Below are 125,646 nucleotides of genomic sequence, written 5' to 3' on the forward strand. Positions count from 1 at the left end.
TCTTCCACTGCGGATTACAACTGCGAGTCATCACCCAACCACCTCAACACCAAGACAAAAATCTTCCTCCGGAATACCACCTTCCTTATCTTGCTTTGAATCCCTCAAATTCGGCTGCCTTCTCCGCTCTAAGCACCGGCTCCTAGTAATCGGAATGCGCTTCCATACACTTCTTCTGGGTGGCGGTCACCTCGAAACCCTTCTCCACAGTATCCTCCTTGTTCCTCTCCGCATCTTCGATATGCTTCTCCCAAACAATGAAGCTCTCCAACGCTTTTGTCTTCAGTGCTGGAGGTATTCTTAATTTGTCTGATCGGAAGATTTTAATTTGTATGCCAACTTATGCCTACATTATAAGTTAGTGGCAAGAAATTTTATTTACATTAAAAAAAAGTTAAAAAGAGAATTTTTTTGTTGCTGTTCTTTCAATGCCGTCGAAATCTTGCAGCTGAACATAATGTATATATGTCTTCATAGTTTCAACTTCTTTGAAAATGAAAATATAAATAGCTATTATTACAGCAAATAACTGGAATAAGAATAATAATCACAGCACCAAACATATAAACAATCAATTATCTTAAATTTTAGAATATCATATTTGTTTTCTGCTAACAATCTGACCCGGGAGTTCAAAAAAAAATTGCCCTTTTTGCGGCTCTTTCATGGAGGACCAATATGGTTGATGCAAAATCTACAAATGTCAACCAATCTTATAAGCAAAGGTAAATAGAAGATGGGTTCTGATATGGGGAGAGTGAAGCCTGTCTGCTTCGCAAATCAGCCACTATTTTTTGCATTTTGAAGCAAGCAGCAAACAACTTCAAATAAACAGCATTTGGAAGAAAAGCAGCCCCATCCTGTGAGAAAAACCTTCGGCTTCTGTACATATTTCATGCAAATGAAGTGAATCAATCAACCTATGAACAGAAAATTCCAAATAATATGCAATCTTTCTTGGTTAATGTATATATATATATATATATAAGTGACATCCTTATGAGTTCAACGGTTATAGTAGCATTTTCTCAAAATGATTTAGATCCAGACAAATGAATACACAACTTTAAAGCAGAGTTGCAGATCCTCAAATTGTTCCTTCCTACTCCTAATGCATTTCAGTGGTTTTCGGTTTTCTTCTGGAAGAAGAGTGATCCTAATAAAACAGCAATGCCTGTAATTGCGATGGTGAACAGAAGACGCCTCTGTGAAAACCCCTGTAGCGGCGGCCTTCTTTGCCCACCTTGTTCTCTCTCAGCTGCTCTTGCATCCCTTCTGGCAGATTCCAAATGAACCACAAGCATGAAATTATAAGTTAAATCCATGGTACTAGAAGATTTCAGGTTAATTCCAAAGATCCTGATGGCAGTACAGTATATGGTGACAGCTTAGAATGGGAAAATAAAACATAGTTATAATCGACAGAAGTGGATTTTGGATCAAATAGGTTTATCTCTAAGCCATCTGACATAAATGATATTACATATGGTTATGCATATTGAGAGTCCATGTAGGGGGGAGTTCAGCAGCTTGGCCAAGCAATTTAGAATTTTGTACTAATGCTGTAATATGTTGGAAATGTGAGGACCATTGTTTGGTAATTTAGTTTGGGTTGGATGAAAAAAGGTCCTCACTCAACTACTACCACTAATAATAATACTATCCAATTAACACAAGATTAGCTTCAATCTCCAAATCCATCAGTCATCCCACTAATTAAAAACTTAAGGTTTCACCTTATTTGCATTACTGCAATCCTAAGGCAGGTTTTTCAAATTGAATCACAACATATTTCCAGTATCTCTTTGATCAATATCTTCTACATTCTTCCTTTACAGGAACATATTTTATATATGGCATAAGAGGCCAGTGCAGAACCATTAACTTACGAGGGCAATAGGAATGAGCATCATGTAGTTTCTAGGAAAAACTCTCGAGGAAGATAGAAAAACCAACATCAAAGTGATCTAAAGAGAATCTCGACATGGCCCTTAAATTTAACCCATTAAGAGTTAGCTAGAAGTTGGCATGGGAAGATTTACTAGTAGGTTCAACATCCAAGGGATTTCAGCATATCTGAAGAAACAGAACAAAAAGGCACTGATTCATAGATGCAAAAGATAAACAACAGTAGATCACTATCTACCTTGAAGAACTGACGGTATGATCTGAGACACCAACACCATTATCTTGGACACCGACACTGTTATCTGGTGCACCATTGCACATGGCTTCATGGCCATTCCTTTCACGCAGTCTAACATACCTTCTACACAGATGACATAATTCCGTTCGGTTGCCACATACTTCCTAGAAATTAGAAACAACACAAAACTATCACAACCAAAATTGCAGCCAAAATATGTCACTAGGTTTAATGTGTTCCACTTCAATATGCTTGTACCTGATGCTCTGACAGATCAATTGCAGGCAAAGGAAACTCACAAAATTCGCATGTGACAATCCTTTGGGGGCAATTTTCACCTTTATGAACAGCTAAAATTTCACGTTCCATAGTCTCACTGCAGAGTGAGCAGGATACCTGGTAATACAAATTTGTTAGTAGTGCAATACATATAAAAAAATAAAATATAGAACTTGATTCAACCCAACCAAAACTATTTCGAGCAATGAATTCTTTTTTGTATATTCCCATGTGGTACTTTACAGTTACATAAGTTTACTCAATATTTTTGGAGGCTTTAAGCATACTTTTTTATCAGTTCGCTATATTTTAAGAAGGATTCTTCATCCTTCTTTTATATTGATTTATCCATAATTTAATACATTTTTTTTTGTTTTTGATTAAAAAAGAAAAAGCAAAATCAACTCAACCAAAACCTTACCCCAATTATCAGGGGTTGGTTACACCGTTCCATTTTCCACCACTTATTACAACATTGTTACCGTTATACTATTTAGGGATCCTCCATCAAATGCTTTAGCTTAAATGTAAAAGGCTCAAAATAGTTATGGCAAAAATGTAAAGGAAAATACTTAGTTTGAGTATGACATAAATATATAGTCTATATGCAGCTTCTACATCTTCAAGCAACCTCTATTAAAAAATCACAACTAAAAATGTTATAGTATCTTTAAAATCTGCACTTCTTCATGACAACCCAATTCTTTTTTTAAATGTATCCTCCCCAAGTAAGAAGTAAGGCCAGATATTGCCTATGAGTGGTCTCATGGAATGACTTGAGGCCTTTGTTTCAGTAGTTGGGCGAGGGCTACCTGGGGTGTATCCTTAACCTACTGAGGTAAAAATGGCCAATTTGAGAGGGAAATCATCTGGTGACACTTTGTCCCAAGCCATCCTGAAGCTTTGCACCAGGGAATGGTCTAAAGTAGGGCCGGCCCATTTTGCTTATTATAGGCTCCAGTATGTGCACTGGTCAAACCTTTTGGGCAAATAGCGCAGAAATTGATGACAGCATATCTTTTAAGAACGGAGAGAAATACCACTAACTTGACCTTGCAATTCCTTCCAATAAAATTTTGCCAAAGTAATTGCAAGTAACTCTCCATAACAAACAAAAAAAAAAAATCCTTTACTTACAAAGAACAGTGAATAAGTCCTTTGGGAACACATGACATGGTATTTCATGTGGTAAAAGACTTTTTAAGATAAATTCACCTACCGCAGCATGGGTATTTAAGTAATGTTCCTCAGCATGTTTTTTTGGAACCATGTCAGCACAATGTTTACATCTTTCCAGATTTCGGGAGCAGTGAGCATAGTGCAAATCGATATTTGTAGAAGGAATAGCTTTGTCACTGAAAACATGAAACATTCAGTAGTCAGCAGACTTCATGGGTTAGACAACTGAAAAAGAGGTTAACTGAAAATTTTATTAACTTAATGAACACGAATAAACCACTAACTATTGGAAGATGAATGCAATATTCAAAATATTAAGAAAGCATCAAGTTACACCTTCAGGAAAACCTTTCTTTTTAGGCAAGCAAAAAGTGTATTAAATAGCACCAATAGAAAAAAGGGAGGGGGTGGGGTGCAATCGGTGTACACAGGGACACATTCAGGAAATGATCTTTAGAAGATCTAACTTTCAAATTGGAACAAGGAAACAAGAGAGAGTATTGAAAAGAAGGAAAGATTTCCCATAATTCAGAAAATGTTCTCAACTTGGGACAAGTGGTTAAGCTAACTATCAAATTTTTTTTTCATAAGTATTCCTTTTTCAACTTGAATCTTTTCAAGAAAGAAAAGAGATAATAATCTAAGATATAAAGTGATTTGACTAAGGCTTCGATTAGATCATGAAAAATGAGAGCAAAAGAAAAAAGGAAGGAATGGGGAAAGGAAAATAAAAAATAAGTTTGAGCTTAATAAATTTTATTCGATGCTTCTCCAATTTAATTTCTCTTTCAATGAATGGAGAATTTGACATAGCACAAGTTTTTTAAAATAATTTCCATTATATTTTATTTTTGTTCTTATTTTCCATGATAAGTTAAACAAAAGAATTAAATATTTATTCCTTCTTACTCTTTTCCTTTCTCAAAATCTAAATAGAGTGACTCTCATCATTTCTCTAGATTTGGAACCAACCATCTAAAGCTTAAACACTATAAACATGTGTAAAGAAAGATAATGGGAAAGCCAAAACATGTCCAGTTCCAACATAACTTAACTATTGCCAAGAAATGCCACCATTTCAAATGGCAAGTAATACCATGTATCTCAACCGGTTCTGTATCTTAATCGGAGAATATGCAGTTTCATTTAAGTTATCTTTTTTGATCAATAAGTATAAGATTGTATTGCAAAGAGGCGTTAAAGAAGCGACCCACCAAATTACAGTATAAAGGGACTTACCCCCTTACAAAAGGGCCCAAACATCAAAGGACAAGGTAGAACAAAAAAACCTCTCCCTTAACGCATACACACCCAATCTATATAATCTATTAAGGTCGAAGGACCATCTTTTATCCACACTTTGGATTCCGACCACAAAAAATATACAAAAGATGCTTTCAGCCTTTGAATGGACAGCTCACAATCCTCAAAAGCAATTGAATTTCTAGCCTTCCAAATAACCCAAAACAAGCATATCGGTCCCATTTGCCACGCCACCTTCCTTTTCTTTCCCACAAAAGACCCCCTCCACCCTAAAAGGGTTTCCTTGACCGATCGGGGGAAAACCCACGAAACACCAAAAAAGGAAAGGAACACCATCCATACTTCCCTCGTTTTTTCACAATGGATAAGAAGGTGATCAATTGTCTCCTCACTCTTATGGCAAAGAAAACATCTATTTGCCATAACCCAACCTCTCTTTTGCAAGCAATCCAAGGTTAGAACTCTCCCCCAAGAAGCCTCCCACGCAAAAAAGCTCAATTTGGGCTGCACACAAGAATTCCATATAATTTTTGAAGGGAAAAAAGCAAGAGACCCCGGCTGCATAGTCCTATACAAAGATTTCACCGAGAAGTCCCCATTCTTTGATGCCATCCACTTCACCTTATCCTCCTCCTCCCCCCTAACCTTCTTCCCTTCCAAGCAACGAAATAGCCTTTCCACTTCTTCACCTTTCCAGTTTCATTTAAGTTATCTAGGGCCTAGGATAGAGAGTTGGGTTGGTGTTGTACCCCACATGAAATTAGGATAGGGACCATAGGACCACCATAAAAAATAAAAATTTTAAAACTTGCATAGTTCCTGGCTGCATAGTCACTCTGCACCATTCACTTTATTCTTCCATCAAATTGATCAATCACATGCTTCACCAACTCGCAATGCTTATTTAACAAATTTATGAGGTATGCCATCATGATTCCCTTCAAAATCACGAGTTATAATTTCCAGTAAAATTCCAGTTACTACCTTCTCATATTCTTGTTATCTTTAATTCATTTGGACAAAATTTATTCTTAGCATACGAAATATTTTGCAATTTCAGCAAGACCCCAGAAATACATGTCAAGTGAACCAAGAGGATAAGGCAACAATCCATATGGTAATTGATATGTTACACAAATAAGCAGTACCACAACATGCACAATTTGAGTGAAGAAGTCATATTGATTGATCTGACTAAGGAAAAAGTTACTTCAACAGAATGAGTTATACTGTAAGTCAGCAACCACACAAGTGATTTTTCTTTTTGGTAGCCTCAAACCTATTTAATCCCATAGGCTCATACAAAACCGAACCCCCTAACTGGCTATCTCAATACAGAACATATCCTAGGGATTCGCTACCCTTGCCATTTAAAGAAGCATATGTAGTGCTAGTTGAATTGTTTCATTATTTTTGCTACCATCAAGATGAAAGCAAGAAAAGCCATCGAGAACAGATAGACTAAAAGAATACCAAGAAAATGGCCCAGGCATTGTGGATGCCCATAGCACATGAGAAATATTGTTTGTGGCATTGCAGGACAAGGCTGCTACTTTTGGATCTTAGAAAGTAGCAGGGAGAGGAGGGAAGTGAAGAGAAATCAAATTCTCTTGTTCGGTTTCCCATGAAAAATTGGAAGAGAAATGAACATCTAAAAACTTATATATTTTAAAGGGTTAATTTCATTCATCTCCCTTCAGATTTTGACTAAATATACCCAACTCCCATTAATTTGAAGTTTTATTAGATACCTCCCTTATTTTGAGTGAGAGGAGGTGAGTAAAAATAACAAAGAAAAGGATCAAGAAGGCATTTGATGAAATTTCAAACCGATAAGATTAAGGTGTTGGTTGTGTTTTAACTTTTTACTGAAAACAATTTGCTTTTAGATTTCAAAAAATTTATTTTTTTGCTTTTTGTTGACTTATCACTTATTTCTTAAATTTTTTTTTTACTGAAAAAAGCAAAAGCCAAAATATTTAACTCTTTCTAATTGCTAAAAGGAGCCTATTGAAACTGAAGCAAACCTCTTGATCTTTTTACTTTTTAATACTTAATAGAAATAAAATATTTTAAAAACAAACCATTTAATACTTAACACTATTAAGCACTACTTAATTTTAAGTTCTATTTAGAATTAAATAAAACAAACAAACACTAAGTGTATTTAGCCAAAATATCATGGAGGTGAATGAAATTAACCTATTTTAAGTGAGGAGGAAAGAATAATTATTCAGCTTAAACTTAATTTTATTTTCCTACACTCGTCATTTTCTTTCCCTCAAACTTTCCATGATCTAAAAAGAACTTTAAAAAATGATCCAGTAGAGAATAGTGATCGAGGAAAAAAAGAGAAAAAGTCCATCCATCACAAAGCCGCAGAACAAAGCATTTTCGCACCACAATTCACAGGCTTTAAACACAGTAGGAATCAAAAATTTCAATTACCAATAAATAAATAAATAACCATTTATGCAATGTTATACCGCTAAGATCGAGAAAAGGCGAGTTACACCGAAAACATAGATTTCATGGACCAATTAAAGCAACGATCATAAATCCCCAAATCTTATTCATGACAAGACCAAAAAAAAAAAATTGAAAAACCTTTACTACCAGTGACTGCAGATGCTCGTGGATTCATTGGATGCAATCGCCATGGAACCGTATATAATCACAAAGAGCTCGCTCTTGATCAAAATTCTGCATCAACAAATAGAATTGAGAAGAAATTATTAAATTTAGGTCAAGAAATCGTACAAAATCATAATACAGAACACTTTAATTGTAATTTAAAATTAAAATAAAATAAAATGCAAAATTAATATGACCATAAACATGGATTCCGCTTTCTTATTTACCTCGGAATTTCCTTTGGACGATCTTCGATTTGTACGAACTTAAATTGTAAGTGTCGATTGGTTTCACTGAAGAAGCCTTTATAGTCTTACGTTGTTTGATTAGGAAAATTCTAGCTCAGTCACCCCACGCTCCTTCGAATCCGTGTGATGCACCCGCTACGGTCCGTCGTTAACATGAACTTGGGCCCAAAGTTTGGGCCCATTTGGTAATGCTTCGGACTCGGAGTCGAATTTGGGCCGACTTGAAATTTGAAATTCTAACTCAAATTTGGCTTAGCCCTGTCTTATAGCCCCTTTATATTTTATGAAATTAGATAACGTTCAGTTCATAATATGGCTTAAGCGTCTCTTGCCCTTTTTCTTTCTCCCTTTTCTCTCAGTTCAAACTTCTCTTCATTCATGATTAATAGCAATTTTGTTATGTTATTTTGGTTTCCACGTAAAAAGAAAAATTTTGTTAATCCTGCCACAAGTCTAAATATTATATATATATATATATGAAAATTATGCTTCCAATTTTTTGGTTAATTTTTTTATTATTGATGTCTAAAATAAATTTTAATGTAATTTTCTTATTATGGTACTATGGCTTTATTACATTCTTTTGAATTAAAACTTGATCCTATTGAAAATACCAATGGAAGTGAAGATCAGGTTATAAATAATACACATTAAAACATTAATAATTGAAGTAAAATTAAGAGTTTTAGTTATGATAATGTCGATTATTCATTCAGTGTTAGGGACATTCGAAATTGCATTTCTAGTGACACTTTTTTAGTTTGGGATAGAAATAGGGTTAGTTATTTTATATATTTTGATATTAAAATTATATCATAAATGATTTTACTTATTAATAGAAATAGACGTGATAATCAATCAAGTAATGGGATGAATAGTTGAATATTTGGCGAGGACAAAAAATAAATAAAAAAAGGAAGTTGTAGTAAAAAGAAGTGGTATTGGGGGCATTTGTCCTATATGTGCAATTTGAAGTTGATTGAATCTTTACCTAGAATAGAGCATAAACCTAAAAAAATTAAGAAGGCTCATTTAGAAATAAGAAAATGACATCGTGGTTTGAATTGAATCTCAATGAAACAATACATTAACGATAAGTTAGTTCAATAAATTTAATGAATTCTTTTATATATATTATACTCATCTTTATTGGGAAATCGAAGAAAAAGCCCCCATCATTTTACGCTCTTATTATGGTGTCACAAAACTGTAATAGTATGAAATTGAGAAGATTTTGTAATTATATCTATTAAAAATTTGTTTGGTAGTGATTTTAAGAAACATTTTTAATATTTAAAAATTTTTATCTTTCAAATATTAAAAATATTAGAAATACTTCATAAAATTATTGTTAAATACACTTTAAGAACTTATTTCACAATTAATTTAGTAGGTGTTTTTAGTTTTTTTGAAGGCTTTAAACAACTATTTTGATAAAAAAAATTCTAATATTTAGAAATACTAGAAGCACTTTCTAAAATTTTATAAAATAAATTTTAATAATCTATTTGAAGTGACTTTAAGAAACATTTTTAATATTTTTGTATTTAAAATTTTGTATGGAAAGAGTTGTTTTCAAGTATTAAAAATATTAAATAAAAAAAAAACTACTTAAAATCAATCACTGTTACACATGCTTGGGAACAGGCATTTGAAAAATAGTCGTTAATGGATGATAATGGTAATTAAACCAATTCTTCCATTCCAGAGCCCACAGGAGGAGGAAAGAACATTCCATTGCATCCTTTGCTTTCCAGTCATCTCACCTGATAATTTTATTTTGTTCATGGGAAGAGAATCCCATGAGATTGCTTATAATTATGTGTTTGGAAAGAGGGGAAAGGTTCCATATCGCCTCAAAATTTTAAATTAAGTAGAAGGTGGTAACTGCTCTTTCTACCTACCAATTGTTGTTGCCTTCATTGGTTAGCTTGTCCATCATTATTTGGGTTTCTTTAATTGCCACAACATTATTCAGTGACAGCTCCACCTCCAACTTTCACTACTTTTTCGAGTAAGTTATATTTTTTAATCTAAATATAAGAATATAAAAAAAGTCTCAAAAAGTTAGAATTTATTTCTACATTTATATCTTTTAATAAAAGTTTTATTTCTTTTTGATGACTTAACTCCATTCAATAAATACAAAATTCAAATATATTTAAAAAAAAAACTCCAATTAAAGGAAAATTGTATTGGTATGTTGTAGTGTTGGAATTCAAGTCATTTTTTTTAGTACTTAATAAATATGAATTGTTTTTTAATTGCTAAGTAGGAAGTAAAATTAAACATAATAAGAAGATAATGAAAATAACGATAAAAATGATATTATATGAAAAAAAAAACACCTTTAATTTGTTTATTATATTATAAAAAAATAAAAAGTTCATATACATATAAATAGGGTTTTAACTTGATTAACCCGAATTTAATCTGAAACAGTTAATCCAAACTCAGCTTAATTCAATTTATAATTTGAGGTACTCAACTCAACCTCATTTTTTTATGCCTAGGTTGAATTGAGTTAAGATGGTTAAATTCAGGTTAATCGGATTGATTAGGTTATATTATTCAAAATCAATATTTTTTATTTTTCTATAGCAAAAATTAAATAATAAATAAGATAAAATTTTAAAACAACAACAAAAATGTAAAAGTAAACTTATATATATTTTTATAAACAAAATAAAAAATATATGATACAATTATTGTTGTAGTATGTGGCTCAAATTGAGTGAAAGATATATGGAGAAAAATGGGTAAATGTCGGAGCGAAGGCGGAGTGATGACATTTGTCATTCAAGGCAATGCCTTGGTACGGTTCATGGGTATTTTTAAAATTTCATTACTTGAGAATTAGTATAAATACTATTTTATGTAATCCTAATTTGATATATAGTGAAAGTCTTCTTTCCTGTTCCTATGAACGTAGATAATCTACAAAACCATATTAAATTAAATAATAAACAAATACAAAATTTAAAAATAGCAAAAAAATTATAAAAGTAAACTTATATATATATATATATAATATAATTATAATTTAATATTTTTTTAAAAAATTTAAAATAAAATATTATTATATAATATAATAAATATTATAAAAATATTAAATCGTAATTAAATTAGTCTCGACTTATTCAAATTTTGGTTTTTCGAATACTAAAAATATTTGTCAAAATCTATTGAAATATTAAAGTTGAATTTGATCGGATGAACCCGCCTAAGTTGCACCCTGCATATAAGTGGCAGGTAAAGTTGCAACTTAATTATAGTGGGTCAGGGAGGGAGTTAAATATCGAAATCTCTCCTTGGGAAAAGAGAAAGATCATTTGCTTCTCCATGATTATATTATATACCACATGAACCTCGCAACCCACACAGAATTAATTTTAAAAGAGAATAAAGAATAGGGCTGTAATTAAAGTAATGGAAGGACAACTTTTTTCTCGGTCTTTGTACTGAATATCATTAAGCTGATGATTGACACTTGTCCATGCTTTTATGTTAAAGGCGTGGAGTGATTATATTATTTTAAACCATCCATTCTCTCGCTTCTGGCCTCTCTCGGTGCTTCAACCACCTCCTTATCAACATTTCTCAATTGTTTTCTTTTCATATTCATTTTCATTTATTTATAATTAATTCTATTATAATTATCATCGCTTATGGAATAGTTTGATTGTTTATTTAGTTTTAAATAATTAAATTCACTTGGTGGGTTTATATTTGAATTAAAATCAAACCATTTCTTTAGTGACCAAAAAATATTTAATCGACCAAATTTGATTACGATCGATTTTGTTCAACTTAAATGGTCATTTTAATTTAAGGTAATTTTAATAATAATGAATTATTTTAATAAAATTTAATATAAAAAAAATTATGAAAAATTAAGTAATTATACATGGGTTTTAAAATATTAATTTAATTCGGTATTTATTAGTTAGAAGACAGAAATCGAAAACTACTTAGATAAAATTAGTTTTCAAAATTTTTAAATTAAATTAATGTTTTTCCTCTCCTTACCATTTATAGACACCCAATAATTTTTTCCCCTTTGAATTGACTAGTTTTCAAACAAAAAGAAACATTTTTTTTTTCTTTTGAAAAATATTAAAATACGGTTGAAAGAAAACACATACAAATAAAAATAAAATCTAATAATACTTTGTAGGGATGGGCCTTATTTATATTTTGATGGTGGTCCCGTAAATAGAACCGAACCATACACATTCAGTGCAGGTGATATCTCTATTGTGCTTCCAAAAGGTACGGCTTTCTTCCCACAACCCTCATGCTTTCGGAGCCACACCACCATTTATAAAAAGGAAAAGATGGGGTTTATTCATTGGCTCGCAGCCTCGCACTCACGTTTTCTTTCCTCACAACTATCTCCTTCTGTTTACTTATCATATTTGTTTTTTTTCAAATGAGGCGGGTATAGAGGGAGAATTGGTTTTTACTTATTGAATTTACATCACAGCCCATGACTGTCTTACGGAGTAAAAATATTAGGGGAGGTCGCCTTTTCCCTTGGTCCATGTACTGAATATGATTTGGCTGATGATTGACACTTGTCCACGCTTTTTCTCTTTCCCTTCCTTTTAATAATAATTAATCTGGAGGTGTGGATCAACACCAAAATATTTTGAACTTTCAGTCTTGTTTTCCAATTTCCAGGTAGGAAAGAATCTCATTGGTGCTCCAAATGTTCTTCACGTGGTTTCCGCCAATCAAAAGGAAATCTGAGGGCAGACTCCAAACCCTAAAAGATCCTTCTTACTGCCGTAATATTTCACACGCGCCAAGGATGTTTGGCATTGGACAGAACTCGATAAAGGCGTGCAAAGAGCAACGTGGATTGGGTAATCGTGATTAATTTTGTCTCCCTCACGTGCATGCCGGGTAATCAAAACCGAACACGTGCCTTTCTCCTCTTACGGGGAATGGCAGTAATTTGTAAATCGGTGGAGGATGCTGATGGATGGGTGGTGGACCACTTGTTAGATCTTGAGAATGAGCATATCCATATGCATGGAGGGTAGCTTAAATTTCATGCTATTAAGCTGATTGGTGGAGCTGGGGTTGTTTGACCGTCCTTTTGCATATGTAACATCCATTGGAACCCACAATTATGGTTATTTACAGCTATATTTTAGTAAAATATTATTTTATTTATTTTTTAATTAATATAATAATAAACCATTATTTATATTAAACTTGTTATGATTTAACTACACCTTTAATTCCTTATTAACATAAAAAAAAATCTAAACAAATAACAAGTCCAAATATTTTTAATTTTTTAAAATTTTTGTAATTTAACTTTTAAGTCAAATTAAGATTTCAACAATATTAATACGAGGGTCATGAATATGTTTCAACAAATTCGTTGTCATAAGTAATATCCGATCCTAGAATGACTATTTTAATTTTAAAACAAGGTGAGAATTATGGTAAACTAAAAATAATTTTTTCTATTATTGCACTTAAATAAAAAAAGTATAATGTCTCTAACACATACTCCACCACCAAATCACTAGTGGAGTCATAAATGTGGGATAGGGGTAAAATAGAAAAAGATTGGTTGTAAAAGGGCAATGCCAATTTAAACAAATAGCAAGTCCAAATATTTTTAATTTTAAGTCAAATTAAGTTTTCAACAATATTAATACTGAGGGTCATGAATATGCTTGAATAGACTCGTTGTCATAAATAATATCTAACCCTCATATAACTATTTTAATTTTAAAACAAGGTGAGGATTCTGGTAAACTAAAAATAATTTTTTCTATTGTTGTACTGAAATAAAAAAGTATAATGTCTTAACACGTACTCCTCCACCAAGCACTAGTGGAGTCATAAATATGGGATTGGTATAAAATAAAAAAAGATTCGTTGTAAAAGGGCAATGCCAGAAGTAAATTTGACTTAATTGATGAAGTCTTTTTTTGCCTTTTAGTTCAGTGAAAATTTACTTTTTCAGGGTTGCTTGCCACCTCCGGGCATATGCTGAGTCCGCCGATGGTTCCAATATTTGGCGAAAGTTTCGGTCTACTCATAACATATAGGGAGGAGATCCATGTAGATTGCAATTTCTAAATGTCCAAAGTATTTAATACGGTAGCCATGTGAGATGAGATGACAGTGGTAACTGCCAACTTGGTACTTTGCATTGCACCGCTGCAGGATCAGATATTTTTTGTATCAAAATTTTGAGATATTTGGCAGCACTTTCTTCGATTTCCTAATTTGGAAACCTCAAAACACAAAAGTGGAAAACCCTTTTCTTTTTCTTTTTCTTTTTCCTTCTTTCTCTGACTTTTCATTCTCCACGTTTTGTACTGACACGTGGTTCACAAGCCTGCTTGGCTGCATCTACCGAGCCAGTTAACATGATTCGTGGACCCAGTCAACGTGAAGAGAACTTGAGTGCTTAATGACCCATATGCCCTTCTATTTTATTGTGCAATGCCAAACACATCCTCGCTTTCTATACCATAATAAAGATGATTAAGTGCTTAATGTTGTGACCCTAACGCGTGGAGAGTATCTTGTATTTCTTCAAATGCAAGTTTTACTTTATTTAATTTGTTTAGATTCCATCTCTTAGGTTACTTTTTAAATTTGAATAGAAGGCTTTCCATATTAAGTTAATTTCACTTTTTTTTTTTTCCAGATTTTCGTTAAATATACTTACTATCCTTAATTTAAAATTTCTTCAAATAGCCTTTTTAATTTGATTCAAAGAGTCAAATTAATACATAAGAAGGATATAGGACGGTCCACTAGAAAGGGGAGTGAAATTAATAAATAAAAAATATAAAGAAAAATAGTGGATAAAATTTTAAATTAATGATAAAAGTGAAACTAACCTATGTCTATAAATAAGTTATTTTACTTTTTTTTTTCAATCTAAAAAGTAATTTCAATATATTTAAGTCTCCTTTCATCATCACTAGATCTCATCCACGAAATAAAATAAATTTAAAATTAATAAATGATTCTTTATATATTATTTTAAATTTATTTAGTTTATTTTAACTCTTAACATATTAGATTTGAAAAAAAAAATGACTTGAAAAATATTTTTTTGGTTTTATTATAAAAAAACATAAAATACAATAAATGTTAATATATTTTTAAATATATTTTTACTTTTCTTTCTTTTTTTATTTATTCTCCATGGAACAAAACATAATTTAAATAATTTAAAAATCCATAAATTTTAATTATATTTATTAATTTTTATATTTTTCATAATACAATCAAATATGATAAAAATATTTTCTCAAAACATTTATTTTTTAATACTTTCCTGAGAATTTTAAAGTTAATCCTTAAAAGGAATTTTTATCTAAGTCCGTGTTTATTATATTTTAATAAAATCCACAAAATATTCGGTTCACTTAAGTTCATACATGTATATATATATATGGTTTGGTATTATTTCTTAAAATCATTCAAAGGCTGCTAGGGATGCAAAATTGATTTAAAGATTCAAAACCTAACCTGGTTCAGGATGGGTCCAGCCTTACAAAGACTAGGCCTAGTTTTTTTTTTTTTTTTTTTAATTATTTTAATAATTATTATTATTATATATATCCTACACCTAGAAAAAAGAAGAGGCACAATTGCCCCTCTTTATTTTACTATTGAGAAAACCACACCTTGCCTGCAGGCATCATTTGAGAGGAGGAGGGTAGTCATCGAGCATCATTTGAATTTGGTGTCTGAAACTAGGGACTAGCCCCGTCCAATTGACGCTCCTGACGTTAGTGGTAAGCACTAAAAAGTAAAAACCAATAGGTCGTGTTCTTTATTGGGTAGAAAAGTTGGAAAAATGGGTTGCTAAAAAATGATTAAATTTGATTAGACTTGTACACAAAAAATGCAAAGCGGTCAGAAAGAATCAGGTGGCGACCTCGTTGACAATGACACACCTCTTCACTCAATTTAACGTCTCAACCCTCTGCAGCCATCTGTAGGACACATTTGTCATTTCAATATCATATTAGCAACTAGCAAGTGGGCGACCTTCACCATCCTGAATTTCCAAAAGCGAGTTTCCTAAAATAGGAATCCACCCTTGTCCCACGTGTCGGCAATCTATACGGTAGACGGCGCTACTTAAAAGGCAAGTGGTTTTATCAATCCTCGGGGAATCTGATTGCGCCACGTACTCTGAGAGTGAAACCACTAGCGGTTTTCTACGCCGAATCGGTGGTTTCTTTTTTTTTCTGTCCTTACAAATTCTTTACACACTTTCCTTATATAGGACGATGATGTGAATCAGAACCAACTGAAACGACGATTACGAAACCTGGCTTTGTCTCCATTAAAGCTTTGCCAAGTAAGGTTTTCTCGCAAGATTTCTCTGATTTTCGCCGAAAATTTCTTTATCCGTACCTGGATTCACTTACAGTCTGTTTGGCTACCGAGAAATCCCAGGGAAAAGATACTGAAATTTGGAATCTTACTTTATTCCGCTATTCTCGGACTATGAGTTTCCTTTCCCATCGATGATTTTTCGGAACCAAACGGAGCATTTTTTTTCCCTTCCTTTTCTTCATTATCTGATCTCAGAATTTGAACTTCCTACTTTCTCTATCTAGAAAACCTAGCTTGGAGGTGTTAAGGATGGGGAGAGGAAAGATCGTGATTCGGAGGATCGACAATTCCACTAGCAGGCAAGTGACGTTCTCGAAGCGGAGAAACGGATTGCTGAAAAAGGCTAAGGAGCTGGCGATCTTGTGCGATGCCGAAGTAGGAGTGATAATCTTCTCCAGCACTGGAAAGCTCTATGATTACGCAAGCACCAGGTCCTATAAGATCTCAACAAAGTTCCTTTACATTTTTACTATTATTATCTTTCGTATTCTGCATATATGAAGCTCCAATTTAATTAAGATCTGTATATTCAATCTCTTTTATGCTTCTTTTGTATATTGATACTCGATTTACTGTGAGATTAGAGGATTTTCTGATTCATTGATGCAAATATGCTTGTTCTCTTTTGATCATCCTACAATCATGTGCTTGATCATGCATTTTCATGTACTTGTGCATCAATTTCTGCATATATATTTTGCTGTTATGCTTATCCGCGATCTTATTAGTTGCTGTGTAGCGATGTCATTGTTGTTCAGTAGTAATATTAAGTAGCTGGTCATTCACTCATGGACCTCCCAAACTCTACCTGTGAGAAGAATACAGTTGATTCAATCCTTTAGGAGTTAGATTTAAGTATCGTGACCTTAGGTAATAAATCGATTTTGAATCAGCAAAATGAGAAGATAGATCGAATAGCATTTAGTTGAGCCTAGCTCGGTATGTTTAAGCTCAACTGTTGTCTTGGAGCTTTGGTTTTCACAATTCAATACACGTTTAAACTTCAATTATAATCCTTTATTTGAGTTACAATTAATAAAGTTATATAAAAGAGAAGAAAAAGATAAAGTTGTCGTTTTAATTAAAAACTTAAAAAATGTATATATCTTTAAGTCTCTCCTTTCTATCATCATTACTTTGATTTCTCAAATAGAGCATGGTTCATAACTTCATACTAGGAAATATAGCAGTATGGGTGAATATATGGGCTATCAAAATGAAGAAGAATTGTTTTCCAACTTAGGTGGTGTTTGTTTTTTTTACTTAATTTTAAATAGAACTTTAATACTTAATAGTGTTAAATATTAGGTTATTTGTTTTCGTAGTATTTTATTTCTATAAAGTATTTAAAAATAAAGAAAAACTAATATGTTATTTTTTCTATTTAGAAAAAGTTACATATTTTGACTTTTTCTATTTAGTAAAAAGTTTATAATAAGCCATGAAAAAGTAGAAAAACAAATAACCTAAATTCTGAAAATAAATTACTTTCAGTAAAAAGCCAAAAAAACAAACGTCACCTTAGTATCTGCATCCTTGCATACAAAAAGATGTGCATTAGTAGTGGTAGTAGAATGTAGAGATATAACAAACCACAAGGACTTCATGCTAGAATTAGGCGTTTTAAATTTTTAGCTAGGTATGTCCAGTGTTTATACATGGAGAGATGTGGTAACTATAAATACACCGTATGCTTAAAGTAGAGCTCCCATTAGATCGGTCATCTTTGTTTTGTTGTGCTAATTTTGGTCCAACAAAACACAATTTCATGCAAGTGGATTGAGTTTCTTTTCTCTTTTCTTGAGTGAAGTTCTAGCAATCTTATGTGATAATAGGTATAAACCTGATTTGAAAATTGTTTTTAAAATAATTTTTTATTTTTAAAAATAAAAAACTAATTTTCATACTTGAGAATGTGTTTAGTAATTTTTTTTGGATAAAAAACCGTTTTTGAGAATATGTTTTGAAAGCATGATGTTTTCTAAAAATTTATTTTAATTGTTTTAAGTTATTTTCACTTATTTTTTATGATTTGTATAAATACGACGTTACACATTCCAAACCGATTTTTTTTTCTACAATATATCATAAAATTATCTTTGAAAACCCCTCTTAAAGTTTATTTTTCGAAAACTATCCAAACAACCCTGACTTTCCATCCACCCTCAAAACTTAGAAGAACTATGAGGTGTTAAAATATCTATCTTTCAAGGCTTGGCCTAGCCCTGTAGTAAAAGTGAAAAATTTTGTTGGATATTTCATTACTATTGCAACAAAAACAAAATTATGCATACTTTATAGTTTCATTTTTAAAAGACCAGAGCCCTCCGACTTACAAAGGTATTTTGGACGGGGACATTTATAGGATCTTATGATTACAGATGATATGATCCCTTTTAAGGCATTAAGGAAGAGATTTTCGTGCTAAGTGATTTTGGGTCCAAAGGTAGGAGTTCCTCGTTGCTGGGGCTCTTTCTGTCAAAATCTTTTCTTCCCTCCTTTCCTTTTGTTAGCATCCTCAAAGCTTTGTATCCTTTGAGAGTGCAGTTGACAATGAAATTCATTCTTATGTTTATATTTCAATCATGAACAAAAATGATACTTTTAAGATTTTAGAAAACATATTTTAGGAGAAAGACCTCCATGATATATATATTTATATTAGGTTTAAATTTAAAAAAAATAATTTCATTTAGGTTGCCAATAATAGAACGTAAGATTCCGTCACCCAGAGCTTCATAGTTAGAAGAGCTTGCATGATTTTTTTTGTTTTCTTGAGACATCGTTAGACATCGAGCGCTACCCAGAGATTCCCAATTTTTTGTGCTTTACAAAGAACGATGAGACAGTTTTTGTTGCATGTCCTTCGCCAGTCTCCCGGCCCATACGTGCTTTCCCCAAAATTAAAAGACCATCTTTGGAGAGGAGTGGGGTTTTGAGTATGGCTATAGTTGGCCGTACGTACTTTTAATATATTATTATTATGGTTTATAATAGCGAAATAGAAAAAGGATAAGAATATTTTGAAATCCATATCATGGATTTAACTGGATAAACATGTGGATCAAGTGGGTATAATTTAGTAAGGCTACATGTGATTGGATCAAGTAAATTAATGCAACCTTGAGAACCCATGTAGTGTGCTTGCCAGCATGGCAGCACAAGTGAAATTCATTTAAAAGGCAAAAAGAGAAAAGAGGAGGTAAAAGTTTCTCTTTCCCCACTCCACCAAGGATATGACGTAGATATGTCGTTTCCTACCAAACTGGTTAAGAATGTGGAGGGTACATGCTGGCGCCGCATATTGCTGTTGCTGTTATAAGAAAGCTGCTCCCGATGCCTATTATGTGTAGGTTCATGGACCAGCCTACTTTTTTTTTGTTGCATTTCAAGTTCATTGGTTGGAACTTTTAAAGTCCGTAATTGGTGACTTGCAGTCAAACGAAAGGCCCATTTGTCACGATCGATTTAATAATAATATAGAGTTATGTGAAGCTAGGATTTTTTGACAATCTTCTTTAATTCTTTGCCATCTGCGAACGTTCCGCAGACCTCAAGAAGAAAATAGCTGGTAAACGAAAAATAGTTTTTTATGTGAAGAAAAATTAGGTTTGTGGATATTTACTTTAAAATATAAATTTTTTATTTTAAGTAGTATTAAAGTGTGTTTAACAGTTATTTTGAAAAGTGTTTCTAATTTTTTTAATTCTTAAATTTGTTTATTTTTCAAGTATTAAAAATATTAAAAATATCTTTTAAAGTTACTACTAAATACATTATTAGAGTGTATTTTTATATGATTCCATGAAGTGTTTCTGTCATTTCTACTATTCGAAAATTTTTATTTTTTAAGTATTAGAAATACTTCATACAATTATTTTGAAACACACTCTTAATCTTCCTATGTCCTTTGTTCTATTTTTTATGTAGCATTTTCTTATCAGCATAGTCCCATACCAACCTATTGAACTCTCTTTAGGATTTGTTTTTAATAAGATCATAATATTGTCAAAGATTAGAAGAACATGAGATCTCTCACGCCTCTTAACTTCTTAAGTTCAGCTTTACTATTCTTGATTCTTTTTTAAACTTGGCTTCATCTTTAATTTTCAAGTTATAAGTATTTCAAAGTGATTGTATTTTTAAGAAATTGAAAAAAAAAAAAATTCTATTGCCTACCTATTTCTTTGTATGATTATTTATACAAAGCATGGGACGTATAATTAGTTTTTTTGTAAATATTTTGTTGTTATATCTTTTCAATTAAATTAGAGTTTAGATGCATTTAAAACATAATTAATATGGAATTACTAGTAGTAAAGAGTTCAGGTACCACATAGGTTATTAGTGTTCATATTTAACACTGAAAAACTTAATTTTACTTGGATGCAAACTAAGAATGTAACTGAAGTGATAAGGTGTCAACAAAAGATTATGAAAAATGTGACTAGATGTTAACATACAAATATAGTAATCAAGATATAAAACTTTGGTGTGTACCTCTTCAGGGTTGTAGAATTTCCTGTTTAAAAATTTATTGTAATATATTAATTTAATACAAGGTGATAACTTCTTCTATATGGAGATAATTAGTTTTGTTATTTTCCTTCATGTTCAATTCTTCAAACATGTTATCCCAATAAATATTTGAGTAATGTTATTCTTTCACCCCTTCGTCTCAAGCTATATAAGCAGTGATTTTTGGGTTGGGCTATCTAGTCATGCCGTTCAAGAATAGGGATGACAACGAGATAGGTTTGGGATGGATCACCCTCATTCCAAACCCATTTATTTTATTCAAAATAATTTCATTCTCGTTCTATTAAAAAAATAAAATGAGGGCGTGTGGGGTGGATATGCGAATTTTCCATGCTCGTCTCCCTTGTCTCATTTAACTTTTTTTGAAAATTTTTTAATTACATTAAAATAAATATATTTTATAAATAATTAAAATATTATAATTTATTTTATTGAAAACTATTTTTATTATATATATATATAATAAAAATAGGAAAATAAAAATGAAATGAAATTAATTTTATATATGAGATAGGATAAGATAATATTAGAACTTGCCCCAACTTGTTTAGGGTTTTGAAAAAAAATTTAAACTGACTTTTAACTTGTTTACTTAAATTTCAAACTCATACTATTAAGGCTAAAGTAAGGCGAGTACCTGAAAAAATTCACCTTATTGTCATCTCTGTTCAAAAAGGAAAAGCTAAATACAAGAATAAATATACATTTTTAACAAAGTAACCACATGAAATATAAAACGAAAGGAAAAATGGAGGAAATAGAATTGCAATAAAACTGTTGTGATATTTAAAATAATTAAAAATTAAACATTTTAAATAAGTAATCTAAATTATATAAGCAATCATGATTCAATTAAAAAGTGTAAAATCTTTTTATTTTTATATGAAAAAGTCGCTCTTTTTTTTTGTTCTTCCCTTTTCATTTTCCTCTTTCTTAATTTGACTTTGGCTAGACCGAGCATAGAGCCCTAACCCTCTTTTCTCTATCCAAAGAGAAAAACTATTTTTCCTAACTAATTTTTATTATACTTAAGTCTTATATAAAATATTTTTTATTACAACTTCCACTCTCTCCTATCCATAATGGTTGTTTTAACATACATTTACTCCCTTGATCAATATAGGATTTCACCCATTGCTAGGTTAATTCAAGGGAATTTACTCTTTGTATATGGGGTTAAAAACTTTCCTTAAGTAATATGAGGTCTTAACCATTCTTAGGTAATTAGGATAAAAAATTAGCTTTAATAATATTTATAATAATTCACTTTCTTTTATATATATATATATATATATATATATATATTATATTTTCAAAACATATCCTCAAGGTTATGAAGAGTCTATCGCCATAATAATTTGTTCCATTACGTATAAATATTGTCTACCTTGGGTTAAGGCCTTTACGATTTTTAAATGCATCTCTAAATTAAAAGAAGTTGACTAATATCAAAACCTTTTCTCCCCAACTAAAGTGGAATCTCACAATTGATCCTCTCTGGTGAACACACAATGTCTTTATCTTGCCCCATGACATTACAAGGTCAAAAAGGCAAACATCAATTACAGAACCAAATAGAAAAATTCTCACACTAGGGTTAGAGATTGATTTTGATATAACTTGTAACAATTTGCTTCCTTCTATGTGGATATAGTTTGCTTTAAACCAAACCCCTCACAACTTTAAAATATGTTTATAATTAGAGAAGTTCATGTCATTACATATATAATGTTATAAACTCATTTCTCAAACTAATATGTGATCTCACAACCACCTCCTATGCAAATATGACATCTTGGTCATGTTTCATAGAATTGTGAATAAACACTTCTTATGGGAGTAGATAGATAGTCTTCCACATCGGATTCGAGGTTTGATTCATAATTTATATTGACCTACTCCTTGTGTAAATATTGCATCCTTAGAGCTAAGGCTATCACAATTTTGAAGTGTCTCCATAGATTAAAAAAAACCTACTATTAAGGCTGCAACTTGGGTGGATTGGTTAGGTTGATGGTTAACCAGAATGCAACCTGAATTAAGAAAGAATCAACTTGATCCCAACCCAACCCAATCTCTAACATAAGATTCTTAATTCAAGTTTAACCCAACTTTTTTTTTGAAGTTCAAGTTAAGCTCAATTTGATCATGATAGACTTTGAGTTGGTTCGTTTGATTGAGTTGTATGATTCGAAATTCATCCACAATGTTTCTTAAAATCTTTTTTTCTAGATATTTAGACTACAATTTAAATAGTAAATGAAACAAAATTTCAAGATAGTATTAAAAAAGAAAATCTAAAAAAATGTAAGTATATTTATATAAGTATAGTTTCATTTTTATTTTCTTGAAAATCTAAAAAGAAAATATTATTTTATAGGGCTATATACATTATACATATCATAAAAATATTAAATCCGGTTTGGTTTAAATTTGGGTTGTTCAATCCTTAACCCAAGTTCAACCTAGATTTAGCTTAGATAGAAGAAAACTTAGCCTAAGTCGAACATTGAATGTTACAAATGACTGCTTAAGATAGTCCGAACATTAAGTTAACCTATCCAAGTTGCACCCTTACCTACTAAATATATAATGTCAATAACTTTTTTTCCTTAGCCATTGTGCAATATGGCATAAATGATAATTTTTTTTTCAAATAATTATACAAAATATTAACCATGTGATTTTTGTAATAACACTAGAATTAGATTTTTTTTTTTTAAAGCATTTTTACTAGTGCAACAAATTAGGGTATTTTTTGAAATTCATAAAAATGTTCAATTACTATTTTTTTTGTCAAAATTATTACTTTCAAATATCTTGTCTAGAATGATATAAAACAAGTGCAAATATACTTAATTATTAATTTTCTATGTTTTTAACATGAAAAACCAATAAACAAAGGAGTGTACGTGGAAATAAAAAAAATCAATATTATTATCCTCAATTCAATCAAAACCAATAAAATCTGTTGAGCTTTCAATAATTAAGAAGTACAGTTTGGTTTCAGAACCATGAAAACCATCTTGATCCATTAATTTTGGTTTCATTTGTCTCATGAATGATATTATCAAACCCAACTGATGTTTGAAGGCTTCTACCCTTTTTGTAATTATAATTACTTAATGTTGGATGCATTTATGTAAATTCATTGATATAGAGGCCCTATTAAAGTAGTTCATTATTATTGGGCAATGACCCAAAATGTAGAAGTGCCATTATATTTTAGGCCTAAATTTTAAATGACTTTTGGGCTTTACACTCAAATGAATTTTAAACAAACTTGAGAAATCAATTAGGCTAAAGACCCAAACTGGTTTGGTTCAACTTATTGATTTAAATGAATGAAACCAAGTTCAACTTCAAGTTGATTCAATTAATTTTTTCACCAAGAATAGATTGAATCTGCCCTTTAAGCAAACATATCACTTAAAGTTTTTATATGTATAACACTATTAAATTCAAGTTTATTTAAATTTGAGAGGAAAGTACAAATGCCATTGGGTTCCATTGGGGTAATCTTAGGTGATGTTTGTTTTTTTGACTTAAATCCAAATAAAACTTAATTTAACTAATTCAAGAAAAAACTTTAAAGTATTAAGTTGTTAATTTTTTTTATAAATTAACTATTAAGTATTAATAGGGTGAGGGATATGTTAAGATTATGTTTTAGTTATTTGAAAAAATTATTTTTAGCATTTAGCAAAAAGTAAAGTATTTTGACTTTTTTTATTCAATGAATTTTTTTTAAAAAAATAAGTAATAAATAAAAAAAGTTAAAAACATATTATCTAAAATCTAAACATAGGTTGCATTCAACATTAAATTAAAAAAAAAAAACAAACACTACCTTAATGTCACTTCAGTAGATTTAAATGAGAAATGTATTTCAAATTTAACAATTCATAAAAAAGATTATATTACCTAAGTGTGTAAATAGAACAAAGCTTTTAATAATGAAAAAATGGAACAAAGGAAAATTTGTTAAGATCTATCCCTTTAGTTTAGATACATTGGTTGAATTTGAATCAATTAGGCTTTAAACTACTTTAATGAAGTCCATATCATATCTATAATAATATATATAAACAAACCCCTTAATAGATTTGCATTCAACATTAAGTTAAGATAACAAACACCACCTTAATGTCACTTTAATAGATTTAAAAGAAAAATGTATTTAAGATTTAATTCATAAAAATGATTATATCACCTAAGTGTGTAAAGGTATTAGTCAAATAGAACCAAGCTTTTAGTAATGAAAAAATTGAACAAAAGCAAATTTGTTAAAATTTAATTTAGACAGTTTGGTTGAATTTGAATTAATTGGGCTTTAAACTCAATTGGTTTAATATTTGAAAATCAATTTAGTTGACCATATATAATAATAAACTACTTTAATGAAGTCCATATCATATATACAATAATATATATAAACAGATCCTTAATAATAAATTACAACAATTAAAAAATTACCAACCCAAGTTTCCATTCCCTAAAGAAATTGGGTTTCTTGGTTGGTGAAAGTAGCACCTAATTTAGTTCATTTTGATTGGTTTGGATTAGTTCTATTTATTCTTTAGTTCCATCTACACCATTACCAATGCTTTTTCATTAGAGTAAGGCATCCATAGGAAAATTACACCCTATTTGGCAACCCTTTTCAAAGATAATTTTCTATTCTTAAAAATAGAAGATTATTTTCAAGACTCGAAAACACAATTTTTTGGAAAAAAACAGAATTTTTTTTTTAGAACTTGTTAAAAAACAAAGTGCTTTACAAGAATATAGTTTGATTGTTTTCAATTTTTTTAATCATATAGTTATGGAGAATGATTGAAATAAAACACTGTTAATAAAAGTTATTTTTAAGAAATATTTGGAAATAGAGAAAAAAAAAAGGTTAAGAACATTCCAAGTTACCAAACAAACTTTTGTTCTAGATAACATCAAAGATTGGCTTTTGAAAATGTTATCAAACAAGCCTTTAAACTCAATATAGGACACTAAAAGAGTGTTATGACTTGTTGTCTTCATATGCACACGACATTTTTGTTCTTTGATGATATTCACACTTGTCAAACTTTACACATCTATGGTTGTGGAGGTTTGCCCTTGAGTGGGAAAGTCTATGAAGAAAGGTCATTCCAAGAAAATTCAGGAAATTGGATGATAGGTAAAATATATGAGAGGTAAGAGAGAGTTTTGGCATAAATATGTGGAAAGACATTATAAAAGGTCGGGAAGATTTTAGCCACAGGATAGTTATTTGCGTTGAAAATGGCAAACAGACAAAATTTTGTTGAGATAGGAGGGTTGAGGAGAACATATTGAAAGAAGCATTTCCTTTGTTGTACATGCTAGCTTCTTCTAAGAATGCTATAATTGTTAATTTGTGGGAAGGAGGATGTAGAGGCTAATGGTTGGTACGATTCAAAAGACTCTTCCAAGATTAGGAAATGGAGGGGGTAACCCAATTTCCAAGTTGAAGGAAAAAACATCTTAATATGGACTAAGGATAGGATGTTTTGTGTAAATTTGTATTACAATTTCTTGTATGCTAAGACTATAGTAGATTTCCTAACCAAAGAAATTTGAGGCTATAAAGCTCCTTAAGAATACGTTTTTTTTTTTTTTTTTTGTTCCACTTGGGAAACATAATGAGGGAAGATCTTAATTGTAGAGATGTTAAAGAGAGGATATATGACAGTCAATATTTGTAGCTTGGGCAAAAAGAATAATTAATGGAGAAGAGCTTCCAGATCAAATATTAAAAGAAAACCTCATTAAATCCCCTTTTTGGGATGACCCTATGTTCTATTGGAAATGAAAATTTTTCCAATGATGAAATTCTTAGATAACCATAACTGTGGGTAGTTTGGGCTTTTTAAGGCTGTTTTTTGGTGGATACCTTTCTAAGGGGAATAATTTAGGGAAGGGGTTGGACTTGGGCTTAGGAAGCTTTAGTGCTCAATAGGAGTTTCTTTTTTGGGGTTGCGGTATGAGTTTCTTTTTTCTCTTGCATCTTAGTTTCTTTTGTGGCTATTTGTTGTTAGGGTGGTGGGTTTTTCTTCCCTATTCTCCCGCTTGTTGATCGATCCTAATTGTATACTCCGTGTGTACTTTGTTGTGCCTTTTGGCAAGTGCTTTTAATATATCTTGCTTATTTACCTATCAAAATATCCCATAGCTTACAAGTTGACCAAACTTTGTACATTCACAACTAGGATGACCAACCCTGTCTACTTTCGAGTGGAGATTGACTCTAAGACACTATGTATCACAACTGATTGTTCTATGTAAAAATTATAGATTCAGCCTCATTGTCCTTCATGACTTTAAGTAGTATTTACACATTTTTGAGTTGTCATTTATAAGGGAAAAAACCTTCTCCCAGCAAAGGACATGCCATCTCACAAGCATTCATAACTTTTTAATCATATTGTTACTATTTTTATTAAAAAAAAAAAAAACTTATCAATATGAAAAGAATGTAATACAGGTCACATACATAATCACATGTAGAAAAATTTCCAACCGCTCCATTGACATGTAGACACTCACCTATAATAAAACCAACATATTCAAGAACAAAAATACCTTCTCAATATGTTATGGGACTTGATTATGTTCTTTTCCTCTCTTTGGGCCTCTTGTACTGCAACTTTTAGAGGAGTTCTTCTTAAGTGTTTTACAACTCAACTAGGCTGTGGTTTGCGCTTCAAAAGTTTGAGAGTGTTGGGGTTTCTCTTTATTTTTAGTTTTCTAAAGTTGGGTGGTTTCTACTTTGTTCAGTTTTTGTTTTTGTGGAAAGGACCTCTCATCCTTCTCTTGTTTTCTTCTCTTTCTCTTGTATTTTTTCTTCTATTAATATAATTTTCTTCGTTTCTGATAAAAAAAAAAAAAAAATGTATCCAGTTCCTGTTGTACCACATCAACACCAATTCATATTTTGTCATCTCAAATCTTAAAGAAAAAAAAAATCAATTTGAAAATAATTAAGGAAAATTTTCATAGCCAGATACTTTCTCCTTAACATATTGCCACTCTTCAACTTGTTATAGTTCTCAGTCGCTTGTTGTAGCTAATTTTCCCTAAGCATGGTCATCATAGCTTCTACTTTGTATTCCAGTAAACCTGTTTTCATTTCTAATTCCTTATATAGCTACAATGACGATCTTTTGAATTATCCCCTTTAATCATCCTTGAGCAGAAAATATGGAAGTATGAAGAAAATTCTAGTTTCCAACTTTCTTTCCCCCCTCAAACATGTTTTTTGTTTGAAACTAGTCTCACATACTTGTAATTAAATAATGTCATGAGCCACTTTAAGACTTTTTTTGGTTGGGGTTTTGGGTGGGGGAGGGGGAGACGGAGAAAGGGAAGGGGGGAATTGTAATTATTATATAGCAATATATAGATTGTACAATATGTAGATTAGAATTATGGAGGTTTTGGTATTCAAAGAGGCTCCACAAACATTTAGTTTGTAAATACAAATGTAAAAGATAGATCACAGAGAAAAAGAGAATAAAAAAACATAAAGACAGCCATAAACTCACCAAATTCCACATGATTTAAGTAAACTAAATTGAAATGCATGATTTTTATTTTTATTTTTATTTAAAAAAAAAAAACATAAGTAAGGTCATAAACTCACCAAATTCCACATGATTTAAGAAGACTAAATTGAAATGCATAATCATAAACGTATACTGTGACCACTGTAAATTGTCTTCAATGTTGAGGAAAAAAGATTTAAGAGGCTGGAAGATTTTCATGAAAAGCACTATTTATAGTCTCCCTAGCAACTATATGTAAGCTTTGATGATGCCAAAAGGCCTAAAAGAAATTTGCTTTAGAAGGGTGGGTTGGCAACTAGAAAGATTCATCCAGTCCCAATAGAAGAGTTTGCTTTTTTAAGACTAATGATGGTTTGGGTATTATAGACAATCATGAACAAAATTATGAAGATTTTTCAGTGGGAAGGACAGTTAGTACGGAAGGGGTGGAGGAGGTGTTGGGGCTGTGTTTGGAATTTGAGATAGCACAGAGGCTAGTAGGGTTATCCTCTGGAAAGCATCAGAAGACTTTTATACAAATTCGATTCCCTAAAATGTTTAATATGGTAGTTCTGAAAGAAGTTTGGGTGCTAGATTGTTGAATTGAGGGAGAATAGCTTCTAGGTAGCAAGGACTTCTTTTTCTGAGGTGGCTTCTTTGAAAGGCAGATAGAGCCATTTATGCAGCTCCTAGACGTAATGTCTATTCATAGCAGTGCAGGGGGTAGATTGGCATGGGGGAGCCTTGGTTTTTTTTTCTTTTTTTTCACAAGCTTTATGACTCTTAAGGTGTCATCCAAAGTTTCTTTGCTAGAAAAGCCAGCATGGGAGGATATCTTAACATAAACAACTCTATGAGATGCAGTTGGGTAATGGTTAGCACAAACAAGAGGAAACTGCAAACCATACTCTGATTCATTGTGGATGAGCTTCTAATTTGTAGTCTCGGGTATTCTCCTTGTTTAAGGTGTCTTATTGTCATAGCTCACTCCCAATTTTGTGTAGATCTACAATTTTTCCATTCTCCAAGGGTTTCAAGCAGCTCCAAAATGTTCCAGAACTTTAAAGTGCCCGAAGCAGATTTTAAGGTATTTGAAGGTGCTTGAAGGAGCATACAACAGCCACTAAGGAGTTTAGTAGTGCTTGGACCAGCTTGGAAGTGCTTGACAAGCTTATTAGAATTCCATATTCAATATGCATTAAGAGGACTTTCCCCTCGTACTGATAACTAGGTGGTCTACCATCAATCAAGTTGACAAGTGTTTTGTAAAGTTTTCTAATGTTATTACACTTGCTTTCTTCAAGCATTCTCTCTCTATCATTTTTTTTTTTATCAGAATTTCTTCAAGCATTCTCTTCCTATTAGCTCTTGCTTTTATTTTCCCAGTGGCTTGAATTAGGCTTATTAAGTTGCTTAGAGTTTGAGGTGCTGAGTTACCGTATGAATTCTCAGATAAGGTATTGGTCTGTGATATCATGCTCTTCCCAACCCATTTAGAGATTTGGCTGGGCATGATAGTTTCAAAGAAAAGAGATATAAGCCAATGGTTCACTTCTGATAATATAAAAAGAGAGGAACAGAAGGTTCTTCGATAGTTTAGAGCAATCAATTTTGATTGTGAAGCACCAAGTCCTTAGAACTCTACTTTTATGGTCTAAAGATCTGATGTAGAGCACTCCTTTCTTTTTTTTGATAGTTTAGAGGCATCTTATAACTTTTGCTCATGCTCTACCATAAGTTCTGTTGCCTTGGTGTACCTTGTACACCTTTCTATATACTAGGGTCACACTTCATTTTTTTATTAAATCACTTATTCTAAAAAATATACTATCCCCAACTTGTCTATAAAAAAGAATGCAAAGAAAATATAACATAAACTCAGATTTTCAAGAACATTCTTTCAGAAAAGTAAAAGTAGGAAAAACAGAACTGTTTGAAGTCCATACCTTGAGTTTATGTCTCTTGGAGTAATCACCTCCTTAGCAGGTAAACCTGTAGTCTTTTGTTTAATCATAATGATATAATGAGACAGCCAACTCTTCACATAGTATTGCCTGACATTATGTTTCAAATTTCTGTATGAAATGCCCAAAAACAGTATACAGAACATATTTGAGATCTCACACAATTTCATTCTGCTATTCCAGCATTAAATCAATAACTGAGCGCTATATCAAAGCAAAAGAGGAACACCAACAACTGGTTAACCCAACTTCAGAAGTCAAGGTATTCTTCAGTAACCACCACTCCATCTTCTTCTGTAAATTTATCCATGTTTAAAGAAGCATATATAGTTGATTTTGTATGCAAGCACAGCATTGCAGCATTATATATAGAATGCTTTATCTAATTGTTTGTGTATGTATTTATCAACCTATCCATAAGGTATAAAAAAATTTAAGACATGTTCAAACAACAATGCAGTTAATAGACAATAGGCAAACCTTCTCTGTACTTGCACTGGTGTCGCTCATGTTGGCAAAGGAATCTGAGAGAACAGTATCAGAAAAATTTGTTAGGCAAGAACCAAATTAAGGATTTGATTTGTATGAATGAACAAGATTTGGATTAGACTTACTAATTGGGAAGGAGGAATTACAGTTCAAATTCCTGAAAATTTTTACCTTCTTGCAAGCTTTCCCAACACGAATTATACACCTTCCACAAATCCTTAGCTTCCTAGGAGTAATCAAAGAGCAACAATCAACATTCAATTCAACTGCCCATAATAAGGATGGGGATTATAATAGCAATAAATAATCGGTCTCTAAGGAATACAAGAAGCAACACCAGTCCATAACAAAGCAAAAATCTTAGCATTCACCAAGATAGAATTGATTATACCTGTACCTATCCTATGCAAACTGAATCATTTAACTCCCAAAGAGTTCGAAGAATAGAAATTGCAAAGACACTGCTTTTGTTCTTAGGCACTCAAAATTTTTTAAAAAGTTATACATTTGTATGGAAGGCTTGCTAATCCATGCTAACACTACTTTTTTTGGAGTGAATATTTTCTTATATTTCTACTTCACAGGATATAGGAGTTAGTAAAGGCCTTTTTTGACAACCACAGTTGAACAAATATCCACTCAAGTTTTCAAAGGCATCCACATATGTGCATATACGCAATCAGTGACTCTATTACAAAGTGGACAGTTGTTTTGATGCCCAATGTGCTTTTGCCTTGTTATTTCACATCATCAACACATTGAGTATCAACATCTCTCATTCACATTTGATTTTCCACAAATGCTCCTCCTTTTCAAGAATCCAAATTCACCTTTAAATAAACACTTTGATCATAAACTTATGTTAGATGTACTCCAAAAGATATTAAAGATGGATGTAACTTGGATGCAACCCCACTATACATGAAACATTCATATCATAAAGTAATTCTGAAAAAACAGGCTCCTGGACTTATTTTCCAATAGTTTCAACGGAGTAATACTTAAATGGACTCACTGTCAGAGTGTTTTCATTGCATGGATAGTCAAAACATCATTTTATTGGAGCATGTTGAGGAGGAAAGTTTCCAGTTGGCATAAAGCCTGTTAGTGAAGTATTGTAGGTCAGATATGTGGATCACTGTTCTTCATAAGCAGATTATGGGAATAACTAGATTGCAAATATGGAATTTCCTGTTGTCACCATGCAGCTACATATAGTTTTTGAAGTTGACATTATCACTGTCTCAAATAAACATATTCATGCTCAGAAATAAAGAGATTCTTTGTTCGTCTTTCTATAGGTAAGCAAGAACAAATATGTTTAAAATGCTAGAAAAGGGGGCACGAATCACGCATTGTGACTAAGTGGCCAGGAGTTATGGAAGGGCTTTGAAGTGGGAGAGGGCCAAAAGAAGGAAAAAACATTAGGAGATTGCATTGTGCATCAATGGGAGATGTGTTCTTTTTTATTAGATTAGAAGAAGCAAAACAAGATCCATGTTATCAACTTGAATGGTTCCATGCATATGCATGTAAATATGTATTTATGCATGAATCAAATTATGCCAATTATATAACTTTTTATTCTCACTTCCTCAATTCACTTTTTTGGACTCCATGTTTCAGGAATCCTACCAGTGGATAGGATGTCCTCTCATGCTTATCATGATAGCAAAATAAGAAGATGACTTGATAGCAGTAGCTACATAACCCACAAAACTCCAATTTGGAGCTCTATATGTATAGGATTAGCTCTTGATTCCAGATCAACTTGATAATTAGCAAGCATGATAGTTATGGTGAGGCATCTTATCTAAAGATAGGAATAGCAATACATGGGCCCATGAAAGTAATGGAAGGGTCTAAGAATAAGATGTTATACTTTCAGTGTTTGCCCTTCCATAACTTTTCATGGGAAACATGTTTGCCCTGCCTGCCAGAGGATTAGTTACCACTTGTGTGCCAAATATCATGTTGGTCTAGTATTATGGACCACTTAATTCCCAGTCAACATGACATTTGGCAAGTGTGTCAGCATGAGGACACATCATACAACAATAGCCATGACAAGCATGATAGAAAATGGATCCCACATAAGATAATGAGCAGTGTACACCTAACATTGTTTTGCACCAAATGCAATCTGATCCAAACTGTGTGTATGCATCAAGAAGATCACATATTTATTATAATTTACACAGATATTTCTTTTTGTGTGTGATGTTTTGCAATTTTCCATCACAAAATAAAAGACAGAAATATACAAGAGTTGATTTACTTATTTAACAAAAGTACCACAGCCTTTTATATTCCAATTTTTTTGGACTAATGTGAAATTGCATCTGTGGCTACAACAAAAATAAGAATAGTATTTTGAAGTACCTTCCTCTCACCTTTCTCCCTTATAGACTATTATGAAACAATAGATATAAGAGTTATTTTGACACATGAGTCAAAATACCTATCAAATTGTAAAAATGACCTTCCCCCTTTAATTTTGTTGAGAAATGACCCTCTTTGGATGCTTTTACCCCTCTCTATTTTTGTTTGTCTTCAAAAACATATTTTCCCACTTATTTTATTTATTTCAAGTTATAACACTTCAATTTATTTGGTTTAATTTTTCTCTCTCTTTTATAATGATTTTATCTCTCATACAATTCATTATTGTTTTCATTAGAGATATTTATCTAGATTAAATTTTATTTATTACAAATTTGATAAAGGTTATTTTCTAATTAAGAATGTTCGCTTGAACTGCACTGAAGTTAAGTTTGGTTCACAAAGAACTTAATTAAGATTAAGTTTTCAATCATAATGGTAACCTGAACTATACAATGATTAAGTTTCCTTTATAAATAATTTAACTAGGGTTAAATTTCCGTTTTATCAACAAAGAATTTAATTATAATAACCTAAAATGTGTTGTTATTAAGTTTTATTTTAAAAAGAACTTAACTGAGGCTAAGTTTTCATTTTATTTACATAAAAAAACTTAATGAACTCTACAATCTTATCTTCATATTTTAGAAATTTAGATGAAACTACAAAAAAAATCTATCAAACAAACTGCAAAAAAAAACTAACCAAAATTGCAAAAAACCTTTACCAAAATCTCAAAAGAAAACACCAACCAAAATCTCACTGCAAACAACCTCAACCAAAATCTCAATAGAAAACATATGCAACAAAACCCTAATAAAAAATAATTGCAAAATACCCCAACTAAAAGCAACCCAAGAAACCCTAACCAAAAACATTATTAAATTTTATATAAAATTTCAAAAAAAAAAAAAAAAAAAAAAAAACCAACAACAACAACAAAAACCAATACAAAAAACTGCAACAGAGAACAACAAAAAAAAAACCCTAATAAAAATAAAGAAAAGATGAAGGATCTTGAAAAAGAGAGTCGTGACTGATTTTTATCCATTGATATTTGTTATGGGTTTTATCTCCACTGAAAAATTTATGGAAGAAAGGAGAAAACATGGTGAGAAGAACTTGTTATCAGAATCGGATGAAACGAGAATGGGAGGGAGATGTCATTTTGAAGGAAAAAAGAAGGGTGATAATGTCCAAAATGGGTCATTTTAAAAAAAAAATAAACAAAAGGGGTTATTCTTCAAATTTCAAGAGTATTTGGTTATACTAGACAAGCTTGCCCACCTAAAAAACCACAAGATCCAACAGCACGATGATAGAAAGAAGGTAAAAGCGAAGTCTTGGGATATTAGACTCCACATACCACGCTCAATCATATTTATGAAGGAACCCTATATTTCATGGAGTAACTTCATTATAGGCTAGTACCTCTCTCTGTTTTATGTGCAGGCAGAAAACATTTTTAATATCATGCTACCTCTACCGCACCTTGGACTATAATGAACTCTAGGACACTTTTTTAAGAGGCCCAACAGAGGCTAGAACCTTTCACATACGAACTCACCAATGTTCAGAATCCCAGAGAAGTCAAAGCATTAACAGCTGGATTCTGACAACCTTAGTCACTACATGCGCCTAAGCATTTCTTAGAAACATTCTACCAAGTTTTATTTCCTGGTCAATTTATAACCTTTTCTTTGTCCCAAATAAAGCCAATTGCTTGAAAAAACAGTCAAAGTGAATTCTTGATTTTAACCCAACAAAATTTCATCCAAAGCAGGATATAAGAACTGAAGATGATATCCTAATTAATGTTGTGGTTTTGAACGTTTTTCTTCTTCCATGAAGCAGCAATGTACATCTAGCACTCCTTTCGTTTATCAGAATACTGAACTGAATGTATACTTTTTCTTTCTCCTTTTTAGAACCAGAACATCCTACAGCAATGTGAATGACTTAAAAAAGAAATGATTGGTTGGATTTCCAAAGTAGCAACAATTCTCTGCATACATGGAAATGTTCACACACCACCCCCCCCAAACACACACACACACACACACATCCTGGAGTTTAATATGTGCTCACTTGTTTAAGTTGTTGCCTTTGGAATTGTTTACCAATGCAATCTTTTACTTCTGCTACCAACCAGTAAGTCACTGACTCCAGGAAAAGCATCATCCAAGGAAGATGCTTCTTCTGATCTTTTGAAATTTTATCCATGTATGTTCAGGTTACTTCTGATAAGTGTTTAGAACAGTCAGTTCTCCACTTCAGTTTGTCTATGATGAACATATATGTCTTGTGTATGTCACTAATCATGCCATTCTAATTGCTAGTTCTGGCAACGGGAGGCAGCAATGTTGAGGCAACAACTGCAACACTTGCAAGAAAATCATCGGTAGAATCTATTCTCCAATAAAATTGCTATTATGATGGAAAATTTCAAACCCACTTGCTATTTTGCATGTCAAAAGTCCTTTGATGAATAGTTCCAAAGAGATCTCAAAACCAAGATGGCAAATTTAAAGCTTAGTGTAAATACAAATGTAAACAAACTGAACAATTAATATGTAAACTAAGATCAAAGTATTTCACTGTCTGTGAATGATTTTTGAGATGAACGCATGTCATATTTTTTCCTCTAAAGTTGAAATATGAGTTGAAAAGCTGGTAGCTATTATCTAGAAGTTTCATTTTTCATTGTATCAATATGACGATATGTGTGCACATATTGAAATCTTTTGTGTAATATTTCAATTTTTCTATTGAAGAGATTAATGAATTAATAGTCATTTAGTTCACATAAAAGAAAACCACCAAGAGAAAAAAAAAAAACAAAACAAAGAGGAGGAAAACCCATGAAGATCTACATTGCTTATTATTATTTATTTATTTATTCATTTTTGTTTAATATTTCAATGTTGCTATTGAAGAGATTAATGAATTAATGGTCATTTAGTTCACATAAAAGCAAACCACCAAGAGAAAAAAAAAAAAAACAAAACAAAAAGAAGAGGAAAACCCATGAAGAACTATATGGCTTATTATTTATTTATTTATGAGAAACAAACATTTTATTAGCTAATGTAGAGAAGGATGTGAAATCCTTTTCCTAGACACAACCATCACATAACTTTGATCAAAAGTGAGAAAAACTATCTAATTTAGATTTCAATGAAAATGCATAATTAGAAGTGGTCACAAACATGAATTCAAAAGCTTAAGGGGTAGAAAATCCCCTACAAAATAAATCAATTGATTGACTCCAAAATAATCTTAACACTTTGCAACTCGTTTGAACAAGATCTTGATAAGAAAATGGTGTCATCAGAAAATATAGACGAGTCGTCCTTGTTCTACCTTCACCCACTAAGAAGCCCTTAAATCGACCACACTGCTGTTATCAACATCAATTTTTCTCAACATGTTTGCCACAATGATAAAAAGAAATGGAGAAAAAGAATCACCCTATCTTAAACTACTTGAAAGTTTAATCCATTCTTTAGCCCACCCATTTATTAGCACTTTTAGAGATGACAAGTATTCATGAATTGAAGATCTCCATTTCTATTTGAAGCCTTTTCTTTTTAAAGCATGATCTAGAAACTCCTAATCCACGTGATCATAAGTTTTTTAAAATCAAACTTAATCACAATCCCTGTTTCTCCCACACATCCTTCTCATATACCACTTCATTAGCTACTAATACCACATCCAAAATTTGTCTACCCTTAATAATGGCTCCCTGTGAGAGATGAACGATCTTAAGCAACACACACAATTGCTCATAACACTTTTAGCCATTATCTAATTTGTTGGTTTGACTTTTTTTTTTGGATGATAAACAATAATATAATATATTAAGGTAAGTAATAATAATTACAAAAGAAGGATGAGGAATCCTCCAAAATAACTATACAAAAAATACGTAGGAACCTCCAAAGTGCTAAGTAAATCTATACAACTATGAAATGCCACAACCCATATGGGAATATACAAAAAGTAATCGGTCTTTGCTAGCCCACACCTTACCTATGCACTGACATCCAAACAAGTTGAATTATATTAAGGAGAATACCCTTAAAAGTTATTGTACAAAAGGCCTAAAAGGAGCTAAAAAATGAATGATGTCCCAAAGACCCTCAGAAGTTTTCGCTTTATCCCAAAAGATCTTAGTGCTTTTTTCCCGCCACACAACCCATATCAAAGCAAGATAAGTGAATTGCCACAATACCTTGCCTCTAAAGGTACCTCACAACCCTTTATACGAGATGGTTATCATGTCACATATAATCCAAGGAGGAACCTAGTCCAAATGAGTCAATCTGAATAGTTTATGTCATAACCTCAAAGTGAAAGGACAATGTAAAAAACATGATCTACCGTTTTACCACTCTCCATACACAACAAACACACATCAAGATCGAGGGCTTTATAGAGTTTTCTCATTTGTAGCATGTCATTAGTGTTTATCTTTTTGTGTGCCACTAACCAAGCAAAGGACTTGACCTTAAATGGGGCTTGTGATTTTCAAACAAAATCAGTTGGGAATAATAGAGTTGGGTTAATAAGGTCGGGTCAGTATGTTGGTGTGACTCTTTTTAACCTCTTATACTCTTATTTATAATTCCATTATCAAGAAATTTAACAAATACTTGTAGTAAGTCCTCTTTTGTTGTGTCTCAACATTCCTGATACAAAGCTAAACAAAACCAGCTAGGCTTAGGGCATTTTCCTTGTTCATAAAATAATAAAAAAAATAAAATAAAAAAAAAAAAAAAAAAACTCTCATTTTTTTTTTTTGAAAAACGGTGCTCCAAACCACTAGAACTCTCCTATAAGATAGGGATCACTCTAAACCATCTATTCTCCATGAATCGTCATCTAATCTAATATAAAGTTTGCTAAAGAATCTCAAAATCTCCTTGGAAATGCTAGCTTGGTTACTTGGCTTTGCTTTATTCTCATCCACAATGGATTTAATGAACTTCTTTTTCCTTCCATTAGCTATTCAATGAAAGAACTTCAATTTATAGCTCTCCCTACCCTCCACCGTGCCCCTCCCACCCCCGTTTCCCCTTCGTAGCCCACTTTACTCTAGATATTAGCCTCTAATGAACCTCTTCCTTTAACAACAACTCTTTTGACTTCATTTTCTTGGTAGCCCTTTAGGATGCTAATTTATCAATTAGAGGCCTCGCCCCTACTTGATAATCTACTATGGCTATATCCTTCATTATTGAATCCTTCCTCTCTCTTGTATTTCCAAAAGTAGAATTATTCCATATTTTCAATTTTGTTGTAATGCCTTAGTATGATCTTTTGACCTTCTCATTTGAAAAATATGCAACTTTCTCCACCATAGAATTATACTTTCTTTGAAATCTAGATGCCTTACCCACATATTCTCAAACCTAAAAGCAATCAACCCCGCCAATAGGGATTGTTATCTTGAAGATTATAGGTGAAATTAATATCCCAATATGAGGAGAAAAAGAATCTAACCTTATAAATAGAGGAATTTACAAGTTTGACCAAGTAAATGACACATTTCTGAGAGGGGGATCAACTAGTTTACACTCTATGATTATGCTATCAAATTCTTTCATACTTTTGGAAATTCCTATGCCTTTTGACTTTTTTGTAGCCCTTCTAATGACATGAAAATCACCCCCAACACACCATCTCAAAAAAGTTAGCCCATATTGATCACATTACTCATCCTAGAACTCTTTCCCAAGAGTAAGATCATTTGGAGCATAAATTGAAGACAACCAAAAGACTTGCACTATTTGATGATAATTTAATTGAACAAAAAAGGACCCTATCACCACCTCAATGCATGATAGATACAGAGTTCAAATTATCAAAATGCCTCCCAAAGCCTTAATAGTCAAGATCTCCACCCACTTTCTATATCTAGTCATCCAAATGCTATGCACCAAATTCCTATCACACACTTCTTTTTTCATCTCTAGTAACGTGACAACATCCCGTGTTTCCTTGCCCAAGAGATTTTTTGTCGCCCTTCAGAAATGAAGGTCGTACTGTACTACTGTGGGAGGTGAACCTCCACAGCCAGTAACATCAGAATTCCCAAATTCTTTAATTTCTAGCTCGTGGCTATTGCTCTCATATTGTACCCTCTGTTGATCTTTTTCTGCATAGTCACCATTTTCCATAGGCAAGCTGAGTCTAAATAATGGGCCTTTCTCCTATGAATTTTGAAATATGTACCCATTCCCTATTGAGATTCAGTTGATAAGCCCCATAACTCTCATTATAAAACTTGAATCTTCCAAGGATGAGTCACTCCCACTTTCATTTGGGCAAATCCTTTTTCTTTTTTACTGTAATTGTTTGATATAGATGTTCTGAAGTAAATAATAACAGTGAATAAGGAAAGGAATGATACTTTTTTTTTTCTTCTTTTCCCTTTTATTACTTACCCTGAACCTCCCACTTTCCCACTTCAAACCCTTGCCACTTGAGGCAACTTTCAAGAGCTAATTTTTGAATAAGGAGCATTACTTTTTTTCCCCCTTCTTTTTCCCTTTATTACTTACCCTGAACCTCTCTCATTCCACTCCAAACCCTTGCCACTTGAGACAACCCTCAAGAGCTAATTTTTGTTATATTTTAAGAAATATTTATATTTCTACTCTTATTTATTTATGTAATGGGTTCGGTTTTTAAAATGCTTGAGGTGCATGACACAACCTCAAAGAAAAAGCGGGGACCACCTAGATATTTAAAACTCTCAAACCCATAGAAATGTAGAGAGCCATTTTCTTTATAGCAGATACATTTTCACGAAGGGAAAATGTTTAATTTCAGGCTAAACCAAAGCCAAATACCATTCAGAAAGGGCTGCTAGCAATACTGTGTCCTAATAGTGTGATAGTTATACTATAAACACTCAATAGTACTGAGACATTATAATACGAGGAGAATAAAAGATTAAAACAACTTCTCACCTACACTAGCTATGATACTTCAGAGAAAATAGAGAATTGACAAAGCATGAGGTTGTAAAATGATGGGCGAAGAGCCATCAATAAAAGAACAGAAATTTTGAACACTATAGTGGTTTAGTGTGTAAAAGATGTAATCATTGCAAGAAATGGTCTCTTGTATTTCATAGAGGTGCCTTACTAGTGACACACAAGTCAATGATAGAGAATGTTTTAGCAAGATAATGCTTCCTATGTTTTTACTTCACAAATACAGGCAAATGATGGGGGAAGAGCTTTCTGGTTTGAGTGTCAAAGATTTGCAGAATTTGGAGAACCAATTGGAAATGAGTCTTCGAGGTGTCCGTATGAAAAAGGTTTGAGACCCTCATTCCCTATCCAATCCTTATTCTTTCTCTTATACAATACAAAGGATTTGCATGGTCTCTAACTTATTGTTAACTTTCATAGGACCAAATTTTAATTGATGAAATACAGGAACTAAACCAAAAGGTGAACCCTGAATACAGAGACTCCCAACTGTGCCTTCTTTGGTTTTGTTGCAATATCTAAATCTCACTGGCTTTGTTGCAGGGAAACCTTCTTCACAATGAAAATGTGGAATTGTATAAGAAGGTAAACTTAATTCGTCAAGAAAACATGGAATTATATAAGAAGGTATTTATATGGACAATTAATATGACCTTCAAATATCCTTTAAAACACAAATGTACCCATTTTCAATCTTTAAAACCTATGTCAAACCATGAGCTGTTTTATACTCAACCTCAGCAGAAAAATTTCACATCCCAGGTTTATGGAACAAGGGAAGTGAATGGAACAAACAAAAATGCCTTCACAAATGGTTTAAGCATTGGAGAGGACTTGCATGTGCCCATCCATCTCCAGCTTTGCCAGCCACAGCAACAAAACTATGAGACGACACCAGCAAGAGCTACAAAACTGGGGTAATTTTTTCTCCATGCAACTAAATATTTCATTCAAAGATACCCAAGTACTTTGTCAGAATATTGATCCCAAACTTTTCCCTTTGAAATTGCAGCAGACTACAACTGCAATAGCAAAGAAGATGGATCATTTATGGAAGGATGTTAACAAACTCCTATCAACAAAATGCTTCATGATGATAAAGTTATGCTACTCTTAGTGAGACTTGGTGATCTAGAAACCATCCATCACAAAGATTTCAGTTTGACATGATCAATGAAACAAATTTTAGCAGTGTGAGATGATAAAGAAACATTTACCTTTGTAAAGCCTAATATCAGATAAAATAAAGAAAAAAGGCAAAAAGAAAAAAAAAAAAAAACAAACAAACCGCATGTGCAATAGTAAGATTTGCCTTTTAAGGTAACTTGTGTTCTTTTCCTATGACGATAATTAGAAAAGAGATCTAGTCAGTTATCTTGCTATCACAAAATAGAAATACCAACATGCATCTTGTTCATATGAGAATAATATAGAGAAAAAAAACAATGAGTTAACATCTTAAGATACTTGAGAAACTGAACTGCAATTCTGTAGCAGGAACAGGAATGGTTTTGATATCAAACCTATATTAAAGTTACTGATTTCTTCATATTTTACTTTGTATAAATCTACTGTATACACAGACACAAACTTAAACAAAAACAAATGCATTTACTAAGATGGTAAACCATACATAAATTGTAGTATCCCTATGTCTAGATTGAGGGTTGTCTATGTGTAGTACACTAACACAACTCATGTCCATGTCGACAAAACATATTCAAAAAGGATTTTTTAACTCTTAAATCAGAATAATAGTATGTTACCTTATGTCAATAAACAAAGAAAATTATAGTTGGATTTCAACCTTCAACTAAGGACAATGTAAAATTGACCACCTTATTTTCTCCAATTCAGTATTCCATGGACAAACTCAAATTTCATGATCTGTATTAAAATAATAAGGTTTGTGGATGTGTAAGAATAAGGTCACCTATTCATACATGACAAGCACAATAATATAAAAATACAGAAAGGAAATAGTGAACCAAAAAAAAAAAAAAAGGAAGAAGGGACACATTAAATCTGCACCTAGAGACATGTGAAGATATGGCAGTTTGAAAAAACAAAATAAAAAAAATTGACTAATACATATCTTCATCTCATGATTCAAAAAGCAGCTCCTCAGTATAACTGGAACAAAAACTAGATGACTTCATTTTTTTCTTTTTCTTATTTATTATTATTATTATTATTTTATATAAACAATCAGAGCATCTATTAAAGAGCGCTAAAGCAGTCTTCAGAAAAATGAAACCATCCATAATTAAGACTATCTAAGAAATCCATGGTTAAGGCTGCAAAAAAGCCATCTGAAAATCATCTCAGTTTTCAGCAAGCCACAATCAAAATCAATGAGTATGGAACAGTTTAAATTCAAAAAGGTAATTTCACTTCAATGTTTCATTTGTATGAAAGAAATCCAAAGCAAGTGCATTTTAGAGGATGTCATAATCTCTAAGCAGAAGCCAAAGGACCAAAATCAAATCCAACCTGGCAACGAAACCTCCATCCACCTAGATTGCACACAGAAAATCCCCAAGAAGTGGTGCAGTAATGGTTTTTGTTGGTTTACTTAAACATTACAACCCCTTCTGATGACCCACAGCCATAGTCATGAATTCCAGTTGTTCCATCCACTTCCAGGTTTAAATATATATATTTCTGATAGGTAAAAAAGAAAGAAAGAAAAAAGAATGCATTAAAAAGCGCCAAAAAGAGTGCACCAAAGCACACAAAACGTATACAACTTCCATTTTTAAGAGTTGAGTAACTAACAATTCAAACACTAACCAAACATTTATTATTTACGATGGAAGATCCACAGTTGGAATAAAAGTGCCCACTGTTCAAAGTTGAAAACTGAGCATGCAACCAATTTTTGAAAGCTACATAGGAACTCGCAAGACAGAGTATAGTTTTCATCCCCACAAAAAGCCAAGATGGTGCTGATGGTGACAAGCTTAGGAATAAAACTGATATAAAAAACAAATTCAAAATTTAATTTGAAAAGAGAGATCTTGAATATGAACACTAAGCGTCAAAGACCTCTGCAAGTACCCAACTTTTTATGTAGGCAGCGTGCAAATAAAAAGTTGTGCCCAGGAAAAACTGAAACTACAGCATATTAAAAGTAGGTAATCAAACAACTTTGAAACTTGTTATATCACAATAGTATAGAGCATGATTTCTTCAAGGGAGCAAAGGAAAAAATGTCAGTTCAGATAATAAAAAAATGATCAAGATGCATTTTTCATTAGCAATCACTTAAATGGGGGCTCATCTCATGGGTGATTGATTGCAAATTGACAACTTCCCAAGCCTAGTCATAGTGCTTGTTTGAGAACTTAAACCATGCTTTGAGTTCAAGTTTCAGATGCAATCACTCCTTATCATGGGAAACAAAACGCTGGAAAGCCCATATCATTGGCAAATTGGCAAAGAATTTTGACAACAATTTGCAAAATTGGCAACTTGAGAGGGCCAAAACATCAAATGTTTGAAAAACAGAAGCATATGGTTCACAAAATCATGATCCTAGTAAACTTGGCAATAATTTAAGGACCAATTTCCAAAAAGATAATATGGTTTGTGCAGTGTGTGGTGGGGGCTGTAAGGGGCAAGAGCAAAACGATGCATGTTGTAGAAACAGGCATATACTGTCACAGTGGTACTTTTTATAAAAAAGTAGAAATATTAATTATAATAATACAGGCATTCTGCACAAAATTTAGGAATTATCCAGTATAATTTTGTTTATGGGTTAAACTAAGAAAGGAATCATCTATACCTCAGACACAAATGTCAGGTAAAATTGAGGACTCTGAGGAAACACAAAATTAGAATGTATCACATCCAATGAAGGGTACTGAGTCCCATATCGGCCCTCTGAAAATTCTAAGCCTGCTATCAAGTTTTGAAATCAATAATCAGAAAACTAGAAGGTTCTCAAAGCAATATCATTGACAAACTGGAGGAGTTTCATGCCTATATTTGAATGGTGCAAGCCTCAGAAGTCAGAAGAGAGAACAAGTGTGGTGTTCTGTTTTTTTTTTTTTTTTAAAGAAAATAAAAAGGGAAAGGAAGGGATACATAGATATTTGACTCAACCTATAGTAGCAAAGAAGGGGGAAATGGTTGTCCTGCTTCAATGTGGATCAAGCAACTTTAAAAAGACTGTTGATATCATCTAAAAAGGGTCTAAGGGGTTATTATAAGCTATATATGGTGATAACTAATAGAGTTCATGTAAGCTATCTCAGTAGCTAGTTTAAAAGAATTATCTAAATACATGACATGTTCAGAGCTAATTTGGCTATAATGAACAGAAAGTCATATAGCCCAATAAGATCTCTTCAAGTCATTGTTTCCTGTCCCCTAAAGAAAGTGAAATTTCATGTACTGCCATGTACATTAGCCACTCATTTCAAAGGAGCATCTTGGACTTTAGGACTAGCCGATTTGGGTTTCTTATGAGCAAGTAAGCATCTTTGCATGGATATAAATACCTACAGCAGATGCAGACCAGAATTTTGATAGATAATTGACTGCTCACTGAAATAGTATCTTCCCATACATATCCTGCCTTAATGAGAGAATTTGCAGTACTTTTAATCAAGACCCCACATATGATCCCAACTCTCTGATGGTTTTCCCAGTCAGATGACTTCCTCCCATAGACAAGAAAAAAAGGGATGATAGGCCTGTCAGGAATAGCTCTGTGTCTTTGGCTGCATCAAGAAATTGAAGTTGAAACCAAAGCTACTTCAAAGTGTAATATTGATATTCTAAAAGTTTTATTGAACATGATTGAATTTCCATACGAGTCAAAATAGAGCTTTTATGAAAAGCAACATTTCCTGGCTTTCATATTGAACTCTTTTTGAAGTCTTTTTTCAACAAAATTATTCAAATAGGTATTGGAGTTCTTGTTGAACTAAAGCAAAGTGCTTTGGCTTCGAAGAAGTCAATCCAAACAGGACCTATGTAGTTAACCAAAAGCACTTAAAAGCAAACTACGTTTAGTATGTGAATGAATTCTTTTGATTAGTATGTGAATGAATTCTCATAATAAGAATCTCATGTTGGACAAATTTTCATAGGAAAAAAAAAAGGATGTTTTCCTTTCAAAATCATGTTGTGCAGTGCATTTAGTGATGAATGGTAAAAAAAAGGGAAATTCAAGCACAGATAAGGAAGGCTTAGTAGGGTCCGTTTGTGACTTATGTTGGCAATAACAATTGAACACACTCATTAAACAACATGAACAAGCTTTTTTTCCTTAAATTTTAGAAATAGTAAGTCAAGTGGTCCTAGTAAGACAATAAGTAGCATGAAAAAACCTTCCTCTTTTCCCAATTTATCTTTATGCCAATAGTGCTTGAAGCCAAATGAAGGCTTTTAAAGTTACACAGAATAAAATTCCAATTTTTTACGACCATTTTATTGATGCTGTAAATTTTTTGTCTCATAATGGTAATGTCTCATCTTAAGCTTAACCTTAGAGTTTATGGATGATTTTGTTCTTCAAATCTTTATATGTCTAGATTGGTAGAAAAAGGCTTACCTCTTGTTAGGTGGTGAGATTGCTCTAATTCAATCTTCTTACACCCTCATGTTACCTACCTTTTGTCTTTTCCTTTAGAATCCTAATTAATGAAATTGTTAAAATTGAGAAGATCCAATGGGATTTTCTCTAGTGAGGGATAAGAACACTAATAAGGACCACTTGATTAGGTGCTCCTTTTAGATTAGTATTGGTATGGGATGAGGTGGAATGGAGGTTTCGTAGAAGATTGTCAATGTTAAAGAGACAATAGTTCTCTAAAGGGGGAAGACTCGTGTTGATTCAAAGCATTGTATCTGGTATGTTTATTTACTACGAGTGCATTTGGTAGTATTTCTATTTGAAATACTTTTAGTTGAAGTGCTTTCTCTATAAGTGTTTTTGAGAGAATCGCTTATCAAGTATTCTTCCATGAGCCACTATAAGTGATATTTAAAATTTTTAAAAGTACTTTCTAAATTTTCCCAAATACCTGATTTTTCTCCAAAAACACTTTTTTTATATTAGAAGTGTTTCCTAAAGCACTACTAGAGGACTCTACATGTCCTTATTTCCAATCCCCATATCGAGGCTTGAGAAGATTTAAAGTGATTTTCTATAGGAAGGTGAGACTTAAGAGAAAAGGCCACATCTAGTAAGTCTGCATGGATAGTGGTAAAGGGGGCTTGGGTATTAGAAGTCTCTCATCTCTTAATAAGGCCATCTTTGGAAAGTGGAATTGGAGATTTTCTTATGAAGGAGGAGAATTGTTTTGGAAACAAGTCATAGAGGAAAAGTATGGAAAGAAAAGTGGCTCGAATTTCTATGAGGTGAGAGATGGGTATGTGGTTAGAATATGGAAAGCTATCAAGAAGGTGTAAGACCTTTTTAATAGTAGGACTGCTTTTGAAGTAGGCAATGAAATGAGAATCAAGTTTTAAAAGGATGAGTGGTATAGGAAGGAGCCATTGCGTGTATAGTTTCTCTCTTTGTATGCTCTAACTTCGTCCAAAGATACTTGAATTATGGATTTACGAGATGAGATAGGTGCAAAGGATCATTGGAATCCGTGTTTCTCTAGACATTGAAAGGATTGAGAATTGGATATTGTTGATACTTTTTTCTTAAGATTACAATTTGCAAGATAACTTGATGAGGAGGGATGTTATTGTTAGGGGGATCTAGAAAGAGTTGAAGAATAAAGTTTTTTTTTGTCAAATTAATCTACTTTATATTGGAGATGGGGAAGACAATTTTTTGTTTAGGAAGCCAATTAGCAAAAAAATTTCACATTAGATTAGCTTCAAAGGAGAAGGTGACCATTGGTGAACACGTGACATTTAAGAATGAAGGGGAATCAATTGATTATAATCTTCTTCATTGTACTTTATGATAGTTTTTTATTTTTGATTTGGTGTAGCTTAGGTGCTCGTTTTCATGATTAAGGAAACTTTGTTAAGCTAGCATGACTCATTTGTAGGGAGAAAATGGAAGAAGGTTTGGAATGCTACTCCTTTATGCATTTTTTGGACATTGTGGAAGAAAAAAAATTGAAGAGCATTTGAAAATGAGGAGCACTCTAATCAAAAGTTGAAATGTTTGTTTCTAAGTAACTTGTTAGCTTAGGTTTGGATATACATTAAAAAAGGCTCAATGCCTTTAATTGATTTTGTAAACTGATTGAGATCATGTTGAGAGAAAGAGAGAGAGAGTTGTTTTTTGTGTTATATCTTTTGTAGCTTTACCAATTTGTGCCTATTATATTCGTCTTGCATACTTGGTGGACTAATTTTTTTTGTATATATAATTTTTATTACCCAAAAAAAACAAATATACTAGGTTTGCTCCAAAAATAGGATGCTAGGGGCAGGGCAAGTATCTTCAAAGGGGTTAGTTGGAATAAACCCCCCGTTTGTTAAATTTTTTGCCATGTGGGATGGCCTAGATGAGGTGGTATAGGTTGCATTTTGAGCTTTCACTAAAAATGTAACTCCCAACCATCTTTTTATGCCTAGGCTTCAAAAATAAAAAACCTCATCCAATTAAGATAGAATTTTTCACATCAACTTTCTTTTTCTTGCATAATGCAAAATACAACTCTTAGATATGTTTATAGGCGTTCACTAAAGAAATACAAGTTCCAACTACACTTTATTACTTATAAACAAAAATCCTCCCATTCATTGTCACTTTCAATATTACTCTCCATTGGCTAAGATAAAGAATGAATATGATAATGGGGTTCTTACAAAGTTACAAAGGTTTGAGTAAAGGCAGTTTCTATGATGATGAAAAAAAATTCACAATTACATCAAATTCACTACTTGATAATAGTGGAAGAGCTAGGTTGCATGAATTCTCTTGTACAAGTGCTCTACAGTAAAGGGACATTTGTTTTTCTTTTTTCAATTGGAGTCTAAATATGTTTGAATTTGTCTCAAATTAGAATAGAAATCATTGCAAATGTGTCATTAACTTTAAATTTCATATAAAAGGTAAAATCTTTTAATTATTGTATTCAAACAAATTATTTAAAAATAAGACTTGACTTAAATAAAATGATACTAAAACACCTTATGATTCAAACAAAAAAAGCAAACAAAGACTAAAGTCCTAAAATATATAAATACATATATGCATATACATACACACACACACACACACACACATACATATATATATATATATATATATATATACACGATAGATAGATAGATAGGTGGATAGATGGGAGATATGGGGTGGGGCAAGGTGTGTATGGTGCGCAAATTAAATTCTTCAATAGTGATAATGAAAGTGAAATAAGAGGGTTTTAGGTTTCAAAAGGTGTGTAGGAAGCTCTTTTCTTCAAAGGTTGGTTTTTTTAGGGTCCTACTTTTGGAGCAAACTTACTAATATTTCATCATATAACTCCCATGTTTGATCATAAAATCACTCATTATGTTGTGAGAAGCCCATGCCATCTCGCTCAATCAAGTCATTATTTGAAGAAAAGGTATCACATAAAATCATTTTCAAAACAAAGTAACTCCAAATAAATAGTTAGCAAAATAGAACTTTTAACAATCCACAATGTGACACCTGCAAAATTCTATCTCATTACCTAAAAAACAAAGGTCAATAAATGCCAAAAGTGTGTGAACATTGAACAATAAAGGCACCATATAACCATTCCTCAAGACTCCAAAAAGAACCCTCTCTCCTCAACTACCTTATTTGAGTATAGGAACAAACAAGCACAGCAAACCTCTTTTAATCAACCCCACATATTGAAAATGCCTAACTCATGTCCAAATTGTACAAGCATTGTCTGTAAAGTCATCCAATATATTTGACCATTCACATGGTAATTAATAGGCCTTGAAATACTCTATTAAAGATTCTAAAATAAACTTTTAAGTAGTTCTTGTAAACTTGCAAGAATTTTGTCTTCCATTTTCTAAATAAAATAACATTAAATTAAGTAATGTGGAAGACTTTACATTAAAGTATCCAACACTGCCTAGGGAGCAATTGAAGGAAAAAACTAAACACTAAAGTTTAAAGTTTACAAATTAATGTGCTTCCATTACCTTTTCTTTAATAGTTAATTTTTCTCCGCCTTTAATTTTTTCACATAAAATCAAAAGCAAACTTCTATCTGCATCTCAATCATCATCACTTAAATCAAGCCTAAACAACAACAGTATACACCATGGATGATTATTTTTTGTGTGCTTCTATCATATTACAAGAACCAAAAGCACACCATAAATTAGATTGCCTTCAAATTCTGGAAGGCTGCCCCCCTAATAGTACATGTTTTCCTCTATCCTTGAAGCATCCAACCAGGAATTAACCACTAAAATTCAGTAGTTAGTAGTTCCTGCTGATTTGCTCTCAAATGATAGAGGTAAAAAAAAAAAGTGTCCAGGAATTAATATGACGAAATGCATGTAAATTTAAAATTAAAAATGATAATTAAACCATCACTTATCACTTCTGACACAGTACACATCTCAATTAAAATGATAGAAACCAGTACCACCAACTTAAATAGGTTACAATGATGGCAGCAGTGACGCCATCATGTATTAAAGCAAGCAATACTTCACGCTAACCGAAAAGGAATAATAATAGCAATAATAAACAAAACATCATAATCCTTTAAATAGGTAAATCCTCACCTCACAGGCCTACGCGTCTCCAGATTGAATCAAATCTGTTCTTTATCCAACTCATATCTATAAACACTACAAAACGAAAGGAAAATAATATAAGGAAGACTATGCGAAATGCCAAAAAATGGATTAGAACTCTACAACCAAAGGCGGCAGTATCATCATCATGATCGACAAGAGCAACAGTGGAAATGCAGCATAACCGGTTGTTTGGTTACAGAGAAGACAAAAGGAAAATAAAAAGAAAACTTGGATGTGATATGCACGCTATAAGATCTGTAGATTTCTTTTCCTTTACTTTTCCTACAATTTCTCGGCAAACAGGCAGAACATTAGAGGTGGTCTCCGATCGGAAAATTTCCTTTTGCAACATCAAGATTCAAAAGTGCTGAATGCAAACGAAATCGAAACTTCATAACGCAAAAAACAAAACAAAAAAAGACAAAAAGATTACATACAACGAAGGAAACAACATTAAGGAAGAAGCCGCAGAGCACTAGATGAATTTATATAAGCGTATTCACGGGCAACAGTGAAAGAATTGCAGAAGCAAAAGAATTGCAGAAAAAATAGAGAACGACGGAGAAATGATGAACAGAGAGATGTGCTTCATGAAGGGAGACAAGCGGTTTATACCTGGAAATGAATGGACGTTGAGAGGGAAAGAGGAGAGAGAGAGAGGGAGGATGTTATGAAAATATCTGGAACAGGGGTTTATTTTAATAATGAAATGCAGACTGGAGTGGGGGGTGGATGCCCCCACTTGATCTGCAACGTAGTCACTCCCTGCTTTTCTTTATCATTTAAAATTTCTAGGGTTTCGGATTCCCCGAAAGGGCTTTTTCACAGGTTTGGTAACAGCTGCAACTCCACCTTAGCCAGCAGGACATAAGTTAAGATTTAAGATTGAGTCGGCTTCCTGCTTTTGACTCGGCTTTTTGGCTCAAAATAGACCATGTTTGGTTACTGGGATGAAGCTATGAATCATCTCTCTTTTCAATGTCCAATTCTTGGATCATTTGAGAAGTTCCAGGGAGGGGATAACTAAGGGAGCATGAGAAGTATGATTCTGTCCCGGGTCAACTTTAGCTGAGGTCACTTTTTTTTCACTATAAATTTCACCTTTGTTGTTGCTCCTTCTAAACAGTCAAATGTCACCTTTGTTATCGTTCCTTCTAAAGAGTCGTACACACATAATTATAGGCTCTACAAGTTCAATGTGCCTAATATTGAAGCCAATCGATTTAACACTTTTTAAAATTATTCAAGCACATTTCCAAAAGCCAAAAAACTTATTAGGCCAAGAAAGGAAATTAATTGCTTGCCGGTTGCCTGCCACTACGGATGGTGGGGTGGGTGGTGAAGCAGTACAAATAAACAGATCGGACTGACTTTTAGAACCGATCATGGATGGTACTCCAATCCCCGCATCCAACCACCACCGTTTGGCTTTTATATCAATCTGCCAAGCCGCCTAAGCTCCACTGCCCCCAATTCCACGCCGATTCAAAAGAGTGTATTCCCGCGAGTAGGCAAACCAACCAGTGCACGTGTCGAAACTGGAAACAAACGGGCGTAAAACTCCCTAGGTCGTACGGTAAGAACTGGTGACGTGGTCCCCTTAACAAATGGGAATCGAACACGTAATGAATCCGCTACGATCACATTGATATCAGGTCCTAATAATGTGGTTCCAGGTGAACTGAAATTGAACACGTAGCTGATGCTCTGTCCTTAAGTTTATCTCTTTTTAAATCCGTAAGATCTCTTTTTCTATTAGACTTTTGTGGCATCCAGAGAACTCGTTATACTAAAAAAAGGAATTATAATTTCAGAAAGTGTAAATCACCTATCTTCTATAGCCACGTGTCAGCTTTGGAGTTTGGCCTTGTTGTACATTCGTAACTCTTAATTAAAAAATGGTGCAAGGGGGAGATATTACGAACTCTCGACACTCGGATAGCCAAGATATTTTCTAGGGTCACAAGAAAAAGTAATGTTTTTTTAACAGAAGTGGTATATTTGACAGATAAATATCACGTGCGAATATACTCCAGACGGTGTCAAGTGGCGACCGTTGGAGGGTTTTTTTCTCGGCTAAAGGAGGCGGCAGTCACCCGAAAGATGTCCCCAAGGGGCAAAGCCTTTATCACAGCACATCTCAGGTAGTGGACACCCAGTTCAATGTGTATATATCGTCTGTGCTTGCTTCCTGCTGTTTCTTTCATACCTAGCCCTGTAAGACGTGGAACCTCCGTCTTCTTGCAGCCTCTTGCAGCGAAAAGGAAGGAACTCCACTGTGCCTGGGTTTGAATTTTTCCATTTAGCTCACTTTTCTCCTCTTGGAGCTAAAAGGCCATGCCAGTGAACGTCCTCCGTTTCATTCTTCAAAACATTGTCATTGTACTTTCTTTGTTCAATACCTGGATTGGGTGCTCTATTGTTTTCTCCATTTCCTCCTACAGTCCTACTTTCTCCGTTTTCCTGTACCAAAACGTCATCGTTATATTTCACCGTATCCCCCTTCTCCGAGGAAGGGATATACTCACTGTTGATAGAAGCACCGTACCGAACATTGTTGAAATCGATAAGAATAGGGTTTCAGTGAAGTGGTAGAACTGTTGAATTGTTGAAATCGATCCTACACAAATATTTTAAATTATACTGCCAAACAGGCTCCTAGTTTTGCAGAACTGTTGCACGTTTGTGTAGGATCGAAGCTATTGGAACTTGGAGAGGTGAAGGTTTTGTGAGTATGATAAGATTCTCCCAATCCAATTCAAGGACTGTACTCTTCAACAAAACTGTTGTGTTTACTTTAAAATTTGAATTGCGTGAAATGCAGGCTGGATAGAAAAATCATATCGGATTCTTGGAATGGGTTGATCCATGGGTATATATGGTGGTGAATGAGAACTTGGAGAAACGCATCAATACGGAATGAGGCTGGATGGCATTACTTTTGGTCCTTTGATGTCTAGATTTCTATAAATGGAGTCCAGTACTGAGAAAAAACCTGGATTGAAGACAATAGTCAGCCGAGAGAACTTGCTGGTTCGTCCCCGCTTCTTGAAAAACAATATGGTTTAACATTCTTCGCCGCCATGTCCTCTGCAAACCGACATCATTTGGACTTTCTGCGTTTGTTAGATTCAACTGCTCCAGATCCTAAATGCAACAAAAATAAAAGCAAAACCAAAATTGTACACTTTGGACTTTCAATCCCTCCATTTCATCTTCAGCAAAAGACCCCTTTGCCCATTCCAATTTTCATAATCTTTGCGCTAATCATCTCAGTTGTCTCAATTTGTTGCATTTAAAAAACAATTTCTGGTACGGTAACACAATTCACAACAAAAGGGATAAAAATGTGGTAAAAGTCATTAAAAGAGGATGCATATTCCAAGTCAGTTTGAACATTGGAACTTCACATACCGTACTTGTTCAATCCTTTGAAATTAAATCATAGGGCACTGCACAAAAGAAGCGGCTGTAAGCGATGTTTATTAGGCCCTTCTCTGAGGCTGCTGAAAACAAAACCCTAGCCGGTTCGGCCCAGCCCATTAACAGGGCCAATTAGATTCCCACCGCCTATATGGCTATATTACGCCTCAGGCCCTGAACCCCGAGTCTACAAAAAAACAAGAAGACAGGAAAGGGATAAGAAGGGTTTCGTTCGTCTCTGGTTTCACTCTTCTCACTTCTCAGAACGCTTAACACAGTAAGCACTCTTTCCCTGCTTTTCTCTCTCTGGATTCAGTTTTTATGTACAGAGTCCATTCAAGTATCTGTTACTTTGTTTCAATCAACACTTTCTCATGAATTTCTGAGTTCAGTTTGACCTCTGTTATAATACGAGTAGGATTGACTATGGATTTGATAGTACCCGTGAGCCAAACCCATGAGGGGCTTTACTCATTGCAGCATGTTCATAGGGAGAGCACTACAAAAACCGGTTTGGGGACGAGGGCTAGGTTTCGCTCAAACCTTGTTTTAGGGTACAAAGCTCGCTTTCTTGCTTTATGTGATGGTACTAGCAATGAGTGTAAAAAAATCGGGGGGTCTCGAAACCAGAGGCGAAACCAAGTTTTTGCTGCCCTGAGAGCTGATACATTTAGTTCCAATGGCAAATTGCCATATGCTGAGAAAAGCCAGCATGTTCATTTGAGTGGTGGAAATTACACATCAAATTCCTCAAGCAGTATTGAGGAACATGAGAGTAATAATCATCTTCGTCGATTGGTTAGAAATGGGGAATTGGAGGATGGGTTTAAATTTCTTGAGAGTATGGTTTATCGGGGTGATATTCCTGATATTATACCGTGCACAAGTTTGATTAGAGGGTTTTGTCGTATTGGTAAGACCAAGAAGGCCACTTGGGTTATGGAAATTCTGGAACAGTCAGGGGCGGTTCCTGATGTTATAACTTACAATGTTTTGATTAGTGGGTATTGCAAGTCAGGGGAGATCGATAATGCTCTACAGGTGCTCGACCGAATGAATGTTGCTCCCGATGTTGTTACATATAATACCATTTTGCGTACTTTGTGTGATAGTGGCAAATTAAAGCAAGCAATGGAAGTTCTTGATCGGCAATTGCAAAAAGAGTGTTATCCTGATGTGATAACATACACCATTTTGATTGAAGCAACTTGCAAGGAAAGCGGTGTTGGGCAGGCAATGAAGCTCTTAGATGAGATGAGGAATAAAGGTAGTAAGCCTGATGTTGTCACTTATAATGTTCTTATTAATGGGATTTGCAAGGAAGGGAGGTTGGATGAAGCAATCAAATTCTTGAATAATATGCCATCGTATGGTTGCCAACCTAATGTGATTACCCATAATATCATTTTGCGGAGTATGTGTAGTACGGGAAGGTGGATGGATGCCGAGAAACTCTTAGCTGACATGCTTCGAAAAGGATGTTCCCCTAGTGTTGTCACCTTCAATATCTTGATTAACTTCTTGTGTCGGCAGGGACTATTGGGCAGGGCAATTGACGTTTTGGAGAAAATGCCTATGCATGGATGCACTCCTAATTCATTGAGCTATAATCCATTGCTTCATGGGTTTTGCAAAGAAAAGAAGATGGATAGAGCAATTGAATATCTGGACATAATGGTGTCTCGGGGGTGTTATCCAGATATTGTGACCTATAATACTTTGCTCACTGCTTTATGCAAAGATGGGAAGGTTGATGTTGCAGTTGAGATTCTTAATCAGTTAAGTAGCAAAGGTTGTTCTCCTGTTTTAATAACTTATAATACAGTTATTGATGGGCTTTCAAAGGTGGGGAAAACAGAACGAGCCATAAAGTTGTTGGATGAGATGCGGAGGAAGGGTCTCAAACCTGATATAATTACCTACTCTTCGCTTGTCTCAGGGCTTAGTAGAGAAGGAAAGGTTGATGAAGCCATTAAATTTTTTCATGACTTGGAAGGATTAGGTATCAGGCCCAACGCAATCACCTATAATTCTATCATGTTGGGACTGTGCAAGTCTCGGCAAACCGATCGGGCCATTGACTTCTTGGCTTATATGATATCCAAGCGATGTAAACCCACTGAAGCTACATACACCATTCTCATTGAAGGTATTGCATATGAAGGTTTAGCCAAGGAAGCTCTGGACTTGTTGAATGAGCTGTGCTCCAGGGGACTTGTGAAGAAAAGCTCAGCAGAACAGGTGGCAGTCAAAATGTAACCTGGAGTACATGCCAGCTTTTACTCTTGGACGAGTAGTCTCTGGTAAATTATGCCCTTGGATTTGGCTTGTCTTGATTTCTTTCCCAATCATTTCCTAGATGTCGGATTATTATTATTTTTAATTTTCTTTTTGCAGCAAGCAAGATCCAAGGTTAATTTTGTTAGATAACAACCCACATAATGTAGCCTTTTCCTTACTATGTTTGGTTTCAGGTTATATTTGGTACACTCGTGAATTTTTTTTTACTTGGTTGTCTCGCTTTAATCTACATACGGATACCCATTCGTACTTGCCTTGTTCTATTACCTTGCAGTCAGTGTGATGGTTATTTCCTTTACCACAACAAAATTTCATAGGGCAATGGTTGCTGAAATGGTTTTTTGTCTCACATTGTAACGACTTATATTTCAATTAAAAAAAAAAAAGAGGAAAAAGAACCTATATTGCCTCCTCTTTCTCTTTTTAAGGGAAGTGCTTCATTAGTTTACCTTAAGCCACCATACAATTAAGGGTTTGACCATGATTTTGAATGATATCATATACTGAGGGATCCATTCCTTTGTTACATAGTATTGAACTAATGTTGCGTGGCAGTGTTAGGCAAAATTGTTAGCATTTTGACAAAAAAAAGTGGGGTGATTCAGAGAAATTTCAAAGGCAGATTGTCATACCAGATGGACGATTTGGCTTTGCCTCTAGAATTTGTTTATGATTGAACCGACCAATTGGTGCCATATAGCTGAGTGTTAGATGGGGCTCATGCCGCCTACCGTTCAAACAGATTATTCTGGTGATACCATCATACGGGCCAATGTTGTTTAGCGAGAAATTTCAGGCTGCTGAGTTCTACTTGTATAACAAATTGCCTTCTATCTTGCCTTTTCAGTTTGTCATTTCAACACGAAACATTGTTTGTCACCTATATTGGACTATAAAGTTATGGGTTTATCAATTGGCCATTCAGGCTTATAAACAGGCTGACAGTTCTCAATCAGATTGCTTGTGCCTGTGCCAATTGCCAATTGCCAATTGCCAAATGACGACCATTCACTAAAAGATCTGGCTGCCAAAGGAAAAGCGTCCATCTCTACTGCTTCACTCTATAACTCGTTTTAATGGGTTAAATACCAAAAGAATTTGAGCGTGCTAAGTTTGACTCTGCCTTTTCAAATAAACAGTCTGATTCCATCAGCATCATCAATCATTTTTCCCTTCGGCCTTCCCATCACCATAGATCGAGTCAACGTGGAGTTCCACATCTACCTTCTTCCCCAATGGCCGTGTATTCTGCGGTTGTATATGGTCCATTGCGGAGGAAATGTTATTCGTGGGTACAACCTCCTATGGGCATCCAGATGGACTGATGATCCTCTACAGTCCTCTTGAAATTGCGCCACTTGCCAAAATTGGTAGATGAAGGGTCGGGTGTAATATGGACCATACTATCCTCCCGTTATCCCAAAAAAAAAAAAAAAGTGGAAGGAAAAACAAAAACTACATCAAAGAAAAAGGAGGAAAAAGAACCCCGAGTCAGACAAACCCAACGGCGACTGAAATCAATGTAGAATAAAGTGACAAGTGCCCGCCTCAAGTGATGAGCCAGATGAATCACACATCTTTGAACACCCACAACCAAACGTGCATTGAGATCACTTGTTCTATCCATACAAGCAATTGGATGGTACCAATAATACATCATCACAGTTCTACTCTTCATATAAACTGCCAAAATTCCAGCGCCTACTCACAACAAATCCGTCTCTTTCCCTCTCTACAAGCTTTAGGCTCATCCTAGAGAATCAACCAAACCAAACCCCAATAAGTTTTTCGTTTCCATTTTTCTTCTTTTTATTTTTCCTGAATGTTAAATTCAAGAGCATTTTTAAAACTTCTTAACTACATGCTTTCCATCCACCACCGCCCTGCCATGTGTTTTTCTTACATAATCTACATCTTTTCTTTATTACACAATGCATAATCATTGTCACCTTACATAAAAATAAATTATCATTTTCCCTACCAAGGCATGCTTCATGAGTCATGACCATCCCCACATATACCTTCACGGCATCAGTATAAGTTTCTAAATTTTGTTGTAATATTTTTGTTAGTGGAACACTCTACTACATATAAATTTAACTTCTTGTGCTAATGGAAATTCTTATATAATTTCTTGTAGTAGTCAAAGATGTCATTTGTTGGTATAGTAATACAAAGAAGAAAATTACACAAAAGACATACATGGCCATGGCCCGGGTTTGAATGTGGTTTGACTTCTTATATTCATTTTTAAGTATTAATATCATAAAGAATATTATAAAAAGAATATAGTATCTTCTATTTTTTCTCACATCTTTATCTATTTAGTTAAACTTCACATGCTTATCTCTATTTCATAATTTTTTTCTTTTACACTACCTCAAATATTTCAACATATTCTTAATAACTTTCCCATCCTATAATATATCTATTTTTATTATCTTCTGCCATGGGTGAATTTTCATATTATTTCAATAACAACAATTTTTACAAATTATATGGTAATCTCTAAATTAGTTCAAAATATAATTAGTACTATTTCTCTTGTCATCCTTTATATGTCCCAATGAAGCCAGTTGAATGACAATCGTATCATACTATAATGCACTCTGAAGTCTGAAGATTCCCTTGGCAAATCACAATTAAGCCAAAACGACAAAGCTGAATTCATTCCCTCATCCCGGAGGCTCCTGTTCTTTCTTCTTTTTTTTTTTGCCCCCTTCTTTTCTTTTGTACGTATACTATGGTATCTTTTCTACCACACACTCAAAATCCTTAACGAGAGAGAGGGAGAGAGACCTCAGAAATATTTCTTCATCTATCAGGTATTGTCATATTGATGGATCCCAAAAAACCAGGTGATGAAGAAGAAGTGGGGTTGCTATCGTGCTGGGGTAATCTTAAGCTGAAGTTTCCATGGAGCAAAGGAAGAAGAAACACTCAGACAAGGCACAGACGTGTAGGTTGGAAAATAATGGAAGCTTTCAAGCCCAAAAGACCCAAACCGTTTAGTAGTTTCAGGTACGACCCTTTAAGCTATGCTCAAAACTTTGATGATGGCTGTTGGGATGAGGATTGTGAGGGTTCTTCCAATCGCGGCTTCTCTGCTAGATTTGCTGTCCCTTCTTTGTCAAAACCTCTTGGAGATTAATGGTTAATATATTCTGTTTTAAAGATCTTATTGGGAATCTTGTAAACTTGTTACGTTGTGGGAAATACGTATACGTGTTGAATGGATTTATATTTCTATATTCTCACATGCCATTCTCAGATAAGTTCTAATCATGAGGAATTCCTTTGCTACTTTATATTATTTTAAAGAAAAGAAAAAGAAAATCTTTTATATTTGTGCCAGTATTGGGTATCTTTAGCCTGTTCGAGTTCTTGGTTTCACGTCCAAAAATATCAAGGATTGTGAGTTCATAATTCTTTTAAGTCATAATTTTATTCGAAATTAAGCTGATCACTTATAGCGTTCAGTTTCCTTTTTCTTCTCCATATCCATGCTTCATAGTAAACCTATATATGTGTGCTTGCTATGAGCTCGAGACCCTAAAAAGGTGGGATTCTCAAAGCTTCATTATTGATCACAGAAGTAAAGAGAAGCGTAGGTTTTAGGCTGAGAGGGAGAGATAGAGAGAGAGAGAGAGAGAGAGAGGGAGGGAGAGAGAAAACCCAAGCTCTAACTTGAAAAAGATAGAATTGTGATAGGTATAGGCAGCTGTCTGAACTCTGAAGCGTACCTCGCTGCATTTTCTAAGATACTGGTTGGTCATGTGGACAAAGCAGTACTCTATTAAAGACGTGCAGTTGCGGGTTTCTGGTTCTTGTTTGGTGTAGGGTGAATCCATTTGATTATTGCTCTGCAAAAGCTGTTGTACGTATCTAGTTTATGTTCCCTGACGTCTCAATATATCACTTCTCGTTCCCCACTCATGCCTTAGAAAACTTACTAGATTATTTTAAGTTATGATTAAACTATTATTAACACCGAAATTATAATTTAATATTGCTTTCAAAGTTATAAGGTTGTACTTGATTCGTCAAATAAATTTGAAGCATGTGACAAAGTATTTTTATTTGAAGTGTTTGTAACGTAAGCATCCTTCCTACCATATAACAATTTTCGATCTTTTAAATTTTGTCAAATATATATATTTTTTTTAAAATCTATATTTTATACTAAAATATATTAAAAATATTATCAAATATATTTTTAGAATATATTATTAATATTTTTATTTAAAGTATTTTTAATAAAAATATTCTTTATAAATGTTTTAAAAAAAATCATTTATCAAATACTTCTTTAGAAAACACAAAAAAATAAATTTTCAATTTTTTAAATATGCTTTGTAAATTTGTTAAAAGTTTCATTTTTTTTAAGAACATTTTTATACTAAAAATGTTTTCTAAAGCCATTTTTAAACAAACTTTTAGAATCACTAAATTAGTGAATTACTTTGAGAGTACTTTTAAGGGTGTTTCCATTGCAAATGTTTTTAGTTGAGGTGATTTTTCTTTTTTCTTTTTTTATATATAAATTTCTTTTCAAAGTGTTTTAGGAAGAATTATTTATCAATTGCTTTTCTATAGCTCATGGGTGATTTTTCAAATTTTATAAATATTTTTTGAATTTGATCAAATACTTAAAAACTAATTTAAATTTGGGTCTAAACTACTAAATTGATCAAATTACTTAATTAATAAACGTGTTTATCTAAATAAGAAATGTATAAGGAATTAAAAAAAATTTAAGATGTAAATAAATTATTTATTTCCGGGGCCTACTTTAAGTCATTTAATTTTAAATTATAATATTAAATTATTTTATCAAATATATTCAACATACTTAATAATTTAAATTAAATTATTAAATTAATTCATCAAACACCTTCTAACCGTAATAATTTAAATTAAATTATTAAAATAATTTAAATTAAATTATTAAAATAATTTATCAAACACCTTCTAAAAATATCAACATACCTTACCTTAAGTTAAACACTGATGTCAATGATTATTAATCCAGTATCTGGGCCCAGGCTTCAACTCTTTGATGAGCTAAACCCTCATTATGTTTGTTGAAAGCCACTACCTCACAGTGGGCCATCTTTAGTGGCATGCCATAAGGCCCACCTATGGCACATGTCTTTAATTAATTGGGAAGAGTTTGTAAAACACTTTATTTTTCCTCTCACTTTCGATGTGGGATAAGGTAAAAGGATTTAAAAGTAAAAATCAACTTTATTTATGACGTTATTGATTCTACTGCAATTCAATCACTGGTTCGACTAGTAAATCATGAATCGGTAACTTTTTCGATTCAATATCCAATCCGATTCCAAAAATATTGGTTAAAAGAGTATTGTACATCTAATAACTTTCTTTTTACATGAATTTTTTGGAGGTAACTTTTCCCCACAAGATTAAGCTGCAGGGAAATGGGTCCAATCTCTACCACATTATTATTCCAACTATATGGAGTAGTCAGTTCCATGTTTTTTTTCAATTTTAAACTAAAACATTGGCTGACTCAAATGGCAAAAGTACTGAAGCAAGAATTTTACATTTTACTTGTTGATGACCACGTGAATTGATAACCCCAATCTTCATCTACCACCGCTATGACTACCATCATCGCCCATAGAAATTTTGGAAGCATAACTTTCCAAAAGGTAGGTCAATACGTTGGCATGGCATGAACCAGCATTGGCTTGGGCGCATATCAGGAATAGGTTACTTAAGTATGTAATAATGCTATTGATCCTTAAGAAAATGATGGTTGAAAAATAATCCTAGGATGGGTGTAGCCTGTAAGGACCCCTCCCCTTAATAACACGTGACATACATCCCCTGATGACACGTGGCATACATCCCTTTATGACACATGGCACACAGTCTTATCTGGATTTAACCCATCCGGATCTTCCCAAGAGTACACGTGGCGCGCTTCTCCTATCCGGACCCCTAAGGGAGAGGCACACGACACTCGCAAGCCTCACATCCGAACAACCCCATATCACATTCGGATGACCGACATATCTTATCCGGATATGTTTTGTCCGGATCATTGACTTAAAGTAAGCAAGTCTTGCACGTCATCACAACAGTCTGTCATGGCCCACATTCCGCCACCTGTAGAGTGAAAAGACAGGAATGAGGTGACGGCAAGTCACTTCCCTCGATCTCTGACAGTCGCGGCGCCTCCCACAATCTCTGTCAGCCACCCGTAGGGTGATGATGGCCCTGCCACCACCTAGTGGCATCATGACAAGCCAAAATATCTCCCTACCATTAAAGAGGGAAATAAAGATTCTGACACTATATATATATATATGAATCTTCGCACAAGGAGGAAGGTAAGCTTGCGATACCTAATAAAAGGCCAACTGATTTATCTCTCTTTCCATGGCTGACAAAACCATCGGAGGGTGCGTCCGGACACCTTGTCCGGGCGCCTTTTGCAGGGACGATTGAATCAAGAATCTATATTGGTTGAGATCGTGCGTTCATCCATTTGGCAACTACGTGGATCACCAGGGACGCGAGGCCTCAACATAGCCCATTATAAGCCTCGAGATGAGTTAAAGACTAAAGGCAAGTTGTGTGGGATGGGTAATGCCCCATGCCATTAAATCCAAAGATAAATGTGATATTAAATTATATAAAAAAGATTAGTTTGATCTCATTACAAGTCAATTAATTTTTCAGACGACAGATGCTTTAATCCTAACAACAGTACAGCCACCAGTAACCGTTATTGAAAACTTATAGCTAATCTATAAAAAAAATCAACTTGAATACAAATATTCGTGCTATTGAAAGCATACAGTGCAAATCAGTGCTTGCCACTTAAGAATGCGCTAAAATGTTGTACGGAAAAGTGTTAGAATCACCTTTTGCTTTTTGCTTTCTACTCGCACTCCTCCTGCAACAGCACCAGAAGTCAAAAAGTAATGAAGATGAGCCAGGGCCGGCGCGCAGGGGCCCTTCAATTCTAATATGCAGTTGTTTTCACTTTTCACTAGTCAACTTACAGGAGCTGGCTCAACAATAATAAAGCTGTGATATGAAAAATTGAAACTAAATCTACCTCCATCCTTTAATATAAAATGATTCTAACTAAGAGTTTGAGAAATAGAAATTGCTGTAGTTCCATTTAATCGATATCCTAAAAATCTTCTTATGCCTTTAGGAGAGGCAGTGGAAATGAAAACTGCTTAAGATTCACAAAATATGTTTACTGATGTCCTGCAGGGTGTCAATGTACAGGACACCCGTCTACCACGATGCCTTTGGCTGTTGGACATGAGGCCAACCCACAGTGCTCACCTTCCGCACCCCACCAGGATATACTTCTGTTCGCCATGGTCAGTGAGAAGTACAAAAGGACTCCCATGAAAGCCAACCCAGCGTCCAGTGCGGCCGAGAGAACATAATTGTACCTCTGCCACCAACTCTTTCGGTATCTGAAGATGAAGAAATTGAATATTGTTCCAACAAAGATCCATGCGTTGAAATTCAGGGTTGTAGCTGGTGGCATTGCACCCGTTGCTCCGAGAAGTACTGGGAGGTTAACGAGTGAAATCCATTTCTGTGTGGGGAATGCTTTATGCAGCGACCAAACCAACACAGGTCCCAGTGCGCCAACGAGAAAGAACCAGTTGAGGGCTGAGTAGTCTCCCAGATCCCCAAATATTCGTCTGGGCCCTACCAAACCCCAGATGACAGATGCATCATAGAAGACTCGATCACCTGGGCATGTCCAAGGACTATTAGGAGGAAGTAATTGATCCTGGCAAATGTTCTCAATGCTTGTCAGCAGCCACCATGCCACTGTAATGTTCACCGTTCCAGCTATGATGGTCCCAATCAACTTGAGCGGAGAAAATAAAATGAAAAACAAGTTAAAAAGAATTAGATGTTTGAACAAAAAGTTTAAAAATGAACTAAGTTGGGTTTCTTTGCCTTTTCATCTTCTTTACTTGTTCTTGTTCTTCTCTGTATTTTGACTATTTATTAATTGTTCTTTTCATTATTATTATTATTATTATTATTATTTAATTTTGATTTCAACCTGCATTGATTTGCCACTTAGAAGCATCCTATGTTTCATAATATCTGTCAATAGAGTATGTTTTTTTTTTTTGTTGTTGTTTTTATCTATATCCAATTTTTCTAGATTAAAATTTCTTTGTTAAGAAGGAGAATTAATACCTGAACCACAAACATTGATCGGGGAGGAATCTTCATGTAATGGCCAAGCTTGAAATCATTGAGAAAGGAGACTGCTTGTGCCATGCTTATATACCCATAGGTTTTGAAGCAGACATTAGCAATTGGCCGTCCTGGTAATATGACTCCCATGAGGTATTCTGTGACGATATTCAGTCCTGGTGTCTGTAATTCCAAGGTAAGAAAGATATATACATAGATTGTTAATGGGAGGGACAGCTGAGACAACAAATTTAGTCACGGCTTCTTTAGAATTTCAAATTTTGATAAGGGAAAAGGTAATTTTTAATTAGTTATGTAGTGGAACCAACTGTCCCTCAAGGGAGTCTCTTTGTTCTTTGGCAATGACTATTTTCTCACTTGTACAAGATAGGCTCATAGTTATCAATGCAGAAAGATGTACACAAGAATAAAATAGGATGGTTTGAGATTGATTTATTCACCTGATTTGTTGTAGCAGTTATGATGCTGATTGGAAGGGTGAATGTCAATGCTAGGAATGCTGCAAAGATGAGTCCCCACCATGGCATTTGGATCTCATCTTTCATGAAGATGCAGAGGATCAGAGACAGAGCCAATGACAGCCCCAGCATCAGGTGAAACCACGTGTTGGGTATGTCCTTGTAATTCTTCATGAGTTTTGTGTGAATGTCTTCCTTTCCCTTGTATGTAGCTCGGAATTGTTTATATATTTCCCTGCATGGAACCCTCACTCAACTTTTGCTCGCTGAGCAGACTATGAATGCAACTAACCCGTTTTCTTCTTTTTTCTCAATCTATTTATTAAAACCCATACATTTTTTTTCAGATCAACAAACACAGAATTCAAAAGTTATACAGTAGTAGTTACCTTCCATTAAACAAGGCCACATGCGTGAGAGTAGATATAACAGCAGCGAACCCAAGGCCGTATGAAATAGAAAAGAAAATGCTGAGGTGTATGTGTCCTTGCTTCTGATATGTTTCCATGTCTATCTCGAACTTATTATTCACTATTGCAGAAACATTATACCTTTGTCCCTGGGCATTGAATAAATGGGAGGAGAAGATAGGGAAGTTCTTGGCATTGTATACGTTAAGTCCCCAGTAGGCTACAGGGGTGATAAGGTACATGAAAATGACATAGCCCGCAAGGACATTAATAATGGCGAAGAAGGGAGTGATGAGAGGGCTGCCAAGGAATGAAGCTATGACTGACCAGTCAAGAGTCATGGCCCCGATGCCTAGGCCACGCATTCCAGACCCGATCTGCTGGGCTGTGATAGAATTTGGGAATACCCAGCACACCCAACTGATGGTTCCCAAGGTAGGGAAGAGGTACCCTGGAACCACATACCAGGAGAAGCTGCAGATGAGTGCGATTAAGAAGAATTTCGCTCTTGTCATCCGCTTCTTGTCTTTCTCGTGAAGTGCGCTGCATTTGTGAAATGAAAATTGAAAATACTAGTCATTCTTGAATTCTTTCTTCTCTCTATAATTATTGGGACATTTTCTTAGAAGGCCCTAAATCGAAACTTCACATGCATGGAAGATTAAGTCTTAAAAAGTATTCACTATTCACGCAGATAGTCTTAGAATAATAATTTTTTTAAAAAAAAAAAAATAAGAAAGGAAGATGAACATAAAGAAATGATGATTTTTAAGTACACTTTATCTAAGATTTTCTCATATTTTTGTTTTTTTAGTTTCACCTTCTTTTAAAAAAATCAAATAAAACAAAAATATGTACAAGAAATAAAAGATAATTAAGAAAGGAAGATGAACATAAAGAAATGGGGTTTAAGTTGAAATATTTAGATACCATTCTTATTTTGGATTTTTGATAATTGTCGGGTGAATTTAAAATTAATTTTTTAAAATACAGTACAATATAAAATATTTTCAAATCTATGGTACTTTTTGCCAGTTTGAAATGTGTCTTTTGAAAAAACACATTCCATCATTTTTATATCAATAACATATGTTAAAAAATTTTGAATTTACATTAAAAATATATCTTCAAGAGACATTTTTTACAATTCTATAAAATTGAATTTATATTAAAAGTATCTTTTAAATATATATTTTTCACAATTTTCATATCAGTTGCATAGTAAAAAAAATTAAATTTATACTAAATATATCTTCTTAAAATATACTTTTTATAATTTTACAAAATTAAATTTATATTAAGAGACACCTTCAATAATTATTGTATTAGTCATCCATTGAAATAATTAAATTTATATTAAAAGTATGTTTTCAAAAGATACCTTACACAATTTTATAAAATTAAATTTATATTAAAAGGTTTTCCTTTAAGAAATACTTTTAGAATAAATTTAATTTTTTTTATAAATGACTAATATAAAAATTGTAAAAAATATTTCTTCAAAAGATACATTTAATATAAATTCAATTTTGTGGAATTGTAGAAACACCTTCAATGTAAATTCAATTTTTTTTTTTCACTATGGGACTGATATGAAAATTATCGAAGATGTCTCTTCAATAGGCACATTTGGTATAAATTTGATTTTATGATATTGTGAACAAGATATTTCTTTAATATAAATTCAATTTTTTTAATATATATAATTAATAAAAAAATTATGAAAAAGTATATTTTGAAGAGACATCTTTAGCAATTTATGGAATTATGAAAAGTGTCTCTTTAGTGTAAATTCAATTTTTTTTAACATATATAGTTGATATGAAAAATATGAAAGGTATCTCTTCAAAAAACATCTTTCAAAGTGACAAAAAGTATCGTATATTTGGAAATATTTTTGTAATTACCATATTTTAAGAATTTTTTTTCAAAGTTCCATTTTTTAAGATTTATTTTTTAAAATAGCCGTTCAAGTTAAAAAAAAAAAAAAAAAAAAAAAAAAAAAAAAAAAAAAAAAAAAAAGCCCTTCTTAAGGATAGTTTAAAAGAGAATAAAAAAATAAAAAATAAAAGAGTAAAGTAGAAGTATACTAAAATACAACATTGATCTAAGTGCGCCTTCTTTATACTGCTCTAAGTTCGAAAAATAAAGTTAAAAAGCCTTAAAAAGGGGCGCGGTTTAAGAAATTACCTGAATAAAGAGACTTGAGTAAGACTACTCGGCCACCACATCTCTGCCGGGTCAACTACGAACTTCCTCAGAATCCCGGCCCAACCATACCCTAGAACCTGTACACATCACACCCACGTTTCAGTTTTCACCACCACCGCCTTGGAGGCGGAGAAAAGAGAGTAACCTGCGCCAAACCTGGGTTGTGATCACAAGAATCCAACAAGCCAAGAAAGAGATCTCTCTGTGGTAGAAAGCCTTAATGATATCCACAATACTAATAGCATAAGCCGTTCCACTCCCAAATGCCGCACCGGCATTTGCGAATATGGATATCAGCACATGCTCCTTCACATTGAAGGGCCCCGGGTTCAAAGAGTACTCCCTCGACCCAAAACCAGGCACCCGAAACTTGGTCTTAGGCAGCACCTTCGCCATGAACCGTCCCACCGGAAGCGTGGCGACCTGCACAGATATCATGGTGATTACCAGGGGCTCCGTCCTGTAACCGAAGAAGGTGTTGAGGAAGGACAGAAGCACACATGATATCAAACCCAGAAACCACATTCGAAACGTCCATACGGGCAGCGAGGGATCGTCGGTGGTGGGCACGGTTAATCGAACCTCCTCGATAGGAGACAACTCGTGCTCGTCGATTTCTTCTACGGATTTTGATCTCCTTGAACCGTCTATTTCTAGAGAGGCCATGGCGAGGGAGAGGGGTTTTGCAGATTGGCCTTAAAAGTTGAAACCAGCCAAAAGATGCTCTTCCCAATGCTCTTGTAGCAGGGTTGGTCTGTTAGTCTGTTACGTTTTGGATTTGGGTATGGGCTGCGTTCGTCTATTATTATTATTATTATTATTATACACACGTATGGATGGAAGATTATACACACGTATGCTTGCATGCCCAATTCGTTGATCTTATTTTGTGCTAAGTTCATTAACTAATTATAAACTTCAAGAATCTCAGCTAACAGCTTTTAGATTTTTTTTTATTTCTTTATTTTTTATTTTTGGAATGATACAAGTGTTTGTTTTTTTGGATTTTTGTTGAAAGTAATTTATTTTCAAATTTTAGGTGATTTGTTTTTCTACCTTTTCATGACTTATTATAAACTTTTTATTAAATAGAAAAAATCAAAATATGTGGTTTTTATTTTTTTTTAACTTTTTGTTGAAAGCAATTTGTTTTTAGAATTTAATTAAGGTTGTTTGTTTTTCTACTTTTTCATAATTTATTATAAATCTTTTACTAAATAGAAAAAACCAAAATATGTAACTTTTTTTAAATAGAAAAAATAACATATTGATTTTTTTTTTTACTTTTTAATAGTTAATAGAAATAAAATACCACATAAACAAACAACATAATATTTAGCACTATGAAGCATTAAGATTTTATTAAAATTAAGTGAAAAAATAAAGGTAGTGTTTGGTTTTTTAGTTTTTTACTGAAAGTAATTTATTTTCAGAATTTAAGTTGTTTATTTTTTTATTTTTTAATGATTTATTATAAACTTTTTATTAAATAGAAAAAATCAAAATATATAATTTTTTCTAAATAGAAAAAATAACATATTAGTTTTTCTTTACTTTTTAATATTTAATATAAATAAAATACTACAAAAACAAACAACTTAATATTTAACACTATTAAGCATTAAGGTTCTATTTATAATTAAGTAAAAAAAAAAAACACAACCAAACACCATCGTAGTTTTTTCTAAATAAAAAATAATATATTAGTTTCTCTTTACTTTTTAATATTTAATATAAATAAAATATTACAAAAATAAACAACCTAATATTTAATACTATTAAGTATTAAGATTCTATTTAGAATTAAGTAAAAAAACAAACACCACAATGGCGAATTTACCTGCGCTTGTGGTTGTTGACTTATTTGGTTCTTGATTACAATGTGGCCCTGGTTCCACTCATCATTTGTATCGGACAAGTAAATTGTAAAATCATCTTTAACACAATTTCGTACAATTTTCACACTTATAATTTTTTTGTGTTCAAGCAGTTTGGAATAAATAAAAACAATTTGAGAAGTAAATTTAATTTAAACTTTCTAATAAAGTTTTAAAGATTGTAGAGATTCTCATGGCTAACCATAAAAACTAAACCGAATCTAATTTAAACTTACTAATAAAATCTTAAAAGGAGAGCTGAATTCGTGCTAGGCTCCCAATCCCAATAGCTCTCTGTAAAGGAAAATTTTAGTCTCTCAGCCAATTATTAATGACTACAGCGGATTTTAAAAAATTATTTGGTAGGAAGGTTTATATATGCATGATTCTAATTAAATGGAAAAGTCTATATTAACACCATTCAAAGAGGGTGTCACATGAATTATGTTCTACAACTTTTTTTCAGCAAATATCAAAGCGAGGTGACCTGTCATATTGTAATTTGCAATTTGCAACTGATTCCATAACATGTTGAGATGGATTTAAAACTAACGCTTGTGTGATATTTCACATTGATTAGGAAAAGAAATGTTTGACATTGAATATGTGATGGGTTTCTCTAAATTGTTTATAGGCATTTTAAAATTACGAGGATTTACTAGTTTAGAGTAGATGATACTTATTCGAGAGAGAGCAATATTTCAACTAAATGACTCGATAATTTTGTAATATACAATGAGAAGGTTGTGTTTGCGTAAGGGAGTGAATTAATATCCTTATCATATTACATATTATCATATTAGTAAATTAAATCTCACTTTTTTCACTTTTAAAGTCACGAGAGTTGATTACATCTAAAGTAGACAACATCTAAATACGAGAGAAAATGAGTTTTTACAAACATTGTTCAAAGAAAAACACAAAAAATTGGTTTTCAGACAACAAAAAAACTGAAAAACATGTTTGACAATCATAAACTATTTTCTATTTTTTTTCTATTATCAAAAAATAGAAAATCAAATGTTTTCAGAGAATTTTTTTTTGTTGTTTTCAGTTGTGATCTATTTTAAACAATAATTATACAAACATATATAATGATTAAAAATAAAGTTATGGATATCAAAATTATTTTTAAAGTATATTTAAAAATATTAAAAATATGTTAAAAATAATTTTAAGTTTCCAAACAGACTTTTTTTTTATTAAATATCAGATAACAATTTTCAAAATTTGTTCTTAAAAACTATTTTTTTAGAACAGTTTTAAAAAACAGTTACCAAACGAGAACTTATATTTTGTTTTTGGTTTGACTTCCTGCGCATGTTTATGTTTTATATGTTAGGGATCCTTTACGTGAAGAGAAATTAATCTCAGGATTATTATCTCAATTGATTTTAACTAACCCTAATAATTTCTTTGGTGATTGGTTCAGCCCTTTAGTAGGTCTACCCAAGGGATCGAGGTGAGGCTGTGGCTTTCACACAGATGCACAGGGATCGCATTTAAGTTGCGCTATAATGACCAACCTCTACATTAACAGATTAAATTACAGGACCTCATGCCATCAATTCTGTATTGAAACATTCAGAAACTTCAATTACCGAATCTAGGCGAAGCTGACACACACAGGGTGTAGGAAACGGAAGGTTAATTAAATGACAGGGCAGCCACCCATTACTACGCCCTTGGATTTGGAGTAAGATGCTAGAGGACAGTGTCAGGCAGCGCCCCACCACCGCAAGTTTTTATTCTCAATGCCAGACGGGATGTGTATAAGAACTGCCATGAAAGCCAGCCCAGCATCCAAAGCTGCTGAATGGATATAGTCATGTCTCTGCAACCATTTCTTCCTGTACCTAGAGACAAAAATGTTGAAGATGGTTCCAACCAAATCCAGGCTCCCAGAAGCACTGGAAGATTAATAAGGGGTATGAATCCAAGACTGTGTAGGGAATGTCTTGTGCAAGAGCCATACTGCTACAGCTGGACCCCACAGTCCTCCAAGGAAGAACCAATTCAGTACTCCATAGTCTCCAAGAGGTCCAAAAACCCGCATGGGTCCCATCAAACCCACAAATAACAGATTGCATCCAAGAAGACACGGTCACCATGATATTTCCAAGGACTGTTTGCTGGAAGGAGATTGTCTTTGGCATTCGTAATCAATGGAGTCAAGAAGCCATAGTCTGTGGCGAGATTTACTGTTCCTGCTCAGACGGTTCCAATTAGCTGGGATGCAAATTCAAGCACAGTGACCAAGTAAGCATGCATTAAAATCAAAAGATTGATTGAAATTTAGGTTCAACACAATTTTGGAATGCCTTCTATCAAAACATGTCCTGATTCTCTGCAGGAACAGAGTTCTAAACTTCCAGCTATTCATGGAATTTGTAAAGCAAGGTGTTATGATGTGAAATTATAACAATTCTTCGACTGGCTCCATTTCTAACTGGGATAGATACATGTAACATTTTTTATTATTTTGCTAATTAATTACTTTTGATAGAATAAATGTGGACCGACATCATATTAACCATCATTCAGGATTTAGCTATCTATATATACGATTTCTATTTGATTTAGAGTATGGGTCATCTAATGTGTAGAGCCCAATGCCATCACGGGCCTTAGATAATGGGCCTAAGACTCCTGAGGCTTAATAGCCCAATGAGTATGGTCCTTAAAGTAGGAGGGTATAAAAATAGGGTGAGACTTTTGTCTGTTTTATTATGTTATTACACCTTTTGAAATAAAAAGGAACCTGTTCTCTCCCGCTCCCATCGTCATAGAGAATTTAAAAAGAGGTGGTGCCCTCCACAGCCTTAGAAGATCTATACATCTTCAACACAAACAAAAAATAGACTCGGGTATGTTTCAAAATCAAAAGCAAAAGGCATGTTTGAATGAATTCATATATATACATATTTCCTCTGTGAGTATGGTGATAATGGAGAATGAACGTCCATTAACTTTTGGTAATTAATTGTTTTGCTACTAGTTAATTAATTACTATGCATGATTAGTTGATTTGCCTATTAGTTATGCATGCTTGGGTGTCTGTTTGATCATTTTATCGTACCTACTTTGTCGCTTCTTCAGACCAATTGTTTATATCAACATCGTTTTGTATGTTGTATAGTGTTGTATGATATAACATGTATGACTTAAGCATGGGTGCATGTTATTGCAGTGAAATAAGCTCGAGTAGAGTAGAATCTTCTACAATTCTCCTCACTTCCGGTGAGGTTAGGCCGGTAGTATGTGTATGGTGTTTGCGCCTACGCGGGCAATTTAGGCAACTGGTTTTACCTAAATGACAACTATCCTATTTTGGCCTTGGTACAACTACAAGCAGGGCAGGGGCCATGGCCCGGATTTGATTTTGCTCCATGTAAGATATGCTATAACGTTCTGAATATATATGACCTGAGTAAATAAAAGAAATGTAAAGACATGTATAGAGTTGCAACTGTCTAAATAATTCAGAAACTTAAACAGCCAAATCTAAACAAATTGGAAATATAAAGAAGGAACTAAGGGAGCGCTTAATTAAAAGCGTGGGCAACCATCCACAATAACCCCCTTGGCAGTAGGACAAGATGCTAGTGGACAGTGTTCAGGATCGATATCAGGGTTGGCGCCCCACCAGTACAAGTTCTTTTCCTCAATGCCCACAGTGAAGTAGATCAGAACCGCCATAAAAGCAACCCCAGCATCCAAAGCTGCTGAAAGAATGTAGTTATACCTCTGCCACCACTTCTTCCTGTACCTGAACACGAAAAAGTTGAAGATGGTTCCAACTAAAATCCATGCATTATAGTTCACGGGGGTGGCTGGTGGCATAGATGCGGTTGCTCCTATGAGCACTGGAAGGTTGACAAGGGGAATCCAAGATTGGCTGGGGAATAAGATATGGAGGATCCATACTGCAACTGGACCAAGTAGTCCACCAAGGAAGAACCAGTTCAGTGCTCCATAGTTGCCGAGTGTTCCAAAAATTCGCTTGGGCGCCACTAAACCCCAGATAACAGATGCATCGAAGAAGACTCGCTGACCAGGGCATGTCCAAGGACTGTTTTCTGGAAGGAGCTCCTCCTGACATATATTGTCAATGGAATCCAGAAGCCACATTGCTACAAAGAGATTCACTGATCCAGCTATCAGGGTTCCTATGAGCTGGGATAAAAATTAATGCAATAAAACCAAGTAAGAATTAATGGATTAAGATTTAAATCTTGGTTTGACGGAATAATCTAGTTTTTTCGTTCAATTCAACACAATTTTGAAATCACTTCCACCAGTACATGTCTAAAATCTCCTAATTTAATCTTTGCAAGAACAAAGTCTATTTAGCTGGATGAATTTTAAGTTTAGCAGCTACTTTCCTGGATTTCCATTATTAATGGATAACATTTTCTCAAAATTACCAGAAAAGATAATATTATTAGAGAGAAGGATTACATACTTGAACCAAGAACATCGATCTTGGAGGGATCTTCATGTAATGGCCTAGCTTGAAATCACTGAGAAAAGAGATAGCCTGAACCATGCTTATGTACCCATAAGTTTTGAAGCACACATTAGCTATTGGTTTTCCTGGCAATATAACTCCCATTATGTACTCTGTGATGATATTCAGCCCTGGCGTCTGTATAGACAGCATTTAAACATTGGTGGATAATAAAAAAGGAAAAATTTTCTAGGTAATGATTCATAGTATGGGTAAACTATAATTTGTCTTCCCAGTTTCAACAATAGCAACAGCATTTATAGCTGGGCCATCTTGCATAACTGGGATATAAACTGGGTCAAATTAATAAGCAGTTTTCAATGACCTGATTTGTAGTGGCCGTAATGATGCTGATGGGTAGGGTGAATACGAAGGCAAGGCCAGCTGCAAATATAAGTCCCCACCACGGCATTTGGACCTCATCTTTCAGGAAGATGCAGAGTGCAAGGGAGACCAGTACCGACCCAGTAAGAAGCAAGTGAAACCACCAAGAAGGTATGTCCTCGTATTTCTTCATCAATTTTGTGTGAATATCCACCTTCTCATCTTGAGAAGCCCGGAATCGAGTGTAAATCTCCCTGTACCATCACAACTTTACTTCCAACATGAGTTTAATACCCAACTGAAGTGCTGATCTTGAGCAACAAAATGAAAGGTACGCAAGGAACATTATGTGAACAATAATGGGAAAGAAAAGGTACAGTACCTTCCATAGAACAACCCCACATGAGACAGCGTGGATGCAATCGTTGCAAATCCAAAGCCATATGTAAGAGCGAAAAATAAACTCAAATTGAGCCTTCCTTGTTTCTCATACTGTGCCAGATCAATCTCGAATTTATCATTAACAATGGCCGTGATGTTATATGACTGACCCTGGGCAGTGAACAAGTGGGAAGAGAAGATGGGGAAGGTTCTGGCGTTGTACGCATTGAGGCCCCAGTAGGAAATGGGCATTACAAAGTAGATAATCAAGGCATAGCCTATGAAGACATTGACAATGGCAAAAAACGGACAGATCAAAGGGCTGAACAAGAACGAAGCTACCACCGTCCAGTCCAGGGTCAGGGCTCCGAAGCCAAGTCCTCTAAAACCAGAACCAATTTGATGGGCGGTGACCGAGTTAGGAAAGGCCCAGCAGACCCATGCGATGCTTTGTAGGGACTGGAAGAGGTAACCGGGAACCATGTACCAGAGGAAGCTACACAACATTGCGATAAGGAAAAATTTTGACCTTGACGTGCGCTGCTGCACCTCCGTTTCTTGCTCATCAACTTCATTTTCTTTTCCATGCAATGTTCTTCAAATTCAAGGACAAAATCATTGTTCATTGATAAAGAAAATATTGATCAAATCAGTATTGACCAAGTCAATGTTGGTATTATTTATATGTTTTTTAATTTCTCATAATATTTTCAATAGTAATAGTACAGAAATTATATATTGACCAAGTCATCTTGACATGACATTACAACCTTGATTCAATAGATATCGTGATCCAATCGCAAATTTTGCTTTAATCACCAGTCCCCTTTTAAGATAACGAAAAATTGAAGATGGGAAATTTGGAAACGTACCGGAAGAGGGAGATCTGAACAAGGGTGCTGGGCCACCACATGTGTGCAGGCTCAACCACATACTTTCTTAAGAGCCCAGCCCAACCGTAACCCAGAACCTGCCCGACAATATATGTGCACGTTAGCCTTAACCGCTCAGTAAACAAACCCTATCATCAAAGGTACTACCGTTTTAAAAGACATAGTAGTAGGATGAAACCTGAGTGGTGATGATAAGGATCCAACCAGCTAAGTAGGAAATATTTCTCTTATAAAAAGCCTTAATGATGGTAACAATACCAACAGCATAAGCCGATCCACCGCCAAAAGCACTTCCAGCATTGGCAAATATGGAGATCAATACATGCTCCTTCATGTTAAAAGGACCCGGGTTGAGAGAGAGCTCTTTTTTTCCGAAGAATGGAATGTGGACGTGGAACTTCATATCTGGGAGGACTGAGGCCATGAAGCGTCCGATTGGGAGAGTGGCCACCTGGACGGTGATCTGGCTTATTACCAGGGGTTCTTTTCGGTAGGAGAAGAACTGGTTGAGGAACGAGAGGAGGGCACAGGAGATGAGTCCCAGGAACCACATTCGAAATGTCCATACAGGTAGAGATGGGTCATCGTCGTTGGGTACTGTCAATCGGACTTCTTCTATCGGAGAGAGTTCGTCTTCCTTCACATCTTCATCTGTCGTGGTCTTGATTATTGGTGCCTCTATTTCCACCGTTCCCATGATCTAGAGAAAGAAAGAGTTGTGTGTGAAATTCAGCGTACAATGATATATATATATTTTAAAAACTTTGAATATTCAGACGGATATATTAACATTACCGGAGTCTTTGTTTCTATTTTGTTATTTTGTGTTTTGTGTTTTGTGTTTTTATTTCGCGTCTTATTGCCGGACTGGAAGAGAATTACTATGATGCCTTTGGTCCACTTTCTTAGACAACAGACATGTGAATTCAACAAAATTAAAAGGGTATTTTGGTAGTTCTATCATTTTCGAGCCATGCTGATGGCACATTGGCTTGATCGCGTAGAAGGCCAATCTGCTCTTTGAAATGAGAATTTTATATCAGCAAACGATCCACTCTTCCAACAATGCATTGTTTGGAGACAAAAACTCCACCACCACGTATCAACTTTCTTCTCACTAGGACATGTGGATCCACGCGCATGCATTAAGAAGTATGATTCTGAATATCAGACTACCCAAACAGTACTTATCTCTGCAGAGCCACCCTCACGTCCAATCAACTACAGTTACAAACGACGGGCTTATTTTCCAAGATTCAGGCTGGAGGCTGGGCTTGGCTCGTTTCCTCCAGGGCCCTGCTGAGCATCGGCCTAATTTGCATTAAAGGTGCTTTTATTGTCACTGAATCTTCTCTACTAGACACTGAAAAAGAGAAATTATCAGGGATTCAGAACCCCCAGCGGGTGGGAATGGCATATGAGCTTCCCTTTTCTTTTCTTTTTTTCTTTTATTATAATAAAGATCAAGTTACAGCTGGCAGCGGGCCTTTGATTTGGTTGGTATTAGACGGTTAGACTCCTAGGGCAACTTGCCCTTTAATCCTCCGTCGCTAATTAATTGCACGAATTGTAGAAATGATGGCACCTTTCATAATCATTAAGCCTATTTGATTATAGTGTTCATTTTTTGTGTAAAGCTTTTGTTCATTAGTGTTTTTAGAAGTGGAGTTTATAGGTACAGGCTCTTTTAAAGCTTAGTTTAAATCCATGCATGCAAAAACAATTCCGCTTTGTTCCTTATATTTTTTTAAAAAAAAAAAAATTATTCCACTTATCGGTTCTATTATATGAGATCATTATCCTCATGTCGAATCAAACTATAATCATATTACATGAAAAATATATTATTATAATATTTTTGTTAGACTGAATTACGATACTTTATAAATAATATAAACATAACATAATTATCAAAATAAAAATATTGAAATGTAAGAAAGTTCAGTGTCATAAATTAATAATTTTGTAGTATATATAGTGATGATGATCCTCCATTTAATTGATCCATGCTTGTTCCATACATTGAATGTCATCTAATATGATCGATTACAAACAAACAATATACGTGAGATAAAATTATCTCTTGGTTATATTTTCAAAAATCCCATGTTCAAATTCTTAGTCACAAATTTTGCAAGTTGTATAAACTATACAACATTAAATTAGAGGATGAAATATTGAAACCGTATGTTGATACCTCATCCACATTACATCACATCACATATTTTAGTTGTCTATCAAATCAATTTATAATTAAAATTTATGCAAATATGTTTTTATACTCCAAAATTAAGAGGCTCGGGTACTATTTGATAAATAAAAGCTCTATATCAAATAATAATTATTTTGAAAATAATTTGGATGCATAAAACATAATATGGTTAAGAAGGACTTAATAAGAAGTGACAAAACAACAATTTTATTCTCGCCTTTACTCATGATTCTGATCACGCTTTTCATGTGAGCTTTTTTCACCTTGTGAATTTTATCCAAGATTTTCAATTTATTACTTTAGTACAAGGATCAAGTGACATTTTTTTTGGTGTAAGTTGTTTTAAGTAAAATAATCGTAAAATATAAAAATGAGAGCGTGATTAGGGATTTTAACCTTATAAAAGAAATTTATAATTCTTAATCTTCTTATCATAATTTAGCCTCATTCAATTATAATTTTCATTTTTTAACATTATGTATAAATTAATGGATAAAAGTATGTTACCAACATGAATGCATTCACATAATCATGAATGAGTACGTATCACATGAACAAAAAAATTGCAAACAAACTCTATTTGCTCAAATGGGGACTAGAAGAGTTTGTCTAGCCTGCATCAAAGCTGATTAAAAATCAACTAGCATGACCCTGAATCTACTATAAATCAAAATAAAAGCAAATAATAGAAGTATAGTTTTTGTAATATCAACTTCAGTAAATAAAACCAGGCATATGGATGAAATGCAGATTGCTAAACACAAGCACAAAGGATGCAAGCATTTACAGATTAAATTACAAAACCTTGTGCCATCAATTTTGTGCTGAAACATTCAAGGAAACTTCAATTACCAAATCTAGACAAAGTCGATACACAGGGTTGTAGAACAAGGTAGATTAATTAAAAGACAGGGCAGCCATCCACTATCACGCCCTTGGCTGTGGGGCAATATGCAAGAGGACAGTGCTCAGGGTCAATATCCGGATCAGCACCCCACCAGTGCAGGTTTTTATTCTCAATGCCCAAAGAGACGTATATAAGAACTGCCATGAAAGCAACCCCGGCATCCAAAGCTGCTGAAAGGATATAGTTATACCTCTGCCACCATTTCTTCCTATACCTGAACACAAAAAAGTTGAAGATGGTTCCAATCAAAATCCAGGCATTATAGTTCACCGGTGTTGCTGGTGGCATAGAAGCAGTTGCTCCCAGAAGTACTGGAAGATTGATAAGGGGTATCCAAGATTGTTTAGGGAATTTCTTGTGCAAGAGCCATACTACAACTGGACCCAACAGTCCTCCAAGGAAGAACCAGTTGAGTGCTCCATAGTTTCCAAGAGATCCAAAAACCCGCTTGGGTCCAACCAAACCCCATATAACAGATGCGTCGAAGAAGACACGGTCACTAGGGCATGTCCAAGGACTGTTTGCTGGAAGCAGATTGTCTTGGCATATGTTGTCAATGGAGTCTAGAAGCCACAGTGCTACACCGAGATTTACTGTTCCAGCTAAGATGGTTCCAATGAGCTGGGATGCAAATGCAAGTACAGAGACCAAGTAAGCATGGATCAAGATCAAGAGATTGACCACTTAGAATTAATGGTCTGATTTGAATTTCAGTATCAAACATATTTTTGGAATTTTGGAATGCCTTCTATCAAAATATGTCTTGATTCTCTGCAGGAACAGAGTTTTAAACTTCCAGTTATTCATGGAATTTGTAATGCAGGTTGTTGTGATGTGAAATTCTAATAAAACTTTGACTGGCTTCATTTCTAACTGTGATAGATTTATGTAAATATTGTTTATAATTTTGCTAATTTATTGGATGGTGACACTATTGCCATTTGAATGTGATTATGCACACAGCTCATCGTCATATTAGTGTACCAGAAAGCAGGCAATAATGTTAATCTGCAGCAGCTATTCTTTGGGCATTGTATTGCCTAGTAATATTTTTTAAAGAGAAGAGTACTTACTTGAACCAAGAACATTGATCTTGGAGGGATCTTCATATAATGGCCTAGCTTGAAATCACTGAGAAAGGAGATCGCCTGAGCCATGCTCATATAGCCATAGGTTTTGAAGCAGACATTAGCTATAGGTCTTCCTGGCCATATGACCCCCATTATGTACTCTGTGATTATATTCAGCCCTGGCGTCTGTAAAGAGAGCACTGAAATATAAGTGGAGGGAAAACCAATTCTTTTCTTAGATAATGGTTCTCAAAATACACCGAAGGAAGAAGAAACAAAATGTTATTTGGTGTACCCAAACTATTTGTTTTGTTTCTCAGTTTCAAGAATGACAATAAGCATATATATGTGTCATAATGCAAGTACTAATATTACTATAAACGACAGAGTTTTGAAAGTAGATCATAGTCATTAGCAGTTTCTAATCACCTGATTTGTAGTGGCTGTTATGATGCTGACGGGAAGGGTGAATATGAAGGCAAGTGCAGCAGCAAATATAAGTGCCCACCATGGCATTTGAACCTCATCTTTCAGGAAAATGCAGAGTAGAAGGGAGATGATGATGGTCAGAGCAAGGAGCAAGTGAAACCACCATGAAGGTATGTCCTTGTACTTCTTCATTAATCTTGTGTGAACATCCTCCTTTCCTTCTTTAGAAGCACGATATCGATTGTAAATTTCCCTAATACACCAGAATTTCAGCAATTCTGTATCTTAATGGGTGATGAAAAGATGAACATTTATAACAAGGATAAAGAAATTACCTTCCATAGAACAAGGCCACATGAGTGAGTGTGGCTGCAATAGTTGCGAACCCAAAGCCATATGTGATAGCGAAAAATGAACTCAAATTGACCCTCCCCTGCTTCTCATACTGCACCAAATCAATCTCCAAGTTTTTGGTAACAATGGCAGTAGTGTTGTATCTTTGACCTTGGGCAGTGAACAAGTGGGAAGAAAAGATGGGGAAGGTTCTGGCGTTGTACACATTGAGGCCCCAGTAGGATATGGGCATTACAATGTAGATAATCAAGACATAGCCTATAAAGACATTGACAATGGCGAAGAATGGACAGATGAGAGGGCTAAACAAGAAGGAAGCCACAACCGACCAGTCCAGGGTCAGTGCTCCGAACCCAAGTCCACTAAAACCAGAACCAAGTTGTTGGGCAGTGATGGACTTGGGAAAAGCCCAACAGACCCATGAGATACTTTGTAGGGATTGGAAGAAGAAATCGGGGACCGAGTACCAGAGGAAGCTACCAGTCATTGCAATGACAAAGAATTTTGATCTTGACATGCGTTTTTTGTTGTCCCCGTCTGTATTATCTCCATTTTCTTTTTCATGCAGTGTCCTGCAAATTCAATATACGAAGTTACAAACCATGTTCTTTTAATAAGAAGGTACTCAAAAAAATTTCGTCTGTGAAAATTTTATTTGACCCTTTTGGCACCACAAAATAAAATATATTGGAATTGTAACTTACTAGAAAATATAACCATGGCTGATAGCTGTTAAATAAAGGTTACCAACTTATCATCAAACATTTTTAAAATTAAACGTATATCTGTATAATAGATATTGTATATTCTATTTCTTTGGGATGAGAAACCTTTTTGTCAACAAAATAATCCCAAGTCCGATCAGAAGGCATGCTAAAGAATGCTAGTGATGAGGACAATAATAAAGGAAAAGTTAATCAAACGCTAGTAGCAGGAACAAGAAATGTGTAACCACGTGTTGACATTTTTGTTGGTATCAAGCTAACTAGAGTCTGGTCTGTCTAACTGGAAGGCCAAAAGATCTTGAGTCTGGGAAGGACACGTAAAGGGAAACCCTCACAATTCCTTCATGTGTGTGATCTATTTTTATTCCTATTGGTATCAAGCCAACTAGAGTCAGGTCCGTTCAACTGGACGACCAAAGGGTCTTGAGTCTGTGAAGGACAAGTGGAGGAAAATCCCTCACAATTCCTTCATGGGTGTGGTCCATTTTCATTCATGTTGGTATCAAGCCAATTAGAGTCAGGTTCGTCCAACTGACAGCCAAAGGGTCTTGAGTCTGTGAAAGACACGTGGAGGTTCCCTCTCACAATTCCTTCACGGGTGTGGTCCATTTTCATATTCGGGATCAACTAACTAAATCCCCGGAACCCAGCCAATGATGCTAAATCTTCAAACATTAAAACTCCAATTTAATAATAATAATAATAATAGGACCTTTGTAACAACAAAAAAAGGGTTTAAAGACTCGCCGGAAGAGGGCGATCTGAACGAGGGTGCCGGGCCACCACATATGTGCCGGCTCAACGACATACTTCCTTAAGAGCCCGGCCCAACCGTATCCTAGAACCTGCCAAAACAAACCCATATGCGCACGTTAGCATTAACCACCACTCCTCGAGTCCTAATGGGAGTACTGAAGCAGCAGACGTCGCAGCCTCACTTACTAGGTGCTCATTATTTCCTCTCTCTTAAATGCATGAACAAGTCCATTGATTAGTTTCCGTTCAATTCAAAATCAAGGGAGTCACATAAATATGTAGAAGAACACAGAAATATACATATAGAAAAATAAAGGAAGAGAAAAAGACCTGGGTAGTGACGATAAGAAGCCATCCAGCCAAGAAGGAAATGCTACTGTTGTAAAAGGCCTTGATGATGGTAACAATACCCACAGCATAAGCGGATCCATTCCCAAAAGCGCTTCCAGCGTTGGCAAATATAGAGATCAACACATGCTCCTTCATGTTAAACGGTCCCGGGTTGAAAGAGAACTCCCTTTTCCCGAAGCCTGGAATATGGAACTTAGTCTCTGGGAGTACAGCCGCCATGAAGCGGCCGATTGGGAGAGTGGCCACCTGGACAGTGATTTGGGTTATGACCAAGGGCTCTCTGCGGTAGGCGAAGAACTGGTTGAGGAATGAGAGGAGCGCGCAGGAGAGCACGCCCAGGAACCACATACGGAAGGTCCATACAGAAAGAGAAGAGTCGTCGTCGTTGGGTACAGTTAATCGGACTTCTTCTATAGGAGACTCCTCGTCTTCGTTGATGTTTCCATTTTCTAGTGTATTCACCCGAGGGGCCTCAATTTCCACACTTCCCATGGGGATCGACAGAGAAGAGAACTAGACACGGTGTGGAATATTGTTCTCCTGTTACAAACTGGAGACCGCAGAGACAGTTATTTATTGGCATTGTGCGAGCCAGAAAACTGTCTCTATTCCTGCTTTGTTGCCTTCTGTTTATGCTTTTGCAACTTAGCTGCCCTGCTGCATATTACCGTAAATTAGGTCAAGTTTTTAACTAAGAATTAACTTTCCTGAGATTCTATTGTGAAAAGAAATCCTTAAATTTGGATTCCATCCGGCACGGAGCTTTCAATTTGAATTGCAGATTCCATCCGCCCAGTATATGAGCTCCAGGAAAACGCTTTCTTTATTGCATTCACACATCACACAGTTGGAAGCGCCGTCCACTTGTTTACAGGTATGCACTAAAGCAACATCATAGCGGGCTTTTCACGTTAATCCACTAAATATTGAATAAGAATTTGGCTTTTGGTATAATATGGATGTCTTTTCAATGAAATCCAAGAAGGGAAAAAAAATGAAATTATATTGTACGTCGTTGTTTGGAATACGACTATGCTTCCTAAATAACGTTAGATACAATTTTAATTTCATGATTATTATAGTGTTAAGTAGCTAGGGTTGATAACGGGGTGAGTTTGGGATACGTCTGTTCATCTCAATTTCATTCTATTTATTTAAAGTATTTCTCATTTTCATCCTATTAAAAAAATTAAATAGGACTAGATTCCACACCTACCCCATCGTGCTCATTTAAATTTTTTTTTGAAAGCTTTTAAATTATTTAAAAAATTTTAATTACATTAAAATAAATATATTTTATAAATAATTAAAATATTATAATTTTTATAACTTATTTTAAAAATATTTTTTTTATTATTATTGCATATTTTAAAAATAAGAAAATAAAAATTAAATTAAATTAATTTTTTAAATTAAATTTTATATATAAGTCGGGTGGGATGAGGCGGGATAAGACAATATTCAAACTCATATCAGGATTTTAAAAAAAAACTTAAATCCGTTCCAAATCCATTTATTTAAATTTTAAAATAAACTATTAAAATGTTGTTTGGTTGGACTTTCATCTTGTAAATTTCATTCTTAAAATTAAAATTGCAATTATTTTCTTAAAAATGTGTTTGTTAAACTTATTTTTATTTTATAAATGTTAGAATTTAATAATAAATTTATTTTTGTTTTTAAAGGAACTTCAAACTTATGTTATCTCACAAGTAATATTTTTTCAAAACATTTATTATTAGACATGCAATTTTTTTTCCTGCACTAAGCAAGAAAATCAATAATTTTTTGAAAATATATCATCATATTTATACCCTAGTTTGATTCCACTTTTTTTTTTTTTTTCAAAATTAAAATCTTAATTGTTTTTAAAATCATAATCATAAACTTATTATTTTCTATAATTTTAAATGTTAATAATAAAATCTTAAAAATAAATCTAGTAAAACTCTCTAAAATTCTTTTTATGAAATTTATTATTGAACATATTCTTACGTAATATATTTAAATAACTACACGATGATTTGCTTTAAAAAAAAAATAAAACAATGTCCAGATGGTCCTTGTCATTTTGGTTCAAATCAACCTCGGAAACATTCTTTCCCTGATTTAAAGTGTATCATCAATTCTCAAGTACATATCTACCCTTATATTTTCCTTACCAATATTCTATATCTGAACGTGCCGTAGGATTTGTGTACCAATGTACTTCTTGGAAGTGCAACTTTTTACACTTTTACCTCCCATGTCATATACATTTCTCGTTCAAGTTCAAAATCGATTAATGTGTCTTTTATGTCTTATAATTACATACGATGTATCTTCTATGTCTTATAATTACATGTGATGTGCATTTTTTGAATCACGATATTACATTTTTTTAACAGAATGACATGTGTTTTTCATGTGATATTGGACAAAATGATCATTTTTTTTAATAAGTGAGGGTAAAAGGGTCATTCCATTTTTAAAACCTCAATCTGCAACCCTATTCTTCCCATCGACTATTTCTTCCCCTGTTGCTAGTGAAGCCCCAAACTTTATAAATACGAGGGATACAAAGTTTTTTTTATTGTTTTTACTTGTTTGCTTTATGAGAGTTGTTTTAAGAAATAATTATATAAATATGTAGAATGGTTAAAAATAAAACACTAAATATAAAAATTATTTTTAAAATATTATGTTCCAAACATATTTTTATGAGAAAAGTGGGATTTGATTCATTAATATAAAATATATATATATATATATATATATATATATATATATATATATATATATATATATATAATCTCAAAAATTTTAAATTAATATTACCTTTATTCATTTAAAAATAATTTGAAATACATACACTTTTTAATGAGTCATCCAATTATTCCCAAAAATACCTTTGTCATATCATTCAAATTAATTGATAACTAGACTCCTCCATATAGATGTTTCCATTCATTTTATTATTATTATTATTATTATTTGGGATTGTTTTTTCTTTAAAAACAAATACCTCCTAGAATTCTTATTTTATTTTCCTAAAAGTTTATTAAATACTGTGGAAAAAAATATCTTATTTAAATAGGATTAATATTTTTTATTTTCTAAAATTTTAAGAGGAATGTATGGTCAAACAAATCTTATTTAATCATAATTACCAATTCAAAAAGAAATAAGGTTGTTTATTAAATAATAAATAGTAAATTTAATAATATATAATTATTTTAATTATGATTAATTTATTTAATATAAAATAATTATTTATTTATTTAATTTTATATTATATATCAAAGTACAACCATATTGTAAAACATTTTATATGTAAAAAATTCTTACAATAAATTTTATTCTCTATTATATTAAATAATTATTAATATTATATAATAAATATAAATTTATTATTGGTTTATTTATTATCAAGAATATGAAAAAACATTTTATGTGTAAAAAACTCTTACAACAAATTTTATTCTCTATTATATTAAATAATTATTAATATTATATAATAAATATAAATTTATTATTGATTTATTTATTATCAAGAACATGAATTTATTTTTAATTTATTAATACTAGAATAAACTTTCTTTTTTTTTTTCAAATTCTTACTTTATAATGACAAGTAAATGAGCATTTTTATGGATAATTGGATAACTCATTAAAAGTGTATGTATTTCAAATTAATTTTAAATAAATGAAGATTATACTAATTTACAAAAATTTGGGTTTTTTTTCATCAATAAATCAAATTCACTTTTCTTGATTTTTATTTTGTAAAAATTAAAGAATAATTTTAAAAAACGGTTATAAAAAATTATTTTTTAAAATTATTTTCGAAAATGGTTAGCTATAAGGTTGTAAGTCGCCATGAGATCCATGAGACCCATCGAATATTTTAATACGATTCTTATTCCTAGTTTTGACCCAAAATAAGATATTTAAAAAAAAAAATCAAAAAGTAAACCGATTTCCAAAATAATGCCCAATCTAGTGCGTTTGTATCACGTAGGAGTCCAGGTCAAGAAACCGTAGTCACCAATTACGTTTTGTAATTTTTTTTAAATCAGTCAAAACCGTAGTTACCAACTACGGTTTTGAATCCTTTTCAGTTTCTTTCCTTTTTCGGTTAGGTTTCTTACCTTTAGGGTTTTGCCTTTTTATTCATCATTCTCGTTGTCTCCCATTGCATCTGGTTGTCTTGGTTCATCCTTGGTTCAAATTCAATAGTTTCCAATTTTTCATCTGGTTTTGTCATTGGTAAGGTAAGATTTATGAGTTTTTCAATTTACATAAATTAAAAAAAAATTGTAAATATGTTTGGTTTTCACGTATTTTAGTTTGTTGTTGTAGATGTGTTTGATTTCTGATTTGATTTTCATCTTAAGCTTAGTAAAGATATGTTTGGTTTTTTATTTTATTTTCATTGTGAACTTGGCAGAAAGAAAAAGGTTTTGTTTTGGTAAAGAAAACAGATATGGAATCGGGGGTCACCATGATTTTTTATTTTTTATTTGTTAAAGATACCAAAAACAGAGGGAACCACTATTAAGAACTCCAAAAATGGAGGGGACCACAGTTACAAATTCCAAAAATAAATGTAACCACTCTTAAGAACTCCAAAAATGAAAGAGAAGAGCAGTGATTTTTGTAATATGAACAAAAAAAATCAGAGTACTCCACTTTTCAAGGGCCAATGAATAGGAATCGGAGTACTCCACTTTTCAAGGGTCAATGAATAAGGCTTTATCTTAAGTTAGGAGATTGAAGGTATGGGGTTGTTTTCGGTTTCTACATCATTCTCCAAATTCTAGGAATGTTTGGTTGCCCAGAAAATAGAGAAAAGTAATGCTAAAGCATGCATGTTTAACCTGTCATTTAGATGGGGTAGAACTCTAGAAAATGATATTAGAATTTCTTCTACAATGTGAGTCACTCCATGGACCCATTCCTCTATAATAAAATAGAGTTAGTCGATTTCATTAGTAGTCTTGAGTATTCTGATCTTTTTCTTACTTGGTGGGTTTCAAATTCTCTGTTGTTTGGTTGACCTTAAAATTCAGGAATATGATCTAGTGGTGGGAGATAGAGCTAGAAAATGGGAAATCATGATGGTTAAAACAAAGTCATCATGAGCTAGTTCTGGTCCAGAGATTTAAGACATTATTTGCATCCTTTAAGGAGTCTCAAATTAAATAATTTTAAAATTTTCAATACTTCCAACTCTACTTGATTTACACTCTGCTTGGCTACTCTTGGGATTTGATTTGTTGTAACCATAAGTTGGAGACCTTATATTTAATTCTTTGTTAGGCTCATAATAAGCTAACAATGTTCATGGGTGGAACATATGAAAGTTGGCAAGATTTAGAAGATAAAAGCAACTATGAGACTATATTAAATACATAAAACCTAGTAATGACAAGATTTAGAAGATAAAAGAAACTATGAGACTATATTAAGACCATTAAACACATCTAAATGACTAAAAACCCTCCCAAGAAGAAACCATAAACAATCTTGAAACTATCATATAAGAGTTTTAAGCCTTAGATCAAGGCCATTAGCCTTCTCCTTATATTAACTTTTAGTTGTCGCCATTTGTCTCAACCAAAAAAAGAAGGTGCCCAATTTATTCTATGTTATTCCAATAACACCACTATGGACCCATATGGTCTTTACAAAAAAGAAAATAACATCAATCATTATTTTGCTCATAGTAACACAAAAAATATGTCCATATAAAAATATCTCCTAGTTTTTATGTAGGGTGAGACAATGTTACCTACACTACCTAGTCCTAATTTTGATTGCAAAATTGTTGGCCCATAAATTGATGGATTCATAGGCAAAGATTTTTTAGTAGCACCCAAGTTAACTTCGCCTTTGATGTCCTATAAATTCCAAAAAAAATCACGGATGCATGGTCAAATAAACAAAAAAATTGAAGTGAAAATAAAATATTGAACAAAATTACAAGAAGATAAGATAGTCAAGTAGTTACAGGGGTCAGCTGAGTTCGTGCCTGGATTTGTTGCAAGGTCGTAGACATGCTCCTAGAATTACCTTGTACCAACTGGTTGAATCCACAATAAGAACAATAGAAATGATTGAGTTGTTTTAGCTAGGTAAAATGAAAGCATAATTTCATCTTAGGTACACCAATAAGGTTACAAGTCTACCTTTGATGATTGGTGGCTGATTTGAGAAGGGTCATCCTATTGGCATCAATTTTATTAAAATTAAAATTAATATTCAATAGATTTATAAATTAAAATTAAAATTAATTTATAAATGATTTTTTATAATTAAAATTAATATTAAATAGATTTATAAAACGTTTATTTGTTTTCATTTTTAATATTCAAATAATGTTTATATATATATATATAGATAGATAGATAGATAAATGATTTTTTTTCTATAATTGTGTATTTGATATTTTATTAATTTTTTTTTGTGGTGAGTTATCTTTTATTTAATTTTGAGATTTAATTTTTTTTTTTCGACTTTTAGGTTTAATCAAATATCAAGTGATTTATGAATAACAACATAGTTATTTAAATTATATATTATATAATGTTTGATAACATTTAATTTAATTTTAATATATGATATTTTATCCAAAAAAATTATTGGTGGATTATTTTTTATTTAATTTTGAGATTCTTGTAATTGTTTAACCTTTTAGGTTTAACTAAACATTTATTGATTTACAACCCACTATCTAAGTTTTAAATAAAAATTTTATCAAACATTTATCTATGAATATATTTGTATCAATGATAACTATTTAATATAAAAAATTTATTATTATGAAGTGATTTATATTTTTCCCCTAATGTGTAAGAATGTGTTTTATAATATAATTGTGTATTCACGTGTTAAAAGATTATATGCAATTTCTCTTGAACATTCTTGTATGTGTTTTTGTAATTATTTTAATAAACAAGTATGTTAAGTTCAAAATACAAAGACTTGCTATTATTTTCATTGATTATTAAATCATTTGATATTGTATTTTTTGTAGGTAAATCATGTCTGAATCTACTACTCTTGTGAATTGCTTTTGTAAAGGAAAAATGTAGAGGACATAAACAAATGTAAAGTATGTTGGGGATCAAGCAGTAATTGTGCCTTTGGATGTGTCTATTAGTTCAACATATGAATAGTTGTTATCTATGATATACTCGAGAACTGACATTGACAAAAAACAATTTCAACTAGTCCTTAACTGTAGATATCCTTTAAAAAGAGAAAATAAGTTCCAACCTTGTCTAATATGGGATGATAATAGTTTATTCCAAATGTTGAAATTGGTTAACACATTTGGAATGGACCAAATTGAATTGTATATTGAACAAGTGTCAGTACAGCCACGAGTGAGAAGACAATTATTGGGTAACTTCACACATTTATTACTCGGAGAAAATGATAATGTTGAGAAATTTGAGTATGATTGTGGGCCTAGTAGCACCCTAGTTGCAATGAATTATAAGTGTAAAACAGATGAAGATGAAGAATAATGTGAATCCCAAGAAGATGATGATCAAAGTGAGAGAACAGAAGATGTTCAACATGATGACCATGGGGTATTCAAATTTATGGATGAGGAAAACAATAATGTTAATATTGTTTCATCTTTCTTAGCTTTTCACGAAGTAATGGAAAGTGAAAAAATGGAGATATGTCTCCGTGGATAGGAAAGGTTGTGATAGGTCAAATAACCCAGATCCTAAGGACCCAATGGAGTTTTCCTATGTACAATATCACTTGACACCATCTTTGTAGTTTGAAAATGTATAAAACATTGGTAATGTCGTTTTCAAGTTACTAGACCCCATGGGGGAGCACTAATATTGGAAACTCAGGTGAAGAGTTCATGGTTGGCCAAGTTTTTAATTCAAAAGTATATTTACAACATGATGCGAAGTTGTATTCTATCAGTGCACACTAAGAATACGTTGTTGTTTCATAAACTAAAAAGTTGTTCATCTTAAAATGTAAGAAGGCTGAGTAATCTCAATGTCCATGGAAACTTTGTGTTATGGTTGTAAAATGTACAACTTTATTTGCAATCAATAAATACAATGGTCCGCACTATTAGCAGATCGGAGGGTTGGCCGCATCCATCAACTCTTCTTGTGTTCGTCGTGGGCGCTTAGGTGAATGTACTACAAGGCTAGGGTATGCATCTTTCCTAACAGCAATTGCTTTTAGGAGAGTTAGTAGCGCCTCAGGTCCTACAAGTGGTATCAGAGCCGAGGTCACGGGTTCGAACCCTAGGGGTGTCGTTGGGGGGGGGGGGGGAGATTGTTGGCAGATCGGAAGGTTGGCCACGTCCATCAACTTCCCTTGTGTTCGCCATGGGCGCTTGGGTGAATGTACTATAAGGCTAGGGTATGCGTTTTTCCTAACAACAATTGCTTTTAGGAGAGTTGGTAGTAGATCGGAGGGTTGGCCACGTCCATCAACTCCCCTTGTGTTCGCCGTGAGCGCTTGGGTGAATGCACTATAAGGTTAGAGTATGCGCTTTTCCTAACAACAATTGTTTTTAGGAGAGTTGGTAGCGTCTCAGGTCCTACACGCACAAATATGTAAGTCCTTGCTTGAATCAGGTCCATCAACAATTAGATTCCAACTTGATTGCTACTCATATCCAAGGAATGATTAAGGCATAATTCACATTGTTAGTGGTTGTTATTCAAGCAAGTATTGTGGAGAAATTCGGATACCAAATATCATACAAGAAGACATCTAAAGCGAAGCTTAAAGCACTTACAAACTTATTTGGTGATTTTTATAAGTCATATGCATAGCTGCCACATTTTTTCATTACCTTAGAGCAGACAAATTCAGGATGTGTTGTAATTTAAAAAACATTTCCTGGTAATATCATCTATTCCATTTGCACTTGAGGCTTCCACACTTCCCCCTTTACCCCTACCATTACCTTTACCTAGACTTTCTCCCTTAAAGCATGTTGTATCAGATACCACTCTACCATCACTTGTATTTCCTCCCATAGAGACCACTATACCTGATGTCACTACACCAGATACTACCCCACTATCTACTAATCTACCATCATCCCTACCTTCTCTCAAGGAAACCACTACACCACATGTCACTTCACCATCATCACTTATATCTCTTCTCCTCGAGCCCACTATATCAGATGTTATTGCACCAGCTACCACTACATCAGATGTCATTCTTTCATCTCCCATATCACTTCTCCTAGATGCTACCATATCAGATATTACTGTACCTGAGATCGTCCCACCACCTACCACCTTACCATCACCTATACCTCTTCCCATAGAGACTACCATGCATCATACCCTAACACATGTTACACAGTTAGATGTATGCCTACTTAGGCAACGTCGTGGTCCATGTAGACTTCGAGTCTTGGCTCCATCAGCTCCATCTCAACTTATACACACTAAGACATGGCAGATTGCATAGATAGATTTGACAAAGATGTCTTTGTATTGTAGGCATCCATAGAGAAGTAGGAAGACCCCATCATGTGACACTCATTGAGGACTATTTTTTAGTTTTTGTGTTTATTTTCATTTGTATTATATTGTTAACTTTTTTATTTTGAACAAATTATTATATATTTAAATGAAAATATGATAAATTTTAAATTTAAATTGAACTTATATATATATATGTGTGTGTGTGTGTGTGTGTGTGTGTGATATTATATACCAATCCGACAATCTAAAAAATTGGTTTTAGGTTTAAATTTAAACTAATTATATTTATAACTAATTAGTTACATACAACAACAACACTATATTAACATAGAAAAAATAATGCATTAAAAAAATTTACAATCTAAACCTCCAATCAAAATAATTCTTAAACTAATACTACTTACTAACTTGAACACTCGCATGATTTGAAACTTAAACTTAAAAAATTGGTTTTAGGTTTAAATTTAAAGTTTGATCATCAACTACTATTTTGACTATTTTTAAAAAAATTAAAAAACTTTGATTACCAATCACGGTTTTGTGATGTGAATACCCACATGAATAAGAAATACATCACTTTGAAAATTATTTTGAGAATAAAATTAATTTATGAATTTTTTGTTTTAAAGAAATCATTTTTGCCCAAAACTCCTCTTAGTCCCTAATAAGGAACATTTTTCTTATTCTCAATGAATTTACAAAAAATAGTTCAAAAACATTTTCATCTATTTACCAAAACAATTAAACTAAATAGTGAATTGATTGGAAAAACAAAGGTATTTTCTTTCTAGAATTCTATATTTTAAGAAGTGGAAAAACAAATTCTATTAGGTTGGCATTTTAAGTTTAAAATTTTAAGTATTTTCATTCCATTTTGATCCCATTTTGAAAGGATAAAAATGGAAAAAAATATTTTTGTTATATTTAAGTAATTTTCCAATCATTTACCCACTTGAAGTCATATTATATCATATTATATTTCGTACAAATGCATAATTGACTTTAATTTTTGCACAAAATTACAAAATAATATTATATTCAAAATAATATATTTATAACTAATTATATTTATATTGAGTATAGTGTCAATTATTTTAATAAAATTAAACAAAAATATTTTTATATCAAATCAAAGATATCAATTATTTAATTTTATATATTACTATTTTTTTAAATAATGAGATCAATTAAAGTTAAATATTTTTATTAAACCAAGTGGGTACATATTTTTAATAAATATAAAATCAAAATAATATAATATTTTTATTTTAAAAAATTAAAATTAAATATTTTAAATCAAACAATATAGTTATATATATATATAAGCTGGTGACTATAACTTTAACTACTTTAAAAATAATCAAAGTTATAATCACCAACTACTGTTTTAAAATTAAAATTAAAACCGTAATCATCAGTTATTTATAACGTGGCAACCTACGTAATACAAACGCATTAAATTTGACATTATTTTAAAAATCGGTTTATTTTATGGATTTTTTTTTTTTTAAACGTTCCATTTTGGGTCAAAACTCTCTTGTTCCAATATATATATATTTTTTTTGGTTGTTTACGCGCCTCGTCCAAACAATTTTATTGGACAAACGCCGCTTGCCTTGGAAGCCGCGCGGGAAACAAGAACTACTCTGGCGGCAGCACTTTCCCCTTTAAGTTGATTACCATATTTTGATTTAATTTTTTTTAATTAAGAAAAACATTCTTTGTCTTTAATGGAATGTTTGAATCTTGTCCGGTTTCTGAAAATTAATCCCATGCGTATATCATCAATTAGACAATTACAAAAGAAAAGAAAACTTCAAACTTATCAGTTGGTTGTTGAAAATTAATAAAAATAATATTAAAAAAATAATTCTTTTTGTCTTTGGATAAATCCAAAAGTGTGAGAAAAATATATATTATTTAAATGCGTTGGAATATTTTATATTTAATATTTCTTATTTTAAAATATTTTTTTTATAAAATATAATAATTTTTATACAAAAATATAATAATATGGTTTCTCTCTTTAAATCTTTAAAAATGTATTAAAATAGTTTACTTACTTTTATAATTTTTTATTTTTAAAAATAAAAAAGAAATATATCAAACATAATAATTTAGACCATATTTGATAATTATTTTTTAAGAATAATTTTGAAAAACAATTTTTAAAAATTGTTTTCTAATATTTTATGAAAAAAAAATTTATTTGAGAATTGAAATAGTTTTAATATTTTAAAATTAATTTTGATATGGAGTGTTTTATTTTTAATTATTTTATATGATTGTATAATTATTTTTTAAAAAACAAGTAAAAACATGAAAAAAATAAAAATATTATCTGAAAACACGTTCTTTATTATTTAAGAATAAAAAATAAAAAATATTTTTTTTTGTTGTCAAATTCGTTTTCTTATTTTTTAATTTTAGATGATAAAAAATTATTTTCTTATCAAGCATACCCTTAATTTATTTGCTCGAATCTTTATGATAGGTAACAACTTTTTATATATATATTCTCCTCATTTTTTTATCTCAAATTTTCTAGTATATGAAAAAGATTAGTGTGATTTTTATTAATTAAAGTAATCCAGTTAGTTAAGATTTTACATTTACAAAATTTTGATGGGTTTCGTCTTGAGGCATGACTTTAAATCCACGCTTTAGAAAATTATAAAATCAAGGCCATTAAGGTGAGACAAGCCCTTCAATCAGGACTCAACAACAATGAGCAGTGACTAGTGACTACTCTATTTTTAGGTGGTCCCATTTATTTATTTATAAATTTAATATAATTTTTTGTTTTAACAATCACCACCGCCACCAACCCTCTCCCACTACCTCTTATGAGAAAGGCCCAATAGCAAGCTGAGCAAGAGAGAGATGGCAATGGCGCTTCGCGGACTCACCTCTTCCGTCAAGAAGCCGATTCGGCCTCTTATCAATGGCGGTTCCCTCTACTACATGGTGTTCTTTTGAATTTCTATATATTATACATTCAAACTCGTTGATGTTGTGTGATTTAAGCAGACCTCTGATTGTTTGTTATTCTCTTTGTCTTTGTGTTTTTCGTGTGATCTGTTTCACAGTCATCTCTCCCGAACGAAGCTGTCTGCGAAAAAGAGAAATCTCGTATTACTGTAAGCGATTCCTTTTTATCTTCCTTGATTTTTATTATAATGTTCTCCAATGTAATAATGATAAGAATTTTTTGATAAATGCATTTTCTTTCTCACAAGATCTAGGATTCTTTAGGATTTCCTTTCATTGTAGAGCTGGCAGATTTTGAATTTCTGTTTCATTCGAATTCATGGTTTAAAACATTTGATTTCAGTGGACAAAACAATTGAATGCTCCGCTTGAGGTTGTTGATCCGGAAATCGCTGACATCATTGAGCTCGAGAAAGCGAGGCAATGGAAGGTGTATGACCAATCCTTTTTCTTTTAATGGATTAATCTTTCTGGTTAGACAACTATTCTTTATATTTCAGAGATATAATTGATGTGATCTTTTTGTTAAATTTGAAATATTGAATATGATTTGGAATAACACAATTTGGAATTGTTTTGAGTTCAGAATTTTTTGGGATCGCCATTTGCAGAGGACTGTGGACTTTGATTTGAAGCTTACATTACAATTTTGAATTGAATTTTTTGATGTAGGGATTGGAACTCATTCCTTCAGAAAATTTCACATCGGTATCTGTAATGCAAGCCGTTGGATCAGTCATGACTAACAAATATAGTGAAGGGTATCCTGGTGCGAGATACTATGGAGGAAATGAGTACGAGGAGCTACTTTCAATTTCCTTTCCACTTTGTTGCTCATATTATTCTTCAAGATGATCACCTTTTATTTTCATAATTAAATAATATAGCTAATATTGGATTTGTATTTTATTTTTTCAGGTTTATTGACATGGCAGAGTCCTTATGTCAGAAGCGTGCATTAGAAGCTTTCCAGTTGGACCCTGCAAAATGGGGAGGTAAACGAACCGGGCATTTGATTTATCCTAGCTTGCTTTCTTTTCTTTCAGTTAGCTGATGATGTTTACTGCAACAATTGCATTATACTGCACTTCCGTTTTTTGGAGACTTTAACTGAAAAATAGCTTCGGATCAATGCAATGACTGCATGTTTATATAATCAGAGACTCTAATTTTGAGAAAGGAGTGGCCCTGTTATCAGGAAACAATAGTGTTCCAGTTAAATTATTCTTAAAGGATGGTATTGACTTTCTGCTGCCTTGACCAATTTTGAATATTACATTTTGTCAAAATAACTGGCCTTTATTTATTGCTTCTTCTTTCTGTTGTTACTAATAGAGATGAGTTGCTGGATATGGGTTGTGGGACTAAGTGAATAAGTTCCTCTAGTACAATAATAGGAGGAACTGGTTAGGTGGTGGGACCATCTAGCGATTTAGATCGGTCAGTTGTCTTACAGTAACTGCTCAGGTGTTGAACTATCAGAGATCTATAAAATTACTGCTTCATATGTGGAAATTTGTTGTCCATACTTTTCTGACTGGTTTGGATGAGAAGTGAACTAGGAAGCTTGCTAATTCTTTCTGCTTGAAGATAACATTACCAACTCACTAAAACTATAATTATGTTAGCTTTATCCTTTCATTTTTGTATGATTTTCTTGTTGAATAATGTCATATCTGGATACAGGGAGGAAGTCAGAAGATTTTGGTTTGATGGATTTAAATTTGTAACATTCATAGAGTTTCTCCATGCCACGTTTATTTTTTGTTTGAATCATTTATCTATTTGTCCGCTCCCATGTAAAGAGATATATTTCTGAACGCCAACTTTATTTAAAGCTTATTATTATTATTTTTTTTGGCAGTCAATGTGCAGTCATTATCTGGATCCCCTGCCAACTTTCAAGCTTACACTGCATTATTAAAACCTCATGAGAGAATCATGGCACTTGATCTTCCTCATGGTGGGCATCTTTCACATGGTTATCAGGTGCTTATGAGTTCCTTCAATTAAGACTTTTGCCTGCCAAACTTGAACATGGTGTCCTGCTCTTGGTGATTAACCAAGACAATTTTTATTGGATTCAATTCTTACTTGTGCTTTTCTTTTCTTCTTTTCTTCTTTCCTCTAATAGTTAGAAATGACACATGTGATGTGTTTACATGCATAACATTATAATATCCTTTTTATAATTTTACAAAGCTTACCTATCAAAAAAGGAACATTATAAAATCTTCTGGTAGATTTTGAATTTAAGATAAGGGGAGGCATGGTGCAGTGTCAAAAAATAAATAAAAATACGACTGTGGAAGGAAAGTAATAATAAGCAAGTGTATTCTGACTGGCTCTGCAACTTTAATTTAATTACTGTTTTATCCATGATCTTTCTCCCTAGTTCTTACTTCTTGTAGTTTATATATCTTTTGTGGGTTATTTTGTGCTTTCAAATATTTTGGAGATGAAAAATGCAATCCTTTCAGGAGCCACCAAAGAAGCACTTGAACTTTCTATGATAGTACTAACTCTCTGTAGTTTGGATATGCTGATGATCATCAGCACTTGCTAATGTGGTGTATGGTGTAATTGTAATACCAAGCACGTTGTTATTAAATTAATCTATTGGATATAGAAGTTTCTACTTTGATGATTATGAAATAAGTTTGTTCACCTCTACAATTTTGGATGATCCAAAAGTTGGAAGATGAGTGAATGTTACCTTGTGCATTTGTCAGGCATTGATTAAGCAAAATCTTTGAATTTTCAAATAACTATGCATCAAAACTCACTCTATACAGGAAAATGTGAGTACCTATGATGTTCCTCTTTCTACTAAATAAAAGCACTTCCATGAAGAATTTTATGCAATACTCATTACCATATTTTATCGCTTCCACTTGAAACCTCAGTTGTCACCCACAGTTACTTGTTCTTTTGAAATAATTTTGAAACCCCTTAGGAAGCATAATCCTTAAGACTTTTTAATGATATACATGAATATTGAGTTGGAATAAAAATATTGTTTCCTATGCATCTCATGAGTTCACCCTTTCACATGGTTCCTAAGCAAACGCATTTATCAGGAAAACTGAAATGGAAATTTCTGTACTTTGTTGGAGAGTTGAGAAGTTAATAAAACAATAGATATTCTACAGGTATACACACACATAACACACATTTGCATGGTTTGTCATCTTATATATGCTGAGTAATATGTCTGTGAATGTGTATTTGGCCTATGGAAATCCTAAAACTCTCCCTCCAAATATATTTTCAATCAAGTGAGAGAGCATTATCATGCATTTATCTTTGTTCTTGAAAAATAAGCCCAATAAATAAACCATGAATTTTATCACATTGTTACTTTATTGATGCTCTCGTAGCATGTTTATGGTCATCTATTTTAGAGGAACTCCAAGTAGGTGGTTTAGTGGTTTTTTAACCTGGAAATTTCTGTAACAATTAAGAATTAGATTTTTTTTCTTGTGGTTTGATGTGCTCCTTATGTATGCCTATGGAAAGAATTTGAGGAATAATTTCTTCTTCCCTTTTTTTTTTGTTTTTGTTTTTTTGATAAAAGCTTGTCTTCAGTATTTGATATGCTAGCTTTTCATCATTCTTTTAACATTTTGCAGACCGACACCAAGAAGATATCTGCTGTGTCTATATTTTTTGAGACAATGCCATACAGATTGGATGAAAAAACTGGATATATTGACTATGACCAGGTGCATTTACATCTCTCTCTCTCTCTCTCTCTCTATGGAAGTTCTTCCAATTGATGCAAATATGGTATGCTACCATTTTTAGGTATAGTGAATACACTGTTCGTACATAATTTAGTTCTGCCAAGATTGTCTACATCAGAAATAGGTTGATCATTTGGCATGAAGATGATGAAGTCCTGTGCTACTCTAATCTGCAGAAAATATTTGCATAAATGCTCAGAATTATTCATAAATGATTTAATGTGGTGATTACAAGTTAAGGAGAAATAACTACTTGCAAACGGTGCTTTACATTTCATTTTATGATGGTAAAATACCTTGGGGATTTTCTTTTCCCACAGGATGTTGGACTTGATATGGAATATTGTTTGAACCCCAATATGTAATATACTTTGAAGTGTCGAAGAGATAAAATGCAGTTTCGTATGCATGATATCAGAATTGTTTTGTCCTTCCAGTGACTTACAGTTCTAAATGTCTGTGCCATGTAGAAATGTGGATAGTATGAAAATTGAAACTTATTTTACTTTTTCATGGATAGTTTTCCTTTTTCCTCTTCAGTTTGGGGCAGATTAATTACTGTTCGTTCTGCACATTATATCATATATTTCTCACAAAATAACATTTCCAATTTTGTTTATAAAGAGTTGACTTTATGCCTATCAAACAAATAAAATAAAAGTTGACTTTGTGAAATAAAAATATTTATTGCAGTTGGAGAAAAGTGCTGCCCTCTTCAGACCAAAACTAATTGTTGCTGGCGCAAGTGCCTATGCACGTCTTTATGATTATGCACGTATCCGCAAGGTAAGAGATTTTGGTTTGAGGGACACTACTGCGTTCATCATAGTCACAACATTAAAGTTCTCTATTATTATTTTAAAGTCTAAATGTTTAGAAATTGTGTAACTTTAAATTCTTAGGATTTAACAGGTGTGTGACAAGCAGAAAGCTGTCATGTTGGCAGACATGGCACATATTAGTGGGTTGGTTGCTGCTGGTGTTATCCAATCTCCTTTTGAATATGCTGATATTGTGACAACCACAACACATAAGTCTCTACGTGGGCCACGTGGAGCAATGATATTCTTCAGGAAGGGGGTTAAAGAGATCAACAAACAAGGGAAAGAAGTGAGTCTTGATGTAAAATAATAGAAAGACAACAAACACTAGAAGTTACTCATGCTTTAGATACCTTAGCTGCAAGCATTGCTTACCCTTACTATTGCTATTTCTGTACCATTTTTCCCCAATTGGTTATGGTTTCTTTCAGTTTTGAAAGCAAAATTCATAAGTGAATTATCTGGCACACATTTTTCAATGGTTGAATTCCATCCTACAGGTGTTGTATGACTATGAAGACAAAATCAATCAGGCTGTCTTTCCTGGACTTCAAGGTGGACCACACAATCATACTATTTCTGGCTTAGCAGTTGCATTGAAACAGGTTATTCATCTATAGTATTTCCAACTGGAATACAATTTTTTGGATCTCATTTCATTCAAAGCTGATTTTGATTCATTTCTTTGACTGTTCTGTGGTTGTAGGCCATGACTCCAGAGTACAAGGCTTATCAAGAGCAAGTCCTTACTAATTGCTCAACATTTGCTCAGGTAAAAGGCTCCTTGATGCTAGTTACATTTATGCAGTTTTTCTTGTTTGCCAATTTTCATTGGTTATGCTAGTTACATTTAACATTTTTCACTATCAGTTAGTATTTTCTTTTAATTTTGTTGATATTTTGGAGAAGTTTACACTTTTAAAGTCTTCTTTTTTTGGTTGCAGAGTCTGTTAGAGAATGGCTATGAACTTGTATCTGGTGGAACTGATAACCATTTAGTCTTGGTGAATTTAAAAAACAAGGTAATAGGAGAATGTTCCTTCTTGCTTTGGCATCATTTTGCTTCTGTAAGTTTTAAGTTTCTCCTCTTCAGAAATATTCTCTTTTAACCCTATATAGAGGGGATGGGAATAAGATTGATTCAAGTAGAAATATTATGGCGGTTGATGTCCTTCTTTGCATTCTGTAAAAAAATTTAGAAACAATTTTCAGCGATATTTAAAGGAAATTTCCATTAAAACTATGGATAATTGAGGATATTATGGACATTATGCTGATAGATTTTTTATTCTATTCCTATATAAACTCCATGAAAGTGAATCTCAGCAGGGAATGTATTCCATTGCACGTGAATGCAGCTAGAAATATTGAACCCCATTGATAAAAGGAGTTCTATGGTAGATTGTATGAATAGAAAGCATTTCAAACACTATAGATTCTTAGCTTGGAAAGTTGGCTTCTATCAGAAACTGAGATAAATATTGTTCCCATATAAAGGATGGGTATAAATTGTTTTTAGCATGAGAAATGGAATTAATTATGTGTTGTGGAATTTTCTTTCTACAGGGTATTGATGGTTCTAGAGTTGAAAAGGTTCTTGAATCAGTTCACATTGCAGCCAATAAAAACACTGTTCCTGGGGATGTGTCTGCCATGGTTCCTGGTGGCATTCGAATGGGTAGTGTACTCCTCCTTTGTTTATCTTGCCTCTACTGATTGCTAGATAATTACTTCACTTTGATGAAGTCGTCTCTCTTCTGTCGGCACCTCAGGAACCCCAGCTCTTACATCTAGGGGATTTGTTGAGGAGGATTTTGTGAAAGTAGCCGAGTTATTTGATGCTGCTGTCAAGTTGGCTTTGAAGATCAAAGCTAACAGCAAAGGTTATTGATTCTGTAACCATCAGTTAGAGACTCGTCAATCTTGTCTATGTTGTGATGATGTCTAATAAGAAATATCTATTGCTTCACTTGTATGCTTACTGTACTCATCTTGGATTATCATAAAACCAGGAACAAAGTTGAAGGACTTTGTGGCAACCATGCAGTCAGATGCTGAAACTCAATCTGAGATTGCAAAGCTCCGCCATGATGTCGAGGAGTATGCAAAACAATTCCCAACTATTGGTTTTGAGAAAGAAACAATGAAGTATAAAGATTGAAGTAGTCTTTGAGGACAAGGTATGTCACACTCTGGATTGCAAAACAGACATTTGTGATAGTTGTCATTTTGTCTGTAGAATTGAAGCAATAAAATCACATCTAGAGATGAGGTATTGGATATCTGTCATAAATGTTGATGTATCCATCTGTAATATCATTATCTTAAAATACTGATGGATATTTTAACCGATGTTTTAAATTCTTATATGTGTATGAATGTATAGAAGTATTATTTAGCCAAACCCTATATAGTTGAGTTTTAAGGCATCATCCTTGTTATTTTGGATTGCTGTGCAGCATACCATATGTTTCACTTGTTCTTGCTATTTTGATGTTAAACATACATTTAGGTCCAATTTTATGCATTGGCACTTAAACTATTTCATGAATCTTTTCCGAGTTATATCTTTTTTAACTTCAGCATAAGCTGTATAAGTAGCTTAACTTGTCTTCCTCTCTGTGTTCCACTTATTTTCTTATAGGTTTTTCTTCATCCTCTTGTTTCTTTCTTCTTCTCTAGGTGCGGCTTATTTTCTTTTAGCTTTCATCATTATTCTCCTTATCATTTTGTGATTATTCATATTTTGCAAACTGGAGATGTATGGCATAAACGTTAATTAACAAGGACTATGTCCTCAATTTTGAGCTTACCTTTTATGAATGACATGTTTTTTTATCAACCCTTAGGCTATATCAGAAATCAACTATTGAAAACCTAGAAAATCCACTGTAGCCTAATATAGAATTTTACAAGTCTTGGTCCATGGCGTTCAACAAGATGTGGTAGAATCTTTTAAGCATTGTCATGTTCTAGTGTTGAAATGTAAGAAAAGCACATGCTAAACCATAAGGGGTATTGTACTTGTGAATGTGTGAATTTCCTAAACATCAACATCTTAGAAATTATTTATACGATATTAAAGTGGGTTCTTTTGCTTTCAATCTTCCAACTCTCAGTCATAATTTTTCCAAAATGTAGCAGTGGTAAGTCTCCATTGTAGGAACTGTAACATTTGAAGTTATTTATATTGGTAAATCTCTTTTGCACATCTATTAACCATTCTCACCTTTTATTTTGTTCCGGCATACAATTTGTTTCCAGGCAGGCTATCACTGTGGCTCTCTAAGTTCTCGGACGTTGAAGGCAAGGAGAGATGATAACTAGAAGAATGCGTATGATTACCAACAGGAGGAGCTTCTGGGAGTTTCATTTTAAAACTAAATGAACTCCGTAAGTCTTTGTTACAAATCTAAATTTATGGTCCAATGCTCGGCAAAAGTATAAACTTTGATCGTTTTCAGAATCAAATCCATGTACGACGTATGATTTGTCGCACAGAATAAAAGGACTATTTTTGTATTGGTGATTATGCTGCCTACTTGATGTTCAAATTCCCTGTAAAATCACAAGGGGACTTAACTAGTCCGCGTGGGAGGTAAATAGCGCCAAGTTCATAACAGATTTGGGGTTTGTTGATGTGGTTGAACCACAACGCCTTAAATTTACGTCTCCTTGGCAACAGCTCTATTGAGAGAAAAATATTACAAAAGAGTAGTCATCCTGGGTAAAGGTAAAACGGCCATATCAAGTAAGCTATTCCCATTGGGTGATTACCGGTGTTGAATGCCCATGTAACAACAAAGCAAAAAAAAAAAAAAAAAAAAAGATCAGATTAGAGTTCCAAAATCTCCACATGAACAGTGTCCGTTGATGAATTTGTGAAGCCGCTTGCTATCCCGAATGATGATTTCCCGAGCAGACAGCAACGAGATGAGCCTAATAAAATTGTGGCAATCCCTGCACATGCTAATACTCTTCGTAACCCGTATTGGTACAGCATTTGATGTGTTCAACAGCGCAAATGCAATAGCCAATTTTTCACTGTGATAAACAATGGAAGATAATGCCTTCTCCTCATCAGCATCTTCCTCCTCATCGGTCACCTCTAAGCTTTCTTCCCATTCATATCCAAAACTCTTTGCTTTCTCATGCAAGTTCCCCAACAATTCATACATCTCCCCACTCTGTGCATGTGACCGGGCATTGCGTTTGAATGAATAAATCTTGTCCTTGATGCTAATCCAGCTCCAATCCTTTAATCTTCCAAGTTTCTCTTCTTTCATCATTTTTCTCACCCTTGAAACTTCCTTCCATTTCCCTGCTGAAAGGTACATGTTCAACAAAAGGTTGTAGGTCTCTGTATCTTTTGGCTTCAGTTTGAGTAACTGTTCTGCCGCATAAAACCCTAACTCCAATTTCCCTTGACTTCTACAGCCTGCAATCAAGATCGACCATATAAACTCATTGGGCTCCAAATCCATCTCTTTTATGAAATCAAAAGCTTCGTCTAACCGACCCAACCTAACAAACATATCGATTAGGCATGCATAATGGTCCATCACAGGAGTGATTTTGTACTCATTTTTCATCATCTGAAAGTAATCCAATGCTTCATCAACCATTCCAGCATGACTACAAGCTGAAAGAACACCCACAAAGGTAATCTTGTTTGGTCTAACTCCTGCTAATCTCATATCCTCAAACAGCAGCAATGCTTGCTGAGGCTGGCCATTCTGGGCATAACCTGTAATCATAGAAGTCCATGATATCAAGGTCCTGATAGACATCTCCACAAAAGCTTTACTTGCCCTCTCAATGCTTCCGCATTTGTTATACATGTTCACTAGAGCAGTTCCCACAACCACATCTGACAAAAACCCGGTTTTGATGGTTTGAGCATGAACTTGTTCTCCTTGTTCTAAGGCCACCAAACGGCTGCACACAGATAAGACACTTGAGAAGGTGAACAGATCAGGTTTCATACCAGACCGATTCAATTTCAGGAAAATGCTAAGTGCCTCAGTTCCGCACTGGTGTGCTGCAAGGTCATCCTTTGCAAAATCCATCGTCCTGGCATGCCCTGCAATCATCGCATTCCAGGTGACCAAGCTGATAGTTTCCATCTCATCAAACAATTTCTTGGCTTCATGGATCCACCCACATTTGAGGTACAAATACATGATAGAATTCTTTATGGGTAGATTTGATTCAAACCCAAGTTTAATGGTCAGTGAATGGATCTGCGTCCCAATGTCCAAACTCTGCATTACACAACACAAGCTCAAGGCACTGGTCAGTGTGAACTCATTGGGCTCAACACACTCGGAAAGCATCTCAACAAAAAATCGCAGACCAGTTGCAGCTTCACCGTTATCGCCCCAAGCAGATATAACTGTAGTCCATGAAATCACATTCTTATCCCTTATCCTCCTGAAAGCTTTAACCGCACATTCCAAGCTGCCGCATTTTGAGTACAAGCTACAAAGGGAGTTGCCAATGCTAGCGTCGAATTCAATCCTGTATTTAATACTATAACCATGGATTTGCTTCCCTAGTTCTTTAGAGTGCAAATCAGAACAAGCACTCAAAGCAGTTCCCAAAGTGTAGTTGGTGGGATAAGCTCCTGCTTCCAGCATTTCTTGAAAGACTTGGACAGCCAACTCCGGCTTTGAATCGTGAACGTAACCCGTCATCAGGGTCGTCCATGAAACCACGTTTCTGCGAGGCAATTCGTCAAAAACCTTTCGAGCAGTCTCCATTGTCCCACATTTGGCATAAACATTGACGAGGAAGGTCATCAGAAATGCATCCTTGTGGGCTCCGGTTTTTACGATGTGGGCATGAATCTTTTGCGCGTCTGAAACCAACTTCTTGTCGATGCATTCTTGCAAGATGGGTACGTAAAAAGCTGACTCCACCTTCGTGCCTTCTCTTATAAAAGAGAGCGCTTCTCGGAAGTCCAGACACCTTGCCTCTGAAACTCCATCTAATTGGCTGCTTCGCTGATAAGAGACACTCGGGCTCTGAAATTCAACACAATCGCAGTGTGAAAAAGACTGAATCAACCACACACACAAACAAAAAAAAGAAGAAAAACTGAAACTGAAAGCGTTTCAGTTGAATTCAACAACTCTTAAGATTTGTATCATGGAAGTACTGTTCTTGATTCGCACCCAAAAAGGAGCATCCATTTCAGCTCCTAGAAGCAAGAAAAGCACTCAAATACAAGTCAGAATTGAAGCATCTTCGTCAGAATTAGTTGTAAACATGGTGAATTGGGTTCCGTTACCTTTTCGCTGGGAAGAAAACTGGCGGAATATTTTCGGAATTCAGATTCGCTCTTGGGAGTGCGGGTAACAGCAACAGAAGGCAGAGACGCCATTGAAATAACAGGAAAAAAAAGAAGAAGAAAAGGATGGGTATGTTACATTATGTGGTTTGTTTTGTATAGAAGTGAGTTTCACTGGGAATGCGTTATCTTCTTTCCATCTGTTTTGGATAAACTCTGGTGGAGGGAAAACGGAGGATCCACTTTCACTCTATGCTTTGCCCATCTTGGTAACGATAACACCTCACTTACAGTGACAGCCCTATCTATACCCAAAGTTTGGACATTGGTGATTATTTATTTTCTATAAGAGAGAGTAGAAAATACAAGGGCTTTGGGCATCTTTTCATATGCTAGTTTTTAAAAACTATTTTTAAGGAAAATAACAAAAAAAAAAAAATTGGTAAGTTGTTTTTAAAAATATTTTTCAAAAATTTTAAAAACAAATTGTTTGAATTTTTTTTAAATAATTTTTTATTTTGATTTTGTATAAACATTATAAATTTAATTTATATAATATTAATTAAACTTAATTAAAGTCTTATTAGAAATGAAAATATTTTTGTAATTATAAATAAGTTAAAAAAATAAATATATTTTTTTAGAAAAATATGAATAGTAATAATAAAAAAATGGTAAATATATTTTTTATTAAAAAAAATATGAATAATATCTTCCCATAAACATAATTCTTTTTTGTTCAAAATGAATAATAATAATAATAATAATTTAAATATAATAATTATTAACAATATTTTAGCATTCAATTATAGACATTAGAATGTTTTTTTATTTAATATGCAATTAATTATATCAATTTTTTTATTTTCAAATTATTTTTAAAATTTAAAGAATCATTAAAATATTTAAATTATTAATTTAGAATCTATTTACTTAGTAAAAAAAATCATAAAATATAGTTGTATGTAAAGAAGAAATAGTAATTGTTGCTTTTCTAAGACATATTAAAAAAATTAAAAGGCTTCCTAAGAGCACTTTCAAACGGATTTTTAATGACTTCCACAAAACAAGAGACAATTCAGACACTGCAACAGAAATAAAAACACATGGAAGCATTATGTACAACCATACAAGCGTAACAAGCCACAAACCTGAAAGGAGACCGGAACTAGCCGACTCATTAAACTCAAAGAAAATTCCGAACCTCTCCATTCATTTAAACCCCGGCAAGACATGGGTTTCTACTCGTTTTGATAACAACTATCAGCTATTATTCTCTTGTCTACAAAATGGCATTACAATCGTAAGAGATGAACTACTCACAAAATAGAGATATATGATATACAGGCACTAATCATATTAGAAGTTGCAAATGTTTTTTTTTTTTTTTTTTTTTCCTCCTTTTTTTTAGTGGTGCAGTGTAGGTAAAGCTGCAATGGAATCTGCACTTCCAAGGATACAGCAGTTTCCACAGTTTAAGGCAACAGGTCGACCCTATATATGAACATATTTGGCATTTGTAGCTGGCCTTCTGGAAAACAATTCAATACATCTAATTCTCTGTCTTGGTCATCCTTGATTTGCTTGATTGATTTGGTGGTTTCCAGTAAACAATCAACCCTTTTTACTCTTCGTCTTGGTGATCCTTGATTTGCTCGATTCATTGAGTGGTTTCCAGATGATATCCTCCAGATTGCTGCAGAAGTTCTTGTAAAACTGCACCAAAGAGAAGTGCAACTCTTTTGAGAGTCTAGAGTAACTTAGATGTCATTTTCAATCATACAGAGGTTTCTTATCAAAAAGGCTGGCAGGAAGAGTAAATGCTGAAGAGTAATGACAAAAGCAGATTTACTTAGGATCAGATATGATTGTGAAGAGAACAATTTTGAGTAACTAACCTTCTGGTATTCACCAGCATCTCCAGCTGCTTTCTGAATGTCTACCATAATAAATGTGGGAGCAACTTCAAAAATCTGTTACAGAAAATATATCAATTGACTGAAAAATCTCCAGCTGTTTTCCATGTTGTCTATCTCCTTATTAGTAACGAAGTTGTTGTCTATCTCCTTATTAGTAATGAAGTTTCAATTATCGAAAGCAAAGTGAAAATTAAAAGGCCATGATATCGAGTTTGGAGGATCAGGCTGGGAACTTACTTCCAACATGACTGAGAAATGTTCCATCTTATTGGCTGAAATGCCTTCCACCCTCATCTGAAAATTTAGAGGAAAAAAAATATATCTCATTTTAAATGAGTTCATAGCGAATAAATACAACTGCATGGGACAACTGTCCAATTAAAATGGAAAAGCAAAAGAAGATAAGATGGACGTGAAGAGAAGGAATAAGAGAAGGATTCAATATTTTAACACACTTGGAATTTTCAGAAGGTTGGAAATATTGGAGTAAGAAGCAATGCAATATAATGACCGTTAAAACTTAAAGATGTACCTTATAATTGCGAATATGTGTCTTGAAACCCATGGATTGTGCAACAACTTCCATGCTTGATAGAACAACTCTTGGTGGTTTCTGTGAAACGAAACGTGTTTGATGCTTTACAGGGCCCTATCATAGTGCCAAAAAATATATATATATGTATCTTAGTAGGTAGCAAAATAACATATATCAGATTATTGTATGAGAACATAACCTTCCATCAAATATTGTGATAGAGATGTAACATTTGCAGTATCATTGGTCAGATCTGATATTTTTTACATTCCTAACAGCCCAGGAGTACTAGGAGGGCAAAAAATGACAAAGATTAGAACTTATGAGCAGTAGGTTATAGGGCTCCATAATATGAAGAACATTGAAACATAAAATTTTCAAATTTAGGAATTAGTTAGGATTGCTAAACCAGATGTCAGATTTATATATATATATGAGTGGAATACAATAAAAATACAAGTAAATCTTACCTCTCCCCGTTCAAACAGAGCTGAAAGGTTTAGGCCCTGAGAAAGAATTATTAGGTCAAATGCATTAAGAATCAGAGGACCCATGTCCTCATTTCCATGTTGATCATTAGCATGTTGTTCCTACAGCAAACAATAGTACAGGCATGTCAAGAATAGAAAATCCAAAATAAACGGGTTGATGCATTTAAAGAGGCATCTAATTTGGACAGTTTCTGTTTCTATTGAAGAAGGCATACCAATTAATTAAAAGCATAGTTTAAATGGAATGGAAATTTTCTTACTACTAGATTATTCTAGAGCAAATATCCCTTTTATCAAAAACAAGGTTGTGTCCAAACTAGAAGCTTTAAAGAATTTTTTGTTCTTTTTATAGGCAAACAAAAGATATATTAAGCGGCACCTACCAAAAAGGTGGCACACCCTGTGTACACAGGTGGTCTATAATAGGAGAAGCTCTAAAGAAAATAAGTGCAACACAAGCAATTGGAGTGTCTAATGAAAGCAAGAAAAAGAGCAGTAGCAAGAACACAATCCAAAGAACCTATGCAAGTATGCAAATCGGTGCATCACTGCTATAACTTTTAGTGTATATGTTCGTGCGATTACCATATTATATATAATAGGATAGATAAAAAATCAGTAAGTAATAACAAAGTCAAGACATAATAAAGGGAAACATTTTTTTTTTATGGAGGTTCATTTAATCTGGCATATTGGGACAAAATTCTGTTCCTAATGTTCCACAGATTCAAAAATAAAGAGTTAGTACCAAAGCTCCTAATGCATCACCTGAAATATATTAGATATTAAGAGAATAAATACTGCTAATAGGGATGTTTATTGTTCTTTTTTAATACGTAATATTATCCGACTTGAATGTGAATCAGCTTATAAAAGATTTCACAGTAGCAATAAAACGCAAAAGCATGAATACAGACTGTTTCCCTGTATTTCATAGACCAGGAAATTTAAGAAACAAAAAATACATTTGGAAACCTTACCAACCTCAGGATCATCAAACACAGCGTTTACATCATCCAGGTTAACATCTTCATATTCAAGAAGTCGGACTGGAATATACCCCTTTCTAAACCACTCATCGCTCCTGATCTGTTCAATTCGAATGCGCTGCCAACATAAACACAAAGAGACTGCTCAGTAATGACCGGAATCAAACCCATTAGAAGCCATTAAATTCACTAAAATATGAACACAGCAAATAAACAGCTAATACAAAGAAAGCGGTACTTAATATAAATAGTGGAAGAGTATGATACATTATCATGTTCATACTTGCTCATGTATTCAATAGACAGAATTAGGTGGTCAGTGCATATAAGAATTTCATCTTCCTGGCGATGTGAAACAGTAAAATATGGATCTATGATGCTGGAGCATCACAGTAGCTTTATTAAGATGTTTAAAAAATGTGATAATGGTTCAGTGGAATGTCAAGATACCCTCAAAGGAAAAGAACATATAATCTCAATAGCTCTTAGATGAGCTTGAAAAGAGCTAATCTTCAATTAGACCTTTGTCTGGAAGATTCAGGAATAAAAAGCATTAGATTATCACAAAACAGCAAAACAACAAATCTACCAGTTCATCAGAGAACTAGAAAAATTTACTAATTCATTTTTTTGATTAAATATAAATATCTAATTTTCTATTGATAAAAATATAAAACAAAAGTCAAGTTTGTATCCAAAATGGCTTTGGAGAGTTCTTTTTTCTTTTTTGTTTTTTCTGAAAGTTCGTTTAGTTTTTACTCTAAAAATAGTTCTCATTGAATCAATTTAATCTAATTTAAAATAAAGGTTTTTTTCAGATTACCAATTGAAAATCAAGTCCACAAAAGGGAAACCTAGCATCTATCAATGTTTGAATTCAAGTTATATCTAATAAATTGAAGTAGAAATTATCAATCATTCATATGAAGAATGGTAGAAATCTGAAACTTGAAAACAATTTGACCTACTCTGGGACATATTCTAGCTATTTTGTGGCCATATTTTACTTTCCCATAGATACAATAAATCCTCATAATATTACCATGTTATTTTTCTTGCTTGAGGGTCCATGCTAAATCAAAGTGTTTAACGAAGTACGCATGTAGGATCAGATGAGCATTCTTCTACCTAGGAATGCAGAGCATTATTTCAAGGAAATAAATGCAATCACAGCCTCAAGGACAAACTTAGGTTCCATCCAATAAACTCAGAAATCATGTATAGTTATAAGTAAAGCAATAAATCCAGGTCAGTTTTCCAACTACATGAAGCAAAAACCATGAGTACTTGTTTTCCAATAATCCTGTGTCGATTCCATAGTTATATTGCATTTCAGTTTTCAGAGGTCTTTCTGTCCAACAACTTGTATCCATATCATAAACAAATAATTTCCAAAGTCTATGCCCTTGTTACATATCCTTACTATTAAATTTAACAAAGGCAAGGTACAACTTCATATACACAATAAGTAATGACTTAGTGCACACAAAGACTTACAGTTTCAGGATTTGGGTCTAAAATTCTATGAATCAGGGATTTTGCTCCCACCGGAAACCAGGATGGGCATGAAAATTCTGCTCTCTCGATCTGCAGAAAACAGAATGATTTAGATTGCACCTAAATAAAATGTCACTGAGGCAAACTGAAATTTTAATATCATAGATGAAAGACATACATTAGAGGAAGCAAAAATTCTCAAAGCAGATACTAGAAAAGTAATTTTTATTTATTTCATGATGTAAAAACATGTAAAAAAAAAACAGCTAAAACAAAAACAAGGCCATATCTTAAGCTTCCACAAACAATAAGAATGAGGCAAAGATCAATGACAGTCTCTAAATAGAATTACAATTCTCAATTATTAAAGAAAACCAATCCATGATAAACCATTGATAGCATTTTCACTTTCCATGTACCTAAATATAATGTCTCACTTGATTGCAGATAAATAAACACAGAAACCAAAAAAAATTGTAAAAAGAAAATTGTCGGTTACATCATTTAAACACAACTCAGTAGATGCAACCCATAGAAGTATTGTTTTCACAAACAAAAGGTCATACATAATAAAACTTCATGCCTTACTGTACAGAGTGGTTAAATCAAGCTCATCAAACGGGAGATATCCAGCCATCAGAACATAAAGGATGACACCACAAGACCAGACATCTGCTACAGCACCATCATAACCCTTGTGACTGAGTACCTACAGTAATGAATTAAAAAATTAATACAGAAGAGAGCACAAGGATAAAATGAAGCTGCTATTCATGTTTATGATGAATTTCACCCAAATCTCCCCTTATTATTACCTCTGGTGCTACATAGTTAGGAGTACCACAAGTTGTCTTAAGGAGGCTAACTCCCTACACATAGAAACCACCAAATCGTTACAAATTTCATATCATTTCTCCCAACTGTTATAACATCAATAAAAATGATAAAACATTTAATCTTATTAAGATTCTTACCGGCGCAGGCAACGCACTGAGACCAAAATCTGAAATCTTTAGATTTCCTTGGGAATCTAGTAGAAGGTTTTCAGGCTATACATGAAAGGGAAAAAAAATTGTCAAGTCTTCATAAAAAATCGGGCACAACAATTTTCCACACACCATTCAATATACACCTTTAAGTCTCTGTGGTAGACTCCCTTACTGTGGCAATAATCCACACCATCAATGAGCTGTTGGAAGTATCTTCTAGATTCATTTTCACTTAGTCGGCCATGGTGAACCTGCATAAGCATGTTCCCTGTCACTAACTTTTCAATGTGAAAGAATAAAGTAATGGTTAAATTACAATAGCCTCACTGCTTCTTATGTTAAAAACTCACTATTTTATCAAACAACTCGCCACCTGTGATGAACTCCAAGATTATATATATTTTTGTACGGCTTGCTAGAACCTAGCAACAGGAAGCACAAGCAATTAATGAGAAAAGACAATCAGCCTCCTAGACTATGAAAACAAAGATAATGTCCCACAATAGGTAGCTTATAGTCTAGATTATAAAGTCCATGCCTCATGAAGACGAACAACATATGGATGTCTAACAAGCTTCATTATAGATATCTCCCTCTTAATCTGCACAATGAAAACAAGTTACACATTGATGACAGCAGAAAACTAGAATCAACAGGATCAATAGCAATGCAACACTTTCCAATCCTAACTCAATAGATGTAAAGTTAGATCATAAGGGAAAACCTCACACATTCGGAAAAGTGCATTGCTAAGTGTTATTCAGAAATTGATACAGTTAAACATATAACATTATGTGGAAGCCATTCTTGGTAAGAAAATTAAGATAGAGATTAGTAGGAACTAAATAGTTTAGAGCTCGATAACCAGAATTCCATCGAAAATATCTACCAAAGAGTCTTAGTGACTGTATTAAAAAATGAAAATGCGTTCATTAGGAGGTTTGACGGCCCAAAGTCCACTCAAGGGTATTTTTATCAATAAAACAGAAATCAGCTACAACTACAATCTAATTTTGCTACTGTGTTAAGACATATAGCTACAGCTTACCATGAGTTTGCACCGATAACCATGCAACACCACCCCAATCCCAAACAATTAGAAGTAAAGTTATGCCATAGGGAAGCACCTCATACATTAGGAAAACTTTATTGTTAAGTGTAATCAGAAATTTAAACATTTAACATTATGAGAAGCCATTCTAGGTAAGAAAAGTAAGATCAATTAGTAGGAATTAAATAGTTGAGAGCTTGATCACTAGACTCTACAGTTCATTCTATCGGAAATATATGCCAAGGAGTTTCAGTACTGCATTAAAAAGGGAACTTGAGTCCATTACAAGGTTTGGCGGCCCAAAATTGCACACTTGAGAAAGACAGTTCATTTAGAGTATTTTCCTCCATAAAAGAGTCATTGGCCACAACTACAAGGCCTCTTATTTTGCTGCTACATGAATAGACATAACAACTTACCACCAACTACTGATTAGTGTAAAATTGCTCATTATTATTGTAGTTAAATTATGCCAACTCATGGCATTGCACTCACAATAGCACTCAATGTATCATGTTTTTTCAATATAAGGTGTCTTGATCATTTTGTATGAGTTTTTCAAGGAAACATGGCAAAAGGTGACTTAAACAGGCACTTTTGAAGGGTTAGTAACCTTAGAAGGAAGACAACCCAATGCCCTATTGATTCCCCTTCAAAAATCACAAAAAAAAAAATGTGAAAAAAGTCGGCCCGCTAAACTTAGTCTAGCAAGCTTAATGGCTCACTAGGTTGCCCACTAGGCTCGCTAGGCTAAGAGCCTAGCAACCAGGATGACCCCTCTTTGCAATTCTAAGTTTTTTCCATGCTTTTTTAAGCCCAAGCAGCCCCATGACCTTCCCAAATCTCTCTTTCTTCATTTCTCTTATCCTTAGTAGAGACTTGAACTTCAAATCACCACATCTCACTCACTTCTTCCTATTCTCACTCTTCATCTCTCATTCTCTTCAAGCAAAGCTCACTAAGACCATTGTCAATGCCTCAAGAGATGATTCAAAGCTGTCATCAAAGCCCTAACTATCATCACTTGACAATCTTAGGAAGTCATCTCATGTTGCAAGTTGTTCAAAGAAGAGACATTCCATTTGCCTTCAAGTTGACAGCTCCTCAACATCACTCCACCTTCCATAAATAGCTAGCTATAAAGGGAGTAGAAAAAAGAGAAGCATGGAGTAGAACAATGTAGGAGTACGAGAATGTGAGAAATAAAGGGGAAGAACTCTATTTCTTCTAAGTGTAGTTGTAATATTACATTTTTATTTATGTTTTCAATTTCAATGTTTAATTTTCAATTTTATCCTTTTGCATTGGTATCATGAGTGTGTGATTTCTTTGGTTTAAGGTAAGGGTGAGATTAGGCTCCCATTCAATTCATCATATCTTAGTTAAGGCAAGTTGGGGCAAGGATCAACACCTTCATTTTTGTCACCAAACTCACCACGTGTCACCGCTACTTGAAAATGTCTTGAGTGGATGGTAGTTGGTGGAGTGATGACTACGGTGTAAAGCCCTCACAAGACTTGATCGATCTTGTGTCATAGGATTAACTAAGGGGGTGAGAACTCTTCTAGTGGCACCAGTTATAGACATGGGTCACAAACTTTGTAAACATAAAGCTTAGCCCAAATTAGGTTTTAGTGTTTTGAAGGGGAAATGGGCAGGCATAGCAAAAGCTCAATGGTATGACACCTATCTAAGATAGGGTCACAATGGAAAAATGCCTGCAGTTTCTATTTATTTAATTTCATGATTTTTCAGCTCTCATACCTTCCAAATTCAATATAAAAAATGCAAAGAACTTCCCTTCCATCTCTTTCTTGAACTAATTTCTCAGTCACTTCCTTTGGGTTCAACTATCAGGATACTTTCCAAGTATTATAAATTTAAAGTCCTTGCACTTGGGGACTAGTTGACAACAAGAATACACTTCTGAGATGCAAGCAACTAACACCGAGCAAGTCTAAGCTGTTACAAGCTAGGTTTGAGACTCTGCTCAATTTGTGGACACAGATTTAGCGGCTAAGCTAGTTATTGGAAAACAACTTTCACTTGATAAGGCACCAAGATTCAGATAAGTGGGTTTTTGTCAAGTTTTTGCTAGAGGAAACAGTATTCAAGCTCTGGCAAACCACCATGAGCTAAGCCAGAAACATCTTTGACTCGATAAGGTACTGATTATTGCTGTTAAGGTGTTGAAAGGCAAAACAAAATCAATGGATTATAGTCAGTCCAAGCATAGCTTTCAAACTCCTTTGATTGACTTATTTCAACATATATTTATATATATCTTGTTCATAAATTCCATTGCCTTTTCATCTTGGTGAATATCCTCAATAAATATGGTCACCGGCATGAATCGATTGAAAAGAACTCAAGCGCTGATTCTTAACATAGGGAAAAGCCGATTTGAAGTAAAATTTTAACAGATTGGATATTCATCATGGGACTTTGAAATCAAAAGCTGAGCCCATTAACATATACACTAAGCAATGTGTTTCAAGAAAACAATTAATTACAGCCGTTCGATCCCGTATTTATCTCAATCAAAGATACGCCCTAAAAAAGAGGGATATAGAGAGAGAAAGAGAAGGACGGTAACCTGGTCGGTCATCTTGTGCTTGATGATGGTGCTGCGATCGAGCACTTTCATGGCCACACTCTCACCGGTCTCCGTGTTCTGCGCGAACTTTACCTTAGCGAAGGTCCCTTCTCCGATCGTCCTCCCCACCTCATACTTGCCAACCTTCCGCACCGCCACCATCTCTGATCTCTCTGCCTTGTGTAACTAATCAATTCTCTTCTACCATTACATTCACCAAAACGCCCAAACTCTCTCTCTAGAACACTAAATTTCAACAAAGTCTATCAGAAGCTTTCTCCCCTTCTAAATATTTTAAGAATTAAAAAATCCCGAATCCAGCACGAAAGCTAAAAGAGCTTGATTGGTAGGTCGGAAAAATTATCTGGAAAATTTGAAGCCAATCGGTTTGTTTTTCATGGGCAAGTGAGAAAAAGCAAAAGGCAGAGAAAAATGGGTCTTCCCGAATCCGAATCTGCTTACCGTTTTGAATTAAAACAGGAAAAGCATAAAAAAAGAATCAATTGCCACTTTTGGGTTGTTTTAGCGTGAAACCGAAGTTGAAAGCCGAAAGCCGAGAGGCAGCCGTTCGGGCTATGAAAATGGTTTATATATTGGAGTGGTTTGAGGGGGTGGGGTGGGGTGGTGGTTTGGTGACTTCGGTGGAGAGTGATAACCAAAGTAGTTGACAATGGAGCGGTCCGTGGTGACGCTGACAAATGCCTGCTCAGTACTGACGTCTACTTTCGCTGTTCTTTCTCTTTTGCCCAAGTGTCTTATACGTCATTATCTTAAATTTGTTAATATTCAAATTTATTGCTATTTATTTAATAGATTAATATTTTGGAACAGCTTAATAGTATTTTTGGGCTTCATTTCCATCCATTTCAAAACAAAATAAACCGATTCTTCTTGTTTGGATATATATTAAATCAGCCAAATAACCTTATCCTAATTAAACATGAAAATTTAGTGGATTAAATTACCTCTAATTTGACCTTAAAAAATGGAACTAATTTCCAATTGTAATGGATAAATTTCCTAGAATAAAACGAATTAATCTCCAACTATATAAAAAAACACAATAATATATATATTATCTTGTTGTTAAAAGAAAAAATGAAATTAATTCATTGATAAGCAACTAAAATTTAAGATTTCAAAATTTAATTTTCTACGCTCACCTAAAGGTGACTTATTTCAAGAAGGAAAATAAAAAACGAGATAAAAAAAAAAATCAAATCAAAAAAATAAAAAGGAGATATGCAAAAGTTATAAAAAATCATTTAAAGTTGATAAACGACACAAAAGTTATACGCGTTTTTTATCATTCAACAAGTTCATTAAAAAAAAAAAACTTTAGGTTTTCAATTGATTTTTAAATTTAAAAAAAAAAACAATTTCCTAAAACAAAAGAATGAATATATTCTTTTATAAAAAAATATTGCCCTAAAGATTAGATTTGTGGGTATAATTATTATCACTTTTATGATCATGATAAAAGCATTTAAATAGTAACCGAATAAACTAATCTCCATGGATAACCTTTTATGATATACCCTAATCCTTTTTTAAAGTTGGCTGATTAAACAAATGTAGGTTCAAGGATTTGGGGTTTTAATGTCTTGTTATTGATAGGTCATAGGAGCCCATGTGAAGACACTGATTGCATTTGAGGCAAAATGCGGCTCGAGGAAAAGGCGCTATAAGATTTAGATGTATTCAAACTTGTAATAGTTTAGCCAACCAATTTGGACATAAGTATAATCTGTATGTAATTTTTAGAAGGCCAATTAAGGAGCAATTGGAAAGAAAAAAAGGAGTTTTTCCGACAATCTTACCAGTATTTTATTTGTCTAAATTTTGTTCAAACCTGTACGGATTCCCCTTTTAATCCGGAAGTACGAGATTGACAAATATTTGTTGTACTGCTGTCTTTGAACTGGAAGGGGCATTGTGACTCACCGCTTTCTTTACAGCTGGCGGGGCGTGTGTTCAAATTTAAAACTTCGGGGTCATTTTCTCAAAGTATAAAGAATTATAGGAAGGGAAAGTAATTATTAGAGGGAAGAGCAGATATAAAACATTAATTTGGCAAGTTGAGCGTCCCATGTCTCCTAGGTGTGAGACTCAGCCCGGATTCAAATTCTCGTCAGGGAGCCCACTTTTCACTGTTACTTGTCTTACTTCGCCTTTGTGTTGCTTCCACCACTGAGTGCTCCCCTACCCCTATAAAGTGTCTAAAATTATAGAGTAATAATACAAACCAAGTATGTTTCTGTTGGGTCTGTAAGGTTTAGGAGGTAGACAAGATTCCAAATCAAAAGGTGGCTACAAACCCTATGCTAAGCTTATATGAGTAATCATACGTAGGGGTGAGGCGCAAATCCGGGAATATCAAGTACCGTGGTTATCAGTTTATGGATTTCCAACAAGTTTCGTCTCAGGGGGGCCGTTAGAATGTTTATCACATGAGATAAGATGTTGAGAGTGCAGAACAGGGGAGATTCAGGGCAAGAGAGAAATATAACTCTCTTTCTTCTTTCTCTCTTTTCCTTTTATGTAGAGATGATTGCAAACTGGTTGGAGACTCTAATTGATTCTGTTTTTCAGCTAATTCCAAAGCTAACCTCAACTGGCTCTAAAACTAATTTTGTTCTAGAACATTGTGTCTAGCACGCCCCTCAAGCAAAATGTGGACACCTTCACATTAGGTTGAGCTTAAGGACGTTGGACTGGTATATAGACAAGGGCTTTGTTAGTATATCAGCTATCTGATCTTCTGTAGGTGCATATTGAATGTCTTAACTCCTTTTGCAGCACTTTGTCGAGTACAAAAGATGTGTTTGGTGTAAGCATGGGCAACTGGGTTTGCAGCAATGCAAGTTGCTCCCAATGTTATCACACCGGATTACAGGACATGAAGCACTGGACACTTGTAGCCCTTTTAGTAAGGCTTGTAACCAGGTCGCCTGTGTTGTCTTGTGATCCAATGCTTTGTATTCAGACATGCTGGACCTTGCAACAACCTTTTGTTTCCTTGAATTCCATGAGAAAATGTTAAGACGAAGAAAACACAGAAGCCACTGGTGGACCTTCGACCATCGACACAACTGGTCCAACCGGCATCTGAGAAGCTAGTGAGACTGAACCGAGAAGCTGGTTGGATGTGTAGGCCATGATCAATACTCCCATGCACGTTTCTCAGAACTTGTTTGCAAGATTTCTAATGCATATCAGTGGGACGATGTAAAACTCCATTTATCAGTGTGAAATCTAACTCATTGTGTATGTAACTATTTGATTCATGAATCTGGTCTGGTGTTCAATTCACGGAGGAGATAAAAAATTTCCCAATGTTCTCCTTGGCATTCACCTAATTTATGAAAATACCACAAACATACTTTATGAGATTTGATATTGGATATTACAGTAGTCATCTCATATTTGACAAAATATATTTCAGGCTTTGGTATTCATTGGTCTCTTCTTACTCACAAAACCGAGGCCATTGAGAAAATGGCGAAAATGGAAGCATACATTGATTCTAGGAACATAGATTATGTGCATCTTTGGTTCCTGAATCATTGAGTCGAGATTTGATGCATATGTATATTCTGATTTCAGGTACAAAAATTGTTGGCTTCCCTTGCTAAACATGCTGAGTCCCAGGTTTCTGAAGGGCCTCTGGCCGTGTCTCTTGATTGTAAATGGATTTGGCGTTGTCACAGGCTAAAGGCAATCACCAACATATTCTAATTTTTTTCTAATGGGGTTAATGAGTTGTTTTTATTATTGATCTTCAGGTACACTACACGATTGAGCGCGAGGATCCTTGATAACAAGAACATGTTGTCCTCTGTTCAGGGGATTTATAAAGGCAAATTGGAGACATTTGGATATGACATTTGGAATAGAATGTATCCGAATGAACCATTTGAACTTGATTTGAGCAGCTGCTCCAGGTATTTATTTGCTGAAAATCTTTTGGGAGCTCCAAAAAACACAATGTATGATCTGGTTTTGTCTGTCAAAAGTTGAGTACTTTTAACCAGGTAATGAAGAAATTTGTCTGGTGCCAATTGTCACCCATCCATTGTAACAATGCACTGGAGTTCATCCATTGTAACAATGCACCAGAATTGATCATTCTGTCTTTCATTTAGTAAAGCAATATATAATTCATCATTCTTATGAGATACATTGTCCCTCATGTGGCCACTGAATCATTCCATGGTATTCAAGTAGAATCAATTCATAGTTTAACATCCTTGACATTCGTAATGAAGTTTTAGCCTTACTATATCTAGCTTGACTAGAAGCTGCTGATTGTTATTCACCACTGCCTATTTTCCATTTCGCTTCTTAATTCTTAGAATCCTATCTGTTTTGTGATCTTTTTGTTGAGCATACCATAGAATCATCATTATCATTTAAAATTTGAATGTTTTCCAACTTATTGATCTGTTTATTCACATGCAAACATTCCAATGACAGGAGTCCAGAAATAGTATGAGGGATGATCTTTTTCTTGAAGGAGCTGTGGCCAGATGTAAGGGCTATCTGCATATGATCAAGAGAAACAAGGAGAGGTCCATTAAAAGCTTCTTCGTTCCAACTTGCTGACGTTGACTTTATCTGGCATTCTCACTGATTATAATCCTGTTTCTTGCTGTAAAGACCTGGTTGCAATACTCGACAAGGTAAGGAGGATGACACAGAATCTGATAGAAGCTAAGGTAAAAACCTGGATGTTGGGTTTTCTGGAACTGCCAAACAATGGGAAGAGACATTTGGTTTCCAGCTACTGGATGGCAGGAGCAATGTATAGAGGCAATCCTCCATCTCCTTTCCTTGTTGATCATTTTTGTCCATTAAATGCTGTGAGCATGAAGGTCATTCCATCCTTTGAGTATCCGAGTATGATTCAGCTTCCCAAGACCATGCTAGTGGAGGCACCTTCAAATACCCTCACACAATCCATGCAAGATGAAGGATGCATTTCTGCCCCAAATAGCTCTTTCAATTATTGTGTTTCTGTCTTGATAAAATCATGGTATGCTAGTTCAGTTTCTGCCAACATGCTCCTTGAAGATTAGAAGCAAACCGCCTATCAAAAGTAACCATTGAACAAATAGATGAAGGCCAATCCAGCTGACAACTCCATCTCTTACTAAAAAGCCCCAATCCACTGGTAGTGAGGGAAGGGCATTGCTTTCAGAGTATCATGGATCAATTTGCCTGTGTTAATCAAAATGAAGCAACCTGTGATTCCATGGTTCTGGCGATGTGGTCATGCACTCTTGCTCCTGCAAATAAATCCAGGTCCAAGTTGCAGTATATAGCATTGCAGACAGATAACGTCATCTTTATTTTCATATTTTTTCTCTGCAGCTTGCATCTATATCCTTTGGCTCCAGGTGATTGTTTTTTCTGGTAGAAAGCTAGAATACGAAACCAAGAACTGTGCGAGCCAGAAAAATGCAAGGGACTTCATGGCAGCTGTTGAATTCTCTGCAGAAGATCCCTATGGAAAAGCAGTGGCTTTACTTTACCTGAATTATGTCTCCTTAACGTACGTCTCCATTGCTTGATTAATTTTATTTATCCCTTTTGCCAACTTAAGCACCTTGCCCTTGGGAAATTCACCCACTTAGTAAAGCAGTGGCTTTATTAAACCCTAAACCCTAAATCACGATGGCTTTCATACTTTCTCCGAAGGTGGGAAGCTACAGTGGTTTCAGTACCAGTGGTGAGAATCTAAAAGGGACATCAATGATGCTCCAGAGGAAGAAGTATACGGGTACAAAAATTATAAGGACAAAATCACCAATCAGAGCACTGCTACGGGAAGGGAAGAAAAGACAGCTGAGGAGGACAGGAAAGTGATTCCAGAAAAAGACTGGACATGGAAAGTAGGATACAACAACTGTGAAGCTGTGGGAAAAATTCTTGCAGGTGAAGTGTTTGTTGATTTTGGAGGCGGACGTTGTGTTGTTTTTTGAAGAATGTGGGGGTTCATGTGGCGATCAGTGCAGCTACGGAAGTATGATGAAGAGTGGTGGAGGTGGAAGGTAGGGGCAACGCTGGACGAGGCTCTCGCAAGGCAGACTGCACTGATGGCAGTCACAATGAATCAGCAAATGACTTCAACAGCACGATTGCCGTCCCAATGGAAGTGCAGGGTATCATGAGTGAGGCAGTGTGACACTGGCCCCCATGTTGTCCACCAAGAGAAAGCAACTGCCTGCGGTTAACAAACTGCGTGAATATATATGGGGGTGGAGGGGGCGGTTTCATATCCCCTATTTTCAAATTACTCGGTACAACATCCTAGCTTCAAATACTGATCCCAACCTTAAGGGGCTATATTATTTCAGAAAGTCCAGTGAGCCTAATCTCCGAGTGATAAACCTCTTAGGTTATGTTTGGTTCCCGAAAAATACTAAGGAAAGAAAAAAAATGTAAAGAAAAGTGATTTTTTTGTGTTTGGTTGTCCTATGAAAAATATCAAAGAAAATCAAATATGGTTAAAACTAATTAAAAACTTATGTATTTTTAAATTATTTAATTTTTATATTGATGAATTAAAATAAATAAAATGAGTTTGAAATAACAAAAAAAATAATTTATTCACTTTTAATCTATTTTTTTATTTTCCTTCACTTTTTCTTTCCTTCTGCTTTTTCTTTGTATTTTTTTCCCTTACATTTTCCTTCAAATTTTCGGAGAACCAAACATAGTCTTAACCTGAGAAGGCCGTTAGTACTGAAGGCAGCTTACCACACCGCATCTTCATAAAGCTCATCATGTGGAGGGTGGGGTTTACTTATAAGAATGTGATCAGTTGAGTGGGAAATACAAAACGGAACATAGATGATTCCCACGCTCTTCTCTAAACCATCCTGGCCATTGATTTCCGAGCATGAAACTCCACCATTCACGCAAGCCTATCTGTACTACTGTATAATAATGGCAGACAAGCATGGTGTACTTAAATCTTATCCGTCCAAAAGGATGTGTACAACTCAAGCAACAAATCAAGAAGTTAGGCACAAAGCCATTTAGCATAAAGTATAGGCTTCAATATCGTTTTTTCCCCTGTATTGCTCACACCCAGAAACCAAAGTTTGGAATTTCACATTATTAATGTGGCTAAAATTTTGAATAAAATATTTAAATAAAAAAAGGTAGCTGAAAAATGCTATGCAGAATTGGATATTTGGCAGTTGTGGACAAACTTACTTGCGCAGGAGAAAATTCCGGAAATTCATTAATTACTACCATTAATTAATCCATACCATTATTTCTACTGTCCTATTAAAAATTGATCAACAATATTCCGGACTCAGTGGCCTCCCCTGGAATCATTTTGCTCTTGCTCTTGAGCCAAAAATCACGACCTCAAAATCATGGAAGCAGTCAAAACGATGATTGAAATAACAACTACCATAAATTTCAGAAAATTGTATTCTTTATTTAAAAAATTTGGTACATGTATCTCCTGTTTCTCAAAATGCTTGAGTAACTGCATCATACCAGTATACCATCCAAACCATGCGACTGAGACGTGAGAATGAAGTTAGACGGCAACAATGATGATAAGAGGAGAGGTTTGATTATGACAACATCGAATGTTTACAGGGTTGGAGCTTGTCTCTTAGACTTGTGACAAGCTCACAGCAATTTCCATAGGCTAATTAATATTCACCACGAAGGATGTTTCCAACGTCCAGACCAGCCACCACCATCTCCCAACTGCCGACAGGGCAGTGAGGGGTTTCTACCATCCAAACATGAAATGACTAATTATGCGTAAATAGGTTGGGACGGCCATGGAATTGAAATTTAGCAAATTGGTATATCGTTTTGCTACTTCCATCAACTAATTTACACAAAAGAGATTGGCATTGAACTACGGAGAAAATCATCAAAATCACACTCTTTTAACAATGTCATGTACAAAACATGATCAAGCCAACATCACTCGGCACTGCAACAACTATCAACTCAAGCACTGAAACAAATAAAGCTATATATAATCTATCATTTTATTTGTCTCTAAATAAAAATAATAATAATAAGTAAAATCATAGAGAACCTTGGCTAGTCTTGGCAACAACCTTGCCATCTTGATTGATCGTCACACCTCCTTGTCTAACATCACCTTGCGCAGCAGCCGTTGTCACTGCCTGATACGAGGGAGCCGCCCCTCCCGGTGTAGTGTAGTAAACCTGCCGCCCAGTGCTGTCATAGGTAACCTGCGCATATCCTTGCTCAGTCACACCAACACCGCTCGCTGAAGGCCGCATCATTCCCATCCCTTCTCCATACGCGCCTACTTTTTGCTGCTGATGTGGCGGAGCGGCATTGTAAACTTGCGGTTCCCGGTACACGTCAGATACCACTCTCTGCATTCCGTAGTAAGGCTGAGCTAGCTGTCCTGTCATCGGTCGTAAACCAGGAGTTTGATACACACCGGCAGATGTATGTATTAGGTAAACGGATTGCTCTGTTCCGGTTGAAGCTGCAACCGGGTAACCTCCCGTCGTCATGTGCCTTTCTGGCCAGTAAGTAGCCGGAATTGACACCGGCATCTGCTGTGGCGCCGGTGCAAGTTTTTCTGGAATCTTCTGTTGATAGTATTCTGCAGGATAAGCCCGCGTGTTGCTTTCATCGTTTTTTCTTTGGAACATCGCCTGCTCTTGGCTGGCAATCTGCAACCTCTGCAATTCCTGGATCTGCCTCTGGTAGTCCGCGGGGGACACCACTGGATCTCCAACAACATGGCGATCCTCCGATCCTGGATCCGATCTCACTGAATAATCCTTGGGAAGCACATCTGGAACCGTGGGTGGAGGCGTTGGATCCTGCAATTTCACGGGGGGAGGCGGAGCGAGCCCTTTATCCAACCCAAACAGAAAATCCGGATTGGTCTCGGAGGCCGCCGCCTGAGGTGAAGAACCTTCCAGAGGCTGGATCTGCACAGAATTCAGTGCGTCCACGAACCACTGCCGCTCCGATTTGGTCTCGTTGGAACCGAAACTGGTGGATGCAGGAGGGGTCAGCGGGAAGAGAAATAACCTGAGTCTGGCCTGCTTGTTGGATGGGCGGCACAATCGATCGTACTCGAGCATCATGTGTTCAAGATCCTCATCGTTGGTAACCGAGATCAAAGCGTCGAGATCTTCACCGGGTAACTGATACTTCAAGCACACTTCCCCCTCACAGATCGAGGAAATCTTGGACATGAATCCGGGGAATTTCATGTTGCGATCGACTGATAAGATCTTGGTTTCACCTCCAACGTAAGCAAGCTGGTTGTCCTGCGGCCTGGGATGGATCTTGCCTCCATAACTGCACATGAACTTGACCTTGTAATTGGAAGGAGGTTCGTCCCATGAAGCATTTTCAGGGTCAATTTCTCGCGACCGTGGAGAGGAGTCGTGAGAATCTGGATAAGGGTAGTAATTCTCCATGGGAGATGGGTCTGTGCTAGGGTTATCTGCAGGGTTGAGCCATGAGACGATGAGAATACCTGGCGAAAAGGGAAAGGTCGTTTGGGGGGCCTCGGCTTGCTTATAGGTGGGTGTGGGGCCACCTCATTGATTGATTGATTGATTAAGCTGGAGGATGATGGAAGGCGTGAAGGAAGGCTTTGAAAGCGATTTCAGTAATCACTATTCAGCCTTGTTTTCAAAGCGGTGCCCTTTTATTCAGCTCTAATCCACTCTTCGACAGCTGTACACTGACTTGGCACTCACAAGTCACAACCTACATTTCTAATAACTATACTTTCCTCCCTCATTTCTTACATAATCAGATTACTCGCCTCCCTCATCTCCAACCAGCAATCAATCGCCTAAACGGCTAAATCTTTATTTATCTACATATCAGAGTCCTATGTAGACTATATTTAAATCCACATTTTAAAATTTTAAAATTCTAATTGCATGGTAACCAATGCATTAAAATTTTCAATCAAACGACTATTCAATTGATCAAACCAAAACTCAATTGATCGATACATTTTTTTTCCTCTGCTCTTTATTTATTTAGATTATTATGTATTTAATTAGTCATTTTCAAAAGTTTTTACTTTTTAATCACTCAATTCACCTTTTTTTTTTAAAAAAAAAGTGATTTTCAAAATTAAATTATTCTTATTTCACAACTCTATATGAAACTTTTTTTTTTTTGTATAAAATGTTACATATTTATATTTTCTTTTGGATTAAAAAATATGAAGAAATCGTTATGAAATTTTCACTTTTCAAAAAAAAAAAATATCTATATACATATGATGGCACGTTTACTAAGGAACCAAAACCACATATCAAAATCCAAATTAAATTTATAATTTAAATTGAAATGCGTGGTTACAAAACCATAATGAGAATGAAAATAATTCCTTTGGAGTCGTTTTATAAGTATTGAGAATGATAATGGGTTGTTTATATTAACCATAATAATATCCTTCTACAAAAAATTTATATTCTTATTAATTTTTACTATTTTAATATTATATTAATATGTCTTTAATTATAACTTATTTTAAAATACAAATAAATATGATAAAACAATATTAAATACTTATCCATTTAGTATTTGTTTTAAAAAACGATTCTA

The 125,646-nt window shown here is 33.9% G+C and overlaps 10 protein-coding genes and 1 long non-coding RNA gene across 23 annotated transcripts; 3 read left to right on the forward strand and 8 right to left on the reverse strand.

Annotated features, from left to right (window-relative positions):
• Positions 1-633: 633 nt before the first annotated feature.
• Positions 634-7,832, reverse strand: LOC117907704 (XIAP-associated factor 1-like). Its single transcript, XM_034821343.1, has 6 exons — positions 7,729-7,832; positions 7,484-7,570; positions 3,645-3,780; positions 2,405-2,542; positions 2,147-2,310; positions 634-1,275 (listed from the first exon to the last, which is right to left on the reverse strand). Exons 2-6 carry the CDS (start codon positions 7,525-7,527, stop codon positions 1,119-1,121), a joined length of 639 nt encoding a protein of 212 aa, XP_034677234.1. The 5' UTR covers positions 7,528-7,570; positions 7,729-7,832; the 3' UTR covers positions 634-1,118.
• Positions 7,833-16,008: 8,176 nt separating this feature from the next.
• LOC117907141 (MADS-box transcription factor 23-like) lies at positions 16,009-41,407 on the forward strand. Of its 5 annotated transcripts, none has more exons than XM_034820550.1 (9): positions 16,009-16,105; positions 16,368-16,574; positions 30,392-30,470; positions 35,419-35,480; positions 40,313-40,412; positions 40,507-40,548; positions 40,630-40,713; positions 40,831-41,003; positions 41,099-41,407. In XM_034820550.1, the coding sequence occupies exons 2-9, from the start codon at positions 16,393-16,395 to the stop codon at positions 41,115-41,117; spliced, it is 741 nt and encodes a 246-aa protein (XP_034676441.1). In that variant the 5' UTR covers positions 16,009-16,105; positions 16,368-16,392; the 3' UTR covers positions 41,118-41,407. The 5 variants fall into 5 exon arrangements, with proteins under 5 accessions (XP_034676441.1, XP_034676442.1, XP_034676443.1 ...); XM_034820551.1 differs by having other exon boundaries at positions 41,102-41,407; XM_034820552.1 differs by having other exon boundaries at positions 40,849-41,003.
• On the reverse strand, positions 28,661-50,797 carry LOC117907142. Of its 5 annotated transcripts, none has more exons than XR_004649951.1 (6): positions 50,428-50,797; positions 49,798-49,863; positions 44,599-44,816; positions 42,580-42,750; positions 30,823-30,923; positions 28,661-30,732 (listed from the first exon to the last, which is right to left on the reverse strand). It is a non-coding gene; the product is annotated as an uncharacterized LOC117907142 (long non-coding RNA). The 5 variants fall into 5 exon arrangements; XR_004649950.1 differs by having other exon boundaries at positions 44,595-44,816; positions 50,428-50,796; XR_004649949.1 differs by lacking the exon at positions 44,599-44,816 and having other exon boundaries at positions 28,661-30,502; positions 30,689-30,732; positions 50,428-50,783.
• A 2,614-nt stretch (positions 50,798-53,411) lies between these two features.
• On the forward strand, positions 53,412-55,799 carry LOC117907274 (pentatricopeptide repeat-containing protein At1g09900). Its single transcript, XM_034820767.1, has 2 exons — positions 53,412-55,538; positions 55,633-55,799. Exon 1 carries the CDS (start codon positions 53,662-53,664, stop codon positions 55,492-55,494), a length of 1,833 nt encoding a protein of 610 aa, XP_034676658.1. The 5' UTR covers positions 53,412-53,661; the 3' UTR covers positions 55,495-55,538; positions 55,633-55,799.
• A 6,817-nt stretch (positions 55,800-62,616) lies between these two features.
• On the reverse strand, positions 62,617-67,595 carry LOC117906314 (oligopeptide transporter 2-like). The gene is made up of 6 exons (XM_034819302.1): positions 67,013-67,595; positions 66,836-66,933; positions 64,625-65,188; positions 64,218-64,470; positions 63,757-63,939; positions 62,617-63,415 (listed from the first exon to the last, which is right to left on the reverse strand). Exons 1-6 carry the CDS (start codon positions 67,520-67,522, stop codon positions 62,801-62,803), a joined length of 2,223 nt encoding a protein of 740 aa, XP_034675193.1. The 5' UTR covers positions 67,523-67,595; the 3' UTR covers positions 62,617-62,800.
• Positions 67,596-72,282: 4,687 nt separating this feature from the next.
• Positions 72,283-75,538, reverse strand: LOC117907926 (oligopeptide transporter 4-like). The gene is made up of 6 exons (XM_034821604.1): positions 75,020-75,538; positions 74,821-74,918; positions 73,950-74,543; positions 73,569-73,821; positions 73,199-73,381; positions 72,283-72,909 (listed from the first exon to the last, which is right to left on the reverse strand). The coding sequence occupies exons 1-6, from the start codon at positions 75,536-75,538 to the stop codon at positions 72,283-72,285; spliced, it is 2,274 nt and encodes a 757-aa protein (XP_034677495.1).
• A 2,408-nt stretch (positions 75,539-77,946) lies between these two features.
• Positions 77,947-82,137, reverse strand: LOC117907917 (oligopeptide transporter 4-like). Its single transcript, XM_034821599.1, has 6 exons — positions 81,625-82,137; positions 81,286-81,383; positions 79,795-80,385; positions 79,460-79,712; positions 79,034-79,216; positions 77,947-78,581 (listed from the first exon to the last, which is right to left on the reverse strand). The coding sequence occupies exons 1-6, from the start codon at positions 82,135-82,137 to the stop codon at positions 77,955-77,957; spliced, it is 2,265 nt and encodes a 754-aa protein (XP_034677490.1). The 3' UTR covers positions 77,947-77,954.
• An 11,810-nt stretch (positions 82,138-93,947) lies between these two features.
• LOC117906787 (serine hydroxymethyltransferase, mitochondrial-like) lies at positions 93,948-102,211 on the forward strand. 2 transcript variants are annotated; one of them, XM_034819985.1, is made up of 16 exons: positions 93,948-94,088; positions 94,211-94,261; positions 94,456-94,542; positions 94,785-94,906; positions 95,031-95,107; positions 95,977-96,101; positions 97,745-97,837; positions 98,552-98,644; positions 98,771-98,968; positions 99,180-99,284; positions 99,386-99,451; positions 99,624-99,701; positions 100,246-100,357; positions 100,452-100,562; positions 100,692-100,859; positions 101,944-102,211. In XM_034819985.1, exons 1-15 carry the CDS (start codon positions 94,005-94,007, stop codon positions 100,838-100,840), a joined length of 1,551 nt encoding a protein of 516 aa, XP_034675876.1. In that variant the 5' UTR covers positions 93,948-94,004; the 3' UTR covers positions 100,841-100,859; positions 101,944-102,211. The 2 variants fall into 2 exon arrangements, with proteins under 2 accessions (XP_034675876.1, XP_034675877.1); XM_034819986.1 differs by having other exon boundaries at positions 101,948-102,211.
• Positions 102,212-102,343: 132 nt separating this feature from the next.
• Positions 102,344-105,258, reverse strand: LOC117906786 (putative pentatricopeptide repeat-containing protein At5g52630). The gene is made up of 2 exons (XM_034819984.1): positions 104,972-105,258; positions 102,344-104,705 (listed from the first exon to the last, which is right to left on the reverse strand). The coding sequence occupies exons 1-2, from the start codon at positions 105,062-105,064 to the stop codon at positions 102,510-102,512; spliced, it is 2,289 nt and encodes a 762-aa protein (XP_034675875.1). The 5' UTR covers positions 105,065-105,258; the 3' UTR covers positions 102,344-102,509.
• An 893-nt stretch (positions 105,259-106,151) lies between these two features.
• On the reverse strand, positions 106,152-115,676 carry LOC117907383 (CBL-interacting serine/threonine-protein kinase 8). 4 transcript variants are annotated; one of them, XM_034820909.1, is made up of 15 exons: positions 115,501-115,672; positions 115,039-115,284; positions 111,930-111,992; positions 111,742-111,813; positions 111,535-111,642; positions 111,377-111,451; positions 111,218-111,271; positions 110,986-111,111; positions 110,403-110,492; positions 108,901-109,023; positions 107,896-108,015; positions 107,423-107,539; positions 107,128-107,184; positions 106,870-106,944; positions 106,152-106,687 (listed from the first exon to the last, which is right to left on the reverse strand). In XM_034820909.1, the coding sequence occupies exons 2-15, from the start codon at positions 115,198-115,200 to the stop codon at positions 106,586-106,588; spliced, it is 1,344 nt and encodes a 447-aa protein (XP_034676800.1). In that variant the 5' UTR covers positions 115,201-115,284; positions 115,501-115,672; the 3' UTR covers positions 106,152-106,585. The 4 variants fall into 4 exon arrangements, with proteins under 4 accessions (XP_034676800.1, XP_034676799.1, XP_034676801.1 ...); XM_034820908.1 differs by having other exon boundaries at positions 115,039-115,672; XM_034820910.1 differs by lacking the exons at positions 106,152-106,687; positions 106,870-106,944; positions 107,128-107,184; positions 107,423-107,539 and adding an exon at positions 107,546-107,713 and having other exon boundaries at positions 115,039-115,676.
• Positions 115,677-122,906: 7,230 nt separating this feature from the next.
• Positions 122,907-124,600, reverse strand: LOC117907152. The gene has a single exon (XM_034820569.1). The coding sequence runs from the start codon at positions 124,494-124,496 to the stop codon at positions 123,108-123,110; it is 1,389 nt and encodes a 462-aa protein (XP_034676460.1). The 5' UTR covers positions 124,497-124,600; the 3' UTR covers positions 122,907-123,107.
• Between the last annotated feature and the right edge of the window lie 1,046 nt (positions 124,601-125,646).

Source organism: Vitis riparia, chromosome 18 (genome assembly GCF_004353265.1).
Source record: "Vitis riparia cultivar Riparia Gloire de Montpellier isolate 1030 chromosome 18, EGFV_Vit.rip_1.0, whole genome shotgun sequence".
NCBI classification, from domain to species: Eukaryota; Viridiplantae; Streptophyta; class Magnoliopsida; order Vitales; family Vitaceae; genus Vitis; species Vitis riparia.

Excerpts from the sequence above, each read along its gene's own strand:
- LOC117907704 (XM_034821343.1), bottom strand. The coding sequence starts at position 7,527 with ATGGCGATTGCATCCAATGAATCCACGAGCATCTGCAGTCACTG. Across the intron at positions 3,781-7,483 it reads ACGAGCATCTGCAGTCACTG|TGACAAAGCTATTCCTTCTA; the intron begins GTAGTAAAGGTT and ends TCATGTTTTCAG. Across the intron at positions 2,543-3,644 it reads ACTTAAATACCCATGCTGCG|GTATCCTGCTCACTCTGCAG; the intron begins GTAGGTGAATTT and ends TTGTATTACCAG.
- LOC117907141 (XM_034820550.1), top strand. The coding sequence starts at position 16,393 with ATGGGGAGAGGAAAGATCGTGATTCGGAGGATCGACAATTCCACTAGC. Across the intron at positions 16,575-30,391 it reads TATGATTACGCAAGCACCAG|CATTAAATCAATAACTGAGC; the intron begins GTCCTATAAGAT and ends CTGCTATTCCAG. Across the intron at positions 30,471-35,418 it reads ACCCAACTTCAGAAGTCAAG|TTCTGGCAACGGGAGGCAGC; the intron begins GTATTCTTCAGT and ends TCTAATTGCTAG.
- LOC117907274 (XM_034820767.1), top strand. The coding sequence starts at position 53,662 with ATGGATTTGATAGTACCCGTGAGCCAAACCCATGAGGGGCTTTACTCA.
- LOC117906314 (XM_034819302.1), bottom strand. The coding sequence starts at position 67,522 with ATGGCCTCTCTAGAAATAGACGGTTCAAGGAGATCAAAATCCGTAGAA. Across the intron at positions 64,471-64,624 it reads GTGGCCTTGTTTAATGGAAG|GGAAATATATAAACAATTCC; the intron begins GTAACTACTACT and ends GGTTCCATGCAG. Across the intron at positions 63,940-64,217 it reads TAACTGCTACAACAAATCAG|ACACCAGGACTGAATATCGT; the intron begins GTGAATAAATCA and ends TTGGAATTACAG.
- LOC117907926 (XM_034821604.1), bottom strand. The coding sequence starts at position 75,538 with ATGGGAACGGTGGAAATAGAGGCACCAATAATCAAGACCACGACAGAT. Across the intron at positions 73,822-73,949 it reads GTGGGGTTGTTCTATGGAAG|GGAGATTTACACTCGATTCC; the intron begins GTACTGTACCTT and ends GTGATGGTACAG. Across the intron at positions 73,382-73,568 it reads TTACGGCCACTACAAATCAG|ACGCCAGGGCTGAATATCAT; the intron begins GTCATTGAAAAC and ends CTGTCTATACAG.
- LOC117907917 (XM_034821599.1), bottom strand. The coding sequence starts at position 82,137 with ATGGGAAGTGTGGAAATTGAGGCCCCTCGGGTGAATACACTAGAAAAT. Across the intron at positions 81,384-81,624 it reads TTCTTATCGTCACTACCCAG|GTTCTAGGATACGGTTGGGC; the intron begins GTCTTTTTCTCT and ends TTGTTTTGGCAG. Across the intron at positions 78,582-79,033 it reads GATCAATGTTCTTGGTTCAA|CTCATTGGAACCATCTTAGC; the intron begins GTAAGTACTCTT and ends TTTGCATCCCAG.
- LOC117906787 (XM_034819985.1), top strand. The coding sequence starts at position 94,005 with ATGGCAATGGCGCTTCGCGGACTCACCTCTTCCGTCAAGAAGCCGATT. Across the intron at positions 94,907-95,030 it reads AGATACTATGGAGGAAATGA|GTTTATTGACATGGCAGAGT; the intron begins GTACGAGGAGCT and ends TTATTTTTTCAG. Across the intron at positions 99,702-100,245 it reads TGGTGAATTTAAAAAACAAG|GGTATTGATGGTTCTAGAGT; the intron begins GTAATAGGAGAA and ends TTCTTTCTACAG.
- LOC117906786 (XM_034819984.1), bottom strand. The coding sequence starts at position 105,064 with ATGGCGTCTCTGCCTTCTGTTGCTGTTACCCGCACTCCCAAGAGCGAA. Across the intron at positions 104,706-104,971 it reads GTTTTCTTCCCAGCGAAAAG|AGCCCGAGTGTCTCTTATCA; the intron begins GTAACGGAACCC and ends GTTGAATTTCAG.
- LOC117907383 (XM_034820909.1), bottom strand. The coding sequence starts at position 115,200 with ATGGTGGCGGTGCGGAAGGTTGGCAAGTATGAGGTGGGGAGGACGATC. Across the intron at positions 109,024-110,402 it reads TAGACCCAAATCCTGAAACT|CGCATTCGAATTGAACAGAT; the intron begins GTAAGTCTTTGT and ends TTATGTTGGCAG. Across the intron at positions 107,540-107,895 it reads CTCTGTTTGAACGGGGAGAG|GGCCCTGTAAAGCATCAAAC; the intron begins GTAAGATTTACT and ends GCACTATGATAG.
- LOC117907152 (XM_034820569.1), bottom strand. The coding sequence starts at position 124,496 with ATGGAGAATTACTACCCTTATCCAGATTCTCACGACTCCTCTCCACGG.